Source organism: Odontesthes bonariensis, chromosome 5 (genome assembly GCF_027942865.1).
Source record: "Odontesthes bonariensis isolate fOdoBon6 chromosome 5, fOdoBon6.hap1, whole genome shotgun sequence".
Classification (NCBI taxonomy): Eukaryota; Metazoa; Chordata; class Actinopteri; order Atheriniformes; family Atherinopsidae; genus Odontesthes; species Odontesthes bonariensis.
In genome coordinates, this window is record NC_134510.1 from 35,457,867 (window position 1) to 35,576,662 (window position 118,796).

Below are 118,796 nucleotides of genomic sequence, written 5' to 3' on the forward strand. Positions count from 1 at the left end.
TAATGAAAAAGAAGCTAAATGTCCAAAGAAAAACTTTACAAGAAAGTCTGGCAGCTTTAAAGCAAATAATAAAGAAACTAAGTCTGGATCCAGACTTATATTTGGTCCAGCGGGTTTGCATTTAAATAAAAAATATGCTTCATGTATTGATACATGCTCATTCAGCTGTTTCTGATAGATTAAAAGAAAAGATTTGTTCAGTTTGGGAGTTTTTAAGGATTAATGTCGGCTGGTGTCGGGAATTTCCAAGGAGCATTTGAAGGGAGCACAGTGGTGTTACCGTCGGTGTCCAGCAGAGGGAGACAAATACCCACGTATGAGTCTCGTGCACTCTGTGAGCGTGCACGTGGGCGCGTTTTAAAGTATGGGGAAAGTAGTAAACAAACTTTATGTCCTCCTGCGGGCGCGTGTGTTTATAAAAACAATGACAAACAGCATCTGAACAGCCAGGGGAACGCGCCTGTGCGTGCACGTGTGCATGACACACACGCACGCGCACAAACGGATCCAGTTGTATCTGCGGGTTGGTGTTTTTTTTAGCCCAGGTCCCCGCATCTCTGGTGACTGCAGGTCAGCTCACACACGCTCGCGTTCGCGCACGCGGCAGACACCTGCGCGCGGACCCGCCCACCTGAAATTCTCCCGACTAATTTTATTTATCAAGAATTAGCGCTCAGACGCGTCAGAGTAATTCTATGTGTCAGCTGAGGAGGCTTCTTACATCCGCGGGTGGGATGGAGCGGAATATTAACGACTCCACACCGGATGCGATTCATTGTTGGAGAATCTGCAGACCAACTCTCAGGAGAAGAGGAGTTATGAGTCCGGGCTGCTGACACAATGCGAAAGAAACAATGCCGAGTTGAAAGCAGGGGCGTGGCTACGGGGGGGGGGGGGGGGGGGGGGCACTGCCCCCCTGAGAAATGCCCTGTCCATCCAAATAAAAGTGGCCAGAAAAAAGGCCACGATTTATTATCTCTGTTTGTGTCTTGTATTGATAGAATAAATGCAGGTGGTGATTTTAAAAAAGCATATATCTGCAAAGTTTATAGCTTTATTTATTTTTTTGTTATCGTGTGTCCAGCCCCCCCTCCCCCCCCCCCCTCCCCCACCCTCCGTGACCTTAACCCCTTGCTGCTGAAAAAAAAAGGCGATTTTCACATTTTCGGATGTTTTTGTTGTATATAATGATCTGAAATGTAGACTTAATGAAGGTAATAAAAAGCTGGAGTTGCCTGGATGTCTTGCCCCAAGTATCTACTTGAATTTAAACCCTCAATGGAGAACGTGGAGCATGTTAAACAAAAGCTAATGTAAGCGTTGTATCATGCATCATACAAGTTCCACATTTCTTTAATAAAAAAAAATAAATAATTCATTAAAAAAATTCCACACTGTTAACAAAATTGACGGTCATGATTTATGCTAATGTGACCATATTTTCATTAAAGAATTATTATTATTATTATTATTATTATTACTCTTAAAGCTGTAGTAGTGGTTTTCCACTGATTTTTTTTCAGGTATTGTTTTCTGTTCCCCCAGATGAGCTAACTGCCCCCCCACACATGCCATTCTGGTCACACCTCTGGTTGAAAGATAAAAGATTGGCGGCTGTGGGTCCCAAAGAAGTGGCCAGAAAATGAACTCACATTGGCAGCTGGTCGTTTGATTTGTTGTAATAATTCATTGGTGAATTCATCTCATTTTGTCCACAAAGTCTTGTGCGGCCGGTTGTTTCTGCTCCTCATGGGGTTGAAAGACATCGTTCAGTTACAGGTCTCTTTGTGGTGGGCCAGAAACGGATGAAATTATTCAATTTTAAATCTTTTCCCCCTAAAAATGACACAATTTAAGTATTTTTTTTAAAAATCCTACCAAGCAATATCAGAGATTTATCTCTTTAAACTGATTTCTTGCTCCTCTTGTCATGTTGGACACATGTTGGAGCTGCAGGCCCTTAAAGTCATGGTGCGTAAGCTTTTACAGCTCTCCTCTTCACTGATTTTGCTCCTCAGTTGTGCCACTGAAAGGCACTGTTGTCCACAGCTGAGCCTCCCTGAGTAACGCGTCACGTGGAGCAAACCTCCAGAGTGTGTGAGGCGGGTCAGAGATTATCTTCAGAGCCTGGTTTGCCAGTCGTGGTGAAACGAGGAATCTTTTTCTGGAAGGTATCACATCTGCGATGCCAAATTTCACAGTCGCGAAATGGACACTGATATCAGTCAGCAGGGTCAAGTTTCTACAACTTAGTGGGGTCATTGAAAGGCCTGGAGGGAGAGCAGGGAGCTCAAGGAGACAGAACAGAAAGCAATGACTTATTTCAGCTTTGTAGGAATAATCCTAAATAACTACATGTTGTTTTATCTGCGTTCATGCTCGGTGTTATAGTGGAAATCCACCTAAAGGGCACCATAATAAGAAAAGAAGTTCAATTAGCCTACAATCTAAATTAAAAATAGAAATTTCAGATGCTTCTTTGTGTTGTTTCTACAGGAAAACAAAGACGGTTTATTCTAAAAATTGTACAGAAAAAGATGGTGATGCATGTCAGTGGGTCACAAGAAAAATGAATATAAATAAAAGTAATACCTGTGGGTTTATTTTTCTGCTTCCATCTTCCTTCTCTTCGTTGCCGGGTTTAGGAAAGAAGTCGGTCATCTTTGTGCTGCGTAGGATTGCGAGTTCTAACTCCAAATATGTTGTTTTTGTACATTTGAATTGAATCTGGGCTACAGGTATTTGTTTTTTGAGCGCGCTGGCAGGGCGCCACACACAATAACAGGCGCAGGTGTTGCCCATAAAAAAAAAAAGAAAGCAAAGGAGAGGCAAGAAAGTGATTTAAATTATCACCATTGAGTGAGTTTGAGACGTCTGCAGTGGCGAGAGCTTTAACTGCGAAGTTTGGAGGAAAAACTGATTTTAAAATCTTACTTTTGTTTACTGAAACTTGGCTGAACTCTCCATTTCAAAACGGGAAGCACGACGATCAGACTCCATATCTTTGACTCGAACGTTACATAATGAGACGATTAGCACAATAATGTTCTTACTAATAGCCCCTGACTTTCTTAAGTTTTTTTTTGTTTTTTTTCCATCTCCCACAAATTATTTTTCAACTTATTTTTGTTTCTGTGCATAAATTAAAAAAATCAGCTGAAATTTATTATTCATCTGAGATGTGATTAATATGCAAAATTATGCAAATTAAGATGCAATTAGGCTCCAATTCTCCAGTGGAATTTTCCATTATAATTTAATACAAAGTAACAGAGTAATTGGTGTCACGTGTAATTACGGTTACTCAAGTGCACTTTCAGGCATGCAAATGATTTGCTATATGTTGGTTATCCTATGCAAATGCACCATGTGGCGTTTTAACAAGTTGAGGAAAAACACAATGGTTCCCCAGCGGGGTTGGAACGCCGCAAAGACTCCGGGATGTATATTCAAAATGAGCAGAGCTGGGAAACTTTAAGCACTCAGATTATCACCAGAGCGCAGACTTTCATCTATCACCAATCAATTAACCAGAGGAAAAGCGCGTTTTTGGATGGAGCCTGACTCCCAGGTTGGAGGTGGAGGGGTTGATTCCAGGCGCTAAGCTGTTGCTTCAGTTCACAGGGAGCTCCACCTTCAGTTTTTTGTCTCTTCTTTTATCACTGCGCCCCTCTTTGATCAATGACGAATGTCACAGAGGAGCGTGCGGGATGATCACTGTGTGGCACGCTCTGCAGGGCCGGAGCAGTGATTATGTAACTGATATCTATTGAGATAGAATGAAGTCCTGCAAAACGCTCGCAGGGAAAAAAGCGTCTCGCAGAGCGACTCCTTCTTGGGAGGCAAATTGATTTTAAATTGTTACATGGCTGGTTTCGTGTCCTGACATCTTGCTTTGCGCTCTCAGACGCACGGCTGCGCACACACTCCAGCAGACGCTCTGCTATCTGTCTTGTTCATGATCAACGCTCTGAACAAAGGCATCCTCCCTCCTTCCTCGTGCCCCCTCCGCCGCCGCCTCACCCATCCTCTCTGCCTCTCCGCCTCCACTCTGTGTGCCTGCCTGCTTGCACAACTCTCTCAAAGAACATAATCCCTCTACAAAATGGAAACACAAAGGAAACTTGAGCTCAATCCTATAAACGCACGGACACAGCAGACAATGCCTCCTCCCACCCGTTTCTCCCCTATCCCCGTCCCCCTGCCTCCCAAACAGCCATAAATGCCCCGTGGCACAGATCAGGCTTTATCAGCCCCTCCTCCCTTCCCCCTTCTCCTCCTACATCCATCCATCCCTCCTTCCCTCCCTGATTTGCACTCTGCTCTGCCCGTCCCACCCCTGCTGCCAGGCTCCCATACCTCCACACATCAGCTTCCAATGCAGGAGGGGGGGGGGGTAGAGGGCCGAATTTATTCACTTGGAGTTAAAAAAGAAGCATTTTGAGCATCATCAACTTTTAGCAACTGTCTGAACTTCACTGGAGGCCCGCTTTGCTTTTTCGTCCCTTTATTTCCAGGTCGAGCGGTCCGTTTTTGCTTCGAAACCTTTGCTAACTGAGTGACATCACCTGGAGGTGTCTGAGCAGCCACGATAAGAGCTCATCGAATTCTCTAAATTATAAGAAAACAAGAGCTTCGATGCCCCCCTTTAAAAACTCTTTCAGCAAAGGATCCTGCATGAAAGAAGGGAAATAAGTCCACCCCACAGTTCCTTTTGGCGGCACTCGTTTAGTGTTAATTCAGTCGTATTAACTGGGATTTGTGTGGTAAATATGAGGATCTTTCCTTTTTCAATTAGGAACATAATATTATGTATATATAACCTTTAATATATGAGGTAACTTTGAAGTATCTGAAGCACTTTTTGTGGAGTTTTTATTGGTGTGATCGGATTCTCATTACAGCGAGGTTTGCTGCTTATGCCTTTTCTACCAACTTTGATGTTTTCCAATGAGGTCAAGGAGAAGAAGTTTTTACTATTCAACCAGACCCGTCTAAACAAGGAAATCTCTAAATTATCGAAAAAGATGCACATCTTTAAAGACTAGGATCTATTTAAAATAATGACTTTAGGATACAAATCTAGCTGACGACACCTAGGGATGCACCGATCCACTTTTTTCACCTCCGATACCGATCCAGAAAACAGCGTGGAACCATGGTAACAAACTGTGAGTTTCATTGTGTGGAAAAGACTGGGATCTTTCTTTTATGCAAGGCAACATCAGACTCGACTTAAACATTTCTTTCCTATTTTTAAAAAACCCAAATAAACAGATGTAAATGTACTGAATTACTTATTTATTTAATAATTGTGCACCAGTATAACAAGTGTAACTGGTTCAGTCGGTGCAATTAAGTGTCACGAACATGGGGTTTTGAGCCATGTTTTAGTTTCTCATGCCTTGGTGTTTAGTTCCTGTTTAGTCTTTGGTTTTCTAGCTCATGTTTAGTTTCATAATGTGATAATAAATCAAGTCTTGTTTTTTGAAAGTCCGCATTCGTGTCCTTCCACGCCTCGCAAACCAACGTATCGTAACATTAAGGATTCAAAATCCAATGGAAAGCAAAATATTAAATAATAAGGGAGCTGAAATTGAGAAAAAAACATTACTAGCTTGGTTGGTAGACTTTCAAAATAAATAGCCATCAGCTCTTTACATAGTTTAGTGCAAATGGGAATTAAACATCCATTAAAAAGCAGCTGAACAAAGCAATAGCTTCTCTGGCTTCGTAAAGACTAAAAAAAAAATAATAATAATTGGAGGTCGTCCCAATTTAAGAAGTTTTTTTCACCACTAGAGGGGGCAGAAGGCCCTTGGATGAATGCCAATGCTGGACAGGACAAGGAAAAAAAAATCGTCCGATATGGATCTCGAATTTTCTTCTATATTGGTACCGATATCCGATCCTAATATCGGATCGGTGCATCCCTAACGACACCCTAATGACTCATGGACCTGCATGCTCACCAGTTTAAATCCGGCAAATGGTGCGCTCGCCAAAAACTGACATTTTTTGTCGCATTCCACTCGAGTTCCTCATTAGAGAAAATAGAACCCACGACCGACCAAAACCAAGGAGACACAGTTACCGGAAAAGTTACAACAACATCAAATGCCTCTTAAATAAAAGAGAGAAACTGAGACGTGTTTGTGTGAACACAACAAACTTCCTGCGTGGTGCGTCCTTTCTCAGAAGCGCCACCTGCTGTTCAGGATGAGGACAAAATGGAGCTGTTGACCTCGCAGCGGCCAGGGACGTTGTGAGACCGGCGCCGAGCAGCTGTCAGTGATGTTGTGCTGTCAGGAACTTCCTTTCTGGCTTCATATGCAGTCTATGGTTTGAGCAAAGCTGATGCAGAGTGGTGGTTGGCTCAGGGAGTTCTGGGTGGGTTGCAGCTCACTAGCCTCTGCTTTTTACATGACGTGTAAAGGCCGTTTTGTTCACCTTTCTTATTGGAACTTTAAGAAAAAAAACTAAAGAAACGACACAAAATGTTGCAAACAGAGTAACTCGGATGCAAAAGTGTAAAAGGACGAATAAGTCGGGTCTGATCGCTGCGTCGCAGCCGCTGTGTGGCTCTAATAGGAATATAGCGCGATGCTAGCAGTGAAGATGTGAACTGAAGATGGTTTGTGGCTTTGCCAATGTAGGTCAGTGTCGGTTTCCACGTTCGACTCGACTGTTTTGCACCCATTTTTATTAGAGTGCCACAAAACGTGAGCACCAGCTCGTTTTGTGAATCCTGCTCGGAGCCTCAGCTGTGGCGGGGAAGGAGCCTCCCGGAGGTGGAGGTGAGGTGAGGAGGGTGAAGCTCGATCCAATCCGTCTTGGTTGTGGGTGGGAGGAGCAGATGATGAGACGGGCGGCTGCTTGGCACCAGCTCTGGGACTCTCTGTGACTGTGTGGTCTTCGGAGAAGCACTTACCGCCCCCGTGCTCTTCTCCAGTTCCAGGCCTTGGGAAAGTGAGGCAGGCTCTCTCCCCCCCTTTGACTCCCCTTTCCCCCTCCCTAACCTGCTGATTAAATCAAACCTACACAGGGCAAAAAGCAAGATAACAGAGGCAAAGTAGGCCGCGTTCACTCGCTGTCACAGGAAGAGGAAGTGCCCTGGTGTACCTTCACCTGTGCTGGTGCTGCCGCTACAACGTGTTGCACAGCTGGAGACGAGGCAGCGAGCGGCTTAGATCAGAGAGCCGAGACGCACGCACGTTGTGTTTCCTGCTGCTGTAAGTGTGCCGAATGACCGTCTGAGGCCTCAGAACAAAAGACGGCTCATTTCTGCTCAAACTGAAACCCCTAACTGCTCTTTGGCTGCAGGAGTTTGTGTTTATTTTAGCTAAAATATCACATTAACGCTGTTTTTTAATTCATTTAACTCGGAAACACCATGAATGAGTGTTGACACTAAAAAAAAATAAAAAGTTAGGTAAGTTGTTTGAAAATTAGTTCACACACGTGTCTCTAAACCCAAAATGTATTCGGACATTTAGCCACCAAAGTAGAGGAAAGAAACGGCTTTGGATTATTTTATATATTTCCCTGCGTTTACATTGCCAAAGAGCAAATCCCACAAACATCAGAGATGTGGAATGGCGAGTCCTTCTCCATAAATTCTATAAATGTCTGGTCTCTTTTCATGGATTACTGTCATTTGCCTTCCACTATTGTGAACGCCTGCCAGGCTGGCTTGCCATTTCTGGGCCTGTGTTTCCAACCTTGATATATTTGCCAAATGAATATTTGAAGCTGTAATTAAATTTATCCCACCTCTACACCTTCTGTAAGACGGCCACCTTGCACATTTCTCACATGCCATATTTCAGCTATTTTTTTTTTGTGTGTGTGGGGAAAAAAAAAGAAAAGAAAAACACAGCTTGCTGCCATTTTTTAATGATTTGGATTGAGGATATTTTTACAGGAATAAATCTGATTTCAGGACACTCATAATGGCCCTGCTCGCATATTCAGACATAAATACTCGCAGTGTGATGAGAGGAGCCATCAGAGCTGCCTCTGGCTTCATAAACAAACTCCATAAAATGTCAGCAAATACGAGAAAAATCTGGATATCAAGTTACGGCAGAATCAAGGGCATTATTCGTAAATCAGGTGCTGCTTCTGACGGGCGTTAAAAAGCAGCATCATTAGCTAAAAAACTGCTCTGATTGGAAATAATAACATGTACGCTGTGGTTTTAGGTCTCTTTCTTACATTTAAATCCCCACAAATGAGTGTTTAAGTCAGATTTAGACTGGAGGACGGGTCATGTTTTATTTAAAGCCGATATGCAGGAGGATGCATGTAAGTATTTCATTATGTTTGGTCTGTAACAAACCGTTATCATTATGATCAGTAGTAGTTTTTGTTGTTAGAAATAGCTGAAATGTGAGGATCCTTAAAGACATTTAATGCTTCACCGTCCGTCTTTCTATCAGAGGAGCTTCGGACTGATCCGTCCCAGCGGCCACCCTCCCTCTGAATCCTGTTAGTCACACTTTGAGGGAGCCCATTCCTGATAATTAAAATCTCCAAGACTTCCAATGATTACCACTGGTTCGCCTGCACTTTTGAATTGCACTTGTGGTGACATAATTCATTAGTGTTTGTACAAAGAAGTGATTTAGAGTCTTTAAAGTGCTCCTCCATGCAGAATAACTATTAAAGCAGCCATATGCACATATACTCAGAGCGTTAAACGCTTTGTTGAAGTCACTAAGGGTACAAGGGATGATAAACATGAATTATGAGTAATACACTGCACCAGTGGCTTTTTGGAGAATAAAAAATCACTGACACAGGGAAACCACGTCACCCCCCTGCTCATCTGTGTGTGCTGAAGCGAGGATGTAGGAAGCCCAACACAAATGGCTCGGGCATCACCTTGAACATTCAGATGGGTAAGCTAATTGTTTATGCCTGGATACACCATTGTTATTACCTGGCCCCACTTCTGAGCTGCCTTCTGTTTTCATTATCTTCCATTAAAAAGTTTTAGACCACACAATGAGACTTTATCAGCGCGGTACACGGCATAAATTTGTACCAATAAATGTTACTTTTTTTTTTCTGCTGTAACAACCTATGTTTACTGTCAGAGTGCAAACCAGTCTGCAGTTTTTTTTGTGACAAACACCCCCAATAATGAGTGCGCCTTGAATGGGAGAGAGAAATATGATGTTTTTTTAGCACCTAACAGCTGGTGCAAATGAGCAAAATTCCAGTGACTTTTACAGCACTGTCACTTCGTGTGTTACTAGTGCTCAGTTCTCTGATTCTTTTAATCACACTTTTAAAAACAGTGAAATGATTCCTGCTAAAAAAAAACATTTTCCTCTTTTGATTTTGGCCTTTTTGTTTTTATTTCATTAGCAGCAGGTCTGTTGTGCTCCTTTTCCATCTATTTAAAAAAAAAGGTAGTGAGTTTTCTTGCCTTTTTTTTTATTTCTTATAATGTTTAAACAGATAAAAAAACAAGTGATCCTGGGAGATCTATGGCTCTTTTCCAGTATTTTCTGACACTTTGCAGCGGCAGAAATCAGTCAATCGTTTGAGGTAATAATCAAAAATAATTACGAGTTGCAGCCCTCGGTGTTTAAGGAGCCATAATTAATACTTATTTCTTTCCTTCGCTCCACAAGCTGCTGTTGAACAAGTTTTTCATTATCCCGATTGCTGACCCATTACGCTGGCCTTTACCCTGTGAACGCCTCCGGTTTATTGTGAGCGCGGCCTTATACATTACCACACTCCTGCATTCATCACTTTGTTTCCCCCTTTGTGTTTGGCCCTTTTTTTTTTCGGGGAGCTGCAGGAATTATTAGCAGCTAAGCACAGAGAGGCCCCTAAGTAGCTCTCAGGGTGTAAGCCTCCCTCCCAAGTCAAGGCCAACAGCACTCTGCTCCCACAGCCCCATTCACTGATGATGTACATCTCTGCGGGGACACGCCATGATCCCTCACTTCTCCGTGCTAAATGATCATTTTCATTCTTCCGCTCTTTCTTTCATTCAAGTAAATCCACTCCCCTAAGAAAAAAGAAATATTAACCCGCCGTCAAACAATGGTCCTCAGAAAGCATGATTCAGCAGATGATTCCCATTTCCATGCACACAACAGGGGATTGTATTGAGGCTATGTGTGAGTGTTGGAGTGGGTGAAGGGGAGCCTCTGTTAGCACCAGCTTCTCCCAGCAAAAAAATTCCAACCCCCGGCATCAGAGCAGAGCTTATGATCTGTGGGAAAGCCAAGCGAGCTGCAGAGCATCTCGCCCGAGTCTCCAGACGGCCTGATTTGGGAACGCCGTGAAATCCGTGGCAACTCTCCTGGCTTCCTGGCTGAACGGCTGCCATATCTTGTGATGGACTGAGGCAGGAGAGAGCGAAGCAGCCAGGGATGAATACGGCTTAATCTTTACCCAGGCCACATGTGTGTGCATGATAACATGGTTGCTTTCTTCCTGTGCAGGGTTATTCTCCGCCGGCTGCCAGGTTAGCTGCCTCGCACAGCCGTGTTTCGCTGCGATATTTGCCCGCTGTAAAAAGAACCGTCGCACCTAAGGTGGGGGCTAATGCATGTTTTTGGAATTGGTGGTAATTCCTGACACATTTCGAGAGACAGATAGGGTGTCTTATAGCAAATGACAATATGTGTAAAGACACCTAGCTTTTCCCCCCTTTTAGTTCCTAATATTTTATTTGTAAGAAGCCTTCTTGTGCAGGGAATCGAGGTTATTTTTATAATTAAATAGCGGCGTCTCAGTCAAAAGCAGCGAGACATGAAGCGAAACACCCAGAAACACACGTAAAGTGAGACCCGCTCTCACACACCTCCTCAACAAAATCCGTTTAGATTTGAATATTTGCTCAGAATGGTCGCTAATTTCTCCACCTGTGATTTTTGATTAATTTAGCTTTACTATTCACATGATCTTGATGTACTGTATGTGTATGTTTCTGTGTTTGTGTGCGGCAAGCAGGTGTTCTTTACTCCAAAGAGCAGCTTGGTGTAAATTTCCCCTCTTTTTCTCCCTCTTGTGCAAACTTCCTCCTCCTCCTCCTCCTCCTCTTCCACTCATCTGCCTGGCTGCACAAAGCCCATTTATTATGATTGCATTACCATAAATGATTTTATAACATCTGCTTGTCAATAATTATCGTACAAATCCCCGAGCCCTCTGACCTGTGCTCTGAATGAACCCCAGGTGTAAGGCACTGTCTGGCTAATGAGTGGCTCCGCGGCGGCACATTGTCCCCACATCAGTGCACACAGCCACTTCAGTAAGATCCCGTTCACAAGCTTTTACTATTAGCCAAAAAAAAAGGAAAAATGGAGGGATTGTGTTTTAATTGAAAAATATAGTGTCCAAGCAAAGAGACGCTGAAAGTAAATGGTGAAAAAGGTTTGATCTGAAATCATACAGGATGCAGAAGTGACTGGTTATCCGGAACGGTGATCGTGATGAAGTCTTTAAGGGCAAATAGTTCCCCGTCATTTTATTATAATAGATATTTGTTGTCAAAGTGCTTATTGATGTAACCTCTCGTGCCAAGCTTCATTACTCGTGCAGAAACAGGTGAATAATTACACTAACACAGCTGTAATCCTTCAGTGTAAGATCTGCATTTAAACAAACTTCATCTCCAGAAAAGTCGGAACATTTTCTAAATTACAATAAAATCTTAAAAAAGTTTGGACATTAACAGACACGAGCCAAAAGATTTTCAGTGTCCTCTCTGTCTAACTTCATTGTAAACAAAGACGGACGATAAAGCTGAAAGAATACAAACGTAACTTTCGGGATTATTCTACAATCAGCAGATTACCAGAGATGGGACTAAGTCACACATGTGCAAATCTCAAGTAAGTATCAAGTATTTTTTTCTTGGGCAAGTCAAGTCAAAGTCAAGTCACCTTATTATTGCAATTTTACCTGCAGAATCTGATCTTAATAAAGTGAAAAGACAAGATATAAGTAACTGTCCCCCACCCCGTATCATATCAAGCTAACGTTAGCTAACTACCGACTAGGCTAGCAGGATAATATTAGCTAATTTGACAAGCACTTATTGGTCAGAATGGATCTTCAAATGAGGAACAAAGTTGGAAGTTGTCGTCTGGCTGTCTGAGATGTTGATGCCGCATGTCTTGCACTGTGCTGTTCGTCTTTAGCCGTCAAAATGGTAATTACGAAAGCCGAAGACAACGACTCGGTCCCCCTCCCGCTGACATGTTGATCCTGCGCTCCTACCGGGTAATCAATATTATTCTTTCAATTATTAATTTATATTCAAACTGAGAACATGAAGAGTCTTCAACTTCCAAGTCCGAGTCGAGTCTCAAGTCTTTTCTTTTTTGTCAAGTCACAAGTCATCAAAACAGCTCGAGTCCCCATCTCTGCAGATTACCTGCTGACAGGTGAGGGTGTCGGGATCGGGTATAAAAGGAGCATCCACCAAAGGTTTAAGTCTTTTTAATCAAGGATGGGTCGTGGATCACCACTCTGGGCCAAACTCAATAAGTTCAAAATCAAGACTGCAGAGATGTTTGTCTACACTCACAGAGCAGAATATTGTGAAAAGATTCAGGAAGATGGGACATCTCAGAGTGTAAAAGCACGGCTGGATGAGCTTTGAGCCCTCAGGCAGCGCTGCCACATGGGCTCAGGAGTGCCACGGAAAGGCCCTTTATCTATCTGTATCTGACAAGCAGGCTGTTCCCAGAGAAAGGTTTAAAGCCAGCGTCTGTGATGGCGTGGGGGGGGGCATCTGGGTCCATGGCAGGGAGGGCTTCATCTGTGTGAAGGTGCCACTGATGCAGAGCTGGATGTTGGAGTTCTGCAGAGACAGATGCTGCCATCAGGGTGGCGTCTTTTCCCGGGAGGTCCGTGGTTATTTCAGCAGGACGACGCCAGACCTCATTCTGCAGGCGGCTTCATACACACAGAGTGTGTGAGCTCCACCGGCCTGCCTGTAGTCCACATCTGTCCACATCTGTCTCCTGTTGAACATGTACGGAGCATCATGGAGAGGAGAACCAGGCAACAACAACAACCAGGGACTGTTGAGCAGCTGAAATCTTGGATTCAGCAGGAATGGACACAGATTCCTCTGAAAAACTGCAACAATCAGTGTCGTCAGTTCCCAAAGCGTTAAATAAAGGTTCAAACAACTTACATTTTTATTGCATTTGCTGACAAAGTGATCCAGCTGAACGTATTCGAGGAGGTAAATGGTCACAGAAAGGTGAACAATCACATTCCACCTTGGCTTTTGCCTTTGTGGGGGGGTTATATTAGTGGTCTGTTCACCCAAATTTAAGTAAAGCCCCTTATTTCTATTTCTGGGCTTTGCTTTGCCAACTGTAATAGTTATAGATCACTCGTATATATGAGACAAAAATCCCCTTCTTCCTGTGGTGCCGCTCAGACTCTAATTCCGAATATTTACGGATTTAATTGTAATGGAGTGAAACCTCCTTTTTTCGAATGAATAATTAAAACGAATCCAAAGCCATTTCTGCTACAGCAGTCTCACGTTACAATCCTTTATTCAAGTGTTAAAAAGACTGAAGCGCATCAATCTGTTGCACGACTCCGTTCCCCCCTGAACAGCAGTGTAGTTGCTCCACAGCCGGCACAACTGCAAAGTCAGATTCAGTCCTAATTGAAAAGTTAATTAACTTTTTGAAGACATCAGCTGTCATTCTTGCGAATCAGACTCTGGTCCAGCTCCCCGGAGACCAACTTTATCTCAGTCTTAATGGCTGGGGACCCCCCGCTTGGCTACATGGGAACATTTGGTCATTGAAAGTACCATTTATAGAGTATTGTTTAATTAAAGTCAAATTAGGAGAATTGTGTGCAGAATTAAATTTCTGGGATGAATTATTTTTGAAAACAGAGTGCAACTCGGATAATCAAACTTTTCATTATCCTCTCCTGCCTCCAGAGGTGCCTCCGCTGCTCCCCACCACATCTTTGTTTCACTGTTATCATAAGTGAGGGGAGGCTACCCACAATGCACAGCACATCTAGTAGTTTTCTCTCACACCAGCTTGTTGTTGTTGTAGAACAAATTCAAGGTTCAACTTGTGGTCATGTCTGGAGCAGATGAGCTAGTTTAGTTATAAATGATACATCCATCCACTCATTTTCTGCCTTTTATTGGGGTCTGTGTTGTGGGGACACCAGTCGAAGCCGAGATCTGAGGCCACATTTACACATAGCCGGGTATTTAGAGAAACAAATATTTCCCCCCCTCCGTTTTCAATAACAACATCGTGCACACAACATCGTTTTCAAAAAAACTTGTCATTTTCATCAACCCGCATAAATACGCCCTCAAGCGCCATAATAACTCTGCCAAACCTATTGGCGGCAGTGTAGGGAAAGGAATAAAGCCATGCAAGCCAATCAAAATCCTCAGAATCGAGGACTTTCCTCATGTGAAGGAGGAGATAACGCGAGCAAATATCACAACAAAACTGAAGGCAATAAGAGGGAAATATAGACAGGTTTGGGGTGGCAAATGCAATAAGGCCAGAATCGCTTGCACAAACGTAAAAATTAGTAGAACTTTAACATCATCCATGATAATCCTGATCAGTAGCCAAACAAACTGTAAACATAAGGCGCTCGCATGCCGTTAAGCATTTTCTGGCGCATAATGTGACGTTTAAGAACCTAAAACGCCATTTCTCCCAGTTGACACGGCAACACATAACCGGCGTTATCAGAAATCTCCACTTTGGCCGGAGGTTTTAGAAATAATCGTTTTCTGTGATAAAAACGGGGTTTTGGTGTAAATGAGAGGCCAAACCGCAGGAAAATATCTGCGTCTTCCTATCGTGTAAACGGGGCCTCAGTCTCTCCAGCAGGTCCTGGGTCTGCCCTGTGGCCTCCTCCTGTTGGGACACGTCTGAAAAACCCTCACCAGGGAGGAGTCCGGAAGGCATCCTGAGCGAAAGTTCACCTCACCTGGATCGTTTCAAAGCTTGTGAAGGAGCAGCGACTCCGAGACCTTCCCGGATAACAGGGCTCCTCACCCTATAGCCCCGAAGGTGAGCACAGCCGCTGGTACGACCCATTCTTTTGGGTGAGGGTTGGAATATAAGCCTCGTTTCCACTGTCAGTACGGTTCGGGTCACTTCGTATCGGTACGGTACGGGTACTTGTCAGGTACAACGGAGAGCAGAGCCTGGAACCGGTCCTGTGTGCTCGGTACCCCAAGCAGAAGGGTTACAAAAATGGTAACAGGTACCATGGGACCGGTACGCTTTCGTGGTAGTGGAAACACTGTGAACCGTTCTGAACCGACCCGTGCATGGTGGAAATGGGGCTTTAGATCAACTGCAGTGGAAAAAAATGCCCCTCCAAAAATAAGTAAGAAAAACAACAAATAAAAGACGTTTTTGCTTGAAATAAGCAAAAAAATCTGCCAATGGAACTAGTGAAAATCGGCTTGTCAAGATTTCTTGAAATAAAATGCGATATTTAGGACTTTTGAGATAAAAGTGATCTTGAAATTAGCTTAAAAACCTCTTCAAATGTCAAAAAAGCTTGTTTCATATGATATGTGACTCAAAATAATTTGTTTTCAAGACTTTTTCATTTAACAAGATATTCAAGATGTATTGTCTTCAAACAAGTCCCTATATCTGGCTGAAATGGTACCTGTTAGGCAGTTGTGTCTTATATTAAGTGTAATGAGATATTTTGACTAGAAATAAACAAATTAAATATATTTGGTAAGACTTAGATTTTTTCCAGCGTGACTCAGCTCTCTTCACTACAACAATCTCCAACTCCTTTCCATCCCCACTGATAAACGTATTAATGTAAACCAATAATAACGGGGAATCACCTGATTTACCTGGAACTAATAACCAATTAACGATGTTCGTCTCAAATGGCCGAGCTGAGTCTCAGCGCTGAGTTTGCAACCAGACTGTCACAAACAATTTCTCCTTTAACAACACAATCAAAATGCGAATATTAACTGATATTTGGGAAGACTCGTAACATTTCATTCTTTTCTTAACACTTGGAATTTCAATATTAAGCATGTTTAGACAAGACAAAGAAATTAATATTTCCTCCAACCAAAAGCAGACTTTTAAAATGCATCTAAACATGTTTGTACGACCGAAATCATACGGAAATCGAGCTTCTCGAAACCAGGCTAACGCAGATAATGCAGTTTTCCGACTCAAACGGACCTGGGTCCTCCGAACGTGCTTCGAAGTTTTCGTAAAAGCAGAAACTTGCATCATCAAAACATCATCAATGGCAGTGATTTGAAGCTCTTCTGACACGACGACAACGCTCAGAAACTACTTACCGGTGAGTTAAATAAGCACAAATGAGCCCTAATCTTGAAACGATCATTTAATGTCTTTGTTCGAATTTTTTGGGGGCATCGTGTTCAGTTTCTACCACTCTGTTTTGATTAGATTAGAAGATTTCAGTGGAGTTAAGCAGTTATACTTTTAGTGTTTTGGGTGGTTCTTGGTGTCTAACGGACCTTCTTAGAGCTGTTGGAAGCGTAAGATTTGGCTTGAGGTTAGAATACATTAAGGCAGGTAAAAGGGTGAACTTTCCCTCCACTGCCCCATTTAGAAATTATACTGTTTTCTGACACAGATGTGTCCCCACCCTCTCAGATCATGCTGCATTCAGACAAATCCAGCAGGACCAGCTGCAATTCCCACCATCATCCTCCTGCCTCATTTTAAAGGTTGTGTGGAGACAAATCCTCCTGTGTTGTTTCCAGGGGTCAGCGCAGGTTTAATTGATTCTCCTTCTCCCTCCGTCTCTTATTAGGGCCACTGCGCCTCTCCATGGGAACTGCTAATTGGCCCTCCCCTGTGGCCACTTGGGAAGGCAGGCAGACGTGGCACAGTAGACACTTCTGCCGGTCCACAGGGACAGTGGTGGAAAAGAAATTCACGCTGGCTGCGTGGCTCTGGATCACTTCTTTAGGGACGTCAGTCTGATGTCTCCTTGCCTCGCCATCTGGACTCCAGATTTACTGACAAACAGATCGAGACCAGACGTACTCACGATAAATAATTTTTAGAAGACACAAACCTCTGGTTCAGAACTAGAACTGTTGTCATGTGAGGATTTATAGGGAAGATGGCTCTAAATAGTGGGATCATTTTTGGGAATATACAGCATTTTCTAATATATTTGCAAATCGCAACTACTTTTAAAGGGGAAGTTCGTTTTTTTTTTTTTTTAAACCTGGACCTTATTTCTGGCATAAAACACCTTCATCTACTCACAGATAACAGTTTGGTGAAATTCGGCGTCCTTCGGAAGATCTTTAGATCACTGGAGATCGGCATATATTCACATAACGGGAGAGAACAGGACAGAGACAATACAGCCTCTAAATAAGGCATTATCTGTCTTTATTTCACCAATACTTTAAGACTAGAGGTGCACCGAAATGAAAATTTGTGGCCGAAACCGAAACCGAATAATAATTAATCACTTGGCCGAATACCGAAACCGAATATTACAGTTCAGTTAAGTTAACAAAAGTTAGATTTTTCACCATTTTTAAATATTGCTTAAATCTACGCCTTACAATAAATGTTTAGACATGTTTTTCAAAGAAAATAAATGTTTATTTGAAATCTTCAAAAGTTATTACTAATAACTATAACTAATAACTAGAGATAAGTTTCATTAATTCCCATTTTCAATTCATTCTGGGTTTTTTTTCATTCATTTCATACAACAACAAAAAATACAACATATTATAAAAGCGTTCCAACACAAAAATGTAAAAACATGCAATATAACAAATGATCTGAGTGTCCTTTTTGGCATAGAGTCTAGGTAGCCTGCTCCTTCAGGAACAGTGGCAGCATTTTTTGTAGTTTGTGTGTTTTGCCTTTAAGTGATATTTTAGACTGAAACTACTACGGTGAGAAGACAATTCAACTTGGCTGTAAATGCAGGAGTTTTTATTTTTAATTTATTTTGAAATACATGCTTTTACGTGGAAACAAGTAAAACAGGAAGTAGCGCCGGTTAGCTCTGAGAGCTTCACACAGAGACCGAGGAGCACCTGTAGCGTGATGTTACCTGCTAGTTTATTTTTATTTTATTACTCCATGCTTGGTGGTGTTTGCTGTAACTGTGTGAATGTGATGCATAGGAGAAGTGTAAGTTAAAGAATCCTAGTTCTGACCCTGCAGATTGCCTCTGGGGAATGACTCTGCCGTTGGTTGAGAAGCAGCTAAAGTGGCCAGTATTACTTTGATTATTTATTGGTACCAGTGACAATGCTAAGATTGCTATTTCTTTAATGATTACAACAACTAATGTTGTATTTTATTTTGTTTACTTGAACATTTAGTTCTACGGTGTTGATGTGGCGTTAATAAACATCTGTGAAAAGAACCGGAGTCTCGCATTGAATCAATGAGCGGCATATTGGCAGAGTTTACAGATAACTTTGGTTCTGTCGACTCCGCCGTCTGGAAGTGGATAATTTTGCGTCGCCACTATTCGGTCTCCGATTCGGCCACTCATTTGGCTTTCGGCCGAAAGCCGAATGTGTTTTTTTTTTTGCGTTTTCGGCCGAATATTTTCGGTTGCCGAATATTCGGTGCACCTCTATTTAAGACCAATGTAAAGCACTTTGAATTGTTTGTACATGAAATGTGCTATACAAATAAATTTGATTTGATTTCACCAATGAATGAATGAATGCGTACTATTGCACTGTTAGCTCAGAGCTGCCGTGTTGTTGTTATTAGTGATTACTGATTTATGGTCGTCCGGGAAAGGCTTCGCTTGCGTGCGTCGGCCAATATTCCTATCTATCTATCCGTCGAGGCGACGGAGACTCGCAGAGACTACAAGTGAACGATATATGAACGAATTGGATTATTTTATTAATTATGATTATTATTAATTAATTGAATTCCAATTGGCTTGAATTGGACTATCTAAGTGCCTTGAGATGACATTTGTTGTATTTGGCGCTATATAAATAAAAATGAATTGAATTGAATTGAATTGTTGTGATTGGTCGGCTGACAACATCATTTCCGGAATCACTTTCCCGGTTTAGCTCCTTCCTCTCAGAACAACAACACCGCCATTTTTGAAAGAGTTTACTGTGTGCCGGTCAACATTTGGTCAAAATTATTTGCATTTCAACATCAACAAGCTCCAACTCCAACAACAGTCTTTCTCTCTCGGTCGCCATCGTTCACTGTGAGGAGTGGAACGAGCCGGAAGGTGAACAATCAATCAACCACTTTCACCATTGACGTCGCGAGATTGGGTCGTCTAGCAAGCGACACCTGCTGATCGGGAGGTGAACTGCCTTGCGTATCCGACATCCCGACAGAGAACTTTGAAAGGTTTAATAGCCTCTGTGTGTCCACGGAGTCGGATTAACGGATAGCGACGGAGAAGCATACCGAGGCCTTTATAGGAAGCTTTCTACACACACGTCTACTGGGTTGACGTCATCAACGCGTGCCTTTTGCAGCACAGCTTATTTATTTCGTGCTCTGTGACATTCGGCTAACTTCACACAGAGTTTGTTGCTGCTAGATTTGTGCAACATGGCAGGATATTTATCAGATTTTGAAAACGTGGACAACGACTTTGAGTACGATGGACGTCCGTACCGGAGTGAATGAGCTGTGCTGCAGCCCCCGATAACATCAACACGGCAGCTCTGAGCTAACAGTGCAATAGTACGCGTTCATTCATTCATTCGGCTTAAAGTATTGGTGAAATAAAGACAGATAAAGCCTTATTTAGAGGCTGTATTGTTACATAAAATCAGCACAGTTCCAGGAGGCCCAGAGGGGAACTTGATGGTGGAAGGCATTTTAGGATCTGTGGTCAGACTTTTGGAGATGTTTGAACCCTAACAGGTAGGAAGTGGACAGTCTTGTATTTTTAGGAGTTAAAACAGTCTCAGCTGCGTATTTCAGGAAGTAAACTTCATAAAGACCAAATATTTTTGGGGGGGAATCAAAACAGTTTTGCAGCTTTTTAAGAAGAACGTCATATTTAAGTAAAAGTCCACACAAGGCAAGAAGAACGAGTGTGTTTCTGTGTGTCTTTGTGCACATGAGACAGGAGTGGAGACAGCGAGACAGAGAAGAGTGTGGGATGATTTAAAGGTTGTTTGTGTTGTGGTGCATGTGTGAGCGCGCGTCGCATATCGAGGTGTGATTGTGTTGTGGTGAGAATTGTGGACTTAGTTTGTTGGTGCAAGTGTGCACCAAATGTAGCAGAAGAAAATGCACTAAATTCTAGTGTGGGCAGCATATTCATGTGAGTGTGACGGCACACGACGCGTGTCTGGGTAACTGACCTTGATGTTTGTTAATCAGAAACGAAGTTGAGGAGACATACAGCAGACTTTCATCTCTGCTCTTTTTTTCGTCTCGCTTCAACTCAACCACAGAGACGCAGAAAAAGGCTGCTCACTCTATTCCATATCAAACTGAAGTTTAACTCAGGCTTTGCATCCTGTCTGTGCTTAATATAAAACCAGTTTCCTCGAATATGACATTTAAATCTGAGGGCAAACCTGAGCGCCTGATCTCGAAGGCAGAACGGGATCTTTTTTTCTTTTTCTTTTTGGTCAAACGGATTTTCTTTACACACCTCATTTTGAGCAACAATGCGACACTGAGAATAGAAGACGGTTTCACATGCACTTGTTAAGATATTCTCACGGTTCGGTGAGGCTGTGGATGCATATTCTTTACAGTAATTTGAATAATACCAAAACATCCATTCCGTTATGACTCAAAAAAGTGTCCGTGGCTAAAGCATCGACTCTTTCTTTGTTGTGGCAGCCTTCTAATGAAATGCTACAAATTTACCTGAAGCGCTTCGTCTCGGTTTCATTTTTTGTACACCAAGAAACCGAGATCCTCAAAGAAGAAAGGTTTTCCGCTGTCTGTTTGTCTTTGAAACACCCCTGAATAATATCTAAAAAAAAATGATTTGGCATTTTCTTTTTAACGGAGTGGGAAAAAAAAAAGGATCTCTTTAGAAATTGTTTCAGATGATATGGAGCAAGGAATCATCATTTGCAAAAATTATCATAACTCATCAGTCATAAAGGTTGTAAAACCACAGCGAACCTACGACTGTGCTGGATGAGTGGAAATGGAAATGAATCGGGGGTGAAGTTTCTCAGTGTGAGTACAGAGAAATCACAGTGGATTCCAGAGAGAGCCTGCGAGTCAGGATTAGCGTTCGAAGGCTAAATGGTGTTATCGGTTCTGATTAAGGAGCATGTACCTGGTACTCGTTTCCACCTCCGAGACAGCTATGGATGTCAATAGGGCTAATTGGCTCATTAGACCGGGTATTTAACGGTGCTATAATCATTCTGTGTCATCACTTAAGCCCTGGAGGAGCATGAGGGGCGCTGGCGATTGAATACCTTTCTAACCTCTGCAATAATCTGTGAGACGAGGTGGAGAGGCTTGTGTGGCAGAGAGCAGAGAGGGAGTCAAGGGCTCTGGATTTTAGCTCAGCTTCACTGGTTGAATTTGACTTTTCCAGTGAATAAAAGAAGGGAAAAAATCTCCTAAAAGATGTTAACTAAAGTCTTATTATTTTGGTGAAATTTTACAAGAAACGGGAAAAAAATTTAACTCCAGCATATCAAACAAATGAACAATAAGAAACAACATCAGATCCATAATGATTGAATCAATAGAACTATCTGTGACTGTTTTCATCGCATCTCAGGGCTACTGCACACGTGGTGAACATGGCCTGAAGACGGCTGACATTTCTTCGTGGGGGGGGCATGCGGATATTAACTGATATTTGGGAAGACTCTGGTCAGTGTTGGTGATTTGCAGAGCATGTGAACGGAGCGGACGGTGGAGCGGAGCGGTGAAATATGGTCAGAGCGGAGAGCGGTTTTCAATTCAAAAGCCGGAGCGAGGATTTCGCTCCGCTCCAGTTCGCTCCGCTACGCTCACATCATTAAATCAAACGCCGTGTGTCCCAGGGCCCTGTCATAATTACATGAAGTAAAAATGTCAGAAAATTTCTTCTCCTGAAAATTTGAGCGAGCGTGGAGCGATTTCACCCTAGCAGCAGGAAAATTAAGGTGAGCGCGGAGCGAGTTTTGAGCGGAGCGTCCTGGCGCAACTTTGAGCGGGAAGCGAATGAGCGAACATCCTCCTGAGCGGGCAGCGGGAATTGTGCTGCGCTCCGTTCACATGCTCTGGTGATTTGTAACATTTCATTCTTTTCTTACAACTTGGAATTTCAACATTAAGCATGTTTTAAGACAAGACAAAGAAATTAATATTTCCTCCAACCAAAAGCAGACTTTTAAAATGCATCTAAACATGTTTGTCCGACCGAAATCATACGGAAATCGAGCTTCTCGAAACCAGGCTAACGCACCAAGATAATGCAGTTTTCAGACTCAAACGGACCTGGGTCCTCCGAACGTGCTTCGAAGTTTTCGCAAAAGCAGAAACTTGCATCATCAAAACATCATCAATGGCAGTGATTTGAAGCTCTTCTGACACGACGACAACGCTCAGAAACTACTTACCGGTGAGTTAAATAAGCACAAATGAGCCCTAATCTTGAAACGATCATTTAATTTCTTTGTTCGAATTTTTTTGGGGGCATCGTGTTCAGTTTCTACCACTCTGTTTTGATTAGATTAGAAGATTTCAGTGGAGTTAAGCAGATACTTTTAGTTTTTTGGGTGGTTCTTGGTGTCTAACGACCTTCTTAGAGCTGTTGGAAGCGTAAGATTTGGCTTGAGGTTAGAATACATTAAGGCAGGTAAAAGGGTGAACTTTCCCTCCACTGCCCCATTTAGAAATTATACAGACGACTATTTTCCCCAAGAAGCTTCAATCAAAGACTTCAAAGAAATCTAAATCTTACCAAGTATATTTGTCTCATTGAGTATCTCATTACACTTTTATATAAGATATAAGAGATATAAGACACAACTGCCTAACAAGTACCTCAGCAAGATACAGGGACTTGTTTTAATACAATACATCTTGTTAAGTGAAAAAGTCTTGAAAACATCTTGTTTTGAGTCATATTTCACGTGAAACAAGCTTTTTTTTTTTCATTTGAAGAGCTAGCTTTTAAGCTAATTTCAAGATCACTTTTAACTCAAAAGTCCTAAATATCACATCTTATTTCAAGAAATCTTGACAAGCCGATTTTCACTAGTTCCATTGGCAGATTTTTTGCTTATTTCAAGCAAAAGCGTCTTGTATTTGTTGTTTTTTTACTTATTTTTGGAGGGGCATTTTTTCCAGTGTAGTTATAGCTCGTGTTTTAAAGTATCACTGCAACCTTTAAAATGGTTTGTGACCCACTATTAAGTTGGCCAACTGGATTTAAAGTAGATCAGACCATCACTGAACGTCATATCGTTAATTGATTTGATCCCCTGACAGTAAAAAAGACCACAACAGGTTGAGTTCTGTGGTCCCATCGTGACTTTTAATTCCACCATCTCAGAAACATTAGGACGGCATCAGCATGTTTGTGAAACTTTGAGCTACTCCTGAACTGACCTAAGTGTGCATTTGTGAAAGCAACACATTCTCATAAAGGTCACAAAGAAAGGAAATGTAAACTCTGCACAGTTTTGCAACAGTGAGGAGTCATGTTTTTTTCCTTCTCACATGGATCCATCAGAGAAACGCAAACACGTATCAGCAATTTGTTGAAAGGTAGAAAAGAAATTCTTCAGCCTTCTTGGAAATACAGATAAAATATCTAGAATTTTTCAAATAAATGTAATGCAAATCCAAAGAGCCAATTATGAGACATGAGTTATAACAGAAGTTAATAATAATAATAATAATAATAATAATAATAATAATATATTTTATTTATAACGCACTTTACATCAATTTAATGACCTCAGAGTGCTACAGTGCTATTTACAGATAACTGGCAGAGGTTTTAAACTTCTGGTTTCTCTACGTTTTTAAAGATTAAACACGATGTCAAATATAAGTAAAAATTAAAACAAACAATGCAGATGATAAACGATCTCCCAGCTGTGCCACCCTTCAAATAATCATATAAATCTTACATTTATGCTGCATAAGCGCTTGTTGGAAGTAAATTAAACACATGAATTGAATATCTGATTCACTACTACTAATAATAATAATAACAGGGGGAAAAAGAACCAAAGAAAGAAGAAGAAGAAGAAGAAGAACGGTAACAAAAGCGCTACAGCCCTTACAGCATCTCTCTTATTGATTTCAGTGCCAATGCAGGATGTGTTGTGATGATACTAAGATTGTGGTTTGTTGATGCAGGAGAGCAGTAGTTTAGAGTCATTCCTTTACATTTCTGCATTATAATTCTAACAGAATTTATGTTAAATGCATTGCAGACTCGTAATAGAGAAGAAAGCCTCGACTGAGCAGCATTCATTAAAACAAGAAGCCAACACGTTGACATGTTTTAAGTCACTTCTTCTCAGAAATGTCTGAAAACGACTGAGTGAGTCCACACCTGAGTTGCTCTTTGAATTCATTAAACATAGCAGATTGATGATACCATTCACTGAATGCAGACACGTATCCGATGACAGCAGAAAGAACACATTGTTGAGTGTGTTTGTGGCCTCTTTATATAAAAGCCTGAAGTTAGCGGTCACTCACAGACTCATCCCCCTGACAAACAGAAAATTAGATGCTTTTTCCAACTATTTTAATCTAACCTAAACCAAGCCTGTCCAAGTTGTTTAGCGTCTGAATCAAACAGTGAGAATATCGAAACAAAGCTAAACACGAATACATGTGCATATACTAGGGCTGGGCAACAATTAAAATGTTTAATCTAATTAATCACATGATTTCCCTGATTAATCACGATTAATCGCATTTGTACGCAAAATCCAAAAATGAATTCAAAAGTAGTGTATAGCTTTTAGCATTTAGTTTTATTTTAAATGTGCTGCCATATGAATGAAAGTGCCATAACATTTGTTGTGCAAACAGACTTTTAACATCAGCATCTTTCTGTAGTTTTTATGTAGAAGCCTCGCTCCACTGTCTGTTTCCTTGAATGACTTGCTGCTATCAGTTGTGTGTTTTGCCTTTAAGTGATATTTTAGACTGGAACTACTACGCTGAGAAGACAATTCAACTTGGCAGTGTTTACAGATGACTTTGGTTCTGTCGACTCCGCCGTCTGGAAGAACTTTAAAATGAAAATGGCCGAGTAAAAGTTCCGTAGCTTCTCCAGGTTTGGTGGATCCGCCGATTACTTTCTTTTCCTGTTCCGCAGCAGACAGCAACAGACTTTTACAATAATAAAATAAATAATAAAACAGGGGTGGTTTGTGGCGTAGTGGGTTGAGCAGACGCCCCATGTACAGAGGCTATAGTCCTCGCTGCAGCTGGCCCCGGTCTGAGTCCCGCATCGGTCGGCCCTGTGCTGCGTGTCGTTCCCCTCTCTCTGCCCCCTGCTTCCTGTCTCTCTGAACTTTCCTATCCATTAAAGGCACAAAAGCCCCAAAAAATAAAAATAAAAATTTTAAAAAATTGCGTTAAAACGCAATAAAATATTTATCGGCGTTAAATAATTAACGAGTTAACAGATAATAACGAGTTAACTCGCCCAGCTCCAGCATATACACATACACATGTCATATATGCTGTTGCTAAAAGCATACATATCATTTAGGGAGCCATCGACTTATTATTTCATGAATCATCAATTCAGTAGTTAAGATTTTATAAATAATTTATATTGTTTAAGTCTTGAAATCTGTGGTGAGTACGTAATTCGATTTGTCTGATCAAAGTTAAAATGAAAAGTTCAACTGTAGCGCCACAGCATCACACAGAAAAGTTGAGAACAGGCACATCTTCTTCTCCATTTGTGTGTGTTTTATTCGCTGGAAGCTCGTGCCATCACTGCCATGGTCTTTGCTTCAAGGACGGCGGGGAGGGTTTGGTGTCCTGAGGGCCCGTGAAAGCTGGCACGGTGCTGACCATGCCGCCGCTTCCTCTGAAAGGAATGTCTGGTGTGGCATCAGTCACTGCTGGCATCCTGGAGATGGTCTGCCAGTCCCCCATCATTGTGCCACTGCTACACACACACAGACACACACACACAAATGCGTCACACTCAGCTCCCACCCTGTGCAGGGGAGTGATAGGCAGAGGACGAAGAGCGCACATCCTTATCGACGCCAATCCAGATGAACCTAAAGACATGCTTCCCCAACACCCCAGACTCACTCGCTGCACAGTTGGCCACCATTAGACTCGTTTTAGCTGTGACAGTCCTAAGGCTAAGGGGAGGGGGGACACCAATGCCAGCATGCACCCATGATTTGCTACATTTCCCTGGGCTACTGGGCCTCTAGGCTTACTGGCCCATGGAGACATAAGCCCCGGCCTCCCTGGAGGCCCTCGGCCAACCCAGGCACTTGGCATGGGCGGAACCGCCCAATGGGAGCCATCCAAGAGCTGTGGATGGCTATGATATGTTTCCACCAAGGGCAATTTCAATCATGTGAAAATTTCGATGGATGACAGGAATGCGTTTCGCTGGAGGTGGACTGAGCGGGAGTGAGTGGCTCTGCTTCTTACACATCTCATAGAGAAAGGAAAGCATCCTTCATGAGAATCATAGTGAATTTAAGACCAAAACATGAAAAATATTCCTTATTTCTAAAATACTACAGTGTCGTCCATTTCTCTCTTTTGTCTTTGTGCCTTGTGAGGATGGAGTTAGCTTCCCCTTCGAACATATTTGATGTGGTTATGTTATATCTTAAACATTCTGGAGGGATATTTTCAGCTGGAATTAGAAGTCGGATGTCATCTCTATTCATTTATTTATTATTTAATCCCACCCGATCTCACAGAAACACATGACATGAGCACAACTTCTGGGCAACACGTTATGTAGTATGAAGCACACAATGTGCCAAAATGACATTCCTCCATTACATGACCAGGAAAAGTGACAGTCGAGCTTCTTCCTCGACTGACTGTGGCGTGCACGGAAGCCACACTCGTTTAGACGAGCCATTCCTCATTACTGGAGTGTCGAGGCCCACCTAAGGCAGCGGTAATACCACTCAACACGGTAACATGCACGGCTGAGTTGGGTCACGGTTACAGCTTACAGCGGAATCGATTTATTGGCCTAAATATGTCTGAAATGTGTGCGCTGATTTCACGTGGATGGAGATTTTCTCTGATGATGCTGTGGTTATAAAATCAGGGCTGATGGTGGGCTGGAGGTGTTTTGATCCCTAACGATTCTGCACAGCACTTACCTTGCATGGAGACGTGTTTTGGGGTGTTTAAATGGGAACAGAGGGTAGGACATCATCAGTGTCCAACCTGTTTAGTCGTTTATGTGAATGACAGCAACTTCAATGGGAAACCAGCTGTATTTATATACACTTACACTTTACTGTTTTTACAAAAAAGATGCAAAAATTAGGATTAGTTGATAGTGATTTGAACCCCAACTGAATTATCTGTGTTTTAGTGATGTTATGAGAAGCTCAATTTCATACGATTTCATTCTGACCAACGTTTGCACGCATTTTTAAAGTCCTGTTTTGGTCGGCCTAACCAGGGGCGTAGGAATGAGTTTAACATTGGGGGGGGGGGACATATTGGAAACCTGACAGATATTAAACCATTTTTGGGTGGGACAAATGCACCTGTCTCCATTATCGGGGACGGACTCATCCTCCCCATCCCCCCCGGTTTCTACGCCTATGGGCCTAACGCTATGATTCTTTAAAAACTTTGCCAGTGACGAAACAAACCAACTACTAAATAAAACATATCTCTATTAGTACAATTTGAAAAAAAGTGATTGAATTCAACAGAGTTTTACCACCTCTTTACCAAGTTTAATAGAATTTAGTCTGGTTTAAAGAAAACAAAGAAACAAACACTTTACTCTGCTTTCTGTAAAGAAATATAGATTTCAAGAAAAATATTACTTTAAAATGTGGATGTCCAAATCCGGTCCTCGAGGGGCCGCTGTCCTTCAGCTTTTAGATGTTTTTCCTGCTTCAGATGTAATGGATCTGTTCAAAAGATTGTTAAGTTCTGCATAAGCCTGCGAATGATGCATTGGTTTGAATCCGGTGTGTTGAAGCAGGGAAACATCTAAAACCTGCAGGGCAGCGGCCCTCGAGGACCGGATGTGGACCTCCCTGCTTTAAAACCTTCATTGGGATACTTATTTCTGGTTTTGAGATTTTGAATATTTTTCAATTTCTGTGCTCGAGTCGCAGGAGAAATATCAGGTGCTGCTATTGTGTGCATTAAGAAGAAGAAATGTCTCTTGTTAGCAATAGTGGGCACCCAACAGTGGATTAGTTTGCCAGTGGTAGTGCTAATTTAGTCACATGTAAAATCATCCAATGATGATAGATTTCATAAAGATACGGGGAATACCAAAACACTAAAAGCTCTTTTATTATAGCTTCCACTCCCGGTGTGTTATGAACCGCGAAAATGATTGATAATCTTTGTTTGACAATCTATAAAGAGTGTCACAATGTCAAAGATGTGCATAAAAGATGGCACAGCCCACAAGACACCTCCAATCGAAGGAGTAAAAGCACACTGATGAGGGATTGCAGTAATTTTTAATCTAGACATGTTGTTCTTTTAATTCGTTCTGACTGCACAGCCTTGATGGTTTTGATTAATATGGCCAGGAAATATTTTTGAGCAAGACATATACAGCGATTCATCTGCAAAATAATCCAATCATTACCAACTAATGACGGAGGGGTGGTGGGGGGGGTGAAAAATGATGTGAGCCTGCCGCAGCTCCCCTACATGCATCAGGGCCCCACCGACGCAGAGGATTGGAGGCCCCACCTGTCACAGCCACGCAATAATTGCATTGTGGGCTCTCTCCTCTCCTCAGCTCGGGCTCCTCTCTTCCCCATCCGCCACCATTCAGCTGCGCAGACAATGCTCGTCTTAATGAAGCCGTCTGACGAGGTGGCAATTACAGACTTCTGTCACTGTCACCGGGGGCAACCGTGGAGGAGGGGGAGGTGGAGGGGGGGTGCGAGGGTGGCGTAGGATATCTCACCCCTGAGGGCTTCACCGCACCCGCTGCGTTACGCTGGATGGCGGGGTGGCTAAGCTGCTGTCAAAGGCAACCGGGGAGAGCGCGAGCCGGATTAGAGCTTTACTGTATGAGTGATTGTTAGAAGTGAAGCGATGCGTTGCGGCGTATGGAGATGTCTCAGTATTGATGGATGATCCAGTGACACTTCCACATTCACTTAAAAATGGAGCAGAGCTTCCATGTGCAGTGAGAAAAATACCCCCCCCCCACACACACACACACACGATGTTTGGGAGATTTTTGGGTGAATTTAATAGTAATTTTTGCTCAAATTGCACATTTGAAGATCTCTGGAGGGGCTTTTGGAAATAAAAAACTGATGATGATTTTTGTCAGTATTTACTGTAAATTCCGGACTATAAGCCGCTACCTTTTTCCCAGGCTTTGAGCACCGCGGCTTATAATACGGTGTGGCTAATATATTTTTTTCTTTTGTTTTCATGCTGCCAAAAACATTTTGCCTCGTAACATTAGACCAATACAATTAAGGAATAGTTCACAGTGGTCCACTGAAATTGTACGATAAATCAAACACACTTACTCTACTAAATTATTGTAAATCGGTCGTTTGTAATCACTCTCAACATGGAAAACAAACGAAGAAATGCGTATGATGCAGCTTTTAAATTGAAGGCGATCAATGACTTTCCCTGGTAGGGTACTGTCTTTTTTTCTTTTGTTTTTACCAGCTGTGTTACAGGCACTGTTTACATTTACACCACGTATTTATGCGTTACCGATAGGTATTTAGGTTAAAACCAGCCGTGTTACAGGCACTGTTCGAAAAAAAAAAACATTTACACCATGTATTTGTGCGTTACCGATAGGTATTTAAGTTAAAAAGCATTTGCAGTATTGTTAATGTTACCATATGCATTTCATTATAGTATAAAAATCCTCATGTCTCATCTTTCTGTGTAAATATCTCATATTACTAAGTGGCCACCTGCGGTTTATAATCCGGTGCGGCTTATACAAGTACAAAATGGATTTTCTTTTTAAAATGAGAGTGTGCGGCTTACATTCAGGTGCGCTCCATTTACGGTTGAGACTTCACGACAGTTTGTGTTACAGGGCCACATCGTGTTAAAAGAAAAACAGGCATTTACCAGACGAAACAGGTCTAATGAGTGACGTTTACTTCCATTATGTTAAACAAGATCTGGTGTTTGTAGAGCTGGAATTAAACTATAGAATATAAGTCAGAATCTCTTTTCTTCAGTGTATTTTGTTCAGTTTTTAGATGGATTATATCTCTAAAACTATTCAGGGAAGTTTGTGAAATGTTATTGTTTCTATGGTGTTGCTTTCTGTACATGTAATACATACAGTTGACCACATGTCCAAAATGTAGTAGTGTCACACTCCAAGGTTGCAGAGTGAACCGTGACTCCCAGATCCCTGACGCTCTGACTCTTTGGGGGAGTGGGAACAAACTTTGCTCCCTTAAAATAGTTGTGCAACGGCAAAAAGTCGCCTTTAACGGCTCCAGCTCCAAAGCAAAGTTAAGGTGATGTAATTTAGAAACCCCTTAAATGATCAAAAACACAAAAATAGTTGTAACAAGCTGTATCAGTGGACCAAGATGCAAAGTGCATAACAGCTGAGCACACAAAACAACCTTGATTACGTCTGCATACAAGCCAAGTGATAAACCTTTTGAATAAGTACTTCCAAAGGGCAAACAATCCCAGCTGTAAAGCTTTTGAGCTCCAGTTGATTACATCATCCAGGAGTTCCTCAAAAATGCCTCGATTTCCTGTACCAAATTCAGCTCAGAGTAGTTCTTCTTTTGGTGGTTAACTTCAATCGTGCTTTAAAAGTTGGAGACAACGTTCCCCTCGGTGACTGCTAATGTTGAGAGCAACAGGCTAGCTGGCTAATAATTGAGCCTTCAGGTAGCTTGTTAGTCCTGCTCCTGGTCTGACGCTCCTTCATCCTACAGAGGACTCACCAATCATAGAGCTAAACACAGTTCATTGTCTTCCAAACTACAGAAAAATTATTTTAGGATGACAAACTGGCTTCTTTCCCATTCCAACTTGTTCAATTTATTACTTCAGAAACATTTATTTAGTTAAATCATAGCTCAACGGAAGATGTTTAACCAACATTTGGCTCTGGTTGCTTCTGGTTGTAAATTGTGAGATAAATTGTGTATCTCTGTAGGGCAGCGTTCTTGTAAACCTGTAGATTATTTTTGTTGTGTAAACATCTGTACCTCACCATGTACATTAATTCTAAACCTAACCGTGAACTTTTATCTTTATCTCTTAACGCTAACAATTAACGGGAGAAAGTGCAGTAGAACAATAAGGAGGCCCAAGTCGGAGGGGACGTAGAGAGCTTTGGATCCTTTATTGTGAACCTGCAAAACTTTGCACCGAAAACCAATGGATTAATTAAACGTTCTGACTTAGCTTGGGCTGCTTCTCTAATATTACCGGGTTTTCATGGGTATGTTTGAGTAGCTTTAAGAAGACGTGATTAAGAAAACAATCAGCGGGGTTACATGGCACTGTAAAGAATCGGATTAATGGCTAAATTACAATAAGACTGAGTTATTAAGTTCATGTATACACCTTAGTTTGACTAAAAATTGGACCGGATCGGGTTACTCGCAGTCGGATTAAGACCCCGAGATAACTCGGTTGATAGTCGCTCTAAACCTGCTTGTGGACGGTGAACCACGTGGTGAATTAGACTTTGCGTTCTGCGCATGCTCGAGATTTTTTGCCGGGGTCATGACCCCAGAAGTCGAAGGAGATGATATTACCGTCGGAAAGAAACAAACAACGCGATGGAGAATGCTCCGTTGGGCATCCCGTTTGTGCAACAAGCAGCTCATCACAGACCAAATGTAGAGGGACGTAGCTTCATCTGGCTCTGCGTTCTCCATCTTTCTCCAACGCCTGAGTTTGTTGTTGTTGTTGGTGGTGAAGAGGTCAACAGGAAGTGGCTCTATTAGCAACAGTTGGAATGGGTACAGCGCCACCTATCATACCGGGGTATGACACGCTTTGTGCCAATGATTCCATTCATTCGCCGTCATATATCCAAGGATAATTGCCCTTGCTCAAATAAGGAGCATAACCCAACTATAGCTATAATCGAATTAATCTCATCATGTAGACCCACTGAATCTGAAAAACTTCCACTGAAATGTATCCACTCGCTTTAGGTGGCCTTTAACTTTTTCGAAGAAGACTTGATGCACATTAAGGAGGGATAGAAACAACTCTGTGAATCCTGTCTGACCTGGCAGTGAATAAAATGACATGATTCACCAGCTGTTTCCAGTCTGAGCAAACAAACTCGGTATGATATAATATCCCAGACACTCCTATAGATTAAAGTAAATCCTGAAGAAGAGCTATTTTCCCTTTTCCTCTTAGGGGTGTCCACCACAATTGTTGTTTCTCTCTTAAAAGTTTGTTTTCTATTCAGACAACTATTTCTTCTGCTGAATTACGACGTATAATGGCACCTTCTATCAGCCTCAGAGGGAAATTTGAAGTGAGCATACTCTATGCCGACTAAAATATAATGAGTAGACCTCACCGCTGCATACATTAGTGTTTTTAATCTGGAAACTGGTCCAATGGTTGCATTTTTAGCATTTGTCCTACCTTTTCCAGTCACACTCAGTGGAACTCAGTGTTCGGGGGTTGCTTCATTCATGGCTGCTGCTACAAGACGGTTGCAACAGTGTGTGCTGAATCTATTTCAGTTCCTGCACAGGTGCCACGATAACTTAGCCTTCAAACAATAAGTTACCCTAAATTCATCACCTCACACACGCTACTGTCTTGCAGCAACAGACATTAAGAGCACAATCAGGCTAACCGAGCTCTGCCAGAAATTATGCAGAATTAGAGATTTCTTTGGTTGCAGTGGTATGAAAAAAGCCATGGTGGCTAAAGAGAAATGTGCTTAAGAAGCTTAAAGGCATTTCAATTCTTAATGCTGATGTGATGGATGTAGAGCAAAATGGCATTGCAGGCCTGGATAAATGGTTGAGGACAGATATAACCCCCTTAAAAGATAGCCTCTCTGTTCTAACATGGCTAAACCAAACGGTTAATGTGAAGAAATGCAGCTTAAACTTCTCAGGTCATTCTTATATTGGCTCTTTAAAGTCATTAAACGGCAACAGATTACATTGAATAGATGTATTGATGCTAATTTCTTTCTTAAGTAAATATGTGTCTCAAAAGGTTTCGGTCATGCAGTCAAAACTACAGCCAGTAAATGCAATTTAAACCTTTCCAGAGAATATAACCGCACACCGAAACAGATGCCCCACGTCACAAAGACGGCCCAAACGCTCGATTGGGCAGAAACGTAACCGACTCTTCATGCTGGCAGTGCTAAGATGTCTCCAACAAAGCTGAGACTTCAGCTGTGTTTGTAAACTAGTTCAGGTCACACACTCCTTCAAACACACACACACACACACACATCTCTCAATCACATCATAACATACGTTGCCGTAGTAACATCATGCCTTCCTGCCCTATGTAATTATGCTGGATAGCATGACATGGTTTTCGAACAAAACAAAGTAGTGTAAACACATCTTCCATCTTTCCTTCTTGTGTCTTTATTGTTGAGGATATCGCTCCCTGACCCACCTAACGTTAAAATAATTATAAATATATAAATTTGACTATAAGCAGCAGAGTACATAAGGATTTTCTGCTTTATTTTGGGCCCTTTTTGACACGTTTTACCAAAAAATAAAGATATCTACAGTATATCGTTTGTCACTGTAGCCTAAAAATGTTATAATATTGCTCGTAAGACAGGCTTAAAAACAAATGACAGGAAAACAACCCAAAGGAATCTAAAACTGCTGCAGTCGACTGCTCTGTTACTTCTTTATGCCGTAAAAATACTATTTTCAACATTAAGCCTCTTTTCTGAGTCGTCTGCAGTGTTTTAGAACCCCCCTCACTGCTTTTTTGATGTTTACTGCTGTCTCCGGTATTTGCCTAATTTTGATTCTTCTCAACCTGCTTCAGAACGGCAAGTCATGCGCATGTCCTAAAAGGTCCGTAAAAGCACCATAAACGTCCGTTTTCAAAATAATCAACTCACCGGAGTGGTTACTGGTGTGCACTGGTAATCCATATCAAATTTCGTGGCGAAAAGTTGCTTCTGTCGTGTTTTATTTGACATTTTGTACTGGATGTTCGTTGATATTACTCCGCCACCGCTAAGAAAATAGTGCGAGCATGAACGAGCTGCCAAATAAAACACGACAGAAGCAACTTTTCGCAACGAAATTTGATACGGATTACCAGTGCACACCAGTAACCACTCCGGTGAGTTGATGATTTTGAAAACGGACGTTTATGGTGCTTTTACGGACCTTTTAGGACATGCGCATGACTTGCCGTTCTGAAGCAGGTTGAGAAGAATCAAAATTAGGCAAATACCGGAGACAGCAGTAAACATCAAAAAAGCGGTGAGGGGGGTTCTAAAACATTGCAGACGACTCAGAAAAGAGGCTTAATGTTGAAAATACCGCAGTTCTCCTTTAAAGTTTGACATTCAAAGTGCTCGGATAGATTTAGCTAAAAACATCCTCGTTGGGCATTAAGATACACCATAAAATATGTTTGATTTATAGAAACTTCCACTGACATTTTCCAAGTTGCCATAGTGACAACTAATGCAACTGTGATGTTGCTACATTGGAAGAGCTTGCACGTCCTAAAATGATGCTTTTAGTGGTACCCTGCACCTTTAAAAACAAGGCAAAGGTTTGGAGGAAACTGCTGAATTCAGTGTTTCAGGGCTGCGCCTCTGGTTTTGTTTTAGGCAACTAAAAAAAGAAAACACTGAAATATGATTGGACAGTCACATTTTGAGGAAGCAGTTGAGCGAGTGGTAATTTGTGGTGGCCTGTGAAAGAAAGGCTACAAATAAACAAAATTCATACAACCGTAAGACACAAACGTCCAGGTTTAAAGGTGCAGGTGTGTGGAAAGCTGTGGAACACCCAGATGCATGAAAACCCTGTTAATAAAGTGGACATTAACAGGCTTTTTTTCCAGTTTAGTTGGACATTTGAACTGAACCAAACTTCCTGAGTCTTTTAAGAGACAGCTGAAGACCTCGTTAGTTTGAATTGGCATTGACCCAATAACATATCAGAGCCGTATTACCTGCAGTCGCTAATCAGAGCCCATCGGCTCGCTCAGACATAAACAGGCTGTTGTTTTAAACAGCGCTGCCCTGGATGTCTAGGTTGTCTGTGATTGAGTAATGAGTGCACAATCAAATTCAGGAGACGCAGAGGGTACAGAGAGTTCAAACTCTAACTCAGTTTCTTGAAGTCTGCGTCCTCCTGCCACGTCTTCCCTTCTTAAGTGGCGTTCTGCTGAGTAGCAAATAATATTTTCTGACAGGAAGACTTTGTGCGTAAAGCTGAACTGGAATGACTCAGAGTTAAAATCCCCCTGAAATATTAGCACATGCAGAGACTTTAGTTTCTCTCTCATGTCTCTGTCAATGATTCATCTTTTTACAAGCATGTGAGAATTTCCCTGTTGCTCTCCACCTGGTTGTAGCCGACCGCTAAATCCCGCCCAAATTTTCGCATTAAATTACCAGCAATCAATCTGTTATCAGTTATCGCCTCAACCAGACTCTCCCAGTTTCATTTTCACTTGACAGTCAGCGCTAAACTTTGATTGACAAACTTCAGAAGTGAGGTTGAAATGTCGCCGCTCGCATACATTACTCACCAGTTAACGCCGGAGCTGGAAGCAGCGTGTGTTGGTGTGTAATAGGCGCTATTAATAAAGCCGAGCCGTGCGTGACTCGACTTTCTCTCTGCAGCCTCCTCTCATGGTTGATTCCTTTCCGAGGATTCAGTCGTGTGACTTTGGATCAGTCTAATCACATTTGTTTAATTAAGCACAGCTAATAGACTCTCCAGGAGACGGGGTGTCTGACTGTGACGCCGGCGCTGCATTGGGATGCATGTCAAACACGGAGGCTCGGGAGTCGCTGCAGCTCCCCCGGCTCAGTGCCGGATGACGTGCACGGCACCCCGACATGTTTGCAAACCTGACACAAACGAGCTACAGGTCAGATTCTGGGCGCCAGTGGAATGTCTTAAAGGGATAGATCGCCTCTTTTGACGTGAAGCTGTATGACATCCCATATTAGGAACATCATTTATGAACATTTTTGAACATTTTTGGCGTTGACGAAGGTAGTCCGGCTAGTTGGCTGGGGTTTAAAAAATAAAGCGTTTTGCTTCTCAAAACAATATGCGTTCAAAAGAGTAAAGGCGGTAGCATGGTTGCCGCGTCTGTCACGGCGGTGTCGCACCGTGACGTCAAAATGACGTATCAGGCATGGCGCTTCCCTTGAAAAGACAGCGCAGCGCGTTGTCGTGCACCAGTCGATTTTTGTAACTTGGCGGCGCCACCAACGAAAAACCGGATGGACCGTTGTGAGACCAGGCTCAGTGAGGAGGTGCGTTTGTACAGGCAGCTGTACGAAACTGCAGTGAAACAGCACAGGGAGCACGTAAACTCCCCAAACTGGTGCACAGAGATGGGCAGAACTTTGGGGAAAGAGGGAGAGTTCTGTAAGAATGGAGGAAGCTACGGGACAGATACGTGAAGGCAAAGAAGAGGGCTGAGACTCAAAAAGTGGTGATGCCGGGGGCCTTAGACCATCACCTCTTTTAACTGAATTAAAAAATTAAAATTATCCGAATAGTGCAGCAGTATAATTAATGACAGTATTCCTGCTCTTCATTGTTTTCTTCTCCACTTTCGTGGTTGTAGAGTAGCGGTAACCTTCACGTAGCAACGACTTGCGCCACTATATATGGCGGCACGAACTTGTGACGTCATCAACACCGCTTGCGCGAGCAGACGCAGCAACCATGCTGGAGGCTTAATACGTTTGCATCACAAAAGAAAGTTCTCCAGAAAAAGTCAGACCTCACAATCGCTTGGCCCTATTTTCTCTCCCTTCGTATCACTGCCTGCTGTGTAGTCCGTGCAGACCGAAGCGCAGACCGAGCAGTAAACACCGTAACAGGTGCGGCTGTCGCTAGGTGGCTGAACGCATTGATACGAAGGGAGAGAAAATAGTGCCAAGCGATTGTGAAGTCTGACTTTTTCTGGAGAATGATTTTGTGATGCAAATGTATTACTCTTTTGAACGCATATTGTTCTGAGAAGCAAAACGCTTTATTTTCGGGACCCTAGCAAACTGGCCAGACTACCTTCATCAACGCCAAAGCGAGGCTGGAACTCTGCTCACAGGACGCAGCAGGGGGGAAGAAGATGTTCATAAATGATGTTGCTGATATGGGATGTCATACAGCTTCATGTCAAAAGAGGTGAACTATCCCTTTAACTTCTCTCTGTAGCAGCTGTTTACTCCCTGATGCCACGACAGGATATTCGACAGCTTTGTTCAGGTGGCATCGTCTTTAAGGGAAATAATCGGTGACATTGACACGTATAGACGTCCCTGCGACACGTTGCCGAGTTGTGGAACCTTTCGCAGAAGTTCTTAACACCTGCGTGTCTGGTTGCTCCCCTGACAGACTGATTTTTCAGGAGGCATTAAAAGCACTTAGTGTAAAATAAACTGTGAATTGACACTAAACACACAATGTCAGTCACTGATAAAGAACCTCTGGAGCATCGGAGGGCGGAAAGTAACCAGGTCCTTAGTTTAAGTCGAGAAAAACTTCATTAGAAGGATTAGAGGTGAAAAGTAGCCTTTGAAGTAAGCTTTGAAGTGCTTTTAAAAAAGAAAATACCGTGGAGGTGAAGAGTCTGACGTCCCCTCTTTAGCTCTGACTGTTTATATATTTGACATTTTAGATATCCAGAGTCTTGGTTGGGGTTTAAATCTATTTATCATCGATTATTTGTTCAATTCTTCACAGAAATACTGACCTGTTGTCTGAAAACAGACACTTCTGCTTCAATAATCTACCCGTGTTAGAATATATCCGTCAGATTATGGCGCTCATCGTGCAGGACTTTTATTTGTGCAAACTTGCTCACTAAAAGTTATGATAACAGTAAATAAGTAGCAGCCCATCTCTGGTTCCTGGAGGTTATCCTGGTCAGTTTGATATCAGCAGTTAAACTAAAACATGAAATACTCTCAGGACCAACGACGGCGTCATCGGGACAGCAGCTGGGTTTCCATCCACCTTCGTCGCAGAATTGTTGATTAATTTGAGTTCTCCAGCCAACTCTGCAGAAAGTGAACACCACAAATGAGATAATATAATTCAAGGAGCCCGAGACGGACCGAAAAACGAAGGAAAACAAACCACGAATGGATGAACACGATGAAAAGCCTGGTGACAGACGAACCGAGAACTCTGAAAAACTATTATCACAGCGACTGAACACTTTTTCATCCTTTATTTGTTTAACTTTCTGTTTCCATTGAGCTGATCTGAGGCACAAATGTGCACTGAATCGGTCCTTACGAGTACTTTACAAGAAACGACAGGTGTGGTGGATGGATGGTCCATGAAATATCTCGACTTAATCCAAGAAATAACATTGACTAATGTCAGTAAATTTGAAGGGCCGTGACTGCGGGATGAGAAATGTCTACATTAAGGCAACAACAGAATTTACCAACAGAGAAAAAGCATCAAACTTTTATTTTCAGGCTGCTTTTTAAGCCCCTTTAAACCCAAAGTCTGACTTTTTAGGGTAATTATCTACAGATTATCCTGTTTGGAGGTCACTGGTTTGATGGATGACACGAGGAACGGGACACCACAGGTAAAGGAATCCCACTCTGAGACCAACTTATCCCGAGTGATCTGCAGAAACACACCTGAAGAAATGCTTTTTCCAACATCTGGGCAGCTGCTGCATTCAGCTGACGCTCTGCACATGTACGAGGCTGCTGGGAGAGTTCATATCAGACGTTAATTATACTTCTGGGCTGTTTTCCTTTGCCCAGCTGACTGACATCCCATTAACAGCTGGAGGAGAGCAAGCTGTTTCTTTGCTGCTTTTGCTCCGAGTGGCTCTCATCTCCTCTCGTCTTCCTCCTCGGGAGCACACGGATGAGGACTGATGATGTTTTACCAGAGAGGTGAGCTTTTTGTGGAAGTTTGGATTCAGGATTTCAAACAGGTGCTGAAGGAAGGAGCGAGGACGAGGAGGCAGGGAAGCAGAAAAACTTTTGCCTCTGATTCAGCTGTGGGCGATCAGAGGGGGAAAGGACCGCTTATCCCGGAGAAAGCCAGCAGACGAGCGTTCGTCTTCTCTTGGGATCCTTGTTCATCTTTAAAAGGTCGGCAATTATAAAGGAGCTGCTGGAGAAAGTTACAAAGACGAACCGCAAAACCAGAGCAGAAAGCAGTGGCGGAGCATTCCAGATTCAGACGAGACGCCTGTCTCTTAGCTCTCGGGCATCTTTCTGAGACAAATTACTTTCAGTAGTCAATAGTCTGTAATTAAAATATACCCACTTGATGGAGAGGCAACAGAGTCTCTCTATTTAGTTATGGGTTGGAAAGATTAATTCTGGGGTGTATAGCCCTTGTAATTTTCCAAGTGCTGTTTATTGTTTTCAGAGGGGGGGTAAAAAAAAAAAAAGTCCAGATGATTAAAACGTCTCAGCTCGAGGTCTTTGATTTGTTTACACTTTGCACATATTCGGTTCCCTTTCTGTTTACACGTGCCCTCTTTATGCTTCAGCAGCATGGATGCACACTGACAATTTGCATCTGGAAAGCGTCCACGGCTCTTGCGCGCCGCCGCTGATCTGCGTGTGAATGCGGCGGTCAGGCTCTGCTGCTGCTGGAGGAAATATTCTGGCACAATCACGCTGGATGGCAACATATTAAAACCTGACGTAGTAAAAAGAGTCAGAAAAGAGAGGGGTCACCATCAGCAGTCCTCATCTTTTACTCTCACAGATCAGGCTCACTGGGCCCCCTTGTGGTTACGGGGGGGACTGCAGCGCCACGGATTGTTGCATGAAACAGAGGCTGCATTGAAGTCACCAGCTGTTGTCCGCGATGATAAAAACATCCCCAATTTAGCAGGAATTTGCAATTATGCAGAAAACAAATTTGAATCTCTTTACTGGAACTTTACAATTCGCATTTGGCCTCCTGGGAGCGCGCTGGTGTAAATCATATGCAGAGATTGTGTGTGTTTGTCTGTGGGAGTGTGTGTGTGTGTGTGTGATTTTTTTTCCCCCCTCTTTTTTTTAAATGCAGATCTCACATACTTCATAGTGAAACTTTTGTGGAGTCCCAAAACCACAACAAATGAACTTTTCTGAGAAGTATTCGTTTGTAAGAGTTACAATAAGGACTCCAGACTCTGTGTCTCCTCTGGTGAATAAACTCACTGTGGACAAGCAAACACACTTTTCCAAATCAAAGCCCTCTCTACGCTTCTCACCTTCCTCTTTGTCGGTTTATTTTAGCTCTAAACCCCCCCTAACTAATTCCATTTTCAATAAAGTGTAAATTAAGTGTAAATGCGGAATGGGTCGGTGTGTTGTTGTGCTAAATGCGGCGAAAGAAACGCGCTCGTGTTGTAAGTAAACAGCTGCATTACCTGTGGGCTCCCGCACACCTGCCAGTGCAGAGCATTCACCCCGCGTGCAGATGCAAACTGTCAATCATCTCACACACAGAAACGTTCGCGCGCACGGGGGGGGGCACGAACAAGAGACGTGCATATAAGATGCACAAAAGTTCACCTCGAGAATAAAAGCGTGCACGCAGACCACGACGTGTGGCGCACGCACACACAAACCCAGGCTCACGTATTTAAGGCACATGTGCGAAATAAATTCACGCACGCCTTTTTTTTCTTCTTCCATAATTTAATTTGAATATTCACTGTAAAGAACATTCTTCTACAAAACGGTGAAAATAGGAGTCAACGCACGAGACGCGTCCCCCCCCCCCCCCCCCCCCCCCCCGCCCCGCACTGGATTTAATATGTTCTTCATTAAGACAATTTAATTTAATTTACATCACTCTGAAACTTGAGAATTTCCCCGTCTAATTTCAGAAGGAAAAAAAGCCATTTATACCTATATACTCTGCCGGCTTTTATTTATTTTAAATACAGAAGACAACAGAGTTAAAACTGCAAATCAATTCAAATAAGACTGTGAGTTATTTTATTTATCTGTCCCTGTCATCTGTTCCTCGGCTCATTCAGCTTCAGGCTGTGTCCTTAAAAAAATGTCCAAGAAAGAGAAAATCTCATTATTCTGCTCTCCACGTAAATTTGACAAATTTGCATCCCTCGGCGTTTATTTTTTATTTTTATTGTTATTTTTTTGGGGAGAGGCCTACATGTGAATGATTTAGGGACCGTTTCTGTGTGTGTGTGTGTGTGTGTGTGTGTGTGTGTGTGTGTGTGTTTGGGTTCTGGTTGGAGTTGAACTAAGTTGGGAGGAGGGGGGGGAAGCAACAGCTGATAAATTAAAGGTGATTCTGGTTCAGCTGTGATGCATTAGAAATGCTCAGTGCAGAATAGGCAGAATAATAATTAAGATTTTTTTTCCCCCACTAAAAGCCTTGTTCAAATTGGCGAAATTAATTGGAAAAAATAGCTTTCGGCAAACAGCAAAATAAGTCTGCGCTGTGACTGCGTCTTTCTACAGAGTTTATTATTCTTTAGAAGTTATTTCCACACACTTTTGCACTTTTTCTGGCTGCTTTAATAAAGAGCCCTTCTCTGCCGGTTGGAGCGTCACACCGCCGGCCACATGCTTTCATATTCCGCTCAGGTGTGCGCGGAAGGCAGCTGGCGGGTTGCCCTGCGCCGGTAAGACAACGGGCTTTGACTGCGTTCAGAGCAAAACGCACGCCGCCGCGCGCAATCGACTATTTCCCAGACTTTTCCCCCCCTTCTTCCTCTTCTTGACATGCAAACATGTGGCGTGTAAATATGAAAATGAATGAGTGTGAGAGCTCTCCTGGCAGTGACTCGTCTCTCTCCCTCCGCGTGTCCCCGGAGAGCGGCGCGTCGGAGAGGAGCGGCTGTAAAAACCAAAGTGGGGCAATGAGACAAGCTGCGCCACAGCTGGCAAATCATCGATTTGAGCATCAGAAACGGGGAGGGGCGGTTCATTTACCTGCCACCCTCTCAAAGCAGTCCTCCTCCCTCACATGCCGCTACTCTCCTCTCCTCTACTTCACCCCCGCTGCCCGCAGCGCACGGTTGCTCGCGTTTCTGCGCTCCATCTCCGTGTGCGTTCCTCCAACTTCAACTTCAACCTCCTCCGGTGCGGTTTTTTTCTGCAAAGACCACCCCCTCCTCCTCCTCCTCTTCCTCATCCGTCGGACTTTTGACTTTTTAAAACAGTTTTCTTCCTCCCACAGAGCAGTCGCCTATTTTTGGATCTCACGCCGTGGAGCGCTGACAAGAGGTTGTTCAACTTTTGATGGAAAACAAGAGGTCGGGCGACTGCTGACTTTAAAGGTACGGTCACACCACAGTGTGTTCAGTGTGTCCTCCGTGTCACAAACCTGTTTTCAGCCTCTCTGCAGATGTGTGATATCACGTCTCGTGAAAAAAAAACAAAAAAAAAAAAAAAACGAGATGGGCTATAGGTCTCATTGGAATCAGAAGCATGAATTAGGCAGTTTGTTGACTTTTATCTTCTAAAAGCCACACAAAAACAAAAGCTAGATTTAATAAATACAATGACACAGAGTACAAATCAACGCGCACGCATTCCGAACTTTTTCTCACCACCTCATGTGAAACGGGCCCGTGTCTTTTCTGCACAAATAAGCAAAGCACTCGTGATAATCGCGGGGTTAAACGCATCCATCTCCTCTAATGCGTTTAACAACTTATTCCGCGCGCAGCAGAGGAGGAAGAAGTGATGCAGCCGCTGCCGCTGACCTGATGACTTCAGGATGCTTTTTTTTCCTCCCCTTAACATAAACCTGAAGCATTTCAGACCTTTAGCTCCTTTCTTCCCATTTAAATTGAAGTTAAAGTGAGTGTCATCAGCTGACGCGCCTGTTAGAAATGCTGAATCAAATCTACTTTTACTACTTTTTATTAGGCCATTAGAGCCACTTCATTTCTTCTCGCTCTCCACACGCACTATTTAATTATGTGTCAGCTTGATGAAACATTTTTATTGACGCAGGATGCAACTCTTTTTTTTTTCTGTGAGTGGAAAACACACGGTTAATGAGCTGCTTTCTGCCTGACTTGGTGTGAGGCAGTCGGGTAGATGTGGTGGGGATGCAGGGCTGCTGTTTGCTCTGCCTTATGGCTTCTGTCACAGTGCTGATAAAGTAATTTCAGGTAAAACCAGACGTGTGTGTGTGTGTGTGTGTGTGTGTGTGTGTGTGTGTGTGTGTGTGTGTGTGTGTGTGTGTGTGTGTGATGGAGAGATAGAAAGTAGTTATGAGAAGATGTATTACCGTCTTAAAAAGTGCGTGGGCACTGATGCTCTGCGGTTTACAGGTTTTTAAAAGGTTTCACTCTCTGCTCCTTTAGAAAATAGCTGACATTTCACACAGCAGCTCGACCAGTGGCTTTCACTCTGCTATTTCAGATTATTCACAAATAGATAGCAGCATAAATACACCTTTGTGTGACAGAGTGGAGTGTGTGCTGAAGGTATTTCTAAAGGTTTGTGAATTCAGGGCTCGGTGAGAGTAGAGAAAATGAAGAGGTTTGTATTTTTTTGAGACTTGATCAGATTATTAACGGGCAAATGATCCGAAAATAATCTTCCGACTGACGGTTTGTGATTCTGTTGTTATCAGGTCCGGTGCTCTGCGAACTCATGTGCAGTTTCTGAGATAAAGCATGGCATTTTTTTGCATGTGAGAAACAGGTTATGGCAGAGCCCCGGTGATTTTTCTCCTTTTATCTCTGCAGATCTGTGGCAGCTCAGTGTGCGGTGGCTTATCTGGTCAGTGCCTTTGAGAGCAGTGACACACACTCAGCCCTTTTCCTGTCTCAGGCTGCCATGTGTCACTTCTTGTAAAAGTCTTCAGACAAAGAAGAAAAGCCTCAACGGCAGTTTTTTTTTCTTTTTTGCACATTGAAGCAGAACTTCTCGGTATTACTCCTCGGCATGGAGCGTTCTTCTACAACCACTTTGTGGTTTTTTTTTGTGAAAGTGGCACAAAAATGCTTCGCATACGTATCCACATACATGTGTGTCAGTATGTTTGGCAAAAAATCTCTCCGTGTAAACTTGTTTGGCAGGAATGATAAGAATCAGAGTAGGAAGAGGGCGCGACGTCGCTGCGCACGACCGTGGGGTCACACGGATCCAGCAGCAAAGCCTAAACATCTGCCACAGCTTATTAGAGCGTAATTAAATCCTCTGACTGTTCTGTGGCGTTCACGGCTCTTACAATAACCCCCGCTGTGGTTTACAGTTAAAGAGGTGAGCTGGGAAAACAATTACGTGTTCCCACCTTCCTTCTTTTAACTTGCAGGTTGTCATACTCAGATTTTTTTTCTCCACCCCCCCTTCAGAGTGTAGTTTTGTTTTCATTACGACTAATCGAAACTAGTGCACGCTGCATTGACTGTACCGTAGTAGTGTAACAGCAGGAAATCGTCTTGTAATCTTCACATGCAGTGCAGGGTTTTCTCGCAGTCTTTTACTTTTTATTCAAACTGTCGCTCCGCGATGTGAATGTATAGGGTCTGCGTGTCACCGGGGCGACCTCCCGTCTCTCTGCTGTGGGCCACGTTAGCTAAGAATAATCCTCCGGCTGCACGTTGCCTAGCTCTGAAGTGCAGGTTGTCAGATGAGAGTGAGAGGAGGCAGCAAAGTTTGTCCGGTGACCCTGAGAGACCAATTAGTGTCGACGCTGGAAAGCTCAGGATGTGATTTTCTTGTTTTCTGTGTGTGTGTGTGTGTGTGTTTTCTGCTCTTAAATTACACTAAGAATGGCTCGTCACTTTGTTTGAAAATCAAATTATTTTATGACTCCTCAGTTTCGGGGAAGATAGAAATTGTTCAGGGAAACCCTTGTTTGTCTGCCACAGCTTCTCCATCTTTTTTTTTTTTTTTTAATTCGAGCTGTTCTTTGGATTCCAGCAGCGAAAGACGCACATTATTAAAACCCCCGACTGCACAGCGTTCGCTGGGAGTTTAGAGCCGGGCTGTGCCTCACTTTGCTGAGACTGATATCTCAGCTAAAACCATTAATCGTCTTTCTTTACCACCTCGATAATTATCGCTGTAGCGAAATAACAGCTCAGCAAACAGTGAAATTATACCTGTGGTAGGGAGCGGAGTAAATACCTGTTTAGCTGCCAGCAAATGTATTTATTAGACTGTCGCCAGTAAATAAGAGGCCTGTCTCGTTTTTTAATGTGTGGCTCTTTGGGGATTCCATCCCTGCACACTCCCCACTGCTGCCTCTGTATGAAACAGCTCTGTTATGACTGCTAATAGAGGAGAAAGATAACAATGATTCCCTGCTTTTTTCTCTCTTTGCTTTTTTTCGCATGGCGTGTTGCAACTAGTTTGGAAATAGAAACGGTTGCCGAGTTAATAAAGATTTCTGCATTCCAGAGCTCAGAATATGAGAAAATCCCCCCCCCCAACTCCTCTGTCGGTTACAGACGTGCCACCCTGGGTGCATGCTTAATGTGTGATTCAGGACTTACAGCTCATTTTGTCATTATCTGGAAGGTTATTTCTTTAAAAAAAAAAAAAAGAGAGAGACGGCAGGTTATGTTGTTGCAACATGTTTGACTGCATTTATTTTGGCACAAACTGTTGCTCCAGATTCCTGGGATCCGTTGTTTTTTGGGTGCTCAGCCTCAGCCCTGTCTGCTGAATAAGATGCTGCGTCCACCCCGAGAAACGAGGAAAAAAAGCAGCAAAAAGTCAGTCCTGTTAAGTTCTGTCATCTTTTTATTCAACATGCTTCGTGCAGCTGGAACAAATACAATTTACAGACGCGCATACATTCAAGTTTTCATGATTCAAATCACATTATTTACAGGTCGTATCGTGTGTTTGTTATTTTTTCTGGCGAGGGGGGGGGGGAAACAACAACCTCATTGTCTTTTATTCCGCTGCTTGTCTTTATCCGATCTGTGTAGGTTTTTCTGAATCCTTTGTTCGTAGAGAGGAAAAAAAGAGCGATTTAGAGGAAAGCGCATCCCGCTAAGATCAGGTTGTTAATACCCACCCACGTACCCCAATGAAACAATTTCAACAGATACTGTATTCTTCACACACACACACACACACACACACACACACACACAGTTGCCTTATCAACTCTTTTGTTTGTCAGTGGATGGATGATGCATCCTTTGACAAGGGATTAAAAATGCAGAGGAAAATATGTAGATAAAGGAGCGCATCTTTAAGTCTGCGCCTCTCATTCAGCACGTCTGCCTGAGCCATGATATTAAGATCCATTTCCACACACGCCTGTATTCCATCTCTCCCTTCATCACAGCGAAGCGTCACTTCTTGCACGCCGAGGCCAGCAGCACCTTCCCATCACCTGCCCTCATTTCCTGAAGGCTCCCCACAAGGCCGGGGCCGTTGTGCCCTCCGCTGCCTCTCAGCCACTTCAGGGAAAAACAACCTTTCTGCCCCCGTCCTCCCTCACAAAGCCATCTTCAGTATGTGGTTTTCTGGCTCACGCACTCTCAGACACAAACACCCCATGTCTGTCTGACTCTATTAATTGTTTATTTGTTTCCGATCCACGAGGCAGAAATTAGAGTTTTAATTGTTCGGTCATGTGATGGCCGGGGTCCAGGGTGCGGTGACAGAAAAGTCATTTCTTTAAATGTGGCTCTGCCTCTGATGCCTGCTAATTGTTCAGTGACTAATTGGTTTTATAATTCAATAAAGGCGAGGAGAGGAGGTCCTAAACAAGGCGGTGAAGGATCCTCTCAGTGAGCGAGGCGGGGATGAAGTTTTAAATCATTAATGCGGATTCCTGAGAGGAGCCTTGAGCTGACCCAGCGTGGCCTGCACTGAAAAAAAATCTAAATCTTACCAAGTATATTTGTCTCATTCAGTATTGCATTACACTTAATATAAGACACAACTGCCTAACAAGTACCATTTCAGCCAGATATAGGGACTTGTTTTAATACAATACATCTGGAATATCTTGTTAAGTGAAAAAGTCTTGAAAACAAATTGTTTTGAGTCATATTTCACATGAAACAAGCTTTTTTTTCATTTGAAGAGGTTTTTAAGCTAATTTCGAGATCACTTTTAACTCAAAAGTCCTAAATATCACATCTTATTTCAAGAAAAGCCGATTTTCATTAGTTCCATTGACAGATTTTGCTTATTTCAAGCAAAAACGTTGTGTATTTGTTGTTTTTTTTAACTTATTTTTGGAGGGGCATTTTTTCCAGTGTGGCGGTAATTACCACAGACTTGAACGGTTCTGTCGGGGGGGTTCAGGAACGGGCCGTGGCCCCCGGGAGCAGCGCGGAGGCCTGCTCGCCGCCACCGAGCGGATGTTGGTGTGTCAGCCTGTGTGGGCGTTGCATCGAGTACAGTGCACGCCGCACACAGTTGGCGTGGTAGCCGAGGGTGGAGAGTTGCGGTGTGAGAACAAGGTGGAGCGGCCGTCGCCTCGCTTTGCATTACGAAGGTGTAAGAAAACAAAAAGAACCTCCCCGCGTTTGTCTTCCACAGTAACGCAGAGACCCGGCTGGCAGCAGGCCTTCCTGTCAGCAGACCTGAGGTGGAGACCACTTGCTCTGCTTCTATTTCTGTCGGCTTCATGTGATTATAAAACAATTAAGTACTTAGGAGCCGACTCTCAGTTCATTACATTCCCCTTGTTCTTTCTTCCTCTCTTTTCTGCCTCCTCCCACACCAACGAGCGGACATATGAGAAACGTAGAAATCATCTTCTTTCGCCTGTAATTGAAAGCCGCAGTCGTTGTATGAGCGGTTAATGGAAAACATAAAACTAATTTCATTTGAAGGATATCTCCATTATGGAATATTTAGTCTATCTGCGCTTCCCTCGTCGTGACGACTGATAAAAACAGCTTTTCGTGCGTCTTAAGTGGAAACTTTAATGTCCTCCATAGAAAATGAATGTAGGTTGTGTTTTTGTGAGACAGCTGTGATGGGAAATCGCTCAGATTTAAAAACAGTTCTGAGAAAACGGTGCTCAGAGCGAAAGGAGCTCTAAAAAAAAGAAAAGAAATAGATAAAAAAAGATGACACGTTGTGTTTGTAGCGATCAGAGAATATCGCAGAGTGCGAGACTTCAGAATGTCGTGTTCTTTTGTGTCGAGTCTGAGCGCTTTTTAAACTTTTTCGCCGCATAATGGCAGAAAAAACTGAGCCCAACGCCTCCTTTACTGCATGAATTCTTCCACGATAAATAAAAAAAAAGAAATTGCACAAATAGTTTATGCTCTCCATCAACTCGCAGCTTTAGTTGAGACCAGATATTCGTCTTATTTTTGTCACTTTTATTACTCGTTTAACTGCTTGTTGTGTTTTTTCTCAGCACCTTTGTTTTCCTTTTTCACAACATCTTCTGCGCCGCTGATGTTCGTCTGCGCACCCACACATGACGCGGGCGTGTTTTGACACATTATTAAATCCTCCGCAGCCTCTAATAATACTATTATGTTTATGTGTTTTTATTGTGGGAGACACTTCCAGCGAGTGGAACCGGCGGCAGGGCTTACTCCCATGCTGCTCAGACTGACTAATTTGTATTAATAACCAAATAACCGTATTAATGCCCATTAGAAGCATCACAAGTGGCGAGCATGAAGACATCACAACTCCTACGTGCAATAAGGGATGGCGCCGCTCCGTCTGACACACTGGATAAAGGCACTTCTCAAAGCTGAGCCAACAATGATACATCTTTCTATTCATTCCCAGCCCCTTCTTCCCCTTTTGTGTGTCGATTATTAAGGAAATAGACGTACTGGTTAATTCCACTGAGGCGTAAACGTGTGGTTTTATAAAGCAGCTGGTCAGATGTGGCGCTTCGCACTGCAGGTGGAATGTGTTTAAATATCATTTCCATGTGAGATGCTTGATGCTGTCGTGTCATTTTTCAGGATTTCTTTACAAATGCAGCCATCAGGCACCAAATCCTGCCTGAACAATCGCGCTTGTGTACATGCGTCACACACACACACACGCGCGGTATCTCCACAACACAAAGACACACGGGCTTGTAAAAACCCACCTTGAACAGAGCTAAATCTGCATTCAGCACATGATTATGACGGCGCGCGGCTAGTATTTTAAAACGGGCTTTCTGGGTTTCCAAACCCATTTTTCCCTCTTTTCTGTGCGATACAAAACGGTATATGTTAATTGATAATCAGCAGTGTTGATTCAGTGGTGCATTCAGAGCAAATCTGTGCCCTTCTGGATGTCAGAGGGTTTTCACAGCCTCGCCGGTGCCAACCTTAGCTGGCAGCGCCGGCACCTGTTGGCGGTGCCAAGGCCTGGCAGGGGTTATCGATGCTCTCTGATGGTGCCCGACAATCACAGTGGAAATGACTGCGGCTGCTTGCGTCATGCCAGATAGAAAAGAGCATTTCCCCACAATGGCTCGCTTTCACCGTCGCTCCTGTTTTTTTTTCCCGAAATGCTGCTAACAGAAGCCAAGGCAAAAAAAAATGATAAAAGAAAATACAGAAGCTGCAGAGAACACGGTGTAAAACATGTCGAATGTGGAAAACATGTCAACATGCACGATGCTGTGCGAGTGGAGGTGAAGCTGAGGAGAGGGTGTGTGTGTGTGTGTGTGTGTGTGTGTGCTGCAGTGTGTCGAGCTTCCACATATCAGGGTAAATCTGAGCACAATGCGCAGCTACAGGACGGTTCCTGTTGGATTTATCAGACTCCACAATGATCCGTTCTCTCATTTTATTGTCATGTTGGAAAATCTGTGACATTTTTACCGACGACTGTGTGAATGAATCTCTGAAAATACAAGCCACTGCTCCACAGTTTGGGTCCTTTATTCAGGCACAGCAGAGCCATTTAACCGCATGCGCACCGCAGCCGTGTTCAGCGCACAGTTCTGGTCGCTCGCAGAAACCCAAAGAAGGGTAAAGATAAGATAATTGATCACCAAATCTGTGCGGCAGTGTCGGGTTTGTGAGCTCAAACCTTTGGTCGAGGGGCTCAGCTCAACAGTTTCCATTTCCTGTTAAAAAAACCACAGTCGTGGGACCCTTTGCGTCGCAGCCGCCCCCTCAAATCTTAATATTGTGAGACGTTGTTCCATTTGATGTACGAAAGGTGAGTTTCACATTGTATTTTTCCGTGAGAAGCTTCCGGATGCTTGGACACAAAGGAAAACGCCTTTGACCTCGGATGGGTGGGTGCAACATTGATTTGGTTTCACAACTAGCGGTGGAACGAGGGATGCAATCTTCTGCCTTTAGATCCCCCCCCCCCCCCCCCCCCTGTCTGTAAAACGCTGTATTATCTCCTCACGAATAACTGAGCAGCGTCTGTTACTTTGACTGGTTTTCTCTGAGGCGTGCCTTCGACTGCCGTCATCAGCGGTTACTGCCGAGCCGAGAGGCTCACATCCACTGTGCTGCATTGTTTATGAAACAACCGCTTTGTTTGAGTCTCAGGCATGAGCTTTTATGTGCCCTGCAAACATTTATTAACCAGCACGAAGCGCGATGTAGCATTTCAGACGCGCCTGACCTCTACGGTCGGCTCACAACCTCTGGCTGTCGGTGCGATAGGTGTACGTAAACTTCCTGTTTTCTTGTTGGTTTCCTGTTTTTGTTCTTACGCAACCTGGACAGAAACGCGTTTGTTCTTCTCGCTGTGATGCAGATATATTTCGGCCTGATGAGTTGGGTGATTTTTCTGCACACTAACTGCGGTTTAGAAAGGAAAAAACAGAAAGGATATTTGACGTTTGACCTGTTAAATCTCCGTCTTTTATCCCCCGTCCTCCATTTGTAGCACGACAGCATTACACGTGTGTAAAATACCAGTTCCACTGTCGTCTCTCTGCACTCAACTCTGCCTCACACACTCCCCCCTCTGGCTCCTCGCAGGACGTAAAAATCCAGAGCCAGAAGCAGCCAGAAGACAGCTGTCCCCTGTACACGTCTGTGTCCACCATTTAAAAAGGCCGGAGCACATCAGATTATTTTTCTATTGACAGTCTCAACAGATTATCTCGTCTGAGAGTTTTTGCCGAATGCCAGCAGAGAGCAGCTCATGAAATAATTACAAAATAATAACAATCGCCTCGCTCTGAACAGTCCGTCCCCCCCCCCTTAACCTTTTGACGGTTCAGGGTTTTGTTGACAACATCAACAGAGATTAGCTCGTCTAATATTTTGGAATGATCTACTTTGGCATCATAGAGTACAGCTTGAGGTGAAGGTAAAGTTCACCAGGTAACAGCGGAGTGGTGGTAAGTTGATGGGAAATGTCACCTTTAGATGTTAAAAGGACAACGTTTCTATTTGAAAACCATCACGAGGTTTAATTCCATTTCTTTTCACCTGTAAGTGCGTAAAAAGACAATAAAACTGAGAGAAAAAACACATGTGAAGACATGAGTATGATATCACCTTACTTAGGATGCAACAAGTAAATATTAGGATGAGAAATAAGTGCAGCTCAATGTTGACAAAAGCTATTACAGTAAGATAATACCCCAAATATCATAATTATTTATCAGTAGGAATAAAATATCACTGCCATGATGTGTTATTTTAAGTTTTAAACCACCCATTTAGAATTACTATTAGAATAAAGAAGAAGAAGAACTCGGACCTTGAGTTTTAAAGAGGACACTAAAGCTTTTTTTTTATTAGTAGTAGTATTTATTACGCACAACTTTAGTTTCTCCAGATGTTTTCATGGTGTTGGGACTCCACCGAGTGGAGGTCAAATACTTCTGCTTACTTTTTGTTACTTTAGAGCGAGAGAAATAAACCTCTGTGGCCAAAGTAAAGCACAGAAAAATAAATAAATAACACACACACATCATAAATTAACGTATCCCGTGTGTGTGTGTGTGTGTGTGTGAGCATCTGTGTGTTGGTAATAAATGCAGGACCGCCTCACTCTAATCAAGCTGATTAAAAATTCCTGCGCGCACAGCCGGAAATCGCACCACCGCCGTGTGCGTGTGAGTGCGCGCGCGCGTTTCATTCACGTGTGCGTTTATATACACGAGTGCGTGCGTGTGCGTGTGTTTGTGTGTGTGTGGTTTCTTCCCCGCCTCATCACTTTCTCCACTTTTTTCTTTTTGTCTCCGCCTGGACTTTTCGGCCCAGAGATGCGGAAGAATCAGTTTGGTTCCTCCAACACGGAGGGATTATTTCTCCCCTTCTCGCACAGTCCCCACTTCACGCACACGCAAAAGTACACCTCCTTCTTTCCCTGTATTTCTCCCCAATTCTTTTCCTTTTTTTTTTTTTACCCCCTCTGTCACGCCATTTGAATTGAGGAGGAGAAAGGGGAAGCGCAGGCAGGCAGGCAGGCAGCGGCAGCACCAGCAGCGCGGAGAGAAGAGGGGGAGTGATGAGTCAATACAACTAATAATTTAATGGGGACAGAGAGGGAGAGACGGAGTGAGAAGGGGAGAGACAGAAAGGGAGATAGAAAGAAAGAGGAGCTCCGTCCGGACGCCAATCCCCATCCAACAGGACGCCTCCTACTATTACTATCGCTGGCAGCTCTCTTATGCATCCACAGCAAGCCTTATTGCACCTCGACATCGGAAAGTAAACCGCACTTTTTGACCCCCTTTTCTCCTTGTTTCATTTCGCGAACCTGTTTCGGCTGTCCGCATATCGCCTCCATAGCGACACTCGGCACACAGTCGGGTTATTTATTATTATTTTTCTCCCCCCAGTCTGCACCGGTAGTCACATCTAGCTTAAGCCGACGTTGAGCTATTTTTCGGTGTTCGTTATAGTCTCTCCGCGAACATATACACAACGAAGCGGCGGCGGCGGGGTGTTTTTATTCGGTCTCCACGGCGGTTGTTATCATTACAACTGTGTCCGAGCGAGGCGGCTGCTAACTGTTCAGCACGGCTGCCTTGCTCGCTGAATTGTGGATGTTGTGCTGCGAACTAACGCTGAAGTCGCCGTCACTTGTAAACCGATGGACGCGGCTAACCGCTCACTTTGAGCTAAATGTCGCCGGTTTTAACGCTCTCCTCCGTTGCCGTTTTTTTTCTCCAGTTGGCCGGAATTAGCTAACGTTCGGTTGCCACAGAGACACGCGCGCGCACGGACCGACACACACGCGCTAACCGCTCACCAATGTTCGCCTGTCACGGTCCATCTCGACCTCGTCGTCCCTCGCGCAGACCCGGCTTGTTGTTGGTTCTCGCCGCCTGCCCGTCCAGCAGGAGAGAAAGCGTGTCGTGAGGCACCGATTCTGATCGGCTTTCGCTGTCATGCACTCCGTAGAGTGATACCGGGAGCTGGCTGCTCTTTTTTTTCTTCCTTCTTCTTTTTCTACACTGGCCAAACTTGAGGAAGACTTTTGTTATCCAGGCTGGTTTATGCTCTCCAGTGCTGAAGTGCAGCGTTTCAGGTTGGTTTTTGTTTCATACCTAACTTATCCCATCTTAACTCCCCCATTTAAAATGAACTACTGCTCCAGGTTTTTTTTGTTTTGTTTTGTTTTTGTTTTAAGGTCATTTAAAAATCCTGACCTGGATCCGGACGGTATCCGGGTCTGGATTCCTTTGCCCCCCTTTCTTTTGTGGGGAATTAGTTGCCTCATTGCATGTTATGAATGGGGGAGTTCATGATCTTTTGCGTGGGGGTGGGTAATTTTGACAGCAGCATTCCACATCATGTACACGAACACGCATCATTAGGTTGTAATTGATCAAAATCTTAAATTTGACCCTTATTGCTGTGATAATGAATGGTCTGCTTCAGTTTATGGGGCCCGTATCACCTGTGGGTGATGGAGCCTCCCTTCATTCTTCCTGTTGTCTCTTTCCCCACTTTTAACTTTTGGTGACTTGCCCCTCATGAGTCAGCAGGCTGCCTGTTTTTTTTTTTGGAGTTTCCTCATGCTGCTTTTTTCCCTCCTTTTCCGAAAGTTGTAAACTTATTCCCGGCGATGAAAAAAATTGTGCTGCATTTGCAAAAATCTAAAAATAAAACTTGCACCTGTAAAGTCATGCAGCTGATGTGTGTGTCTGTGTGTGTGTGTGTGTGTGTGTGTGTGTGTGTGTGTGTGTCACAGCTAAACGCCGTTGCGGCCTTTCGCCTCCTTTTCCCTGCTCAGCTGCGTCATGAATGCGAAGCCACCACCAAGTGACTCACAAACCGAATTACGTTAGATTCTCCCGCTCTGCAGGCACTGCCGCATTCATTCAAGTGGAATCTCCCAGCAAAACCTACGTGTTTTTGCACTAAAACCAGGGCTTGTTTGCCCCCTTCTTGCAGGGGGAATCTCCAGCGGGACGGGGCATACATAATGCATGTGTTGAAAATGGGAACATTACTGGTACGATAACGTCACTGTGGCCTGAGTTGTCATAACTGAGGTGAGCTGACAGTTACTTCAGAGCTCTGAAAATGTCCCTTCGCGTCTTCACATGCCGGCGATATCGACACAAAAGCTGCAGTGTATCCTTCCTGGACTCCCCATCACCTTCCAGCTGTGCATTCTCCTGCTTCTTTGCTTCTTTTAATGCCGCACACACGCGCTCATATATCTCCGCTGACAAGCTGACTCATTGTGTTTGTGCCTCCTCAGGTGATAGCGAGCAGAGGTGCTGAGAATGATGGAACATCTCAGCGAGACGTGTTTGGGCAAGGAGAACTCTGAGCTGGTCAACAGCATGGCGGAGAGCAAGGCCCCGCCAGCCAAGCTGCCCCGGCTGGAGCAGAACGGCAGCCCCCTGGGACGGGCCAGGCTCGGCAGCACCGGGGCCAAGCTCGCCGGGGTCCCGTACAAACCCAGCAGCCACCTGCTGAAGACCTGCCACAAGAGAGGTAGGAGGGGAGGGTCTGAACACGCTGGGAAACCATTACTGCATCAATCCTGTGGTCAATTTAAGCCTAATTGATTTTATTCTAACGATACGAATCAAACGTGGGAGTGGTTTTCTTATAATTGTAAATTCTTTGGTTTTCACCATTTTAAAGGTAAATCAGAAAACCGATCGACCAAAAAAAATCATCATTTTACCATAAAGTTGTGAGAAAAACAGGATATTTTGGGATCTGAGGTGTCCCAAAAGGACCAGCAGGCATATCTGAAGTTCTGACACTTCACTCCTTTCTCTAATTTCATAGACAAAAATGATTAATGAGGGAAATCTGCAGATTAATTGATAATCAAAAATTTTAATTTCTCGCAGCCCCCCAATGTCTGACACGCGCGCTTCACGAATTAATCACAGTTTAAAAAAAATAAAAATAACCAACAAAGAAGTTAACTTACAAAGAGTCGGACTCGGTTCTGGGCTCGTTTGTGCTCGTTTGTGCGGGCGCAAGACAAAAGTAAATCCATGTAAAAAGAGGAAGGCAATCCTAAATGCAGTTTAAATGGCTCCCTCTCGCTCTCACATACACACAGCAACGTTATCTTCCACCCACCACCAACCCTGCATGCTCTCCAGAACTCTTAAACCTTTTTACAATGCTTCTTTAGTCATCTGGGCACACACACACACACACACACACATGCTGCACACACACATGCTGCACACACACATGCTGCACACACACATGCTGCACACACTCCCACTTATTTGCCCAGACAAAAGCCAACAGAAGAGCAGTGTGAGAATTATTCCTGAGTCGTGTCACTGCTGCTCTCTCCAAGCGAAGCCCTCCTGCTCCGACATTTGTTTATTGAGGGAAAGTTTCAGTCCTTTAAGAGCCATTTCTGTTGGAAGGGAGCCTTTACTTTGAGATTATGACATAGCTTTTTAATTTAACCAGTGTCATCTCCTGGAAAAACATGGCGGGTAAAAAAGCTATCCAGTATATGAACCTTTTTATGATTATGTGTTTTTGTTTTTTTTAATCTCTTGGTGGAAACGAGTTTCAGAACTTAAATGTTTGGATTGGTGGTAGCGTTTGGCTGCTCAGACTCAACTGTTTGGTTTCCTTTGGCCGACAGGGATGTAGGAACTCTTGGAATGTGGCTGTGAGTGTACTCGGATGGGTTGCTCTCCAGCTGAGGGCTTAATTTTTCACCTTCATCATCTCCTACCACGTTTGGCCGGCCATGTCTTCCCCTTTTTTTTTTTTTTACGTTAGCAGAGGGTGAAGCAGCCGGGGGGAGTCGGGCGATCCGCCGCCGAGGACCCACAGTGGGCATTGTGTCCGAGCCTGAAACAATATTTACCGCGGCCCTCTCTGGGCTCCCTGGAAACAAAGCCAGTATTGATCCCCCAAATGAACCTACACAGCAGTCTTTATTGTTAGATCTTTATCTATTAAAATCAGGGGAGGAGAAAAGCGCCTCTTTCAGCACATTCCATTGCATTTGTCGGCTTATTGATTGTTTTGCCAGAGCTGTGCACATTTTCTGGAATGCCTGGGATTTGAAAATATTACAACGCGAATCATTTCTGTCTGCAGTGACAATAAACATACAGAAATTTGTTCAGGTGACAGCACTGACCAAAGGGGGGGGGGCAACAGGACCCCTCATAAACCAATGCTCTTCAGCAACACTTTGACAGGATCTTATTTTTCTCCTTTTCCCACTCAGAGGGAAACTTCAAAAAGTCAAGTTGACTCTTTTTTTCCTTAAACTTTCTTCAGTTACAGAGCTTATTGTAAGACATTTGCACAGGCGAAGGGTCCGGGTGGTTCAGTCCACCTTACAGCAGAGTCACTGTTGACACAGACGAGCAAACGTCACGCTGCAGAGGTCGTTCAGGATTCGAAGCGCTGCGTCGTGGGAAGATGATTTTGGGTTGGCAAGAAGCGAAAAAAAGCCAAAATGTGATTGCAGCACGTTAACTTCGAGTAGAAGGATTTTTGTGGCCGTCAGAGTGCACCTCTGCGACGTTGTGTCATCTTAAAGCTCGACAGAACTAGGAGGGGAGAGTCTGAACACGCTGGGAAACCATTACTACATCAATCCTGTGGTCAATTTAAGCCTAATTGATTTTTTTCTAACGATGCAAATCATGTCAGGCAAATCAAACGTGGGAGTGGTTTTCATATAATTGTAAATTCTTTGGTTTTCACCTCAGATTTCAAAGGTAAATCAGGGACACGTTCATTGACCAAAAAAAATCATCATTTTACCATAAAGTTGTGAGAAAAACAGCATATTTTGGGATCTGGGATGCCGATGGGACCGGCAGGAATGCTTAGCTGATGTGAGAGTTTGGCTGTGGGACAAAGAGGTGAAGGCTCAGATGGAAACTGCCCTGTAAGAGATGAAACATGCCTTTATGGTGCATACTCCTCTTTAAGTTGATTTCTTCCATCCAGCGCCACTGAATTCATTCCCCCTATAATCTCTTGACACTCAGTGTAACTTAATCAGCAGCAATAAATATTAATCTCCTCCTTTCTGGCCAGTAGAAAACTGAAGGTCGGAGTTTGCATGTGAAGAAACGTGAACCCTCTCAGTCTCCGCTTGTGTCTCCGTGTCATCAGGCAACATGCTGCCGGTGTTCTGTGTGGTCGAGCACTACGAGAACCCCATGGACTTCGACAGCAAGGAGGAGCACGCCGAGTTTGTCCTGGTGCGTAAGGACATGCTCTTCAACCAGCTCATCGAGATGGCCCTGCTGTCCCTGGGCTACTCCCACAGCTCAGCAGCCCAGGCCAAAGGTAACCGCCGACTCCCACTGACTCCCACTGAGCCGCTTTTCTTTCATTTTCTCGTCTTGTCTCTCTTAAAGGGATAGTTCGCCTCTTTTGACATGAAGCTGTATGACATCCCATATCAGCAACATCATTTATGAACATCATCTTACCCCCTGCTGCGTCCTGTGAGCAGAGTTCCAGCCTCGTTTTGGTGTTGATGAAAGTAGTCCGGCTAGTTGGCTGGGGTTTAAAAAATAAAGTGTTTTGATTCTCAAAACAATATGCGTTCAAAAGAGTAATACATTTGCATCACAAACTCGTTCTCCAGGAAAAAGTCAGACCTCACAAACGCTTGGCACTATTTTCTCTCTACCTTCATATCAATGCGTACAGCCACCTGCCGATAGCTGCACCTGTTATGGTGTTTGCTGCTCGGTCTGCACAGCAGGCAGTGATACGAAGGGAGAGAAAATAGGGCCAAGCGATTGTGAGGTCTGACTTTTTCCTGGAGAACGATTTTGTGATGCAAATGTATTACTCTTTTGAACGCATTTTGTTTTGAGAAGCAAAACGCTTTATTTTTTAAGCCCCAGCCAACTAGCCGGACTATCTTCATCAACACCAAAACGAGGCTGGAACTCTGCTCACAGGACGCAGCAGGGGGTAAGAAGATGTTCATAAACGATGTTGCTAATATGGGATGTCATACAGCTTCATGTCAAAAGAGGCGAACTATCCCTTTAACGCCGCCTACCATCTTGTCCGCAGCGTTCTGTGACTTGTTGTTACTCGTGCACACAGCCACACACTCGGTGACCATAATAGCCCACCGCCAGCTGATCTGAAGCCGCAGTAACACATCCTGACACTGATCCCACACAGGAGATGCTCAAGTCTCCCAAGGGTCACGCACACTCCGACTACACATTCCCTCACGCATGCGTGCTCTCCCTCTCTGAAAGTGCAGGTTAACCTGCTAAAATGTTTACATCCACGTTTATATTAGTGCACGCACACACGTTTACGTGGTGTATGTATTTATATGCAGACATGCTGGATGTAGGTGGGAGAGGACGGTGGAGGAAAGGCTCTGGTAATTGCACTTGAGGTTTCAAGGTGCCTCTTTGCATGCTCTTTTATTATAGCCTGTCCATCACACGAACACACACACACGTATATAAATACACATCCGAGTCCAGCTCTCCCATAAGCGGTCCTCCTTCTCACATCCTGCCGTGTGGGCTGACGCCGATCTTTGAGACGGTGTCGAGAGAAATTCTCGCATTGGTTGTTGTGATTTCAGCAACAAATAAAGAAAAACGAAGAGTGTTTATGGCACCAAGATGCTTCTGGGGTGCCTACACATGGTGTTATTCACACCGTACATGTGCTAGCGCTTTAAATTAAACAGCGACGGCGAGCTCAGATGCTCAGATGTGCTCCTTCTTGTGTCCACATCTGTTATTTATCCTAAGAGTGTCCACATTTACTCAGCCGGCGTGTGTATGTGCATCACACAGGTATGATTCAGGTGGGGAAGTGGAACCCTGTCCCCCTGTCTTATGTGACAGATGCACCGGACGCCACAGTGGCGGACATGCTGCAGGACGTCTACCACGTGGTCACACTTAAGATCCAGCTGCACAGGTAAGAAACACTCGAGCTGCTCGGGGATGTCCGACTGCACAATCCAAAGTCTGATCCATGTTTTTTAGAAGCAAAGCGTTCCCTTTAACGCACGCACTGCAGAGTGGCATTAATCCCTGATTAGAACGCTAACTTGCACAGAGGAAGGTGCCGATCTGCTTGTTTTGACACTGAAAATAGTTTTATTACTGACGGCCATAACAGACTGACCGCTCCCAGGAAATGGGGAAAAACCCCATTTGAATAATGAAAACTTCCTCCTCTCTGTGATGGTAATGAAAGACAGAAACTGTTTTATTTGTCAATTTAACCATTAAGAGATGGGAGCAGATAGCGAAACAGTCCTTACGTCTTTGCTAACAATTTAGTTTGCACGGTCATGATTAAGTAGATTTAGCTCCCGTTCTGCTCTAAATTTAACTGCTAAGTGATATTAACTTATTTGCACATAATAGTGACATTTTGCTTTGGAGATTGGTAATATGATAATAGAGCAGCAGTTATTAAACCGGGCGCTGCTTTATCTATTTTCATAATAAAAAAGAATGTGGATGGCAACTGCAAAGCTAAACACGACTTCCCAGCCGATGAATGCACGTTTGTTCACCTGAAATAAGTCCATAAATAAGCCTGGTTGCACCTGGATATTTTAAGTCGAATATATTTGTTCTGACACTGAATGCTGCTAGCTGTCCTCTGCCATCCCTCACCGTATTTCAGGCTGAATTCCTCACTGTAGGTGTGAGGCTCTGTTGTATTTATACACACAGGAGGAGCACACACACACGCACACACACACACACGTTTATAGACCTGGACGCGGACTCGTATGTGCACACGGACACAAAGACACACAGATACTCGACTGGCGCTGGTGTGGAGGCTCGTGCCAGCTGCATGCTAACCCAGTGTTCTGCAACTCTCTGGAGAGCTGTTCCTACTCTCCTTCTCCCTCGCTCTGCCTCTTCCTCCCCTCTCCTTCTGTCTCCCACACCACCTCCCACCTCCACCAGTCAAGCACTCACACATGCACCAACTGATGTGAACACGTCCACCAGCCAGAACACAGAAGGTTGTGTTTATTTCCGGCTTGCCAGCCTCTGACTGCGCGGGTAGCCGTCTTTCTCCCAGCCTGTCTCTCAGTCTTTCCCTCCTCTTGTTCGCTTCCATCTCCCCAGAGGCTTTTGTAGCTGCTGGAGCAGTTTAAGGTGTTCTGGAAAATCCATTGTTGGCATGATAAGAGTGTGTTTGTGTGTGTTTTCTTACGAGCAGATGTTGGCCTCGACCGTCGCACGCATCGTTGTCTATTCCATTCTCCTCTTAGCTCCTTGCTGGTAATATTTCCAACACGGCACGGGACAGATTTATGCTCAGACGGTGTCATACGCTCACTGACTCACCAGTGAGCTTTTGTCCAACGCGAAGCCAGGTTTAACCAAAAGTAACGCAGCGATAACGGTGACGCAAAACACACAGAACATGTGACGTATTAATCCTGTAGAGGTGCAATCAATGATGCCTCCACAACTAAAATGTTTCTTATTTTTAACGCCCGGGAGTCGGTGTTTTTCAGGTGGAACTTCATACCTACGGCACACTATTCTTGCACCAGCCACTGGTTTTGATGAAGGAATACATTTTGGTTTAGCTGAATATGGTCAGTGTAGTTATTGTATTTGATTTGCTCCCACACCCCAAACTGCTGCAGAGATCTACCCAGTAAGACCTTAAATTGTTTCGCCGAGCACAACAAGCCAGGAAGGTAGAAGTAACACGAAATAATAGTCGCCACATGCAGCTGATGTATAATTCATGCATCAATCCAGCAGATGTGTTGTATAAAGTAATTAACTAATCAGAACAATCAGGAGAGAGAGAAAGAGGGAGAGAGGGAGAATATGAAAGAGAGGAGAGGGAGGCAGAGAAAGAGGGAGGCAGAGCAATCTCCAGATGCATCTGCTTGATGCGCCAAATGAAATCTGTCTGTCTTGGAGGGACGCTTGCAGCAGGAAAAACGAGCAGGAGCTCTTTCTCTCTGGTTTCCTCTCTGTCTCTTCTCCTCTGCCTGTCTGATGCGAGTTCAATTCATCAATATATGCACTTCAAACAGGATTAAACTAGCACAACAAACACGTTTCACACCTTTGTTTTGGGGAAAATAAATTGCTACCAAATTGCCGGTTTGTCGCTCAACACTTGATTAGTGCGGAAATGATCAGCCGATCAACAGGAAGTTAACAAAGAACGGCGTAAGAATATTAAAGGTTGTAGTTTGGCTGTTGGTCAGTGGTAAGACTGAGCATGAGGCTCTGGCTTTACAATGTCTGATGGAGAGCCGCAATGCGTTGTAGTAGTGCAACGATTCAGCTACCAGCATTCGAACTGGGAACTGGGAAGTCTTGGCTCGGAGGTTGTTGTTAAATTCCTGTTGATTGCTTTCAAGACTGTACACCAGATAACAAATAAGTAGCCGAAGCTTAATCAAAAACCTTGTTTTGTTGCTGAATATTTGATCATATTTGCAAAATTAGCATGTTTAGTCATTTAAAGACGTCACCAGAGTTGCCATGTTTGAGGCAAACTTATGAAAAGTTGCAAAGATAAGCACACAAAATATACACATTTCTCTTTGGTGTGAAGAGAATAAAGTAGTTTGTGTTGTCATCACAAGGTGATGGTGTATGGCTGTGATGAAGAAACTAACCAAACCAGTTGTTTTTGCTCAGTTCGAGGGTTTAGGAAGGTTTTCAGTTGTTCTCCCATTTAATCTAGAATTAGCCAGAAATCGGATCCCGCACGAACTGAATGTTAGGGTTAGGGTTTCTAAGCCTAACATTACTCCATCAGAAAAGCTGCTTTTACCTCCCTGCTCTCTTTGCACATCAACTTTTGTGTCTAAAACGTTTAGAACCTCCCAAAGTAAGCATAAACCTCTCAGTTATTAATAGTTATTGCTACTTTTTCCTCAAATCGTGCCTAAAGAAAAACACGGATGGAAACACGACTGCTGCCATTTAGTTATTTATCTGACCTGAGTTTCATATGATTTACACTGTTCATCCTCTCTTCCTCCATCCCTATCTTCTCCGTCCTCACCCCTGCTCTCTTCCGCCCTTCTCCACCCTTGTGTGTCTCCTCTCTTTCTCCACAGTTGTCCTAAGCTGGAGGACCTGCCGCCTGAGCAATGGAGCCACTCTACAGTAAGAAACGCCCTCAAGGAGTTACTCAAAGACATGAATCAGAGCTCTCTGGCTAAAGAATGTCCTTTATCACAGGTGCTGAAGCCCAAACTGTTTATTGAAAAAAGAAAAAGAAATAAAAGAAAACAGAAAAATTCTCAACCCACTCCCCCCCCCCCCTTGCTACCATAACTCAACAAAACAACCCCCCTATCTCCATCACCTCCGTCTTTTATCCTTCACTTATCAAATGCCCTGAGTTTGATCAAGTGGGAAAGAGAATCGGCATAGAAAATCCAAATCAATGGCTATTGTTATTTGTTTGCCGCATGATTTTTTTTTAATTCTTTTTTTTGTTTCACCACCCTCAACACACACACACACACACACAGACTGGTATGCAGTGGCAGCCAAAAAGTAGAGGTGTTATTGAACATATGGTTATTGTTAGATAAACATTGGACCGGGCCCAGAACGATCTGGATTGTTTTCACTTATTCTCTCTTTTAGTTCATTCTCAACATTTCATTGCATCGGGCTGGAAAATTGCACGTTGGCGTGTCAGGTGTTATATTCGGTGTTGTTTTGTCAGCTGGGAGGTTCAATAGAAAGCACCAGTGCAGATATTGTATTAGCAGGCAGAGCAGTCCGTATATCACAGAGGCAGCTCTGGAGTGAATGGAATGAAAAAGCAGTATATCTCTCCCAGCCACCGATAATGTGTGTGGATGTGAGCTCCAGTTCATGTCGAGTATGCTCGTGAAACGTCTGTCAATGTACAGAAAGTGTGTGTGAAAGTGCTATTTGTGTGTTTCTGAGCAGATTCATGCGTGTGGGCCTTCAGAATGAAGCCAGCTCTCCTCCCAGGCCACCGTATGGCCACCTGGAGACCCTCATTTCTGCTGTGTGTGTGTACTAGTATGAGCAAGTGGATGCTGTGTGTGTGTGTGTGTGTGTGTGTGTGTGTTTAGCTGGGCATGAGCAGTGCGCTGATGATGTAAAGAGTCCCTGGGTGGCGTTCAGGCGGAGCCCAGCCCGGTCTGGTAATCACCCTGTTTACGGTCCATATGTGAAGACGGCTCAGAGGAGAGCACACACTAGCTCAGAGGATTTAACACACAAAGCACACTCAGTCTGTCTCAGACACATATTTGCCATACTGACACACACACTAGCCTCAAAATAAATTAAGAGATTGTTTAAGCTTTCTCGCTGAGGATGAAAGGCGGTTCTGAAACACTTATAGACTCTGACCGAGCTCTTTCTGTTTATTCTCAGTGAGTTATGATCTAAATGCTGCTGCTTAAATGTGCCCATCCCATTTCATAAATCCAAATGCAACTTTGGTAGTTTTTCTGTTGCTGTTTTTCGTAATGGGATCTAAATGCATCTGTATCTCCAGTGCTGAAAGATGGCTGCCATGATGTTGTTTGACATCTCTACTTTGTGGGGCAGCATGTGGCCTGCTCCACTCAGAGCAGCGCTCTGCTTCTGCTGGACCCAGCTGAGCCTGGTTGTCACAAATGAATGTTGCCCGCACGTCGCCCTCCCCGTTAGATTTCCCCCACAAGTGAAGCCAGTAGGAGGAGAAAGGGGCGTCGCAGGAGGGAACAGAAGAGTGGCACCTTTTTAGGATTAGTGTTTCCTTGATATTCTGCTGCGTAATCCCAGACCGAAAAGAGAGGTTAACAGATGAGAGAACCACAGCGAGTGAAAGAGAATCAGCCCACCTCTGAACAAGGCTCTGAGGGGACAAGGCAGGAGTAGAGCACAGAGGGGGGGGGGGGGCGGTGGGGAGCTAGCTTCTTTTGTGCGGTGCCTTGTCAGACATTTAGTTTCATTCTTTTGTAGTGAGGAGTCATGCTTTGTGTGTTTGGCCTACAAATGGCGTGAGGAATAAGAGAGCGTTCACTTCTGCTGGAGGAATAGATTCTGACCTGCAGACACAGGAAGCACTCTTAAGGATTCACACTTAGTATCTCAGCGAAGAGTCTGCTGAATTAAACTTCTCCTGCTTCGATCGGCCAATCAGGCTTTTTTTTTTTTTCTTAGCTACCGAGGTTGTCTACAAGCTTAGCAACCCCCTTTGCTCGTGTTCGCAGAAACTATGGCAACAAACGAGACTCCCACCCCACCCCACCTTTCCACCTCACCCTTTCCCCGTTACCACCACCACCACCTCTTCTTGCCCACCCCCTGCTCGCTCTCACCGGGCGGCCCCTGATGCACCAGCTGCTGTGTCGCGCAGCAGCAGATAGTCATCAAAATGCCATCTTTGCAGGCCTTTACCACTTCAGCTGCCACGGGCGCAAGCTAGTTGCCAGTGCACTTGTGTTTGTGTGTATTTCTAAGTGTGTGTTAGGTTGCAAGGTTGGTTGGGGGGGGGGGGGGTCATCCCAGTTGAGGTGGATATGTGCCATAATTGAGCTCTTCTAGATGATGGCACGGCACAAATAGGACGCACCTTTTCTCCCCAGCTGATTCAAGACATCAGGCTAAGTCGAATGTGTGTGCGTTCACAGCAGAATGGTGTGTTAGGTGTGTCTGCAGGAGTTGTACTGGGTGTGTGTTGTACTGGGTGTGTGTTGTACTGGGTGTGTGTTGTACTGGGTGCGTGTTGTACTGGGTGCGTGTTGTACTGGGTGTGTGTTGTACTGGGTGCGTGTTGTACTGGGTGCGTGTTGTACTGGGTGGGTGTTGTACTGGGTGCGTGTTGTACTGGGTGCGTGTTGTACTGGGTGTGTGTTGTACTGGGTGCGTGTTGTACTGGGTGCGTGTTGTACTGGGTGCGTGTTGTACTGGGTGGGTGTTGTACTGGGTGGGTGTTGTACTGGGTGTGTGTTGTACTGGGTGTGTGTTGTACTGGGTGCATGTTGTACTGGGTGTGTGTTTGTCTGCAGGAGTTTTACTGGGTGTGTGTTTGCCGGTGTAATGCTGGCAGCTGGCTGCCTGCAGTACCTGCCTGCTGCACTGCTGTTCTCTCACACTCACACATGCACACACACACATGCACTCTCCTCTCTTCCTGTCTCTCTTGTTGGGGAGTGGAGTAGATGTTGGGGACCGATAGTAGCCCAGTGCCACTTCCTGGTCTTGCTGATAAGCTCTCTGTGCTGCAGATGGCTATCACTTAAAGGGTCCACGCACACACACACACACACACACAGACACACACACACACTGGCACACCCTGGGACTCGTGCACACACGCTCGCAGTCTTGCTACCTGTTGACAAACCCTAGCACAGGCCTCCTGCTGGCACCACAGTGGAAGCAGAGGCTCTGGTTATCTGCTTGATTTCACTTAGTGGGTATGCATGTGTGTGTGACAGAGAAGTGGGGAGAAGGGAGTGTAGTAGGTGTGTGTGTGTGTGTGTGTGTGTGTGTGTGTGTGTGTGTGTGTGTGTGTGTGAGTGTTGTTTCCCTCACACACAGACAGGGCCCCCTGTGAGAGGTAGAGTGATATATTGAGGGAGAGGGCTGATTAATGAGCAGCGTTTATTAGAACATCTGTGTCAAAGATGGCGGAGGAAAAGGGAGTGAGAAAGATCTGCAGGCCTCTTGTTTGTTGCCTGGAGCCGCCTTAGCCCAGATATACTGTAAATAAAACATGGCAGGCTGGAGGAGAGGTGTTCGTTTTCCCCCTGACTGAAAGGAAAACTCCCCCTTTTTTTTTTTTTGATATCTACGATTTTCCGATGGATCTTTGGGTTTGGAGTTAGAACCAGGTCAAGCTGCCAAATCTACACGTCGTCGTCCCAAATGTTCACCTTTTCCAAGGCAATAAATCCCAAAGAACATCAGTCATTCCGGCTCACTCTGGCTTCTGTACATCATAAGTAACAGAGAGGATCTGCCATTTTAAGAGCAGAGAAGGGTGAAGCAGCAGTTAATTTTCCATAATAACAATATTGCATAAATCCAAGAGAAGGAACTGCTTCATGGATTCACCCATTAAAAGGCTAATTCTGACTTCCTAACCCTAACCTGAACTCCATCAGGGTTTTTATTGAATGAAGGCTTTTCAATATATCTATAAAAGACTGCTTTGTTATACTGTGCAAGTCCAACTGCAGACCTCTCCACCCCCCTCTGTTTTTCATCATGACGGGATGATGCACCGTAGCCTGGTTGGCACAGATTCACACCCAGCTGCAGTCACCAATGTGACTCTCCTCAGCTGTCTTTCTTTCCCCCTGAAAGAAGAAGAAGCAGCTGAGTGTGTGTAACAAAAGGCAGCTACATCTGACTCCACCCAGCGCAGGCAGGTATGAGAGGAATGACGCGTTGGATGATTAGTGGTTTTGGTGGGTTTTAGTTGTAAAGAACGGTCGCACAGCAGTCGACTTCTTTTATGAAGTCCACATCCTGTAAGTTTGCTGCTCCTTGACAAAGAAAGCTTTGAGTCTGCACAAAGTTTTTGTTGTGTTCTGTGTCAAGACTGAGCAGCGGTGCTATTCCATGATGTGCACACAGCTTTATCGAAGGGGTCAGGAGTCTGACCGACCTTTTCGACAGCACAGCTGTCACCCTTTGCCCCCCTTTTTGTGCAGAGAAGCTGAAGCCAGAGAACCAGAAGCATCCTGAAGCACTTCATTTGTGAGCCATGCTACTCTGCCAGAAGGTTCCCCCGCCATCCTCCAAGCGCATATATTATAGAAAATGATAAAGATGGCTTACCTTTAATTTGAAAACAGATGGTTTGGTTCTTTTGAATATTTATAACAATCAAAAACAATTTCTCCTGCACCAACCTGGATATTCACCCGGAGGCTGGCGAGGTGTTAAAACATTCATTTTAATGAAACTGGATGGGGGGAAAAAAAACAGCTCTTTGTCTTTTCTCAGGTGAAGGTGAGCGGTTGAAGTGAATGTTGAGAGGGCAGAGAGCCCGACTGTATAGGGAGAGCTGGGAGCGCACATACGTCAGAGCCACATGCTCACCGTGGCCTCGAGTCTGCTTAAAGTTGTCTCCTCTAACAGATTGTTTCAATAAAGACCCGAAAAATAAAAGGAGCTTATCTGTTTATGTTGCCCAACTCCACAGCTGCTGACGCTCAGTGAGCCTCTACCTTCTTTCAATCTGAAGGTAAATATCTTTCTTGCCGCTTCCTCTTGATGTCAACAGATGTAAGACTCAGTTGATACTGTAATGGACCCACTCTGTAGAACAAACTCAGTGGCATTTGATAAAAAGCACAGATGCAGATAAAGCCTTTGTTGGATGTTATTTGTTGTTAGTATGAAAAAAGGATCCCAAATTTCTGCATGTTGGCTTTTTTTTTTTTTGATAGGGGGGTGGTAAAGGGTTTTACCATATCCCTATATTTTAAGTGTTTTGACAAGCTACGGTGTTACTGCATGTTTCACAAGCCTTTATATTGTATCTATGCTTCCCACAATGCGAATCTAAAGTCTCTCCGTCTGTCTCAATCAATCTCTCTCTTTCAGAGTATGATTTCCTCCATTGTGAACAGCACTTACTATGCAAATGTGTCGGCGGCGAAGTGTCAGGAATTTGGGCGCTGGTATAAACATTTCAAGAAGACAAAAGATATGATGGGTAAGCAAAACGGAGGGGCGCAAAAGTATGGCGCTCACACTTTTGTCCCTTTGCACATACACACTGGTTTACACATTCACAGCAGTCATCGTTACTGTACGTCCCCGAACCCACCGTCTCTTTGTCTTCCTGCTGTTGCATGCAGCAGAAATACATTTTTATCTTGTTATCTAATAATTCAACATGACTCCGCGCAGTTGAACCCGGTGTTATCTTTGAATTATCCATTATTGCCTTAACTAAGACTAATGCCGGAGCCAAAGAGAGGCCTCTGAATGTTATGGTGTGTTTTAAACTTAAGTTTTTACGAAACAAAAGGCGGTGATGACTTTAACGGGCCATCGCCTGGACGAGAATTCAATTATGTTTTCTTATCTACCCTCAGCAAATGCATTGCTTTACATTATCTACAGAAAATGCCCTTTGACCTGCCAGGAAATGGGGTTATACTGTAATACCAGTAGCACCAAGGCTGGGGATAGACTTCCAATATATTTTCCTGTCTTTTGATTAAGCAGAACAGCTCTGTGTTGGGAGACTCATGAGGGAGTGCAGCGCCGAGATATTAGTTTGAGCAATCTGTTGAACTTAATCTTTTTTCTTTGCCCGTGTGCTATTGCTCACCGTGATGACAGAGGAGATTCTGTATCCGAATGTTTCCTCAGCCTCCATGCAAAGCGTGTGTTGTGATCACATCTTATCTGATCCTTTCCTCTGCTGTTAAAGTGACATTAGTTACTGTAGACCTGCTGCTCTTGTGTATTTGTTTTTGCTTACTCTGTCCCAGTTTATTTCTTTTTGGGTTTTATGTTCCTCAAAAGTGAAAATATTGCAGCTGCCAGTCTGGCCTTTAATGATGGTAAATTTATCGTTGTTTTTTATTCCTGCGTAGCTGGTGTGGGAGAGACGATCTGTAGAAATCCTTAACCCTTTGTTTCTTTCCTCACAACTCTTCGTTTTGTGTGTGTGTGTGTGTGTGTGTGTGTGTGTGTGCATGTGCGTGCTCTGCCATCCGACTGTGCAGGCATGCGCCAACCCTCCCAGCTGGAGGGCTACCTGGGGACGTGTGTCCTCCGTGAGAGCCCACGTGCCAATGCACTAGGTATGTTGCAACATGGGCGCTACACACAAACGCGCATACAGATGACTTAACGCACATGGATGACTTTGTGTGCATGTATAAATACATTTTCTTCCTACTTAACGTAACCTTAAACATAACAGCTGCACATATAACCCCAATTTTCTTGAAGTTAACCTTGATTCCAAAGTATTTACTTCATATAGACCAGGTTTTTGTTGCAGAAGAAGAAGAAGAAGATGTGCACACACTGTACATTTAAGGGTATAAGGCTCGATCTCCTCCTGAATACATAAGCTGAATGCCTACTAGTTACCTTCCTGCCTAAACTGACTCTTTATCTTGATCCCTAAACCAATGAAAGTCACATTAGAATATGTATGTATGAAAATCCAGCTCATTCGTAGTTTGGAATGAACCTCCTCAGCCTACAGCTACAACTTTTACAGAGTCGGAGTCTCAATGTTTTGATATAAAAAAACATTCCTGCAGCAGCTTTCTGTCTGAAGTGTTCCACCTTAGCTTCTTCTTCAAGGCCAGATCCTCAAAAGATCCGGTGTGCTCTGATTGGTCAGCTTAAGCTTCAAAGATGGAGTGCAGGTAGCTGCTCATTTCATGTTTGAGGTGTGCTAAAATGTCCCATCGGGGAAGCATTTTGTGTTTGATGGTGATGTGGACAGGTGAGGGGAGGAAAAATTTGACTTTCTGACAGCTCAGGAAGGGTGTTTTCACTGCTTTGTGCTTTGTTAGTTCGCCGACCTTTAACATGCACATGAAGAGGTATGATACACAAAGAGAAGAGGGAACAACGTTTAAACCGTAACGTCACTTCTCAGCTGTGTATTGTTAAATTTATAAGACATGTTATTGTTTAACTGCTTTTGTTTGTTGTGTTTAGGACATCAAGTCCTGATAAGCACCTAACCGCATTATGTGTTCGTACACAGAGGTAGTGATAACATCTCAAGAAGTGTTTACTCACATTCACACAGACTCGAGTACCCACATGACTTCGTAGCCAAAACCTCAAAACTTGGCGCACAAGCCTCAGGTGCCCGCCACAGGCCCGTGGCAACTCCCTCAAACTCAATATTCACGGCGAGCTGCTTTCTGCTCCGTGTGGCAACAAACGGAAGAGAAAGCGCTCGACAATTGCCAAGTATGAAAGCTGGAAGAGAGAATAGCACGGCCATCTCTTTACGCTCTGGCTTCTTGCGTGTCTCTGCATTTGCTTCACCACATTGCATTTCCCAAACAGCTGGAGGCTGAAGTCGCAGGGAGTCGGTACCTGATCACAAGTGCTGCCAACTTACTCAGCTGAAGTGGTGTTACCTGCCGCCTGCGGGGGTGAGGAGGCTTCTTTTGACTTGTCCTTGCTGGTGCAGGGAGGCGAATGAAGGAGCGAGAGTCGGGTCAATGTGTCTCTTTCTCGTTTCTCTCTCTCTCTCTCTCACACACACACACACATGCACTCCCTCCCTCCCACAGCCAACATCCCATTCCCATTGTGCGTTTAATCCGGGGCTCTTTTGTGGCAGGATTCCACACGAGGACTCCCGCTTCTGTGGCAGCCTTTTTCTCCCAGGGCCTGCCATGCTCTTCTGTCACCCCTTCTCTTTTCAATTTGCATGGAAATGCCTCCATGTGCCTCTGTGTTTGTGTGCTGTGAGTATGCCCCCCAGCAGTCTGCGTGAGCAAGCATATGTGCACACACACACATATATAAGTGAATAGGCATGCCATACCATCAGAGCCAGGGAATGCCAGGGATTATGAGAAGAGATGTGATTATTACCAAGATTTTTTTTTGTCCTTCCCACCCCTCCACTCCACGTCGTTTGTTTTTGACAAACGTTCTTAGACCGGGTGTTTTATAAAATAAAACAGCAGTTCATACACACGATTATTGCGGATATTTCTTTTCAAAACAGCCGTGCATTGGATCTTTCATCTACTGTAAAATGTAGCTCGTTGAAGACTCCCCCTCCCTCCCAACACCAATCTCATGCTGGATGTGGAGGCTGGAGCCCACTTCTGAGGTGTCGATGCTGGCATCCGTACGAATCCTTCAGCGCTGCCCCCTCACTCATTCGGCACAGTATATGCAAAAAGCCTCGGCATTAGTGAAGAGAAGCAGTAACCTGAAAACATTCGGCTGTTCCAACTGCTTATTCACTTCACTGTGGGTAGTACTTTCAATCTTTAATCATTGTTTTCATCCTCTAAGCACGTAATTTAAACTTGTCTTGAAATATTCCCCAGCAGCCATTATAGGACTTAAGGATTCCCAAAGCCAGAGATACCACAAACATCTCCTAAAAGTGCCATTAAATGATGCAGATAGACTTTTTTTTTCTTCTCTTTTTAACACTTCAATTCAGATCTGTTAAAGTACGTTCAAAGAAGGTCGTTTCTACACCCTCTGATGTGTGCTCCTTCTGTCTTTGTCCACTTCTTCACATTTATATTTAAACCATCCTCCCCTAAAAATGTCATATTGGCCAGCGTGTGTTCCTTATTTTAGAATTAAGGATGCAAAGAGAGAATCAGATTTAGCAGTATTGCTTCTGCCTGTGGATACACACACATGCACACATTAATCCTTTACCTTCACACACACACTCCACTGTCTGTGAGAGATTATTTTATTTTTTTTTCACGAGGCCACAGACATTCTGAACCTAATTTTGAAGGCATGGCTTGTGGAAGACACAGGTCAAACACAATGAGGCTCTTTTATCTGCGTTTCCATCTTCTTTTTTTCTTTGCGCCACTCTCTGGCTGATCAGCTGTGTCGTATCCAGTCGGGGAGCGGGAAGCCTTTGAAGGGGGAACTGGTTATAGGAAGGACACCAAAAATCCAGTGCCTTTTTTTTTTTTTTTTGTTGTTCGTAATTTGGTTTCCTTGATTTGCTGTGGAAGCCGGACTGTATTCCCTTCCCATAGAGAGTAAACAGGAATGTTAACTGACAGGCAAAGATTCACCCCAGGCTAAAATTTGATCTGACGCAGACCAGGTCTGTTCCCTTTCTTCTGATTAGAGACTACGGTTATGGAGCCATTAAACTGATTTTCATAATTGGGTCAATGAAACGAGAACTTTTACATCACCCGGGCTGATCTCCTTCTCTAAAGCGACTGTGTTTGTCTCTACATTTGTCTCTACAAACCTTAAATCAATGGTTGTTTTATAAAGTCCATATTAAGATTTTCTCCTCCCTCTTTCTTCAGCGGAAATGGACAGCCTGTCCGACCTCTCCCCTCCCGGCTCTAACCACAGCCACAACCACATGGGTTTCTCCCAGCAGCAGCCTATCCCGGGCAGCACGGCGGAGCAGACTCCTTCCTCACCGGTGCCGCCCCTTTCTCACGCTCCACCCCCACACAGCAGCCAGGCCGGTGGACGCCAGCCCCAGCTTCCCGGTCTGCACCACCCGGGCTTGGTGTCCACACCCATCAGCCCCCAGCTGGTGAACCAGCAGCTTGTGATGGCGCAGATCCTCAACCAGCAGTACGCGGTGAACCGGCTGCTGGCGCAGCAGTCGCTGTCGCAGCAGTACCTCAACCATCCGCCCGTCAACCGCAGCTCCCACACCAAGCCCATGGAGCCACAGGTGGCGTCCAACACGGAGGTGTCCTCTGAAATCTACCAGTGGGTGCGGGACGAGCTGAAGCGGGCCGGCATCTCACAGGCCGTCTTCGCCCGGGTGGCCTTCAACAGAACCCAGGTGAGGACGGAGACTTAATTCACTAAAAAACAACAAAAAAACCGAAGGACTCGCTTAATTAGATGATAAAACAATTTATGATTCCATCATCACTCATATTTATAAAGAAAAGTCTCAGGAACTTATTTAAAGAGTTTAATTTCATACTTTTTAATGTAAGTTCTTTGAAATGCGGACTAAGTTACAGACATTGGCAGATTGTGCAGCTTACATATTTGTGGCAAGTTTGTCCTGCCGAGTATTCAACCAATGAGATTCAACGATGCAGCGTGAGCCCACCTGTGTGGCGGGGGGGGGGGCTCCATCCAGCTGTGGCAGCGGTCAGTCTGTGCATCTGTTGATCCCAGCTGTGAAACTCTAAAACTACCGGGTGAAAAGTGAGGCAGGTGATGCTCCTAATTCACCTTGACTCAACAATAGTTCCCAGCTTTTTAACATGTTTTAAGCATTTATTGTCCAATGTTTCCATTAAGATCATCTCGCTTAAGGCATCAAACCTAAAAGAAAAGTCTTCCCCCTCTGTGAACGGTTTCTCACTTAAAAAAGAAAAAGATTCATAGGGCTGCTGTGAAGTGTTAAGAAAGACTTCCTGTTTGAAGCCACAGCCTCATTCATAATTATCAGTCACTCCAGATAGCATCTCCACTGTTCTTGAGGACAGCTGGCAGTCTGCCATGTGAACGATCCCAGGTTTGGTCGTGTCGTCCGTTCTCTCGCTGCTACAATACGTAGCTTCTCATTTCTTGTTGAGAGCTGTTCATTTCTTAAAGGGATGGTTGGGTTTCTTTGATGCTCGGTTGGTCAGTCCTACCCAGATACAGGGTCAGCACCAAGGCTGTTTGCATTGTCTTATTTCATCAAGATTTTAAAGTATTTATGATTTTATTTTTTTTTTTTTGACAGAAATTGCCTGAGAGCTGCTGGAATATGTCTGCTTAGTTTGTGTTACCGTGGGACTTTTCTTCATTTTCACCCAAAAAAAAAGCCTTTAAACCGCTGAGGCAGCAAGTGGAAAGTGCCATCTGATGGTAAAGCAGTGGAAATATTCTGATTATTGCATCGACTCTTCAGGGTGCCATCGCTGACATCACTCTATACTTATTTAATAATCAGTAATATACTGATTATGGACGAGTGACTCATACAATCAAACTGATCCTTTAAGACCTAAATAGATGGATAGATGGACATATGACCTCATACTCTATTTTCATTCATTTGGTATGTGTGAAAAAGGGAAGAAAAAAGATAAGAATCTATCAGATTTAGAACTATAACAAACTCCCCGCTGCCCCTAAAGAAATGGATGTTTGCGTGTCACATGGTCGAGTCACACAGTGGTGTTTTTTGTGCAGATTGTGGAAGCTCTAACATACGGGTCTTATCTGCGGCTGATATGAGGAATTAGCCCAATGTGCGGTTGGAGAGTGTGCCTGTGGAGGATTATTTATTAGGTTTGTGTATTTTTCCACAAGCCAGCATTAATAAAAAGGAGGGGGAGGTGCAGCAGATAGTGACATGGAGGGGCTGCTGTCGATGCAGGAGGCAGATCAGAGGAGACACACGGGAGAAGCTGTGGTTGTTTTCCTTTATGGGGAGGAAACCCATCGACCGGATACATAAGCAGGCAGTCGGGAGTCGATGCCAAAGAATGAAAAGCACACTCGCACACTGAATAATGTAGACTGTGATAGGCACAGTTTAATCACAGGCCACCGACGTGTCCCCTGAAAACCGGCATCCATGAAGTGCTTCTGCAGTGTTTTAGTCGTCGTACATCACCAGCCACATCTTCCAGCTCCGCTCATTAATCCAAGAGAACTTAAATGTTAGAAATAAATAGAAAAAAAAGCACACGCGTGTTTTCCCCATCACCTTGTTTTATTACCAAATCACACGTATTGATGGTGAGAGAAGCAGAGCGACGGTTTGCACAGTGTGTGGCCAAGAGCTGATGAAAAGGCCCAATCACACATCTCTGATAATGGAGTCATCACTGTCTCATAATGACGGAATTGAGCGCTATTGAAAAGTAAACAGAGGATACACTGATTGCCCGCTGAACGAGACATTTCACCTAAATAGCTGCACTCTTATCCAAAGCAATTAAAAGAATGCATCAGAAGATGTGCAGGATTCAGACGTGAAACAAGAAGTTTTGGCTGAAGTGGTTTTGTCGTCTGAACGGAGCAGTGCGATAGTTTTTCACTTCAGGAGAAGCAGGACAATGTGAAGGTTGGTTCGATGGGAGGATTTTCTAAAAAGAGAGACAGACGGCGAATGATTGCAGAAAGGAAGAGTTTATCCTCCTACTTTACCTGCTTCCACAGAAATGTAAAAAACGTGAAATCACCTTTTTTTGCTACTCTTCTCCATCATTTTTTATTTTTATTTTTTTCACGTAGGGCTTACTGTCTGAGATCCTACGTAAGGAGGAAGACCCCAAGACGGCGTCTCAGTCGCTGCTGGTCAACCTGCGCGCCATGCAGAACTTCCTGCAGCTCCCAGAAGCCGAGCGTGACCGCATCTATCAGGAGGAGCGGGAGCGCAGCCTCACGGCGGCCTCCGCCATGGGCTCTGCTCCCCTCATCAGCACACCGCCCAGTCGGCCCGTACAGGTACCGTGCTGCTCTCCTACTCTTTTCTGAGGCAGTTGCTTGAAGACAGAGCGCCGTTTTGTGTTTAGATGATCAGTAAAACTGACTTTCAGTGTTCAGTCGGTTGTCGTAGCGCCACTGCAGCACCACACGAATAAATCGTGTCTGTAACGCACGGAAAGTGACCGTATTTACATTCTTTTGTTCGCTTCACGGCAAAAAAAGCTGGACAACAAACGATAAGGGAGAGAGCTAACCCCCACCCCCCCAAAAAAACAAAAAAAAGCCCAGATGTTGCCCCTGAGGTGGCTGCAGTAGTAAGCCTGCACGTCATGTATCAGTGCTTGGATGCACAATAACTCCTTCAGCTCCTTCTGTGGAAGAAGAAGAAAGTTCAGATGAACTACTGAACATGAGCTGTATTTCCACTTGTTATAAATTGGCTTTATTCTTAGACTTTATGTATTCATATTCTGTAGTTCACTAAATAATCTATGTTCCTAGTTTGTACTTTTACACTCTGCTCACACAAACACAATGTATGGGCCCACATTTTTATTCTGCTCTGCAGTTAGCGCTGTTATTAGCGGCTTCCTTTCAGTAGCTTCAACTGTTCAGAAGCGAGACCGAGCACCGAGGGGTCATTTCCTGTTTCTGTTTCATGTGGTTTCTGCCACTGCTTGTACACTAGAAGCAGGAAACGAGTCCATCCATTCCATTAGGGGAAGTGAGTGTAAGTTCTGAGCAATTGTGTTTCTCAGAATGAAATGACCGTTTTTACACAAGCCGCTCGTCTTTACAACATTCTGACACTAATTTGTCGTTTTCAGAGCAACAACTCGGGAGATAACTGCTCGACTGTGTCTCATAAACACACTGTCATGAGATCTAAAGGGAAACCCAAAATATGGTCAAATGAAACATTTACAGATCATACACATCTTAAATCTGAAGGGACTTTGGTCCGTTTGTAAAATGTTCCCAACACTTTAATCACACACTTAGGAGAACGGAAGTCTTTACTCTTTCAGATATTATTCGGCTTGTTAGTGTGGCAGATCGTTAGCTTTAACTTAGACTAAAGGAGAACTTTCTGTGGTAGGACAAAGCTGGAAGAATGAATGTGTTTACCTGCAGTCGGGGATGAAGAAGCGAACGCAGGGCAGGTGTGGAGTGAAAGAAGTGGTGTATCATTTCCTTATTGTCATTTAATGGTCTCACAGACTGAATCCAGACAAACCTCGTGACATAAGCGCAGCAACAGTACTAAGAAATGTCCTTCTGTTGTGTTTCTCATTCAGAATATTCCCCCTGTTGCACGTTTATACCGTGCAAACACACACACACCTCATGCACTCATTAACATGCCTTGTTTTTACATGTCACAACAGCTAGAATGCATACGAGCGCCATGCTAACACGGTGTGTTGTTGCACAGCTCACATTCTCTCCCGTTGTATCAGGCTGCAGCCGGTCTGGAAACACGTGGAATAAATAAGAGCCGATTCGCTCTGCCAACACGCACGCTAGAGAACATACTTTACATTCTTTCAGCATGTAAATGAGCTCCGCATCATCCCCGTCCTCCTCGCCACACAGGTGAGAAGGGTGCACAACTGATGGATCATTTTCTGTGCTAATTCTGACCTTTTACCGCGCATTAGCCAGCACTAACAGCCCTCCCATTTAAAAAATAAAAAATAGTGATGATGAGCTCAGTGAAAGATCAAACCTCGTTTAGTCAGTGGCTCTTTTAAAATCCCTGCATACCACAGCACAACTTTGTACCCTCTGTGCAAGTCGGTGTCCCTCATTTGAGAGGTATGTGGCAACTTTCTACCACTTAAGCCCATTTGAAGTGCGGTCAGCTGCATCTGGGAGGTGAGAGGGGCCGACAAAGGCTCCCTCTGTCCTGTCCTCAGTGAAGGTTTGGCTTTTATTCAGGTAAAGAGAAAAGTAAGAGCAAGGCGTGGGCCCACCCGTCTCCAAAAAGCAAGCCTCCCTCATGAAAGGGCTCAGCGTGCTGGCAGTTGCAGCCCGTACAAAGCTAAAAAGAGAGCTATATTCTGAAGCAACGGTGCTTGAACATAAGCAGGGCCACTTAAGGAGTTCACAGCTCATCTTTATAATCAGAGGCTGGGGCAGAGATTCAGGGACAAAGAGGGGGGGTGGGGCTCTGCACAAGACTTTAAAGTAAAAGAGAAGAATGAAAAGAAATGTATTGGCTGGAAAACCTGCTGTGAGTGTTTTCATTTGTGCACCTGAAGCCTGATGAGAAGCTATAAATCTTCAGGATATTTCCATGTCAGTATTTGCCTACAGATAAAAATCTAACAACGCCTTTTCAGCAGATCCAAAAGCAGCTTTCAACGAAATAAAAGCGCAAAACACGACACGCGTAGATCTGCAAAGGTAGAAAGTAAAGACGAAGACTAAAAACAAGGCACAAGGTGTTCAAAGACGCCGCTGCGTGATTTTTATTCCACGTCACTCAGTGCTGTAGGTACATCGGTACAATAGCTCGAGGCCTAATACGCATCACCCGTATGACTTAAACACACTGACATTTATCATCTAAACCTGCTCCTGCACAAGGTAATTCTCCCACACCGCCGCAGACACACAGGCTCTGCACACTGCACACACCTGGCCGTGTGCCAGCCTCTCCTACGGAGCAATGCGGTGTGAATTTACGCACATAAATCAGCCAGGGTGGCAATTGAGCCAGAGACAGAGGAGGGTTTTTATTGGGCTCGTAAAAACAGATGCAGAGGTATGTTTCTCTCATGTGTGCTGATGGGTCGACGCAGCTCCCCAAAAGCCAGTTAGTGCACGTCCCGGCCTTAACAATTTGCCCGACACAGGATCGTCCCGCTCAGACTGACGTGCCCGCCACGAGGTGTCATAAAAGAAGATACAAAAAAAAAAAGCCCAAGGATGCGCAGACATTCCGATTTCACCACAAATTTTAGGATTATGTGATTGTTTTTAAGGCGTAAAACTCCTATTTGGTGTCTAGACAAATACTTGAATATATATGTGTTTTTGTCACAGCCTTATATTTGGTAGGAGTTGGTCGCTGTTGGTGTTATTATGGTTTATTTGAATGCCATTCACTCACACTCATACCCAGCCCTCCTTTCAAAAAGCCTCGTATGGAATGATTCATATGCTAATGGTTCTTGGGTAATGCTTTTATTAGGATGCTTGTTACCTTGTCAAAGGATTTTTGTAGAGATGCAACAAGCCTCTGATTAAAAATGATTTGATTTCACTTGACTTGCATTTGCTTTTTAATCACCAGCTTGACATAAGAATAATCACATTTCATACAACACATCTAAGTGTTTTTGAGCAAAGTAACAGTCTGGTTCTGTGCGTAGGTGTAATCGACACTCCAGTGTGTGTGAAGTAGGAGCATGCATGAGTGTGTGTGCACGCTTTGTAGACAGATTCCCTTTATTTTTGTCCGTGTGAGTCCTGAACAAACATGGCTGTGTTGTGTTCTCCACACTACAGCCACGAAGGGAAGACTGCAACAGCGTAAGGCCCGAGGACTGGAATCCCCGAATCCCCGTTGGCATTTCACCTGTGAGCAAACAACTTCACCCACTCTACTCCAGCACCACCAATCCAAACACACAATTACACTCAGGAGACAATACGCACTCTAAAATCTCTCCACATGCAGTCCTTTTTCTGTTGAAACAGTTTATGTTGCAAGGGCAGAGCTAATATTTTCATCTCCATGCACTATTTTTAGAAATCCGCACAGAAGTTTAGCAACAGATTATTGTATTTTGTGCTTGTTTTTGCCAAATTTGGTATCGAAAAAGCTGGGACGATAAAGATAAATCAGTTGTACATTAGATACAGTGCAGATATGCAGAATTAGTGAAACAGCAGTTGATGATAGGGTGAAATAGAGCTGTTGAAATCGATCTAATACAAAGGACATTTTACGATACATATGTCTCATAAAAATAAGAGGATTTGAATTTGGGCTTTTGCATTAAACTTCATTTTCACTCATTTAACAGGTAAAACCGTCACCTCTGCCAAGTGAGTGGAACGGCAAGACGGAGAGCTGCATCCTCAATATCAACTCCACCATTTACGATGAGATCCAGCAGGAGATGAAGCGGGCCAAAGTGTCCCAGGCCCTGTTCGCCAAGGTGGCTGCCTCCAAGAGCCAGGTACCAAAAGCACACTCATTAAACACTTGACAGAACAGAAAAAACAAGGAGAAAAGTTTGCTGCAAATTGGCCCTTTGTGCTTTCGAGTGTTTTTTTTTCCCTCCTTCAGAAATGGCTTCATTATTTTGGTCTGAAATCCTCGGCTCTTTGTCAAAAAACACATTTCAGATTCCCTCTCTCTTTTATTCTAAGATAAACTAGCCTCCTTTGCTAACGGTGCTAATCTTTTCCTAAAGTTATCCCTCTGATCCGTCCCGGAGTTCCCAACCTGCATATATAATTGTACACACACGCACACACAAACATGGATGTCTTTTAATTTAAAGCGAGTGAATAAAGATCTTTTTAGCTTTGAGACGGGTCTGTTTGTGTCCAAATAAGCTAATCCTTTACCCGAGGCACATTTGATTAGCTCCTCGTAGACACTCATAACACCCAGTCACGCACGCACGCCCATCAAAGCGTTGAAACTTTCACACTTTTTTGATTTGCGCTACATGAATATATACAAAAGAAGAATCAGAAGTCTGTTAAACATGCAGCAGAATTCGCCTCGTTGCACCGGCGCGGAGAGCTATCGACATGAAGTCTCATGTCTGCTTTATTGTGGGTTTGGAGTTTAGCGGTCGCCGCTGTTTCAACACCAAACAAACCTGTTTATATTAACTCGGCGCAGTAAGATGATGAGGGGGCCCCGTCATCTTCTCACAAAGAGCGCACATCTCACACAATGCCAGCTTGTGTGTGTTGGAAACAGAAAAACACACCGCCAATTTAACTCTTTATTAAAAACAATCCAAACGCAGCACCAAGGACTTACTATTAAAGGTTTTCTTGTGTCTGTCGCAGGCAGATTTGAAAAGATTTCCACAATTGTGCTTGATGATGAAGATGGGGGGGGGGGGAGAAATGGATCACCAAGGGCGGAATAATCTCGAAATATCTGCAAAGGCTTTATTTTTTTCTTGCTGATTAGGATGATTATACCCTCAGATAGCTTTGTTTTACCAAATTGCAGTTTGATGCACAAACCACTGTTTTTGTTAAGGAGTTCAAAGACTCCTTGGTTGGATGGAAAAAGAGAAAGGAGGGGGGGGGGTGCAAGGCAGCCGCAGTATTAACTCGCTCACGTCTATCTCTTCTCAAATGATGGTTTGTCTGGGAACTGGTTTCCACTGTGCCTTCTCCACCTCCCTCCCAATCTCTCCGTCTTGCCCCTCTACCTCTGCCGTTCCCCCAATTTCTGCCTCTCTTTCACGTTCCATTCATGGCAGGCGGGTGTGAATGTGAATTGAGCAGCAGATAAGAAGTGTGCTAATTATGCCTCTGAAAAGGGGCCTGTGAGAGCACTTATCTCTGGCTCTATCTCGTAATGGGCGCTTCCCGGGCAGCTGGTCCCCCCACCCCACCCCACCCCCCCCCCCCGCCAACCCTCACTTCCCAGCCGCCATCGCCACAGCCGCCAGCACCTCCAGACCAGTAGCCGCTCCAAATACACGGCGACCCCGAACCCCAAAAGTCAGACGTCCAAGCCGAGTAAATTGAGCGTTTCTGTTTGATCTAAATTGATGCAGGATGATTGGTTCAGGTTTGATGTCCCCCAAAATGATTTGAACCCAATAAATGTCAGGATTTAGGACGTCTTTTGTCTCTTAAATATCTCCTAAGAGATTTAATGTACAATATTGTAAATACTCAATCGGCTGATACTCGGATAATATAAACTAGTTTTGGAACAACAGCAACAGCACCCTGCGCCCTCTCTCAATGTCATCCCTGACGTCCTTGCCTAAATTATTATGGGAATTTTTCTTTTGTCATTCTCTTGACTTTTTTTCTGAGACGAGCGATTCATGGAGAACACACCATTAATGATAATTAATTGATTTACAAGTATAATGGCCTCAGACAGCTGTGGTTTCCTGTGTTCAGACTGTTCGCTACATAACATTTTGCTGCTGCTGGCTCACAGTTTCTGATATGAAACATAATTTGTTTTGTTATAGAAAGAGCCAGAACAAGTATTTTAGAATTACTGAATCAAGCTTCGAGGCACGCCACGCTAAAATATTTGGTGGTTTCTTCTAGAATCAGCACGGACTCTTTGTTTAATCGTTGCTGCTTCGGTTACCCACTGAAAAATGTACTGAAATAATAACTTTATGTGACTCGAGGGCATTTTTAACAGGTTATTGAGTGTTGAGTGCTTCCTTCTTCTATTAGATCCTATGAGAATGTGGCAGGAAAAGCTAAATATTTTTATTTAAAGTGTTAAGTGTCATCGCTACAGCAAAAAAAAAAACATCCAAGCACTGGATAAAAAACTCTGTTGGTACTGAGCTTGGGAGAGCAGCATGGATGAGGTTGGCGATGAAGATGGAGGATGGGCAAGACTGGCAGGGTGCCCATATGGGGTCCAGGGAAATAATCGTTGGGGGAGGGTGACGAAGAGGCCTCATCACTGAAGCTGGCACCGTCCCGTCAGCACGGCGCGCAGTTCAGACTCTGCCTCTTCGGGGTTTCCCAGCATGCTTCTGCAAGCACGGGATCAGGTGACCAGGCTGCGTGCACACCGGGTGTGTGTGTGTGTTTCGTAGTGTTAGCAACAGCACATGCAGCAGCTTATTTACAGAGAGTTATACGGAGGAGATGAGATCTGAAAAGAAGGCAGAGTACGGAGGGAGACGGGAACCTGAAAGAAGCCACAGGCAACGCTGCTCCCCTGGGTGGAAAAGCAGCAAACAGGAGTTTACTGATTGGTGCACGCTCTACTGAGTGCGTGCTTCCAGCATTTATGGATGTGTGTGCGCTTTTCTTGCATTAAATATAGGTTTATGTGCAGGGAGGTTTAATGTGCGGAGCAGTGTTTGTGTACTCCGGTGTGTCTGCTGGTGTGGAAGTGTGTTTGGGAGGTTTCTGGAACGCAGCCATTCTGTCCTCTCTCAGGGCTCATAACCACAGCAGGCCTCTGCCAGACCTTAACTGCCCCCCCCACCCCCCCACCCTCACATATTCAATGTTGCATTTCAATCACTCATTTACTGCCACATATTCAGAGTAACCATAGAGCAGTGAATATAACCCAAGTCCTGTTACTTTATCAGATTAATGGCCGATACTCACTTCCAGTCTGAACAATGACTTTTTTTTTTTCAATATTATATTATTTTATGTATTTTTAATGCTTCTTGCACTCCCTGCTGCAATGCTTTTATTTTATGTAAAGCACTTTGAACTGTTTGTACATGAAATGTGCTATACAAATAAATTTGATTTGATTTGATTTGAATAATCCTTGCAGCCGTTATGATTTATTAGGAGAGATATTGTGTTTACTCTAAGATAAAAAATCTGAATCATTATTCATGGCCCAATCCTCAATGATTCAAACTGATCGAAGGCTCCAAGAACGCTCCATCTCCATTTAGCTTCGGGAGATGTCAGACTTGGAGAAAACAACTGTGTGCTACTGGTTGGAATCCAGCGACGACACTGCCAGAAGAAGCACAATTTGCCAAGCAGCCCGTTTTCGTTTTAGCCTGCAGAGGTGCAAGCTATGATCCGGATCGCCTGGAGTTGATGTCAACATTATTAACTGGCTCAGTAAGGCTGGAGCGCTACGTAGCGAGCTGCAGCGCTTTGTTTTCATTCCTGTTAACGGGGGATTGGCCAGCCTGGCAGAGAGGGCAGCTAATGTTCAGCTAAGCGATGGGAGGTTAGCTGCGGGGTGGGGTGGGGCGGATTGGGGCCATTCCTTTGACATGACTTTTATGTCTAAACATCCCCGACACTTCCTGAGAGGAATTGTGCAATGGGTGGAATCAGAGCTCCTGCTGTCATAAAACAAGCACCCCGGGAGCCCTGCGCACCGCGGGGGCCCCCAGCCCTCCGACTCCTCCATGACCAGTGGAGTACAGATCACCGTCAACGCCACCAACACCACCCTCCCTCCTCCTCTCCCTCGCTGTCTCGCTCACACTCGCTCATTCTCCCCTGGAAGAGGCTACACTAATTAGCCAGGCTCTAATGAGACAGAATGGCACTGATCTGGTCCGCCGCTGCGCCACCGGAGGGGGGGCCGAGCAGGGGGGCTGGTGCAGTAGTGGGGAGAGGAGAAAGAGAGGGGGAGGTTGGTGTACGCCATCTGTCACCCTGCACCCGCCTGGCACGGCAGTCCCTGGAGTGGAGAATGGTTGATGGTGGGAGGGAGTGCCACGTTGGTCTAGAGATGTGGGCTGATGGGTGGAGGTGGGTGGGTGGGGTGGGGGGGGTGGGCGGGTTGGGACACTGATAAGAGAAGGAAAGGAGGGTGACAGAAAAACTGCAAACTCCTTCCTTCATGTTTCAGAACTTACTGATTTCCTGTTGCACTCAGAATCGTTTGGGGACTTGAACGCTTTTCTTAATTTAGCATGTGACACGCCCAACCAGTTACACACACACACACACACACACACGTGCATCCCCCTGCTGCATCCAGGGGCTGCTTAACAACAGGGGCAGATGGCTGACCTTTTCGGTGTCTGTTTCTAAATGGTCGACGCTCAGATGTTTGTCTGTTACTGAGGAGCCACTCTGGGTCAGCATGTTTAAAAAGTCAAGCTCTGCATCGAGATCCGCGCGCAAAACTGTATTCAATGGATCGTAAAATTAACACACTTGATGTCAAGAGATGCTTGTCATAGCAGAACCTGCGCTGGGGAGGTGATCAAAGGCTGTGTTAAGGTTCAGAGGGAGATTTTTTTGCGCGTCTTCTTAATCAACTTCTGGTCTTAATTCCTGTCGGTGGGCTTCTCCACACCTCCGTGTCTCTCAAATTAGGCGAATCAGAGCAAGCATATCAAATCCCCCCGGGGATCTAAAAGGGCCATGACTGTTTATTAATTGATTTATTTATTTATCTCCTGTGCCTGCTTGGTTATTAGGTTGCCATGGGAAACAGGCTAGGCCAGATCCCCTCTTTTATTAAAGACACAATTTCTTGAACTGGAGACCCAGCTGTCTGAATAATTAATTTAGAGAATGAGTTATCTTGCAAACGGTGAGTCCCCCCCCCCTCCCTCTGAAATGAGCCTTTCTCTTATTGTTTAATGGACAGTGGAATTCCCACCAGCCTGTTTTGTTGAACCGTCCTCCTCTTAGCAGGGGCACGGGGGCTCACTGAGCATGCTCGGAGCACTTTGCGTCCCTCTTGCCATCTCTCTCACTTACGCCTTACATGCCACTTCTCACCCCATCTGTCTTCAACTGTGCAACTCACTCACTCCTCCTCGCCTACCTCCTACCCTGCAGTCCAAACTCGAAATCTGCCCCAGCTGTCAGGACTCTTCGTCATCACCTTTAATGCATTATTATATGATAAATGTTTTCCACTGTGCAGCAGCTGTTAGCCACTTTGCTTGATAACTGAACTAATTTCACTAGTCCTCTCTCGTTCGATCAGCCTAAGTAGTACTTATTGCCACAGCCACGAGCTTCCTAGCTGTTGTTGGCACAAGTTCCTTCCATTCTGGTGACAGGGAGAGCATTTCCCCCTCGTTTTGTCTTTGCTACAAATCATAGCAAACTCACCCACTCTCACTGTCTCCACTTCTCATGACAGACCACACAGGGCTTGTTCTGAGGCCCATTCTCGCTAATCTGATCAGGCAGGCAAATACGCCGGGAAAAGCGCTTTAATGATCCCCCTAATTACCTCAAGTCAATACCAACTGTATTATTAGACTCGGGGAAAATATTCCATTAGGGTGCCCCCCGTGGGAGTCCCCCCTGTGCGCGCTGATGTCACGCGCCGCGCGCCCCCTACGCTTGTAATTAATTTTATTTACACACGCAGGAATGCACAAGGTCGCACCTGCAGCCCGGAGCCGCCCGACTCGGCCCGCCTAATCAGATCTGTCATAATTACCATTCTGCATGCTTCTGACACACGCCGGGAAATATTTCAATTTAACTACAGCCACCAGCTCCAGCAGATGCAGTCTGAGGGAGAATAAGTGTGTGTGTGTGTGTGTGTGTGTGTGTGTGTGAGTGAGGGCGAATAGCACAGGGAGATATTAGGACCTATCCAAGTCCTCATCCTGCTTGGTTTTCCTTCCTTATTTGTTCTCCCTCAGTCTGTCGTGATCATCTCCTCTCTGTCCTTTTCTCTTTCTCTGAGGAAGACTTCTCCCTCCACGCTGTGTTTTCCTTTTCACTGCATTGCCTAAACTGAGCTTGCAGAGGGCATTTAATCTGCTTTTTCCACCATGTTCAGAGGCATTTGAGGCTTTGTGATTATTTCTTGCTGAAATATTCTGTCCTAACTTTAAGATGAATTTCCTTTAAAGGCTTCTACATATAAAAACTTCTGTCAAAACTTTCTTAGGTTGAATATTTAGTTTCATTAGTGTCTGAAGCAAACTTGTCGACCAATTAAATCACTTATTTAACTGACATAGACAATTTGCAGGTTCTCTGCTATTTCAATCTCTAATTCAATAAGATCAGTCATGATTTATCAGCTTAATTATCCTTTGATATTAGCAATTAAACCTCAGCTTTGAATTAAATCTCAATCAAGCTCTTATAATTGATGGAATCAGACTCCACGTAGGTGCTCTGTGTGTGTGCTTGTAATGGAGCCGCGGTTTTTGTTTATCTGTGGTTCATCCTCCATCTGCCTCATCGGAATCGAATTGAAAAGATTATAAACAGGAGGTAAATCTGTGGTGGGAGAACAGTGTTTGAACACTCAGTGTGGCTGTGCAGGCAGTGCAAGTACCCAAATATCAGCCCACCAGCAGGCTAAACTAGATTATGGTGCAATTCAACAATACCAATATTTGATACAAAGAGGCACATTCACTGGAGCCTCAGCTGTGACTCATTTTTCAGCCATTTTGTACAAGTGATTAGTCTGCAGCGCTTTACTGGACCAGAGTATTTTACTTATCTGGGATATTGAATTATTTTTAAGTTGAAATTTACTGTCATGTGAGATAAAACATGTTGCCTGTGCACATCTAGTTGGTAGTGTAAACAATTACCGAGCGCAACCTTAAAACAGTCGTGCAGTTTGATTTGTGTGTATGAAATTATGTCTGGTAACTACTGGTGTTGAGCAGCACATTAGTCCTGCAGCGCGAGCACGCTCTGGGAAACTCCCAGGTTCGACTATTGTTACCGTTGTTGTGTGCAGCTGCCACGAGCTGGGCTGAAAAAGAGTGTGTGGAGCCACACAGATGTTTAATGCGCTCCATTTTTTGATGGACTGGTCATTTGCCTTTTGCTGATTCTTTATGCTCCATCTGTCTCTATTTGCTCGCTAAAAAAAAATAAAAAATCCCCCCCGAACGCTTTATTGGTTCGGCAGCCATGACGTAAAAACTCGCTGGTATTGTTTCTGGGTGCAAGTGCTGACACAGAGAGGGCAGTTTCCTGCACAGTCATGTCTTGCCCTCACAATGCGTGTCGTGTTGGCTGTCAATCTGTTAACATTGACAACTTGCTTATTGTATCTGCAGAGGTTGCGACCCCGTTCCAGAAAACGCTCGCTTGTTTGGCTGAGACTTCTCCGTAAGTGTTTGGCATGTATGATTCAGGCACTCTGACATCCTCACAAAAGAGGATAGTGACACAATCTGGCAACCACAATCTGGAAGACACCCACTCCGACACAACATCATTTGATAATAAGAAATACGTTTAAAAGGACAACTTTCGAATGATTTGGATGATTCAGAATTTGAATTATTAAAGGATTTCCTTGAGTGGGGAAAACATTCTGCTGTGGGGAATCCGAGCGTCCTGAGGGCCTCTATCATTTCAGAAGGGTGTCCGTTTGATCCGTTTGTTTTCTGCTTTGCCTCCTTATGGAGGCTCAGGACCAAATTGGAATCAGATGGTGAGGTTATGAGAAATTATGCAGAGGTAAATAAAAATGTGGCCTAACAATAAACTCTTTGATCACCATATGGTGAACAGCCTTTAGTGTGTTATAAGAAAGTATTTTTAGTATTTTTTTCCCTAAATTACTGTCTTCACTCATATTCCAGGTTCTTTTTCTAGTGTTTGTCGCGTATTTTGAAGGGTGAGGCGGGTGAGCTTTTGCCGAGGCTCCGTGACACCGAAAACATCCTCGAAAACACAAGGTGTTTCTTTTTTAAAGCGCAGATAATTGCAGTGAAGTTTACATTTGTTTAAAGTATCACGTGTCTGTCTCTTTGCATTTCTAGAGAATCAACATTTCCGATTCTTAAAGAATAATTAGTTGAAAAGAGTTCCTGAACATCTTTCCATTAATGTCTCTTCTTTGAGGCTTTTATTTTTCTTGGCTTGATAACTTGTGTATAGTCGTATGCAGACGAGCATGAATCATGTTTCAGTGATCTGCCCCCCCCCCCCCCCCCCCCAGCGGCTCATCTGAAAGCACCAGCGTCATACTGCTCATTCACATTACTTTGGAACATACATTTAACGACAGTTCTGTGATCTCCGAGTCATTTTTCAGTGCAAACTTTCTTTCATCCTGAACATTTCCCGATGATGTAGCGAACAGAGGAAACAAATCACGATGATAATCATCAAACAATGAATGAATTCCTTTCATACCACACAGAAGCATAGATTTGGATTTACACTTTTTACCAAAAAGGGCAACAGAGACTTTTTTTGGGGGGCTCTGCAAACGGCTCAATTAAATAAAAGCAAATAGATCAACTTTGTGGTTCTATGTCGGAGGGACACGGCGTGTTCTTACTATGTTTTTGCCGCACATGATTATCATCGTCCCAATTGCCAATTGAGTTCAATTAAGGCCACTGACCCCATTTCCTTTCCCCCTTTCTTTCTCATGCCAAAGCCAATTTGTACAGCCACTCAGAGCTTTTCTGTTTGCACAAAGTCTTGAAATGTGCAGTCAGTTACTGCTTATCGTTGCGGGAGAGTCACATATGCCCCAGCAACGGGAACATCTCAGAACTCCACCATCGTCAGCAGATGGGCGTCCACCCTGGCGTAATGTATTTATAACACAGCGCAGACTACCTTGTAGGTCAAACGTGCAACGTGCACGCGCCCGGGGAGGAGAAACAGGTTTGAACATCCCGTCTTATCGGCTGCACTTATCTGCATAGTGTTGCCTGCCAGTGTTGGGCCTCTGCCAGGTTCAGGGGGGAGGAAAGACAGTAATACATTGTCTTTTTAGCTCCCTGCTTTTTCAGACACTGGAGAGGTTTGTCTCAGAAACAGTCCTCTCCTGAACCAGCCAGTCACAACAATAGCCACAATCATTCCTTCGAGTGTTATTTCTTTTTTTTTTTTTTTCCCTTTTTCATTTTTTGATGTGTCATCTTGCCCGTTTTTGTCCAAATGCTGCTCGGTGCGTGCTCTTTTCTCTGGGCTGAAACTGAGGCATTATTTCTGGTCACACAGTAATCCGAAGATAGAGAGGGGAAAAAAAAAAAAAAAAGCTAAAATGGCAAATTGATGGACATCTGTTGGCTTATTTTATTCATTTTCGCGGTGGCCGAGGTCAGCTTGATGGGACTGATAACAAGCAAATGAGATTAGGGGGAAGGTGTTGGTCCAGGCCGTGTGACAGTACACTCTGTCTGTCTTTCCGTCTGCTGTCCCTGTCTCACAGCAAAGTCCGCTTTCTTCCGTGCTTCCATGTCGGGGGTGTTTGCAGCGGCGGTTTGGCGGTGAAGGGGTGAATGGGTGGGTGGGTTGGGCGGTGAATACCATGCTGTCCTCTGACAGAGCAGGCCTATGCTCTCATTGGCAGCTTGTGACTGCAGCACTCACATACACCATGTACTGCATCGCATAGTTGGGTGAATCTCGCGCATGAATTCAACTATTGTGTAGCAAGGAAAATATTTTTATCTGAACACCCGGTTGCTATTTATAACACGACTATACGAGGGTCTGCTGAGGCTCATGGGGATCTGCTCTCATCTGACCTCTGGAGTCATGAGGTGGCCTTTTAATTCGGTGCCTCGTGACCCCAGAACCCGGCGAGCCTCTGGCCCGGTCTGTGATTTAATGATTAGGAAGTAAATTATTAGGGGCAGGGTGGATTATATTGTAATACTGTCGCAGGTGTGTGCCCGTTTAGGCAGATAATCCTATGCCTGTCGGGTTGTATTGTTTCAAATGAACGTTTGCGGTCAAAATGAACTTTTGAGGTCACCGATTTTCAAGCTTATCTCCTGAAGATCAATAAAAGGCTCATCGGTCATTGTTTGTCTTCGTTAGAAACATTTCATTTAAAGGTTACATTTAAAGGTTAATGCTGTTTTGGGGCCTTGGGTCCTTACTTACAGTATAATTGAGAGAAAATATTTAAATTTCTTAGTTCTAAATCCAAAGCTCAGCTCGTTCGTGGGCGCCGCCGCTCGCTGCTCTCTGCCTCTGACTGAACGGAGCAGAAGCAAAGAGACGTTCACCTCCAGCAGAGCAGCGCTGGTGACGGATTTTTCCCAAAAATTCACCTCAAAGAAGAAGCGTCGTGTTGACGGGAACTGAAGCACGGCGACAGTAGCAGAGTGAGATCCGTGCACACAAGAAAACGTTTCCAAATGGTCCAATATTTGGAACAATTTTTTCCTGAAACAAGAAAACCACATGGCTCCTTCCTCGTGTGCTGTGGTGTGTTTATCTGCGCCGGCCCACGCCTGTATTTTGGCCTCATTATTTCGCTGTGTTCGGGACGTTTCTGGGCAGGAAGCGTTTAGTCACCGGCCAATAACAGCACACATTAGTCCTCTCTCCGCTCAGCTCTCTGTTTGTGTCCGTCTGATTGGGCGAAACAGGGCGAGCAAATAGAGTCCGGCTGCTAATTCCCCCAAATGTGGCAATTGGGTAGTTTTCTGCAGAAATGTTTTCGGACATTTTAGCTGTGAAACAGTCGTTCTGTTTAACTGGCCTGCTACTTCTCTGCCACGTTGAGCTCAGGCCAGGTGACGAGTTAATGATCGTTGTGATTGATCACGCCTGAAAACGGTGCTGTCAAGCCATTTAGGAGAAACTTTGAAATGTAGCTGATATAAACAGTTTAATAAAAGACATTTTTTAAGGTCATTCACGCTCATTCACATGCAGCTCAGACAGAGGATTTGAGGACTCTTGTCAATTTTTGGTGGTAGTTCACCTTTAGCACTGACATTTCTTTCCATTTGATCTCTGTTTCTGCTGGACAGTTAATCAAACGAGGGGTTGATCAAAGGCTTTAACGGTCCACTTCCCAAAATAAACCCGCTCTTCTGTTCTGTTTCTCATCCATCATCCACCAGATATCTCCAAACTTTTTGTTCCCATCTCTGCAGCATTTTGCAGCCGGGGTGTTTTAAACTGTCACAGGAGAGTCTCTCCCTGCTCTGTGTGCCGCTTTCTCTGCCTGTTCTGAACTACTCGTTCTGTTTATTTATAGAGAGCCCTTAATGATCTTCAACAAAACACTCAGTACACTGGATTGAAGAGCCCTAGATTTTTGTTTTCTGGAACGTATTGGAACACTTTAGCGGCAGGGGCAGCAAGTTCCATGATCCAATCAAGAGCAGTTGGTGCTTGTCAGCTGCGGTGGAGAGGCTCAACAAATTACATTAAACAATAAAGGGGGAAACAGATTTGCAACGGCATGGTAATATCACCGCAGTGTGGGAATGTCGAACATAAAGTCTTGTTGATGTAGTAAATCTTAGGCAAAGATATTGCTGTACAAGTTTATAGCAAATATGCTTGAGGAGATGCATTTGATAGATTAACTTAATCCATTGTTTTTCTTTGAAAGTTAACTGACGAAGGAGGGATGTGCTAATTTCTCTGCGAGTCTTTCCCGTCTCGCTGACTCTGCCTGGCCTGTGGAAGCGATGCAATTAGACAAACACAAACAAAGCTCTTGAAACTGCAGTGGAAAATGCTGACTGTCCACTGTCCACGGTGCTGGCTGGGAGCAGCGCTAACTGCTGCTTGGTGCTCATCACATAAAAAAAAACCTTTTTTTCCTTCAGACGCCTCCATTAAAGCTAAATACCGGCTCAGGAACTGTTGAAATTATTAAAAAAAAAAAAAAAACAGGCAGAAAAGTCAAAACGCCACATGAAAAAGCAGTCGCAGCTCTGTACTTTATTTCATCAAATGGACTTCCTGGCATTGAAATGGAGTTCACGTCGCGCCTTTGTTTGATTGGCTCTGCTACTTTGGGTTTAATCCTGCTGGTTTGGGGAGTGTTTGAGTTGGATTACTCCATCGTTGGGCTGGGGTACTGTTTCTCTGGCTTTGACAAGATGGTGTGTGGTGGTTCGCGTGAGTCTGTTCGTGTGCTGTGTGTGTTTGTGTTTGTGTGTGTGTGTGTGTGTGTGTTCTTCAATACCGAATCAGCTGAAACCACAGACAGCCCAACTGGAGCGCCGTCCAAATCCCTCTGCATGCAAATTAAAAACGCAACAATAAACGTGGCAAAGGAACAAGGTGGGCACGCAGGCTTTATGGCCCCCTCTCCTCACCCTCCACCCCCACCCCCCCACACACACACACACACACACACACCTCTCCCTCTCCTTCATTCTCCTTTACTCTTTATGTCTCTCCCCCCTCTCGGCTTCTTCCAAAAGCCCTCCTGGGTTTGATGTGGCTTATGGGAGGAGTTGGAACAGGGGACAACCAAACTGCTGAGTTATCTCTTGCATGCAGTGTGTCGGCGTGGCTCTGCCCTCTGTGTGTGTGTGTGTGTGTGCGCACGGACCAGCAGCACGGTGTAATCCTGTGGAAATGAAAGGTGCTGCCGCGCACTGGCCGGGAGATTACAGCGCCGCACTGTCGCGCTGCCAGGACACACCTTCCGGCCGACGGAGCGTCCCTCTGTAACACACACACACACCTCGCTGCTCCTCCTCGGCCATCCCTCCGTCTTCCTCCACCCCGGCTCCTTTACACCTCTTTTGCAGCTTCAGCAGAGCCTCGTGCCCACTTCAACACTCCCATTCGCTCTCTCACACACACACACACCTCCTCGGTGTGTTATTTCCTTTCACTCACGCTCTCTGTTTGGGTCATCGCGTCTGACCAAGTCTGTTCTGTTCAGCCGGGAATCCTCAGGGTGTCACTCAGTTCAATGATCAGTTACTTTAATTACTCTAACTGTAGTTATTCCACTAAAATCTCTCAGCTCCTACTTTTTACTCCACGATCAGAAACTCAAGTTACTCTTTAAATGAAGACCAACAGTGGCACTCAAAGTGCCTTTATAGTTCAAATGCTGTGCTGCGAATGAGCACGATTAAGCCGCTCATCAGCTTGTTGATTGATCAGTTAGTTCTATAAGTATAAGTCAAAGGAAAAAGATATTTCTATAATCTGAGCTTCAGGACTGACGGTAACTAATTCTATCTAATTATATTTACAAATGCACCAGGAAATGACCCAACACCTGAATACAGAGTGTTAGTTGTCCAGTCAACACGATATTTTTACACATTTTAAGGTGCAGCGTGTCACACTTTCAGTATAATATTCATAACCGCGTCTTCATCACTGCAGAATCACAGGAAAATAAGAATCTTTGTGTTTAAGTTGCCTTACAAAGGAGCCGTTTAAATCCAACATCTCAGCCGCTACATGTCCCTACAGCCGACAATGGACTTTTTTTTATTTGAGAGTGCAGTTTAAGTCGAGTACTTTGGAGTAAATGCTAAATGGACTGTACTTAAATGGCACTTTTCTGGTCTAACTGACCACTCAAAGCGCCTTCACACTGCATGCAACATTCGCCCGTACACCACGTCTTAGTCCTTAAAGGCTTTACGCATTTATACACCGACGGGAGCATCGGAAGGCAATGTGGGGTTCAGCGTGTTGCCCATGGACGCTTCAACATGACGACCGATCGGTAGGCTCCTCCTCCTGAGCTGCAGTTCTCAGTTTGAAGAAGGAACTTCTGGAAGTTAAGAGCTACTCTTCATGAAAAAACAACTCAAACCTACGAATTTAATGAGCAAACGATATATTGTGGATTATTTTCCCACCTCGTCAGATAGTTACACAAACTGCTGTAGCTTTGTGTTGCTACATGGTGTTTCCACCTGTTTACACTCCCTCTAACTGCTGTTTACTGCAACTAAGACGATGACTGCTCATGACTGCTTCATCCAACTCCACTTAAAGGCAAAGGAAACCCAATTCCAGTCCAGTAAATGCTCCCAGTACCATTATGCAGTGTCAGCCTTGTTTGCCCAGTAATACCCAGTTAGCCGCTCAGAAAACTTCTGCACAGGCCCGTGCAGGTGAGTGAGTTGTTGCTTCTTAATGTCTGCAGCTGTGCTGGTTCACAGGGTTTTAGGAAAAGAATCAGAAATGTTTTGGAGTTTTTAAACGTTTTGGAGTTCAGCTTGGTGAAAGTTTTAGATGTTACCCCTCAGACTCGGTTCATTTGTTGTTTATAAAATATTAATGATTGGATTTAACGCTTTAATGTGGCCTCGTATTTCCTGGGAAAACTCTTTTCTATCGATGAAGCCAAACACAAAGTGCTGTTTTACAAACATAAATGAACAGAATATTGAGACTGGTTGTTTTGCTGCATTTTAGCCTCTTCTGTTTAGTTTCCTCTCTCGCCCTTTTACAAATGCAATACCACCACGCTTGCTTCTGCATTAAACATTTTACTCACTTTATCTAAAGTTTATTTTAGCGAGATTTAAACGAATTAAACCAAAACATTTAGCTTGATACACTTTTGACACTAACACGTAAAACATCTCATTTTAAGAGATTAAATCAGGAACAAACAAAAACTGGGTTAAAATGGAAGCATAATCGTGTTATCATGACTAAATTACTCTCAAATGTTAATTTAGTTGCATGTCATGTCGTTGGTTTTTGACTGAGTCGGGTTTTACTGACGTGACGTATAAAACTGAAAGCTGATTAAAGGTGAAATAAGCCTGCTGCCGTCTGTTTTTATTTAGAAGACGAAGCATTTGTGATGCCCCCGTCTCGTCTCTCAGCTCTGTCTTTCATGGCCCTCTGCTGGATCAGTTCAAACATGGGAGTCACCGGCCTCCTCCCAGGGGTGCAGCTCGGTGTGCAGCTCGGTGTGCACTCGGTGTGCACTCGGTGTGCACTCGGTGTGCACTCGGTGTGCGGGTGTGTGCGCTTCTTGTCATGTTAAATTGTTCCGTCCTGCTGGGCTGCTTGACCTTGGCTGAAGAAAAACTGTGATCTAAACTGAAGCTTCACTCTGTTCTGGCCCAGGTTTCACTCACTCTCCTCCTCTCTCCACCCTTTTCTCAGGGCTGGCTGTGCGAGCTGTTGCGTTGGAAGGAGGATCCGTCTCCAGAGAACCGGACGCTCTGGGAGAACCTGTCGATGATCCGGCGCTTCCTGAGCCTCGCCCAGGTCGAACGCGACGCCATCTACGAACAGGAGAGCAGCGCCGGCCAGCAGCACCACAACGAGCGGCCGGCGCATCTGATCCACGTTTCCACCGACCAGCTGCAGGTGAGCCACAACCTGGCCTCAAGAATACTTTTAGGGTCAAAGAACTCAGATTGTGCTTTAATTTCCTGTTTTTATACACAACAGAATAAGATGGAAGTACAAAATATATGAATCTCACACTTTAAGATGTGAATCTTCTTCACTTTTCTTTGAAATAACCAGAGAAAAGAATCTGACGATGGAAGTAAAATGCTAATTGGATCCTAAATGAACGTATGCGGGGTTCGTGTGAGACACAACACAGACTGTCTGGATAATACTCCGCTTACCGTATTCTAAAAAATCTGTGTTTTTAAAAACATCTCCTTTTTTTTTTTTTCTGCTTTCACGTATTCTTAACTAATATTCCAGGAAAACCAGTAAACAACACTTGGGAGTTATAATGAATACTTGTAAATTAGAACCACAGAAACACTTCAAAGTTCCTACTTTTCAGCAAAAAGCCTTTTTTCAAAGATATGATTAGGCTGAACTTATTTAACAGAGCCGCTTTATACCAGACATCTGGCATATGAATGGAAAATAACACAGAGGCTCCGTTAACGGCAGAAACATCTTAATGAAGTACAATAATACTTCTATTAAAAGTCCGTGCCACAGCTGACTGGTTGATTAGTTATTTGGTTACTTGGATACATGGCCAGCGTTTCACAAAGACTCTCATTTACTGGATATAAATAAGGTAATAGGATTTCTTTTACAAATCAGTCTCAGCAGCAGATATGGAATAAGGGAGTTTTGTGCATACTTTGCATGCAAACAGGAACGGTTGCGGATGGATAAAATAGGATTATTTCTGATATAACGCTGCACTTCTGCACCGTCCATAAAAGAGCAGTGTTTAAATATTTTCGTGCCGCTCTTTCACTAACGCTTTGACACATTAGCCAAATTATCTCACATTTGCAGAGCATAGAACCATCCCGGCTCAGTATATTGGTACAGTAAGATCTCACCTTTGTGCGAGCAGAGTCGCTGCCGTTTTAGCAAACTTGATTACGAAACACCCATCGACAGCGTCTGACTCAGAAATGAAAATAAAAGAGCGCCCATTTTGTGGGGTCAATGGGGACCACGAGTTGCCCACTCGCTCCCTCTCAAGCCAAACAATGAGACATTTTACGAGCAGTGTGTCATGTGTTTACACTAACGGGACTCTGGCGGCTAAGTGAAAGCCATCGATAGCATTCTCACACTGCAGCAAATCAGACCATCGCTACGTGAATTGTGCACAGCGAGCTTGTTTATCGTTAACTGGCAGGAGCGTCTGATGATAAGCGGCGCAGGATATAATGGAGAGACCAGTTTCAATGTGGGTTCCCAGTGCGTGTGCGGCGCTGGTTGTGTGAGAGACACAATCTCCCACAACCAAAAAAAAAGGGGAAAAAGTCCTATCTGCAGAACTGATTACATTCAGGGAGATATTACATGGAAAAGTGCCTGTTCTCCACACAGCTCAATTGGTTTTAAAGGGATAGTTCGCCTCTTTTGACATGAAGCTGTATGACATCCCATATCAGCAACATCATTTATGAACATTTGATGAAGGTAGTCCGGCTAGTTGGCTGGGGTTTAAAAAATAAAGCGTTTTGCTTCTCAAAACAATATGCGTTCAAAAGAGTAATACATTTGCATCACAAAATCGTTCATCCAGAAAAAGTCAGACCTCACAATCGCTTGGCCCTATTTTCTCTCCCTTTGTATCACTGCCTGCTGCCGCCTGCTGACAGCCGCACCTGTTACGGTGTTTACTGCTCGGTCTGCACTTCGGTCTGCACAGCACACAGTGATACGAAGGGAGAGAAAATAGTGCCAAGCGATTGTGAGGTCGGACTTTTTCCTGGAAAAAGGAAAACATATGAAAACATATTGTTTTTGAGAAGCAAAACGCTTTATTTTTTAAGCCCCAGCCAACTAGCCGGACTACCTTCATCAACACCAAAGCGAGGCTGGAACTCTGCTCACAGGACGCAGCAGGGGGTAAGAAAATGTTCATAAATGATGTTGCTGATATGGGATGTCATACAGCTTCATGTCAAAAGAGGCGAACTATCCCTTTAATAATGAAAGGCCTTATTAAGGTGGCGCACTGATAACATCCACATCTCCTTTCTCTTCCACCTCAGGCTCAGCCGCTTCACGCACAGCAGCACCAGCCCTCCCTGTCCCTCCACCCCTGCCAGCCTCTTTTATCCCAGCAGCCCTTGCAGCAACAGCAGCCCACCACCGGCCCCCGGCTGCCGCCCCGTCAGCCCTCCACCGCGTCCCCGGCCGAGACGGAGGACGAGTGCAGCCGCGGCGTGAGCATGAAGTCCCGCCCCAGCGGGGGGAAGATCTCCCTGGAGGCCCTGGGCATCCTGCAGAGCTTCATCCAGGACGTGGGCCTCTACCCCGACGAGGAGGCCATCCACACCCTGTCGGCCCAGCTGGACCTCCCCAAGCTCACCATCATCAAGTTCTTCCAGAACCAGCGCTTCTACATCAATCACCCCGCCAAGGCGCCCAAGGAGCCCAGCAGCAACAACAACAACAACAACAACGGCATGGCGGCCAACACCAACACCCACACCAGCAGCAGCAGCAGCAGCAGCAGCAGCAGCCCGGCCTTCGAGGAGGAGCTGACGGACTTCAGGGAGAGCGGAGAGCTGCTGAAGGAGCTGGACGAGAGCACGCAGACCAACAGCACCATCTTCTCCATCAAGATCGAAGAGCAGCTGGGCCGCGGCGGCGGCGGCGAGGCCCAGTCGGAGCACGAGGTGAAGGAGTAGGACTCCGCCCCCGCATCAATCATTCAGAGTGGCGCGCACACGGACTGCCGGCTGTGCCGCGTCGGACGCTCCGATCCACACGAACACGCCACACGTTCTGCGTGCAGCGCCGGGACTGTGAGGGGAGTGTTTATAGACGAATGAAAGTCACAGGCGGCGCCCGCACACTGGAAAGCCCGACTCAGACTCCCTCTGCCCCCAAAAACCACAAGTACTACTTTTTGGATTTTGTAAAACTTATATTATTCACTGTAAAGACCGATGCATCATTTAGGTAACCTGCACAAAAAAAAATATTCTAAGTATGTTGCCGTGGATATTTGCTGACTGCACTCGATGTTGTTTTACACTGAAATATCTTTTTGAGCTACTGATTATATTCAAAAAGGAATAAAAAAACCAGAGAAAAAAATAAAAAAAGTTCCCCTGGAGTTTGCTAGGACTTTGATAGGTGTTTACGTATGTGATGTCTAACTGGATTCCTTTTTCTTTTTTTTTTTTTAAATAGCAAATTAAATCAAGGACCAAGTGGTTGTCAAGGCCTTAATTATGAGGTATCAAGTCTGGAGCCTGCTGGCAGATAAGTTATTCTTTTAAAAAGAGCATAATGTGATTATGGGATCACTCCAAAGCCCAGGTGCATCTCCGAGAATAGCTCAGTCTTTACTTATTATTTGTTAGGGAGGAAATATAAATATATATATATATACATATATATATATATATATATAAATATAGATATTATATTGTAACTGTAAAAAAAAATACAGTCTTAAAGAAACTATGCCAATAAATGCCTTGTACTATACGGCACTGCCGATGTTAGATTCTTTTGCAAAACCTTTGTCACTGTAACTCTCTGAATTGCCACAGTTAGAAATGTGAATTACACCATGTTTTTGTTGTTCAACATTATTTATTTGCAGTTCATGCAGTGTTTCTGATGTAATTACATATTTTTTAAAGTTGTCGACTGGCGCTTTTTCTTTTTTTAATTCCACCATTTATTTTTTTTCTATTTATAAATGTAATTTCAATGGGCAGTAAAAACAAAAAGTGTCTTAAACGTCTTAAATGGAGAAATGTGCTTTAAAGGTTGCCTATAAAGTGCTGTATGTCGAGCAACTCATGCTACAAGCTTCACAATTAATGTTGTATGCAATTTTTACTATCATGCAAATAAGCTTAGGTAAAAAGACTAACCTATAGAAACACCTTTAGAGAGAAAAACATATGCAATCTGTGTGAAAATCGATGTCTGCGATGTGTCTTCCTTTGGTTAAACGATCCAATTCAAAAAGGCTTCTCCTGTATAAATCTGTACAAACGTGTTTCTTTTTTATCAGTTCATTTGGATGAGAACACCAGTTATTTTGTTACGACTGTTTTATAAGTGTTTCTCGGTTCCCCTCTGCAGAAATGTTCTAACTAGAAGTGGTTATTGATTGTTAATTACACGATTAAACTGTTTGTATTGTACCACAGATTTGTTGGCATTAACTTGACCAGAAAAACTCTTTTGCCCCCAGAGGGGCTTTTTTTTTTTTTCTTTTTGTGTCGCCTCTGGTAACAAAGGATGAGACAATGTGAATTGTTTTTAAAAACTACTGCAAGGCGACGCCGGCTGACTCGCTGGGCTGTTGAACACATGTTGTTTGTAATAACTGTAAATATCACATCTTATGAATCATTGATTGTTTATTATTGTAAATATCTTTGAAGTTTGTGTAAGAGCTCACCGTACAAAACTGAATCCAACGTGAATTCTGTTGTGCCTCTTCCTCTCAGACCGACTGTACCTGGGCTCTAAAAACTGCATCTTCACTTCTTCTGCTGAGTGTATCTGAAACACCTGTGAACATTTTAAATGAATAAAGGTGAGGCGTGAACACCTGGAATGGCAAAGCCCTCTACAGGGAGTTGAGGTATAAAACAGCACCGGTGTCCTGACCTCTCTGTGAACCCCGGGTGAGGACGGGTGTCTCCACCTTTTTAGGAAATTAGCTCCACCTGTTCACACCCCCGAGAAACGCCATGACACGTGATGTTCTGCTCTTCTTCTTCTTCTTCTTCTCTCTCCCTTCATGAATAAAAAAGCCAGAGTGAAACGTTGTGCGTGTTCAGAGGAAGACGTCACATAAAAGCCGATCATTCACGCCAGCGAGACGCTCGGCACGATTTATTTTAAGCGTCAGAGGTGAAGAAAGATTACCGCGTGTCGCCAAATAAAGAGGCGCCATTAAGTGTCATCATGGCTTATTCGCTGACAACTCAACTTTATTTATAAAGCCCTTTAAAACAAAGTGCTGTACATGAGTAACAACACGAAATATAAGGCATAAAACATAAGAACAATGTAAAACCAACGAACTAACTCCAGCATTCTACCAATGTGGCTGTTTTCATGAGGATCCGCCATGTTTGCCTCGGACTTTTTTTAAACTTCCTTTTATTTAAAAATGTTTTTACATTACACATGAAACATTTCTACATTATACGCCAGGGGATAAAAGAGGTCACATGAAAATATTCAAGTCTTAATCGCTTTCTGGTTGTTTGAGAATTTAATGGAGGTCATGTACTGGCTGAGCTCACCGAGAAAGGCAAGAAAAGGTGTTTTTTTTTCCGCAGGAATTTACATTTATGGGTATGAAATTTTGCCATTAAAATGATGAGGTTGATAATAAAAGTTATGTTGGCTTTTTCTTTGGTTTTGTTAAAGTCAGGGAGCCCAAACAATACACTCCCCCAAGATGAATTAAAGTCATTATCAACACTGTTAGCGATAAAGTTACAGATATCACTCCACAGGACAACAGGGTAGTGCCAAAATAAATGGGAAACAGTTTCAGTATGTATAGAACAGAAAGTACATTTCACATCAATGTCTTTTTTGAATCTTATAACAATATGATCATTGGATGGATAAAATCTATGAATTAACTGGTCAAACAAGCTTTACCTACTGGGGTGTCTGACGAGGACAACAGGGAGAAATGTTTGGTTTCCACTCTTGGTTGAGATCTAAATAACATGCAAACTTTGGCAAAATCTACAGGTGATACAGGGATATTATATTCAGATAAAAACTCAATATAGGAGTAGAGAAGACCATCCCTGTTGAATAATTGAGCCACATGTACAATGTTTTTATTAAACCAATACTCAATAAAAAGGGATTTGTGTTGGTTTGCCTCAGACTTTGACGGCTGATACAGGGCAGAGATGACGTCAAACATCCATAAAATCAGCTGGAAACAGCTTTCAGCACACGTGGTTTCACAAGGTCACCAACACGGCCGAAAGTTGCAAAAGTTTGAGGTGGACAGGTTTTAAACTCCAGCTTCAGAGACTTTCCCAGATGTTGAATCATAATTACGACAAGAATGGTGACTGATGAGTCGCTGACACAGTCACCCCGGGCATCTCGTGCTGTTCCTTGTATTTTTATTTTATTTATTTATTTTTTTTTAAATTAGCAGGCTTCACTAGGAGCCGAGACGGCGCCACAACGTGCTGCGGTGCGCAGCTGTTTTTAGGGCCAAAAAGCACCAAAGGGACACAAGTATATATCTTCTTGTGATATTTGTAGAAATCCTCAGTGTCGGAGCAAATAAATAAGTTTCCACATGAAGGTCCCAGTTGACGCACACGGGCGGTGAGGGCTGCACTGGAAAAAATGCCCCTCCAAAAATAAGTTAAAAAAAAACAACAAATACAAGTTTCTGCTTGAAATAAGCAAAAAAATCTGCCAATGGAACTCGTGAAAATCGGCTTGTCAAGATTTCTTGAAATAAGATGTGATATTAAGACTTTTGAGATAAAAGTGATCTTGAAATTAGCTTAAAATCCTCTTCAAATGAAAAAAAAAGCTTGTTTCATGTGAAATATGACTCAAAACAATTTGTTTTCAAGACTTTTTCACTTAACAAGATATTCAAGATGTATTGTATTAAAACAACTCCCTATATCTGGCTGAAATAGTGCTTGTTAGGCAGTTGTGTCTTATATTAAGTGTAATGATCTACTCAATGAGACAAATATACTTGGTAAGAGTTAGATTTTTTCCAGTGTGGGTGGAGTAAATGAGGTTGGAGTAAAGTTTAAATTTAAGCCAGTGAGATTGAAAGGTGTTAAATGAGGCAGGAAGGAGACAGAGGATGTTACACATAAATAAATAAATAAATAAATAATCCTTTAGGTGATTTATCGGCAAAAATGACATATTAGAATATTTCCTCATACATAAATATGTTTAACACAAGCTTTGAGTGTAAAAAATATCCCAAAAGCAAACGCATCTTTGTGGTGGACAAAAATATCCTCATAGCCATCTGAGAGTCCACTCACTACAAGTAATGCACTCAGGCAGATGTAATAAAGACCCACCTCATAAAGAAGAGTCAGATATAGATATAACTGCTAAAGCGGTGCCCTTAAGTGAGCTCATCGTCCCCACCCGCAGGTCAGATCCTGGTTTTATTGGGCAGCTTGCAGGTGTGGACATAAGAGCCGAAAATTAGATCTGAGTGCAGAAACTACAAAAATGTTTAACACAAAGCAGCTCAAATGGAAAACTCCCAAAATATCTAATTTACTGTTGCAAGAATGCACATCTGCAGTAGAGATACGTACGAAATGTACGCTCCACTGAACACACACACACACACACACACACACACACACACAATGCAGACGTCAATCAAAAGTGAACACAGACAGTTTATGGGGGAAAAGGAGTTAGGGGCCTTGTGAATTTAGATTTAAAGCATCTGTGCCTTCGTAACAAAGCAAAAGGAGGTCAGTCAGAAGAATGGCCCCCGGCGTCACTCATCAGCCTAAAACTCAACATTCAGCAATTAGACAGAAATTCCAGGAACTTCACAGCATCATGAGGTGGTTTAACTTTATTTCTGGCTGCGGGGAGGAGCTGAGATAACGTGACACACGGAGGAGGGGCGTTAAAACCTTTTAAAACCTTTTCCGTCCGCACGAGAAACATTTGGGCCTAAAAGTCAGATGAGGAGAATCTTAAGAATCCGAAGAATCTTCAGCGACGATACGTGAAAAGTTCCAAAGATGTTTGAGCTTCAGGACTAAAGGTTTTTCCTCTACAAAGTGATGGGTGTTAGGCCTCTCTGCCCCCCCACTGGCCTTCCACTTGCACGATCGTTATCAAGTACATGAGCTTCTTTGTCCTAATTACCGTAATTGGCTGCACCTGTGAAGGTGTGGGCACCAGCCCTGCCTGGGTAGCCTTGCAGGGGGCTTTTCCTCTTGCTCAGATCTCAGCTTCAGTTGTTTTGTCTGATTAAAACCTTTGTATATTTATTTGCTAAGTTTATTTTGTTCCGTCTCCAGTTTATTTTGAGGCCACTGAGTCGGGTTTAATATAAAAGAACACGACATGTTTTTGGAGAGATTAAAAATGTCGCCTGATTACATCAGATGAGATGTGTGAGCGAATGTGCCATAGAGCCAAAGTTAAGAGGTTCCTGTGTTTTGGGACCTAAAATTCCTGTTTTTGTTAATGGAGTCTGGAGATGGACATCACTTTTCCTCGTCTGGCAGTGTAACGCCAGATTTTGTGGCCTGATTAGGGCTTTCAGCACCTGAGGATGTTTTTTTATTATACTTTTTGCAGTTTTGTGAACGTATTTAATGCATAAAAAGACAAAAATAGACAGATGAAGCTGATTTGTTCTTGTCTGTATATGTAAGTTACTCTTTTGGAAAAAAAGATAGATTTGATTTATTTAGCATTTTGACATTATTGATCCCGAAAGGGAAACCGTTTGTGCTGCATCACCATGAAACACATTTACAAAGTACACACCTCAGCAAGGCACGTTCCCTTTAGATTAACGTCCGATACACGCTCACCAGCTCATTGCATCACTGCAGGCATGGCTCTGCTCAGCCTCACACGGTCAGAGAGAGGCTGTGTTCGAAACCGCATTCTACATACTGCATACTACATACTGCATACTACATACTGCATACTGATCGATCAGACAGTATGCGGAGCGTTTACCCACAATGCATTTGGCTCCTGCCCGAGCCGAAATCAGCCGGCCTGAAGCTGATTTCGCTTAAGCTCTAAACTCTGTAAACTTTAGCAACATTTGAAACATTTTCAGGAGAGAAAGTAGTCGTTTAGATCCCCAACGTGATGAAAATCTGACAAAATACCGGCTATTTACAATTTTGTACGGCGCTACTAAAGCTAGCCGCAGTGAGCAACGCACTTCCGGTTATTTTCACAAAATAAAATACCCGTTGCCTTTTATCATAGGGAAAGCCATTACAATACAATCGGTGCTTTTGTTTTGAAAACAGGAAGTGAACCTACCCTCGTTGTAGCTAGCTTGAAACTGCCGTGTTGACAGGAAATGACGATCGGCGACGTCACGTTACGTTGCATCTTGGGTAGTTTGAGTATGAGTAGTAACCTCATGATGCATACCCAACATTTCAGAGAATCTAGTATGCATCCGGGAACTTCTGCTTACTCAAACTCGCTTACTAACTCAAAAAGTTAGTAGGAGTAGTAGGAGTAGTATGCGGTTTGGAACACAGCCATAGACTGCGGACGGAGCGGTAACAGTAAAGGAGGATCACAGAGCTCGTTAACAACAGATGGTGTAATCCTGAAGGAGCACCTCTGGACCCCAGATATTCCCCCGATGCTGAACTGCTGGCTGTGAGTTTCTGTGTCCACCCCGACACAGTGATGGCGACCTCTTTCTACATGTTTGTCAGCTGATTTATGTTTTATTTTCTCATCTATCTGTGGCACATCTTTAATAACAGTTACTACTGCAGCAATATAACTTCCCTTTGGGGATCAATGAAGAATTATTGAACTGAACTGACTTTAATTGACCATAATATGGTGTCTTAAAACAATATTCTTATGTACGTTTGCAAAAAAAGATGTCTGATGTTGCCAAACTGCATTTACACACACTCAAACATGTGGGCTACTGCCACCCGTCTCACCCATGGTTGTTATCTCTGTCAACACGAACTCTGCTGTGTTAAAAGGTCTGATTCACTGGACAGTATCTCCACTGTGTTTCTGCCGCGTTTAGCTCCAGATTAATAGGGATGTTACGCTCAGGTTGCTGCGGCACAACATCGGCAGGTCTGGTTTGTGCCGGGGAGTCCTCCGCGCCTACCCACGAGCCCTTGGGACTGCGCAGTAAATCAAACAGGAAATGCAGCAGAAAGCCTAATAAAGTTATTCTAATGATAGCAATCACCGCGGGATAGCCGCAACGTGAATTGGGAAGCTCTCTCTGTCTCTTCTCTTCTGCTGAGCTGCCAAACGTTAGGAAAAGCACCTGTTTTTTTTCCCCACTTCTGAATATGGAGAAGCAGAAACAGAAGGTTAGAGGTATGGAAATTAATAACATTAATCACAGAGTTGCTTTCTTCTCTCCTCTCTTGCTCTTTTGCCTTCCGGTTTTGAGGAGATGAGATTAAACATGAACCAACGCCGGGGATTGAAACTGTCCAACTGATCACATTAGTTCAGCAACATCACACTCATATGAATATGTATTCTGATTTATGGAAAAAAGAGGCTCATGCCCATTCCTTATCTTGTTTGATTTCATTAACGCGGTGTAATTTTGAGTAATCTATTACAGCACCTGGGGATATAAACGGGCCCCGGCTGGTTTCAGGAGGTCTGAAAGTTGTTGAGAGCAACATTCCAGGGTTTTATTTATATTGGAGGCGGACACCTATGGCTGCCATTTTTTATTCTGCTCCACCGTGTCAGACATAACAGCTTTTGTTTGAAGTTCGGAGGCAGACACAACAGCTCAGTCGTGGCTCCGCGGCGCTCAGACCTTCCACCTCGGTTTGCAACTCAAGCATCTCAGGCATAATGTTGTGAAACGGACAGATGGATGTACTTTCACTGGCTTCCAGCTTCCAGTCCGTTCACTCAGCAGTCGGTGCTTTTTTTTTAACGTATCGTTGCACTCGAGGAGCATGTTGAAGAGCTTTAAAAGGGGGTAAAAATAAGACAGAATAGGCTAAAATGTGAATAAAGCGGATTTTGTTGTATTTTTGCTAAGGAATAACATCTGTCTGTGCAGCCTGCAGTGAGACTAACAATCAACTCATCTTTATTTATTGAGCCCGCAGCCTGTTGTTCATCTTCTATGAATTTAGCTGAAGTGGCCTCTTGTTATTTGAAGCACTAATTGAACCCATTTTCCTTTTCTAAACCTGTCTTACCACTTTCATTTTAAAACAAATGACTCCTCGATGAACAACACCACTCACCAGACGCCACTTGTCACAATGGTTCCACTTATGCATTGACCAAAACAGACTCAACAGTGAAAGTTGCATCACAGATTTTTAGGCCATTGGCAAGTCAAAGTGCCTCGCCACTTATCGGTCTGAATTGCATTTAATATATTCAGTTTTTAAACGTAAACAGAGCGTTGCAGCGGATAAACAGTTGGATTTAGGAGGATGTTTCCCACAGTCGGCCTCGGAGCAGGGGTGTTGTTAGGATCTTTAAACCCTGAGGGCTCAGTAAAGCCCAGAAATCTTTGGATTTTAATAAAAAAGCGTTTAAATTAAAATGTTTTGTACCGGTGTTGCATTGTCTGGGCTTTGTAATGTCAGAAATCGGAACAAAACTAAAACAATCCGAGCTCTCATCCAACTTAATCATTTTAATGTTGGCAGCAAGAGTAAAACATTAAGTAGAAATTAGAGTCTTGACATTGATGACAGTTGTATGCTAAATTGTACGATTTAGATTCTTTCTTTTTCATTTACCGACTCGGGCTTCTAAGTTTCTGCTCCCACTGTGTGATAAAGGTTGCTTTGAGCGACAGCAAACTGTGTAAACTATCTCCATCTTGTGGAGTCCCATCTGTCTGTGGCACTCTTCAATCTCCTCTGATCCTCCTGTTTTCTGCTCCTCTCTCTCTCTGTAATTATAAAGTAACCAAAACCCAAGTTCCTCATTTTTAGGTTATAGTTTTAGCTAAGCTATTGTACTTTCTTTGCTTTTGTACTTCTTTCTTTTAGTTATTTCTTGTATCCTTTTAAAATGTTTCTGTTGTAAATTGTTTTATATAAAGTCTATCGATCTTAAGTCCTGCTTACTGGTAAAAATAAGCCACTGACACCCGCTAACAGCTGGTTTTTGAGTGCCATAGGAATGTGTTTTATCATATATAACGTACTTATTAGCACCAGCTTCTCCAATGAGCATCGATGGAAGCACGAGACCCAGAACCCACAAGCTTATTGTCCCTGAGGGGGCTGCACTCGGGGCTCCAAGAGTGTGCACAACTCAGTCATTATTTACAGAAACGCACGTTTAACGACCGTGACCTCTCACACGGACGCTCTGAAACTGACCTTTGCCTGCCTGCAGCATGGCTGACAGCTAATTCCCACAATTCAGTCAGAAATAATAAGTCTAATTATCTCAGGAAGTTTACGGTGATCAGAAATCGTGGCCCAACACAGCTGTGCAATGTCATTCCTTCGCGTTGTCATGGTTACAGGCTTGTCCCCTTGGGAAGTAGTGGTGATACCGGACCAAATGCATTGTACCCCCCAGGGCGCTTAAGGTAAACATGTTACAAATAGAAATGGGATTAATTTAGCTTATTTCAGAGCATGTAACCTGTTTAAAAGTGTTGGTTTTGGTACAAAAACAGCGTTACGTTGCTTTAGTGTTTGGTGCAGGTGTGCGTTGGAGATACCGGCTTTCATAGATGGTGTGCCACGCTGCACAAACATTACAGAAGCACCGAGCGACACCAGCTTTCAGTTAGATTAACCGATTGGAGTAGAAATGATTGGAACGGGTGCATACATGTATAAAGTACTAGCGATTCAGACTTGAGTAGAAGTAGAAGTGCTCTTTAAGCACCGTACTTAAGTGGAAGTACTAAAGTATTAAACATGTTTTGTACTTAAAGGGACACTATGTAATAAATTAAGTCATTTATTAGCTCAAATCAACATATTCATTCATAAGTTAGTCCTCATTGGTGTAAAATTATCTCTGTCAAAAATCTCACTTATCCTCCTGAGTGAAGAATAACTTGTCTGTATCTACATAGAGCAGGTAAGCTCTATGGAGGCTGCCATGTCCTTCCGCTCTATGAAAAATGACGAAGTGCCGAGAGGGACATAAAGCACTTCGAATCGCGATTTCCCCACCAGGCCTACAAGCAGAAATGACGTCACAATGACAAATGGCTTACAGCCGCTAATGCTAAATAGATTTTATTCCTTGGCACATATGTCTTTGTGTTCATTAGCTTTCTTTTTGTAAGTGCATCATCTTCTTCTTTTTATTATTATTCCTATGCTCCCCCTGGCTATCTTCTTTTTGGCGTTATGCTCACATTTGTAAACTGTTATTTTGTTGATTTACTAATAAAGTTTTAAAAAAAAAAAATGCTAAATAGATTTTATCTTGTAAATGATCCCACTAATAATGCATTGATTGTTACCAAACTTCTGCCGTAGTACACATAGGCTCTTAACTCACAAAACGAGGCATTAGAAAGTTTGTAAGTTTACCGGGAGTTTATTTACCGCTGCTAATGCTCCTATTGCTAACGTTGCTAATGCTAACGCTGCGTCAACGTCACTTCTGGTAACTCCCGGAATATGACTAATTGCATTGCTTGAACACCAAAGGAGATGTTATGTTATCTGACATGTTATCTGTCATCTGTATTCATAGTGTTGTTGTATGTGTGTTATATAATCCTTTGTACTGTGTGTCTTGATTTATTTTTGTTTGTATGGACCTTGAGTCTGAAGCTATAGCTTCTTGAATCTTGACACATTCCGCTTGCCGTAGTTCAAGAAGTTGCAACGCACATTTGAAAACGCGAGGCGCTAGAGAGCAAATTCATTCAACTTTGCAAAATAAAATTGCACCACTAGATGGGGGAAGAAATTACATAATGTCCCTTTAAGTATTGCAAGTAGTTTATTTTTAAAATTACTACTCAAGTACTGAAAGTAAAAGTAAAAGTATTGTGTAATGTAGTTATTAAAGAAATCAGTCGAAAGTTTGAAAATCAAATTGTTTATATTATTCAAAATGTTTGGCTGTCACAGCAGTACAGCGGAATGTACAAGAGCACCTTAAAACATTGAGCTTAACTCTTTTGAACAAAAGAATATGTATTGGTAAGTATGTCCCTTCCCCCTTTAAAGCATCTCCCATCACTTGGGGTCTGTGTGGTGACTGTGGGTTTCCTAACATGTTTATAATAAGGAGTAATGATGCAGCACATAAAAATGTATCAGAGTAAAAGTACTAAACTCATTGAAAATGTGTACTGAAGTAAAAGTGGAAGTAGGAGAAAAACATAATACTCCAGTAGAGTACAGATACAGCATTTTAGTACTTAAAGGGATAATCCGGAGTAAAATGCACTTTAGATCAATTTACGGGATGTTGGGAGTACATACGTTCAGTTGACATCAAAATCATGTCATTCGGATGTGTTTTGAGAATTTCGATTTGACCGTTTTTAGCCAAAAGTCGTTAGCCTGGAAGTGATGAGGGCATCGAGTATCGCCGCTACAAAACGCTATTTTTATACCTCTTCTACAGCTCCAAACAACATAACACTTACGTGGTAGTGAGTAGAGAGCCCCTAAAGCCAAACCGAAGTGTCCCGAGGTCTTCATGTGGTCGGATATAGAGTCCAGAATGAATTTAATCAAGCCAGTACCTTTCCGGAAATGTTGCTGCTGCAGCTGCCGCTTAAGACCGTGGTGAAGTTGGTTTGATATTGGTTTGAAAAAAAAGACACCTTATTTCCTTATTGTGAATATCTGTCGAATATCCAATATCAAACCAACTTCACCACGGTCTGTAGTGGCAGCTGCAGCAGACACATTATCTGAACCTCGTTGAGGTTTTCAGATTTTCCTTCATTTCTCGATTTCCGGACCATAATTCAGTGGACTTACACGAAGGTGTTCGCCCCTTTTTTTTATTATTCTGTGTCTGCAGACGTGCAAAGTCGTCCAATCACAAGGATGCTGACGCAGGAGAAGTTAGCACGTCCTGGTTGGCATTCTGGATGGAAGCTGAGGCTCAGATACAACATTCAGGCATTTTCCTCTGATCATAACTGCGCAGTGACAGATGGGGAATGGTGGAGCGCATATACAGCGTGCATGGAAATGTGCTCATAGGTTTAAAGCAGGCAGGTGTGTGTGTGTGTGTGTGTGTGTGTGTGTGTGTGTGTGTGTGTGTGTGTGGTTTAACACCCTCTGCACTGCCCGGACAGAGTTGCAACAAAAATGCAAGTTTGAGGTACGGATGGTTGTAAATATTTCCTGTTACAGGTGACTGATCAGTGTGCGTCTCCACAAAGATGCTGGTGAGGCCTGTTTCCCTCTTTGACAAGTACGCACGAAGAGAACTGAGAGGAAGCCGTTAAATTGCCTTAACAGCTGTTCGGGGTATGAATAACTCGTTAGCTGTGTGCATTTTAAGCCATCAAATCCCGAACCCCCTCACCTAACCCTCATTTGAAAAAGGGACAGGAGGGAGGTGCTAATTAAAGTGATAAAGAGAACAAATCTTAGCAAATCTGGTGCTGGATTTTTGTTCCGAGGGCGGGGTGGAGGTGTCAGTGTGTGGAGGGAAAAAAAATAAATCCACGGTTACATCTGTATTCTCAAACACTCAGGAAGGTGCTATTTCATGTTTAATTAATTAAGCCGTCTCTTTAACTGTATCTCGGCAAATGTGATGCCAATTAGATAGTGTGGAGAAATTGTTTATCACTAATTAATGGTTCAGTTCTGGGGGAAAGAGGTCAAATATTCTGGGATCTTTTTACCTGTTACGGTAAAAAAAAAAAGAGCATCGACATCTGTCACTGTCGTACAGCTCGGCTTGTTGCCAGAGGTTCAAATCGAAAGGTTCGTCGGGTTTTTGGTTCACTTACTGACGACCCTGTAAGCTGAACTATCACGACTTGTTTTCAGTTTTGCTGTGTATATAAGGTTTGTTCAAACAACCAGACCCGCCTGTCCGTGCGTCTATTTTCTGCCACTGAGCAGAGATCCCCAGAGCTTCCTCTCCCCTGTCACCTCATTCAGCTCCTGAGAGATAAACTCCCTTCAGTGAGTATTGGATCTGCCCCGAGGCCTCCTTCCAGAGGGCACATGCCCAAACCACCTTAAAAGCCTCATTTCAATGTGGAGGAGCAACGACTCGACTCTACACTTTAGAAGAAGCTGAACTTGGATCAGTCTGTGGAGAGGAAGCCTTAAAGTCACCAGGAAAATGCCAGTGGAGATTAAACTTTCACCAAATGGAGACATTTTTAAATCCAGGTTAAAAACATTTCTTTTCTCATGTGTCTATGCATGATATCTTTGAATTTATCGGGACTGTTGCTTGTTTTTAAATTCATTTAAATTATTTTATTTGTTTCTCTTTATATTCTTTTATGTATTTTTAATGCTTCTTCCACTCCCTGCTGCAATGCTTTTATTTTATGTGAAGCACTTTGAACTGTTTGTACATTAAATGTGCTATACAAATAAATTTGATTTGATTTTGATTTTGATTTAAAACGACTCACCGAGTGATGTTAGCTTTGGTTTCCTGGGCAAAAAAAGCTCAGGTGCAGCCCACTCATTATTATAAAGCCTCGTTTCCACTATGCAGTCCCGTACGGGTCGGGTCACTTTGGGGTCAGCTTGCGTTCCCACTGTTCAAAGGGGACCCTGAGGGGTGGGCGGAGTGCGTGCTGAAGCGTAAATAGCAAATAACAAATAACATCCATAATTTCGAATCACCTCCAAGCTCTTCAGCTTAAAGGGATAGTTCACCACTTTTGACATGAAGCTGTACGACATCCCATATCAGCAACATCATTTATGAACATCTTCTTACCCCCTGCTGCGTCCTGTGAGCAGAGTTCCAAACTCGTTTTGGCGTTGATGAAGGTAGTCCGGCTAGTTGGCTGGGGTTTAAAAAATAAAGCATTTTGCTTCTCAAAACAATATGCGTTCAAAAGAGTAATACATTTGCATCACAAAATTATTCTCCAGGAAAAGTCAGACCTCACAATCGCTTGGCCCTATTTTTGCCTCCCTTGATATCAATGCGTTCAGACACCTAGCGATAGCCGCACCTGTTACGGTGTTTGCTGCTCGGTCTGCACAGCAGGCACTGATACGAAGGGAGAGAAAATAGCGCCAAGCGATTGTGTGGTCTGACTTTTTCTGGAGGGGCAATTTTGTGATGCAAATGTATTACTCTTTTGAACACATTTTGTTTTGAGAAGCAAGATGCTTTATTTTCGGGACCCTAGCAAACTAGCCGGACTACCTTCATCAACACCAAAACGAGGCTGGAACTCTGCTCACAGGACGCAGCAGGGGGTAAGAAGATGTTCATAAATGATGTTGCTAATATGGGATGTCATACAGCTTCATGTCAAAAGAGGCGAACTATCCCTTTAATGCGACACCGGCTCGCGGTCCGGTTGAAACCACTCTCTGCCATTTTTGCGGCAATCAGCTGGAAAACGTTTTGGTTTGGCACAGCGCCATCGAGCTCCCGCTGCACAGCCTCCTCACCAACACCGGAGAGCAGAGCCTGGAGCCGGTCCTGTGTGCACGGTACCCCAAGCAGAAGGGTTACAGACGTGGTAACGGGTTCCATGGTAACGGTACGCTTTCGTGGGAGTGGAAACACTGAACCGTTCCGACCCGAGCTGTACCGACTGCATAGTGGAAACGCCGGTTTTTCCCAGTGGCCGCTCGTGGTATTGCAACAAAAAAATCCCCTGTGGCCCCAAAAAGCATTTTTTCCATAGACCGCAATAGTAAAAGAAAGACCTGTAAAACTGTTCAGAGGACGCCGCCAGCTGTAACCGCTGTTATTTACTAATCTATGTTTTCAAGTCAGGGACTTTTTATCCGTCAAAAAGCTTTCTAATGGCCAGAAAAGCCCCAGAAAAGTCTCTTTTCCCAGCGTGACATCACAGCTTGTTCGTGCACTGTGATGTGTACGTACGTGCACGTCCTCCCTCATGATGGGAGGCCCCAAAGCATCATGGGGGGTGACTCTACTGCGCATGCTCTATGGGCCGCATAACGAGGAAGTAAACCCGGAAGACAAAAACTTTTTATGCGCCAGGCGAGCAACGGCGGCCATTTTGCGGTCCGGTATCCAGATAATATAATACATCCAGTCCACCCCTGAAAAAGTCCACTCTGCTCTGATTGGTCAGCTTCAGTGGCCTGATTAAAGCAAGATTACTGACTATGTAAAGTGTGTTGGGCCAAAAGTTTTCAGTGCCACAAAAGGTGTTGTAACTGAGTCCGATTATGTTCAGAGTTTTGGATTAAATTGTCCATAAAATGAGTCTCACTGAATATATTTCTGGTGACATCTCAGGCAAACTAAAACCGCTTTAAAAAAATGTCACGCAGAAGAACTGAAACTTTGCTGACGCCTGACATTATAACAGCATTGAAAGCTCTTCATTGTTGTCAAATAACTGACAGAAAATCAATAATTTAACCGTCACACTAAAAGCTGGGCAGTGAATTAAATCAAATGTTTTGTTAAAAGTTTGGAACTTTTTGGTTGAAATATCTGATTGCTGTCCTGTCTAAGAGTCACATCTATCTAAGTCATGTTTAAAGCAATGTTGCTGCTTTTTGCTCTAATATTTTTTGTATTTATTCATACATCCTGCTCTTCTTATGAATGAAGTGTCAGGTGGTTGGTGTATTTCATGTGAGAGATCCTAACCACTGTTAGCTCTGATTTGAGCTTGCCTGCTAACACACGGAGAGCCTGGATGTGTTGAACCTGCTTCATAGGAAAAAGTGGCCTAAATCTGACTTTTTTTGTCCATTTGTGACCCATATCTCAACTTTTTATGACAGTCTGAACATCACAAATCTGTTTTTTTTCAAATCAGACTCTTTCAGGCCACTTTCACATGTGGTCTTGAATCGGATTCATATCTTCATATATTCACAATTCATCTGACTTTTACGTCACAATGAGATCAAATGTGAAAAATCTACCAAAGAAACATTACCGACAGCCTTCATGGAACCTGTCAGTGGAAAGAAAGTGAGGTTTTGGACACGCTAACGTGTGTAGCATCCATATTTACTTCCGTAAACGCAGCGAGCTGCGTGTTACGTCTTCTTCTGCGTATGTGGCGCCACTTCAGGGCCGTCGTCTGTTCACACTGGAGTCTGATGGTGAAGTTGAGCATTAGGGCCTGCAGCCTGAACGCAGCCATAATACGCCGATATGGACTCTATCGAAGTAATACTTCGAATTTCCATTTTACAGGACATTGACAACTTTAAAAATACCTTTATGAATACCTGCAAGGATACTTGTTTGTCAGACGGTGTGTGTGTGTGTGTGTGTGTGTGTGTGTGTGTGTGTGTGCTTGTTTTTCCCAATTCAGAAGGTCCAAAGACAAGGAGACAACTATACTTGTGGGGTCTTGTGTGTTTTATGGGGACCAAATGGTGGCTCCACATGAGGAAAGGGATTTTTGAGGGTCAAAACTTGGTGTTATGGTTACTTTTATATGTAGCCCACCTATACCCATCTAAAGTAGGTAAGGGCTCCTGAGTTCATAAAACCCATTAACTTACAACTAATAGTTCTAATAAACTTATTTATACACTCTCGTGTTTAGACCTCTGTTGAGTTTCATTCACCTTAGCGTAACAGGACACTAGCTCTTTATGTTCTTTTCACCCAATAGCACAGCTCTGAGAAGGAATAATAAACTCTGAATATACTGTAAAGGAAAATACATGCAATGAAATACCCAAACTCTATTCCTTATTCAAAATACTCTTCTATCGGAAATAATGACGCAGGAAAAAAGTTCAGACTTCAGGAACATATATTAAACACAGTAATAAATTCAACAATGTTTCAGTCTTTTCATTTCATAAAACCTATGCAAACTAAATATATAGTCTCAGAAAATAAAACCCCACGTTGCAGGCCTGATATGATGGTGAAGCGTGGAAATGTGATACCTTACTCCAAAAGGAAAAATGAACCCTCTTGGAATTTCACCTGTCCTTAGTCCCAGCCAGAGAAGATGATGGTGCAGGATGCTGTCCGCTCCTCTACCAGTCTCTCTCTCCACAGGAATCAACAGGCAGCAGGAAAGTCCAGTGAAGATAGTTTTCCAGCACAGTCATATAACTCTCAGTGTAAGCTCATCTCTCTGCACAAAGTTTAACTCTGGAAGCTCCCACAACGGAAACATTAGTTAAATCTTCTTCTGTTAGCCGATTTAAGGGCCGTGTATACTCTCGCAGCAGTGTGTCGCAGTGAGCTTGTCGCAGACACGACGCAGTTATTTTTCATTTATGCCTACTTTTGAAGCGCTGTCTGCGCTATGTTAATCCCACGCCACAACGCAAGAGGGACAATCACGAACATGCTAGGATTGTGGGTGTTACGGTTACGGAGGTCATTCAACAACAATGGCGACTGGACGGATGCGCACTTTGATTGAGATGCAGCTGATCGATCTAGAAATAGAAGAAATATTGCTACTACTGGAGCTGGCAGAGAGGCGAAAGAATCGTCATGGTTAGCATGGTTAGCGTCAGCCGGTTAGCAAACCGGAAATACGCATAGTGTGGAGCGGATGTAGAGTTGACCAATCAGAGGCCTCCTTTCTCTCCTCCCTGCGGCAATGTCTGCGGTGAGTTACAATTTTGGGGAGGTGCACCAGAGTGTCTGCGTAAGGGGGGGGGGGATGTCTGCGTTAACTGCGACACACACGCAGACGACCTGGTTTCCGACCATAAATCAGCCTTTAGCTTTCAGTACTCCATCTCCACTTTGTCAGCGAATACTAATGCATTAGCGAGCATTACATATAACTTCAAGACTACTGTTCAGCAAATTCCGAGTTGAAATGATCACAGTAGCTTCAAACAACAATGTAGAGTTGATATCTGCACATAGACTGTCGAGTTGAAAGTCCAAAATATCAGCAAAACACCCGGTTTTAACTTCGCCACGTGTTTTAGCGCAGTTTATCGCTCTCGTGCTGTCGATCACTTCCTGTTTCAGTTCTACTCTCCTCCCAGTTCCTGGTCCTTGACCAATCACGGACTGGGAAATTCGTTTGGCTCTACATCATTTCCTCTTATATACATGGGCTCTTCTAACAAAATATAACGAAGATTACATTTTTATAAAACATGTTTAAACTTCTTATACCGTAGTATTTTAAGTATTTAAAGGCACACAACTTATTTATAACAGTTTTAACATATTTAAGACAACATTTTTAACACAGTCTGAATTATTACTCTTTTCATGAACTTAATTCAATACAAAATCCCTTCATTTTGGACTGGGTTACATATAGAAAGGCATTCAGCTGTGTTGGTTAGGGTCAGTGTAAAGAGCTCGGAAATGCATTATGCCAATGTCGAACCACCGCAGTGATGGCTTCTCAGTGGCTTGCTTTGGTCATTTTGTTGCTTTCTGTCGGATTGGGTGACTGAACAGAAGACACTTTCACACATACACATCTGAGATCTTCTTCATTCACACGTATGCTGAGGACATTTCTGTTTGCACATATCCACACTGGACTCAAACAGGTGGAACGCAGCACACGGGTCGGCAGAAACGAGCATGCGGCAGCAACCGCCTGCAAACTCATGCTCGGAGCTTTACCACAATATGTTTAGTTCTTAAAAGTGTGATATTGAGGCTGATGGAATCTTATCTTGTGCAAAGAATGCAAACAAAAACACCCTCTGTTGTGTGAAGCTTAGAGTTTCATGCATTCCAAGCACTTACAATCACTAAAAACTACATTTTTCTTATGATAAAAATACAAAAACTAGACTTGCTTGAGCTAAATGTGCTGTTGTGGCTGCTGCTTCTGCCTCTGTTGGGTTCAGGTCACAGTTCAGGTTTAAATAACATTAAATTACTTTAAATAACATGAAAAAAGAACCTATGAAGTGAACAGATATCTATTCACATACGTTGTCTCCAATTAGTTATTATTGTTTTCCATAGAGCTAAGCATAGAATACAATGAGAACATCACTCACAGCAAACACAGAAGCTTGTTCGTTTTAAATCGAGCAGTTTGACTGACTTCTTCTACAAATGTCATTGTTTGCAGCAAAAATGTACTTTTAAGGAATCTACACAACAGAGTTTGATGTTTACATGACTGTGGTTCACAAACTTATCACACACCGACACTTTGTCTGCTAAGCTGGCCCTCAGAACACAACACAGTGGCTTTCTGTGCCAAGGTTAAAGGGATAGTTCGCCTCTTTTGACATGAAGCTGTATGACATTCTAGACAGCAGGCAGTGATACGAAGGGAGAGAAAATAGGGCCAAGCGATTGTGAGGTCTGACTTTTTCCTGGACAACGATTTTGTGATGCAAATGTATTATTCTTTTGAACGCATACTGTTTTGAGAAGCAAAATGCTTTATTTTTTAAACCCCAGCCAACTAGCCGGACTATCTTCATCAACACCAAAACGAGGCTGGAACTCTGCTCACAGGACGCAGCAGGGGGTAAGAAGATGTTCATAAGTGATGTTGCTAATATGGGATGTCATACAGCTTCATGTCAAAAGAGGTGAACTATCCCTTTAACATTGCGAAGGAGAGTATTTTCAGCCAAACCAAACAAAAGAAGGAAACCCGAAAAACAACAGTCTCAAATAAAAAAACTGGACCCGAAATTAAATGGTCTCACGTGGGATTTGAACACGAGCCTGAATGATTAACTGACTTCCACCAAAGTCTTCTGCACCTCCTGTTTCACTCATCCCAGATGCATCAAAAAGTTTGAAGGAAATGTAAGTCCAGCGAGTTATATCTGCACAATTTGGATTTACAGAACATCATGCTGTTAGTTAGTCTGTTATTTGGTCTATATCCACTTTGATGGGTTAAATGGACTGATATGCATTCATGATTACTCGTCTGACATTGTTTGTTCTAGTAGATTCGATATGATGTTTTCTGACGTGTAATTGAATCACCTAATGAATGAGGACCTGCAGCTGGGAGACGGTAAGTGGGGTCAACAGACAGCAATAGAGGAGCATGAGGAGGGCTTGAGGTCGCACGAGTGTGCTGAACTGTTTGTCCTGGTTGTGCAAATATGAGCCTCTTATATAATGGAAGTTGTTTGGTCAGGGGACGTTTGGGAAGATTAACTCAAGAAAATATAGATTTTTTATCTACAGAGACTGGCTGGGAGTGTTTATTTCAATTTCAAGGGCTTTCCTGTCATAATATAGTGATGCTATCTAACAAAGACACACACACAAATATAGATTTAAGAATTAAAAACACCCTAAAGTAATTTAATTAACTGACACTCAAAAAAAACTAAGATTAGATCCAAAATTCGCCAAAGTGTCATATTGGTTGATATCCACGGGCACACTGTGACAAGAGAAATGCACAGTGTGAAAAGGCCCCCACACACACACACACACACACACACAATTCAAAGTGAAGAAAAAAGTGCTGCACATGAAGAAGTTTACGTCAAAACATTCATTTGTTCGATCGACTTTAAAC

At 43.7% G+C, this 118,796-nt stretch overlaps 1 protein-coding gene across 3 annotated transcripts; it reads left to right on the plus strand.

Annotated features, from left to right (window-relative positions):
- Window positions 1-42,315: 42,315 nt before the first annotated feature.
- Window positions 42,316-100,099, plus strand: satb1b (SATB homeobox 1b). Of its 3 annotated transcripts, none has more exons than XM_075466245.1 (13): window positions 42,316-42,632; window positions 54,898-55,136; window positions 57,771-57,947; window positions 59,444-59,570; window positions 62,722-62,845; window positions 68,201-68,312; window positions 69,337-69,414; window positions 72,625-73,121; window positions 75,527-75,739; window positions 79,238-79,309; window positions 79,759-79,914; window positions 95,189-95,395; window positions 97,522-100,099. In XM_075466245.1, exons 2-13 carry the CDS (start codon window positions 54,923-54,925, stop codon window positions 98,161-98,163), a joined length of 2,619 nt encoding a protein of 872 aa, XP_075322360.1. In that variant the 5' UTR covers window positions 42,316-42,632; window positions 54,898-54,922; the 3' UTR covers window positions 98,164-100,099. The 3 variants fall into 3 exon arrangements, with proteins under 3 accessions (XP_075322360.1, XP_075322362.1, XP_075322361.1); XM_075466247.1 differs by having other exon boundaries at window positions 62,722-62,770; XM_075466246.1 differs by lacking the exon at window positions 42,316-42,632 and adding an exon at window positions 52,394-53,715.
- Window positions 100,100-118,796: the final 18,697 nt, after the last annotated feature.

What these genes read in the sequence shown, in the direction of transcription:
- satb1b (XM_075466245.1), top strand. Translation starts at nt 54,923, where the DNA reads ATGATGGAACATCTCAGCGAGACGTGTTTGGGCAAGGAGAACTCTGAG. An exon ending in GAAGACCTGCCACAAGAGAG is followed by an intron (nt 55,137 to 57,770) that starts GTAGGAGGGGAG and finishes CCGTGTCATCAG; the next exon opens with GCAACATGCTGCCGGTGTTC. An exon ending in CCCACGTGCCAATGCACTAG is followed by an intron (nt 69,415 to 72,624) that starts GTATGTTGCAAC and finishes CTCTTTCTTCAG; the next exon opens with CGGAAATGGACAGCCTGTCC.